The following is a 142,461-nucleotide window of genomic DNA, read 5'->3' on the forward strand; positions in this document are numbered from 1 at the left end:
TGGTTGCTACCCGATGCGTATGTACTTCCAGTGGTTACAATGGCTCATGGAATGGCTCATGTCAGCGTGAAAGGGATTTGCAAGTTGTTGGCCCCGGTATGGCAGAATGTAGGTATTCCCAAGTGTGCAGAGAATCTGGTCAAGAACTGTATGGTGTGTCTGATGTACAATCCTGGTAAGGGAACTCCAACTCCAGCTGGTCATTTAACTCCTCCCACGTATCCGTTCGAGGCTTTGCAGCTAGATTTCATCCACATGGAAAGATGCAACAACCTAAAGTATGTGTTAGTGGTTGTTTGCTCTTTTTCTAGATGGGTGGAAGCTTACCCATTGAAGGACAATACTGCCTTGTCCACAGCGAAAGCCCTTATCAAAGAGTTTTTTCCTAGATATGGATTGCCGAGAATTATCTGGAGTGACAATGGGAGTGAATTTGTGGGTCAAGCTATGAAGAGAGTGTGTGAGGGATTAGGAATTCGGCAGAAGTTCCACACTGTAAATCACCCCCAATCAGCTGGATTAGTCGAGTGCTATAATGGCACCCTTATGTTAAAGTTGGCCAAAATTCAAGCGAGCTCTGGTTTACAATGGCCAGATGCTTTGCCCCTAGCTCTTCTGTCCACGAGAATGACTGTTCATTCGAGAATGGGTTTCAGTCCGTATGAAGTTGTCTTTGGCCGCCCAGCGAACATTTGGGGTGTGCCAAGGCCAACTAGATTCAGTGGGATTGAACATCCTGTGTTGCTTGATTACTTGTGCGAATTGATGGCTAAACTGCGTGTCTTACTCCAACAGGTTCACAGTTCCTTACCGCCAGCTTCTGACGATCCAGGCCACGCTATTGAACCTGGCACCTGGGTCCTGGTGCGCAACTTCCAGCGAACCAAGAACGAGCAGCCTCGCTGGACCGGACCCTTTCAAGTGTTGTTGGCTACCCGCTCTGCAGTACGTGTCCACTGCAAAAAGAACTGGGTACACGGCAACCATTGCAAACGGGTTCCGTTGCCCCTACCGTACGACCGGTGGGTCCAGGAAGGGATTGCTGACTCCGAGACTGAGACTGTGCCTCGTTTTCTGCCTTTTAGCAATGCACGTGTAAAAGGAACAATTTGTGAACGAGAAAGTGACAATATTTTACAAGAAGCTGTGCCACCGTCAAATCGATTGAACACTACTGAGCCTGAACTCTTATTTAAGAATCAAGAATTGCCTGGAAGAAGCCGTTATAATTTGAGACCGAGAGTCATGGACAAATAAAGCAAATAAAGTTTTAATGATTTTTCTGTTTGCAGGTTAACTCTCCACCGAGGATCTACTCATTTTTGTTTTTCGAACCGCCATCCGGGTTCAGCTGCTAGGGCCGCGGTTGCTGAAGTCTTTGGAGTGCAGCCGAAGACGTTAGGTCGACGGTTCTGGTTGGTCTAAGGGAGTTGCCCTGGACTGACAGAAGCATTTCTTAGCAGAAACACTCTACCACTGCGGGCAGCAATTTGAGAGGATGGATTTCTTCGAGTTGGAGAGACCTGCAAAAATTGTGAATTTTAAAAGTCAGATACGAAAGTTAATCATTCGGAAAGATTTTTAATATTGTGCTTATTTATGCTACTGAGTTTAATGATGTTTTTAATTGGTTATGTGACATTCTCTTTTCAAGTGACGTTAATGCCTACTGTGCAACCTGCACCTCCTCCTACTGTTTCTTCGCATTCTTTTCACCCTCTGCCTGAACATGAATCCATTAGGAGAATGGAATTTGCTAATAATTCCTTTGTTCAGCTTCTGCACCAACACCAGCTAGTAGTGAACACAACTAATTGTTGGGTGTGGGGTCTTATGCCTCATACGACAGATAAGGGTATGTCATACTTGGTCTTGCCATTTAGCTATAATGGCTCTTTGTGGGCGTTTCAGACAATGTTCATATATGCCATTGAACCATATCCCCCACGTTCCACGAGAAGTAACTCGAGCAACAAGGAATTGGTACTGGGAATCACAAATATGAGCAGAAACATTGATTCGTATAGAACGATTCCCAGAGACGAGTTGCAAGCTTACGATAGATGGAACATAACAGGATATGGAATCACTCTGAGTAAGAATCAGCGAGCAAAGAGATCCTCCCCGATTTGGATAGTACCCCATCAGGGTCACCTATGTCTGCAAGGTAATGGCAAGAATCCCAAAGCTAAACTAGGGAAGAGTGTCTGTACTGAGATGTATGTCTTTGCATCTCGGACTTCCCCGTCGTTTCTAGCAGCTAAGGGTACATATTTCATCTGTCATGACAAGGGGTATACATGGTTGCCCCCTGACTTCTCGGGCACATGTTTTGTTTCTTTCCTGTTGCCTCCCACTTTTACAAATGCGGCAGATTACCATAAAATGAGAGTTGCTAGAGGTGTCTTCAGTAAGGAAGATACCGCAGGGCAAGAGTTTGGAGATTTCTTTAAGGGTTTTCTGCCGTTCTGGGGACCGATGGCAAACAGTAGGAACATACGCCAGTTGACACAAGTGGTTGGGTCCACCATAGTCGAAACTGCCGGTGCCCTTAGTAACTTGACTGCTGAGCTCCAGTCGGATAGACTTATGACATTGCAGAATAGAGTTGCTCTTGATGTCATACTTGCAGATAGAGGTGGGGTATGTAAAGTGATCCAATCGAGTTGTTGTATATTCATTCCGGACAACGCTCCGACAGTGTTCCAAGCCATTTCCAAGCTACATAAGATCTCCGAGTCTGTACATATGGCTGAAGGAGATTGGTCGTTGATGGGATGGTTTTGGGAACTGTTATCTACATGGGGATGGAAGATTCTGATGGTCATTGGGATGGTATTGGCTATCCTTTTCCTGTTCTGTCTCTGTGTACAGTGTGCTCCTGCTATATGTGGCCTTTGTGTTACTTCGTGTTCGAGGAGACCTGTCCAGAGAGAGTTACTAAGTACTAGGATGATGCTACAGCAACATCTTGATGATCTGATGAATATAGACCTGGATTCAGATTGAAGTGAGTTTAGGTTATTGCCTAATGTAAGGGCAAAAGGAGGGTCTGAGGTTCCGTGAATCCCGAACCCGTTCAATAAAGGTTATCGTATCATGACGATTTTGGTATCAGCGAACCACAAATGACGAATGCGGTATGCATGAGTGTTTTCGTCATGTTACACCGATGGATTCACTATGTATTTGACGATTTCGTCATGAACCCTTGGGTTCCATTTTGTGTCCGGCGGCCATTTTGTGGTTGCCCTCACATTAGGCTGATGACTGCAGGATGACTGTGTCCGTGCAAGTCCTTGGAACACGTACACCTTTAGCTGACTTTTGTGTGACCTGGGCAAGCTGACTCCACTGCCTGAAGCCAAACCTGTTCGGTCAGTTCCTTTCCCAGTGGCCGAATGAGATTAGTATCAAGGCCCAACATGTCATAAACCTTTCATCGTACACAAGCTATGTCTAGATCTTACACACACCTGTCTCTGTTTCTTTCTTAATGACTAGTTTTACGAGGAGGAGGTGCCCGTTTTTATTGGGGGTCTTTCGATATCTGATGGAAATACTGGACCTTGCCGGGTAATTGATTATGGGTTGGACAAACTGAAATATGGGCTTGTTATCGTGACTCTGCTTTTTCTTTGTAGTGAAAATATGTGAATGGTCAACTGTAAAATAAGGAATGTTTGCCTGAAGCATGGTATTCTGTATAAAAAGAGAAGGCTGGCTTTGTAAGATTGAGCAGTCTCCTGAGAACCTACATGTTGAAGTATCCCGTGTCTCTGTACTCTAAGACAGGTGAACCAAGAAGACTAGGGCATGTCCCCTGATGCCGCTGGGTTTAAAAATACCCGGTTCTTCAAAAGGTGCAGCTGCAAAGTCTAAAGTGCAGCTGCAGTTGCAGCAAATGAATGGGGGCCTTAGGTATTCTTAGGCAATGCAAGGTGGCAGGTGGTGAGACGTCCGGTGTTGAGGGCGTGAAGGGTGCTGGAGTCGTTGTGCTTGATGGTCCAAGGACCATAGGACTAGGGTCTGTGGTGCTGGGCGCAGTCCAGGTGCAGACGAGTAATAATAGGATTGCCTTTGGGAGGCCCGCTGCGTGCATCTACTGCGTGGTCATGCAGCCCCTGCTATTAAGTAGTGTTGAGGAGGTCTGGTCTGTAGGAATCAGGAAAACAGCACTGGAGGGGGGCAGGGCCGCAGAGGACAAGCAGCAACAAGGGCATGAAAATCAAACAAAGGTGCAAAAAAAGATGATAAATAAGAGAAAGTGAAAAGGAAGGAGAAAAGAGCAGAGGAGCTAAAGGAAGAACACAGAAAAACAGAGGCAGAGATCAGCAGCAGAACAGAGGTGCTCCCCAATGGACCACTAGGGATCAGGGCCTCGAACACAGGACCTGGAAGGGTCAGGGGGCAACGGCTAACATGCAGAGCTTGTGAAGGCTCTTCATGAGCGGGAGCGGAATGGTGGTAAAAAGAATACAGGAGCTTGGGGAGAAGCACTAGCAGAAGCGGCCGCTTCACACGCTGCTCCCAGCCTCCTAGAAGCGGTATTGTTACCTCTAAGATGCGACCTCGCACTCTGCCTGAGCCTGCACAATCCAACATTCTTTTAGCTAGAGCATAGCGCTACATTGCCCAGCCCGCCGCGCAGTATTGTTTATATTTGCCGAGGCCATCTAAATCGTTTCACTTGACAACCAAAGTGCGCTTGTGCGACTGCAATCCTTGTACTTTACTGCATGTAATTGTATTAGCGCCTGTTATAATATACTGTAGTTGCCTGAACGCCATTAACATCGCGATCGCCTACTTTCTGCCCCAGTGTTGTTTTCAGATTGACTGCTTGCTGCCATTTTGTTTGTTGTGGTCCTGCCTCCTTCCCCTGATCTCCACCCCGCCTCCCTGCTGACCCTCCCTCGCCCCTCCCCTTCCACTATCCACATATGACAGATGCTTTTGCGCGCAGCGTTCACGCGCAGCGGTCGCGCCCCATTCGCGCCGAAGGTGCGCCAAAGGTAAGCCCGTCTACGCCCGTCCGCGCCTGCACCGCGCCCAGCGCCAGACCCCCTGGCCTCCACGGTACCCAGCCCCCTAGATTCACATATGATGCCGTAACTCTCCTCGCCCTCAACCCTGGACGCGCACCACAATGCTACGAAGCCACCCCTGGACGTACCCACGGTCTATTCGCCTGCAACACCTGCAAGTTCACCTGCCTCAGGACCCACACCAAACCCACTTCCTCCAAACACAGCTCCGACTCTATCCACCTGAAGTGCATCCTGTTGAACACCCGCTCGGTCCACAGACACGCAACTGAACTCTGGGACCTACTCAACACTGCTTCACCGGACATCGCCTTCCTTACAGAAATTTGGATGAACACATCATCAGCACCCGACATCGCCATAGCCATACCGGACGCTTACAAGATCATCCGAAAAGACCGCACCAACCAAACAGGAGGAGGCATCGCCATCATCCATAGGAACACCATCAAAATCACGACCAGCTCCGACGACACCCTCGCAACCGCTGAACATCTCCACTTCCAGATCCACACCGACCCTAGGACCACATTTAGAGGCACCCTCATCTACAGGCCTCCAGGAACCCGTAAACAATTCAGCAAATACATCACTGACTTCATCAGCTCACACGCCCTCGCCTCCGAGAACTACATTCTATTAGGAGACCTCAACTTCCACCTTGAAAACAAGCATGACAGTAACACCACCTCCCTTCTGGACAACCTGGCCAATTTCGGACTCAAACAACTTGTTGACACCCCCACCCATGTAGCCGGACACACGCTCCACCCTATCTTCACCTCCAGCAAGCACATTTCCTTTGATCGCACCACAGCTCTACTTTGGACGGACCACAGCTGTGTTCACTTCAGCTACAAAACCACCTTGACCCACACCCGCCCACAACCTATTCCTCAGAGAAACTGGAACAAAATCACCTCCGACCAACTCCTCACATCACTCAACCAAAACCCTCCCACCCTCTCATTGGACCCAAACCAAGCGGCCACCAAACTCAAGAAATGGATCACTCACAGCGCTGACAAATTAGCACCCCTGAGAAAGCACCAGACCAAATCAAGCAGCAAAAAGGCTCCCTGGTTCAATGATGACCTTAAAAAATCAAAGAAGCTATGCCGCACTCTAGAGAAAACATGGAGAAAAAACCCAACCACCGACAACATGGCCACCCTCAAGGCAGCCACCCGCAAACACCACCAATTGATTCGATCCACCAAGAAATCAGCATTCAAGGATCGTCTTGACAACAACGCCCACAACAGCAAGGAACTCTTCAACATCGTCAAAGAATTCACGAACCCCACCGCAGCATCTAATGACATCACTCCCTCCCAAGACCTCTGCGATGCGTTATCCTCCTTCTTCTACAACAAAATTGCCAACATTCACAACAGCTACGAGAACACTTCCTGCGAACAACACTCCCCACCCCCCTCAGATCCTACACCGCCAACTAACAACCTCAGCGCCTGGAACCCAATCACCACTGAAGACACTATCTGCCTAATGAACTCAATCCACTCTGGCTCGCCAACCGACCCCTGCCCCCACCACATCTTCAACAAAGCTAACTCCATCATCGCACCCCATCTCCGTGATGTCATCAACTGCTCGTTCAACTCTGCTACCTTCCCAGAAAGCTGGAAACTCGCCGAACTCAGCGCCCTCTTGAAGAAACCCACAGCAGACCCCTCTGAACTAAAAAACTACCGACCTATATCCCTCCTCCCTTTCCCCGCCAAAGTCATTGAGAAAGCCGTCAACAGCCAGCTCGCCGCCTTCCTTGAATCCAACAACTCTCTCGATCCCTATCAGTCTGGATTTCGAGCCAAACATAGCACCAAAACCGCCCTCATCGCAGCAACAGAGGACATCCGAACACTACTGGATAACGGAGAAACAGTGGCCCTCATTCTACTCGACCTCTCCGCCGCTTTCGACACAGTCTGCCACAGCACCCTTATACAACCCCTCAGCAACATCGGCATACAAGGAAAAGCCTTGGGCTGGATCATCTCATTCCTCGCCGGGAGAACCCAAAGAGTCCGACTTCCCCCATTCATCTCAGAGGCCACTGAAGTCATCTGTGGCGTACCACAAGGATCATCACTCAGTCCCACCCTCTTCAACGTTTACATGAGTCCCCTCGCATCCATCGCACGCCAACACAACCTTAACATCATCTCTTACGCCGACGACACCCAGTTAATCCTTTCCCTCACCAAAGACGCTAACACCGCCAAAACCAATCTTCACGAAGGCATGAAAGAAGTAGCCGAATGGATAAAACATAGCCGCCTAAAACTCAACTCAGACAAAACGGAGGTGCTCATCCTAGGATCTTCCCCCTCTGCCTGGGACGACTCTTGGTGACCTTCCGCTCTGGGCACAGCACCCATACCCACGGACCACGCACGTAACCTTGGCTTCATCCTTGACTCCTCTCTCTCGATGTCCAGACAAGTCAATGAAGTCTCATCCTCCTGCTTCAACGTACTTCGTATTCTCAAAAAGATCTTCCGCTGGATCCCCCTCGAGACAAGAAAGACTGTCACCCACGCACTGGTCACAAGTCCACTGGACTATGGTAACACACTATACGCCGGAATCACAGCAAAACTACAGAAAAAACTCCAACGCATCCAAAACGCATCAGCGAGACTCATATTGGACATCCCTCGCCAAGATCACATCACCGGACACCTAAAAGACCTCCACTGGCTACCCGTCAACAAGAGAATTACGTTCCGTATTCTCACCCACGCACACAAGGCCCTCTACAAACTAGGACCCGAATGCCTCAACACTCGACTGTCCTTCTGCACACCCACCCGCCAACTAAGATCGTCCAATCAAGCCCTCGCCGCAGTCCCGCGCATCCGAAAATCCACCATGGGTGGCAGATCCTTCTCCTTCCTGGCGGCCAAGACCTGGAACTCACTCTCCACTCACCTCCGCCTTACTCAAAACCACATCTCCTTCAGAAAAGAACTTAAGACCTGGCTATTCGACATAAAATGAACCCCCCTTCCCCAAGCGCCTTGAGACCCTCTGGGTGAGTAGTGCGCTATATAAATACCTGAACTTGAACTTGAACTTGAACTTATTACCACGTCCATATCCCTGTTTACACAAATCTCCAGATACTTAATGGAATCTTCCCACCAGTTCAGCGGGAAGTCAGGGATTAAACAGTATGCACCCCGCATCAGGGGAAAGATCTGGAACTTACTCCAGTTGATGGTAACCCAAGTAAGCGACCTGTAGCACAAATACTCATGGAGTATCTCATTGAGACTTTAGCGTAAAGCACGATGAGAATGTGTTGTGAAATATAATGAATGGCATATTTTGCGTAGTGATGGTGTAGTTTTGCTGCAAGAGTTTCAAGAGCTAGTACAAATAGAGTCCGGGAGAGAAGGCACACCTGCTTAGCCCCCTGGATACTGAAAGGGGGGCAAACAAATTGTTATTTAAGCATATTTTTTGATTGGTGCTGCATATAATAACTTTATCTATCCAAGGAAGTTCTCATTCAGGCAAGAATGGTAAAAAGATACTCCCATTTCAGCGAATCAAATGCCTTGAAGCTTGTAGGAATGCCGTTACGGCATCTAGGTCTGGGCCCACTTCTTGCAAAAGCATAAATAGGGTCTGTAAACTATGTGCAGTTGATCATCCCGGTACAAATTCAGTTTGGTCTGGCCGCACTCGAGCCAGGTGTAGGAGATTTTGATGGTTTGTTAATAATTTGGCAAAAATATTGTCTTTATTTAGCAGTGATCGATCACAGTATTAAGATGGTTTACCTGGCTTTGGCAAGGTAACTAGGACGGCCTCACAAAGGTTTGGGGAGAACATGTTTTGCTCGTGATTCTTCTCACAGTGCAAACAGATGTGGGGCTTTATGTGTCAGCTGGCCACAGATCACCTCCTCGAGTTCGTCCAATGTGATAGGCTGTGACAGGAACTGATGCTGCGCTGACGTAAGCGAGCCCAGCGTGACATTGTCTAAATATTCACTCACAGATTGGTACTGGAGGTTCCTATGATGGTATAGAGGTTGGAATAATGTGTGTGGAAGTTGTGCAGGATCTGTGGAGTCTCATAATGTATGCCACCCTGATAGACTACAGAATGATGCCCAGGGGTGTTTAATTTGTTACGCCAATGATCTACCTTGTCATTCTCCAGGCATTTAGGTGCCAACCACACCCCGTCCAGGACAACGCTTCATGCAGCACAACCAGAGAATGCTCAGACAATGTATGAGCGAGGTATAGCATACATGTGATCCACAGGCACACATCCAGAGAAGCAAGCCAAAAACCAATCTGGACCACACATCATGAACAGCAGAGTAGAAGGTGACCTCCCACCCATCACGATTTTGCGGGAAACAACTGTTGCAACGCATGCGTTACAACGCATGCCATTACCCTGCATGTCATTGCAACGCAAAAGGCTTGTTGCAGGGGGTAGAAGGTGTCGGATTTAACTCAAACACCTTCCCTACTGTTGCACACACTGGAGTTGGAATAGTAAATTATATTATTCCAACGTCCAGCGCGCCCCAACAGCAAGTCGGGGTAAAGATTTGCGCTGCAATGGCACGCGGGGTAATGGCATGCATTGTAACGTCAAACAACCCGATTTCGCTGTCTCCTAATCTCAACCAGCATATGATCTTCTACTATATCTCTCAGGCACCTGGTCCCCAGAACTCTGTCATGAGTGAGACACCAGGATCTGTCCTGGGTGTCGTTGAGGGGCAATTAAAGTCTCCTTCCCAAAGTAGGGAGGTGGGGGAGGAGGACGCTATGATCCCCCATAGAGGGTTGATGAAGTGAGGGTCGTCATTGTTGGGACCATAGCAGCTCACAGTTGTGAGAGGCGTCGTCCCCCATCTACCTTGCATCATCACATATCAACCCTAGTGGTCCGAGTGTGACTCCTCCACCCTTAAGGGAGTGTTTTTCTTAATAAGTATGGCCTCACCTCTCACATATGAGGAGTAGGAGGATAATTATATGTGCAACGCCTACTTCCTGTCAAAGGCAGGGCTGCCTTTGGGTCGAAATGAGTTTTCTGCCGTAGGCCTATTGATAGCTTATGGCTATATAAGAAGGCGCTTTTAACAAGGACCCCCCCAACCATCGCACATTCCATGTGATGCACACCATCTCAGGAATCTGTGTGCCCTGTGTCAGTCATGATGGGAGCATGTATAGCTGAGTGTGCTCCTGTGTGAGCCATAGCTTCAGTAAATAACATATCGCCCATAAGTAAAATGCTGTGGCAGGATCTTACGCCTGGCCTCCTTGCCTCCTGGACTGCCAGTGTGAAGTCTGGGTAAATGGAGATGTTGTTTCCATCAAAGTTTATTTCCCCTTTTCTCTGGTGCGGCTTAGTGCTGTATCTCAATGGCAAAAGTTTAGCAGAAGTGCGGTTATTGGCCGTGCAGGGTCTCCTGGTGGCATCTGTGTGCCCTCTCCACCACCAGTAGTCAAGAGAAGGTCTCCCCACCAAACACACCTAGGAGCAGACTATCGATGCAGTCCTCCATCAGGTCAGTATTCACTGATTCGTGAACACCTAGCATGTGAATATTATTGCAGCACAACCTGGCCTCTAAATGTTCACTTTTTACAGCATTGACTCAGAGGACCTTCTCCATATTTTGAAGCATTTTTCCTTTCGACGCAAGCATATCCACAGTTGTGGAAATGCGGTGTTCAGGCGTCCATCTTGGTGTCTATGAAAACGAGTCTGTGCTGCATCACCTTGAGCAGCACGTTCATGTCCTACCCAGCCGGGTCTGAAAAGGACGGGTGTCGATCTCTTCCAGAGGCGGCTGTCCCTGAGAGGTCAACTTGGACTCACACCATGTTTCAAAGGGCAGTTTCATTTGCCGGTTAGTCACTTTGCCCATTTCGAGGTGGCCCAGAGTAGCTGCTGTTGTGTCTTGGTGTTAGCACCTTACGCAGAGTGTATCACACTCACCTGGCTCCAACTGTGGAGACGCTAGAGCTGATGCTAGACCTCCTATCCCTCGCAGGGCAAGACCTGAACAAAGCATGGCCACTGGGAGGAAGGGGGGTTCAAACAAAAAAAGAAAACTGCGACTTGCGGTGCTAGTTCCGGTCAGCAAGTGTGCAACACAGCAAAAAGTAGAGAGCCGCTGAGTCTGCAAAGGTAGATGCACGCAGGACATGGACCTCTGGCTTGCAAAGACGCAATGCACTGGAAAAAACAAGAAGACACAATTACTATCATACACCAACAGGCCTTATCATACATGTGCATTGCATAAACTTACATGACATTCACTTACACGCTTCTTCTGCATATGGCATGAAAGGTGAATGATAAAGTTCACAACTTGGAATCTCTGAGACTCTCAAGAAAAAGTCAAAGCCCAGTTTGGAGCCTCTGAGACTTCTGGATAACACTTGGAACATGAGTTGGAGTTTTCTGGCACTCTCAAGGTCACATTTCAAACATGAGTTGGAGAGCACATTTGAAACACGAGATAGAGTTTCTGACACTCCCAAGGTACACTAGGAACACAGTTTACTCACTCATAAGGTATACAATGATCACAGGCTGGAGTTTACACACTCCCAAGGTATACTAGGAACACAGGCTGGAGTTTACACACTCCCAAGGTATATTAGGAACACAGGCTGGAGTTTACACACTCCTAAGGTATACTAGGAACACAGGCTGGAGTTTACACACTCCTAAGGTATACTAGGAACACAGGCTGGAGTTTACACACTCCAAAGTTATACTAGGAACACAGGCTGGAGTTTACACACTCCCAAGGTATACTAGGAACACAGGTTGGAGTTTACACACTCCCAAGGTATACTAGGAACACAAGCTGGAGTTTACACACTCTCAAGGTATACTAGGAACACAGGCTGGAGTTTACACACTCCTAAGGTATACTAGCAACACAGGCTGGAGTTTACACACTCCCAAGGTATACTAGGAACACAGGTTGGAGTTCACACACTCCCAAGGTATACTAGGAACACAGGTTGAAGTTTACACACTCCCAAGGTATACTAGGAACACAGGTTGAAGTTTACACACTCCCAAGGTATACAAGGAACACAGGCTGGAGTTTACACACTCCCAAGGTATACTAGGAACACAGGCTGGAGTTTACACACTCCCAAGGTATACTAGGACCACAGGTTGAAGTATACACACTCCCACGGTATACAAGGAACACAGGTTGAAGTTTACACTTTCCCAAGGTATACTAGGAACACAGGTTGGAGTTCACACACTCCCAAGGTATACTAGGAACACAGGTTGGAGTTCACACACTCCTAAGGTATACTAGGAACACAGGCTGGAGTTTACACACTCCCAATGTATACTAGGAACACAGGCTGGAGTTTACACACTCCCAATGTATACTAGGAACACAGGTTGGAGTTTACACACTGCCAAGGTATACTAGGAACACAGGTTGAAGTTTACACACTCCCAAGGTATACTAGGAACACAGGTTGGAGTTCACACACTCCCAAGGTATACTAGGAACACAGGTTGAAGTTTACACACTCCCAAGGTATACTAGGAACACAGGTTGAAGTTTACACACTCCCAAGGTATACTAGGAACACAGGTTGAAGTTTACACACTCCCAAGGTATACAAGGAACACAGGCTGGAGTTTACACACTCCCAAGGTATACTAGGAACACAGGCTGGAGTTTACACACTCCCAAGGTATACTAGGAACACAGGTTGAAGTATACACATTCCCAAGGTATACAAGGAACACAGGCTGGAGTTTACACACTCCCAAGGTATACTAGGAACACAGGCTGGAGTTTACACACTCCCAAGGTATACTAGGACCACAGGCTGGGGTTTACACACTTCTAAGGTATACTAGGAACACAGGCTGGAGTTTACACACTCCCAAGGTATACTAGGAACACAGGCTGGAGTTTACACACTGCCAATGTATACTACGAACACAGGTTGGAGTTCACACACTGCCAAGGTATACTAGGAACACAGGTTGAGGTTTACATACTGCCAAGGTATACTAGGAACACAGGTTGAAGTTTGCACACTCCCAAGGTATACTAGGAACACAGGTTGAAGTTTACACACTCCCAAGTTATACAAGGAACACAGGCTGGAGTTTACACACTCCCAAGGTATACTAGGAACACAGGCTGGAGTTTACACACTCCCAAGGTATACTAGGACCACAGGTTGAAGTATACACACTCCCAAGGTATGCAAGGAACACAAGTTGAAGTTTACACTTTCCTAAGGTTTACTAGGAACACAGGTTGAAGGTTACACACTCCCAAGGTACACTAGAAACACAGGTTGACGTTTACACACTCTCAAAGTATACTAGGAACACAGGTTGAAGTTTACACACTCCAAAGGTATATTAGGAACACCGGCTGGCGTTTACATACTCCCAAGGTATACGGAGAACACATGTTGGAGTTTACGCACTCCCAAGGTATATACCAGGAACACAGGTTGGAGTTTACACTCTCCTAAGGTATACTAGGAACACAGGTTGAAGTTTACACATTCCTAAGGTATATGTAGAACACAGGTTGGAGTTTACATACTCCCAAGGTATACTAGGAACACAGGTTGGAGTTTACACTCTCCCAAGGTATATTAGGAAAACAGGTTGGAGTTTAGTCAAGTCAAGTCAAGTCAAAGAATTTATATAGCGCACTACATACCCAGAGGGTCTCAAGGCGCTTAGGGAGGGGAGGAGGATTACTTGTCAAATATCCATGTTTTAAGTTGCTTTCTGAATGCTAGGTGGTTCTGGGTAAGGCGAATTTAAGTGGGGAGTGAGTTCCAATTTTTAGCTGCCAGGTATGAGAAGGATCTTCCTCCCATGGTGGTCTTGTTGATGCGGGGTACAGTGGCGAGGGCTTGGCTGGAAGAACGTAGTTGGCGGGAGGGGGTGTAGAAGGACAGTCGTGAGTTGAGGCATTCTGGTCCGATGTCGTAGAGTGATTTGTGTGCTTGGGTCAGCAGTCGGAAAGTGATCCTCTTATCGACGGGCAGCCAGTGGAGGTCTTTCAGGTGGCCAGAGATGTGTTTGTTACGCGGGATGTCTAATATGATCCTGGCTGAGGCGTTTTGGATTCGTTGGAGTTTCTTCTGGATTTTAGCGGTAGTACCTGCGTAGAGGGTGTTTCCGTAGTCCAGTCGGCTCGTGACCAGAGCATGGGTGACTGTTTTTCTGGTTTCGGTGGGGATCCAGCGAAATGTTTTTTTGAGCATGCGAAGAATGTTGAAGCAGGATTAGGATACGGCGCTGACTTGTCTGTTCATTGAAAGTGAAGAATCCAGGATAACGCCTAGGTTCCGTGCGTGGTCTGTCGGGATGGGTGCTTTTCCAAGGGCTTCTGGCCACCAAGAGTCGTCCCATGCAGAGGGGGATGTACCTAAGATGAGGACTTCTGTTTTATCTGAGTTCAGTTAGAGACGGCTGTGTTTCATCCATTCGGCAACTTCTTTCATTCCTTCGTGTAGGTTGGTTTTGGCGGTGCTGGGGTCATTGGTGAGAGAAAGGATCAGTTGAGTGTCATCCGCGTAGGAGATGATGTTGAGATTGTGTTGGCGAGCGATGGCCGCAAGGGGGCTCATGTATACGTTGAAGAGGGTGGGACTGAGTGAGGATCCTTGTGGTACGCCGCAGATGACTTCAGTGGCCTCGGACTTGAATGGTGGAAGGCGGACTCTCTGGGTTCTTCCGGTGAGGAACGAGGTGATCCATTCAAGTGCTTTTCCTTGTATTCCGATGTTTCTGAGGCGTTGTAAAAGGGTGCTGTGGCAGACTGTGTCGAAGGCTGCAGAGAGGTCGAGGAGGATGAGGGCGACTGTGTCTCCATTGTCCAGTAGAGTTCGGATGTCGTCTGTTGCTGCGATGAGGGCGGTCTCAGTGCTGTGTTTTGCTCGGAAGCCAGATTGTGAGGAGTCGAGAGATTTGTTGGCTTCGAGGAAAGCGGCGAGTTGGTTGTTGACAGCTTTCTCGATGACTTTGGCCGGGAAAGGAAGGAGCGATATGGGGCGGTAATTTTTGAGTTCGGTGGGGTCCGCTGTGGGTTTTTTCAGAAGGGCGGTGAGTTCAGCGTGTTTCCAGCTTTCCGGAAAGGTGGCAGAGTTGAAGGAGCAGTTGATGACGTCTCGGAGGTGCGGTGCTATGACGGAGTCTGCATTGTTGAAGATGTGGTGAGGACATGGGTCTGTGGGGGATCCTGAGTGGATGGAGTTCATCAGGCGGATGGTGTCCTCAGTGGAGATTGGGTTCCAGTCGTTGAGGGTGTTCAAGGGGGGAGAATGTTCAGCATATGGTTGGGTGGGTTGGTCTCCGGGTTGGTTGTCGAAGCTGTTGTGGATGTCTGCAATTTTGTTGTGGAAGAATAAAGCCAGGGAGTCGCAGAGGGCTTGAGAGGGGGTGATGTCGTTGGAGTTGGCCGAGGGGTTGGTAAATTCCTTGACGATGTTAAAAAGTTCCTTGCTGTTGTGGGCGTTGTTGTCTAGTCGATCCTTGAATGCTGTTTTCTTGACCTTTCGGATTAGTTGGTGGTGTGTGCGGGTGGCGTTTTTGAAGGCGTCCTTGGTGCTAGTGGTTGGGTCTTTTTTCCAGGCCTTTTCAAGGGAGCGGCAGAGTTTCTTGGACTTCTTAAGATCATCGTTGAACCATGAGGCCTTCTTGCTGCCAGGTTTGCTTTGACGTTTTTTCAGTGGTGCTAGGATGTCGGCGGTGTTGGATAACCATAGGGTGAAGTTGGCGGCGGCTTGGTCTGGGTTAGAAGAGTGGGCTGGGGTGTTTAGAAGGAGCGATGAGGAGATCTGGTCGATGGTGATTTTGTTCCAGTTTCTTTGCAGAGTTGGTTGGAGGTTGTTGGTGGGTTTCGGCTTGTTGTAGGTGAAGTGAACGCAGCTGTGGTCAGTCCAAAGGAGATCCGTAGTGTGACTGAAGGAGACATGATTGCTGGAGGTGAAGATGGGGTCGAGTGTGTGACCTGCGATGTGGGTGGGGGAGGTGACCAGTTGTTTAAGTCCGAGGTTGGCGAGGTTGTCCAAAAGGGTGGTGGTGTTGCGCTCGTTGTCCTTTTCAAGGTGAAAGTTGAGGTCTCCCAGAAGGATGTAATCTTTGGAGGGGAGCGCGTGTGGAGTGATGAAGTCCGTGATGTCTTCACTGAATTTTGCGCGGGGTCCTGGTGGTCTGTAGAGGAGGGTGCCTCTGAGTGTGGTCTTGGGGTCGATGTGGATCTGGAAGTGAAGGTGTTCAGAGTTGGCGAGGTTGACGTCAGAGCTGGTTGAGATGTGGATTGATTTTTTATGGACGATAGCGATTCCTCCTCCTGTGTGGCCAGTACGGTCCTTGCGTGTGATCTTATAGTCTTCAGGGATGGCAATGGTGATGTCTGGGGCGGAGGAAGCGTTCATCCATGTTTCTGTTAGGAAGGCGACGTCTGGGGAGATGGTGTCTAGTAGATTCCATCGGTCAATGGCGTGTCTGTGGACCGATCGGGTGTTGAGAAGGATGCATTGTAGGTGGTTGGGGTCGGGAATCTGTGGTGTGGTCGTATCGGAGATGTTATCGGTGCCGCTGAATTTGCAGGAGTAGCAGGAGAAAGGTCCATGGGTGTGTCCAGGAGCGGCTTGGACGCAGTTGGGGGCGCGACCGGGGTTAAGGGCTAGGAGGGTGGTGGCATCGTAAGTAATGCGGGAGGGGTGGGCATTACGAGGACCAGGGGGTCTGGCGCTGGGCGCGGTCCAGGCGCGGACGGGCGTAGATGGGCTTACCTTTGGCGCACCTTCGGCGTGGCCGTATCGCGTGGCCGCTGCGCGTGGACGCTGCGCGTGGGGGCATTGGCCATAAATGGATGGTGGAAGGGGGCGGAGCGTGGGAGGGGCAGCAGCTGGGAGGCGGTAGCAGGGAGGAGGGGTGGGCTAGGGAGCGAGTAAACAAGATGGAGGGTCAAAGGGAGACTAAGGCAGGGGCAGCAGAAGCACCACGGCACCGGGGCACAGATCAGTTTCCAGCGTTAGGTAAAATTAATTAAATAAATCCCAGCGCAACTGTAAATAAATAATTAAATCCCAGCGCGACTCGAAATAATTAATTAATTCTCAGCGCGAGTCGAAATAAATAATTAATGCACAGCGCGAGTCAAGCTAAATAAATATACAACAGCGCGAGGTTATTTAAATAAATTGAATCACTTCTAAATCTGCAGTCTCGGTCTCACCAGCAAGCCAGAGCGTGAGCAGGAGCTGGGGTCAGGGAGCGTGGGGGGAGCGACCGTGCTGGATCAGGTCCAGGTAATCACTACACCCCCCCCCAGAGGGTAAAACTTAGGCATGACATCATGTTCCACCAAGGTATCACAGAATTAAGACAACACGGTATACAGGGTAACATACTCTTGGAGAAATGGAGAATAACTCTATACAGAGTAAGGGGTAGATAAGGAAAGACAGGCCAAACCTAGAAAGTTTATGATTTCTTTTGGGAATAAATGTTGAAAATGTCTTAGTATCTTTGAGTTTGTATTCGAAACAGGGTTAGATGTGACAGAAGGTAGTCGACGCATGTTTAGTCCCAAGTGGCTGGCATGCCTAGGGCTTTCTCAAGGCTGCTAACTACAAACACATCGGTCATTATCTACATATACCCATATAAAAAGACAACATACATAACCATATCAGGGCAAACAATTAGTCATGAAAAGAAGATACATCAAAAGGCAAGGAGGGCAGATCAATGGTAAGTAGAAAAATGATATGGAATGCAAAGGAAGGAATAAGAAAAAAGTAAAAAAAAGAAGAGAAACATTTAAAAAGGGGGAAGAGGAATAAAGGAGACAAATTGTAGGTTCAATAAATGATTTTGAGTTATAGTGCTCATAATATACAGTCATTCGAGTGAAGTTACATAAGAATTGCAAAGGAAACAAGTTGTGCCAAAATCACACCATGTTTATGCTTTATTGTCATGGAGAAAAGATATGTTCTAAATAAAAAATTGAAAGTCGAAAGATTAGAGCATTAGATTGAAATAGCTTTTGGAAAAGTGCCAGGAAACCCAACCATAAGGAGAGTGAGAAAAATAATTATTTGGTTGTGACAAGGAAGAGACAAAATAGAAGAAGGTCAGCAGCCCTGAAATAGCAGAAAAAAACTGTGTTTTTAAACAGTCAAATATTCAAAAATCAAGAAATATGTAATTTCACTCGAATTAATGTACATTTGGGGCATTGTAACTCAAAAACATTCAGTTGTCTCAATTCTTTTCCCCTTCCCCATTTTTCTCTTCTGTTTTTTAATTTTTCAACTTTTCTCTTATCCTCCCCTTTGCGTTCTATATCATTTTTCTGCTGACTTGATGTCCTGGCAGAACTCTTTACGTTTATGCAGAATTATTATTTACATATAAGTATTACTGATGGAATCAGGAATACCACAAATATAAAGTCCTAGCAAGCGGTGCAGTCAAAATATGACTGAATAAAAGTTATAGCTTTTAGAAAACAAAAGTATATACAACCAAACAGTATGCTTGCGTGCATGGCTTTCATTGTTTGTATCTAATTTAATGTCAAAATAATGACACAAGTGTTGTCAGGGTAGGAAGCGACAGGAAAAAAGTGACCGGGCGGCATGACTGAGACGAGCCTGAGGGAAAAAGTAGCATGAATGTGACAGCATGGTGTAGAGCCAAGTGGGCGCTAACAAAATGCAGTAATGGGGAAGATAGGGAGGCGCACAGGGATCTGCCTGCACTGACCCCTGAAAGATGAACGTGTGAGAGAAAGAAACCCTCTAATCAAGCCACCAAGCACCTTCACATGAACCTTAAAAGGACATGAACTGCAGGTTTGTCAAAAGCAAAGGAATCTTTGGGGGTAAGTGTGTGACACCTCCCATTTCCCCCTCCATGAGATCAGATAAAAGAATTAATAAATGAAGGGAACCCCAGTCCTAGTCTCTGCTTCCTTCCCTGCCTGCGCCTATGGGATGAGCTGTGAGCACAAGACCTGTAGACCCTTTTCCCTTCTACCCGCGCATGAAGTTGCAATGGGGGATTCAATCAATCAGGAGTTTGTAAAGTGCTGCTGCTCACCCGTGAGGGTCTCAAGGCGCTGAGGGGTTGTGGCAGCTGATCCATCTGGTTGTTGAGGTTCAGTGGAAGAGCCAGGTCTTGAGGTCCTGGATTGGGTCAATGACGCGCATTGCCTGAGGTGGAGGGTCAGGGTGTTCCAGGTCTTGGCAGCGAGGAATGAGAAGGGTCTTCCTCCGGTTCTTCTCTTATGGATCCTTGGGACGGAGGCCAGGGTGAGTTCTGGTGGAGCGGAGTTGTCTGGCGGGCGTGTGGAATGCGAGTCTGTGATACAGATATTCTGGTCCTGCATCGTGAAGAGCTTTGTAGGCATGTGTGAGGAACTTGAAGGTGATTCTCTTCTTGATTGGGTGCCAGTGGAGTTGTCAGATTCATGGGACAGAGGCCCGGGCAAGTTGGCTGCGGCGTTTTGGACGTTCTGTAGTGTCCTGAGCTGTTTCTGGGTGATCCAAGCGTAGAGTGTGTTGCCATAGACTTATGTTGGTGATGAGTGTGTGGGTGACCATCTTTCTGCATTCTGCGGGGGTCGATCTGAATGTCTTTCGGAGCAGGCAGAGCTTATGGAAGCAGGATGAGAATACTGTGTTGATTTGGCAGTTGATTGTGAGCGAGGAGTATCTTCATCCTGCTTCCACATGCTCTGCCCAAAATGCTACAGCCAGACTGTTCCTCGACATCCTCCACCGAAGCCACCTAACACAACACCTCCAACAACTCTACTGGCTCACAATCAACAAGAGAATCACCTTCAAGCTCCTCACACTTACCTACAAAGCTCTCCACAATGCAGGACAAGGATATCTGTACCACGGCCTCTCATTCCACGTACCTGCCAGACAACTTCGCTCCTCCGAACGTAATTAATTAATTAATTAATTATTTAATTGTGGGTTTTGTAATGCGCTAGAACCGACTCCCGAAGGAGTATCTCTGCGCAGTAGACCGCTGGGGAACCCGTCCTGGCTTTCCCTGTGAGATGATCCCTACTGGGTATCTCCAAGGTTAAACCAGGCATCCCCGGCGTATGTGGGGGGCCGTTGTGGAGATGAGGCAAGCTAATGCCCAGAGTTGTCAAGTGTGATCCCTGGTTAGAGTAGGCACCGAGGTGAGAAATATCGAGTCCGCTGACCCTGGTCCACAACCCTGCCGCGTTGGGAATTGAAACCTGGTCCCGGCTCGTCCTCTGCTCTCGGGTCTGCCGCCTCTAACCAGTGAGCCACACCACTCCACTTGCCCTGGCCTCCAAAGCATGGATTCACCTAACCCAAACCGGGGGAAGATCCTTCTCCTAGCTCGCTGCCAAGACCTGGAGCACCCTGCCTCCCTACCTCAGGCAATCCCAGTCGCTGATCCAATTCAGGAACGATCTCAAGACCTGGAGCACCCTGCCTCCCTACCTCAGGCAATCCCAGTCGCTGATCCAATTCAGGAAGGATCTCAATACCTGGAGCACCCTGCCTCTCCACCTCAGGCAATCCCAGTCGCTGATCCAATTCAGGAAGGATCTCAAGACCTGGAGCGCCCTGCCTCTCTACCTCAGGCAATCCCAGTCGCTGATCCAATTCAGGAAGGATCTCAAGACCTGGAGCACCCTGCCTCCCTACCTCAGGCAATCCCAGTCGCTGATCCAATTCAGGAAGGATCTCAAGACCTGGAGCACCCTGCCTCCCTACCTCAGGCAATCCCAGTCGCTGATTCAATTCAGGAAGGATCTCAATACCTGGAGCACCCTGCCTCTCTACCTCATGCAATCCCAGTCGCTGATCCAATTCAAGAAGGATCTGAAAACCTGGAGCACCCTGCCTCTCTACCTCAGGCAATCCCAGTCGCTGATCCAATTCAGGAAGAATCTCAAGACCTGGAGCACCCTGCCTCTCTACCTCAGGCAATCCCAGTCACTGATCCAATTCAGAAAGGATCTCAAGACCTGGAGCGCCCTGCCTCTCTACCTCAGGCAATCCCAGTCGCTGATCCAATTCAGGAAGGATCTCAAGACCTGGAGCACCCTGCCTCTCTACCTCAGGCAATCCCAGCCGCTGATCCAATTCAGGAAGGATCTCAAGACCTGGAGCACCCTGCCTCTCTACCTCAGGCAATCCCAGTCGATGATCCAATTCAGGAAGGATCTCAGGACCTGGAGTACTCTGCCTCTCTACCTCAGGCAATCCCAGTCGCTGGTCCAATTCAGGAAGGATCTCAAGACCTGGAATCACCCTGCCTCTCTACCTCAGGCAATCCCAGTCGCTGATCCAATTCAGGAAGGATCTCAAGACCTGGAGCACCCTGCCTCTCTACCTCAGGCAATCCCAGTCGCTGATCCAATTCAGGAAGGATCTCAAGACCTGGAGCACCCTGCCTCTCTACCTCAGGCAACCCCAGTTGCTGATCCAATTCAGGAAGGATCTCAAGACCTGGAGCACCCTGCCTCTCTACCTCAGGCAATCCCAGTCGCTGATCCAATTCAGGAAGGATCTCAAGACCTGGAGCACCCTGCCTCTCTACCTCAGGCAATCCCAGTCGCTGGTCCAATTCAGGAAGGATCTTAAGACCTGGAGCACCCTGCCTCTCTACCTCAGGCAATCCCAGTCGCTGATTCAATTCAGGAAGGATCTCAAGACCTGGACCACCCTGCCTCTCCACCTCAGGCAATCCCAGCCGCTGATCCAATTCAAGAAGGATCTCAAGACCTGGAGCTCCCTGCCTCTGCACTTCAGGCACTCACCACTGCTGCCACAATTCAGGAATGACCTCAAGACCTGGAGCACCCTGCCTCTCTACCTCAGGCAATCCCAGCCGCTGATCCAATTCAGGAAGGATCTCAATACCTGCCTCTTTGACTGGACCTCTGCGCCCAGATGGATCAGCCCCCCCACCCTCAGTGCACTATATAAAATACTGATTGATTGATTGATTGATTGATTGATTGATTGATTGATAGAGACACTGATGGTAAAATACTTTTGCTCGCATACTTGAGACACATTACTGGCCCTTGTACACTGGAGGTCATTCTTGTCATAATGGGCACCCATGGTAAAAAGTGGTAATGATGTACTAGAGGAAATTCTTGTCATATGGCGCATCTGTGGAAAAATGTTGGTTTTACACACTCGAGGTAATTCTTGGCATAAAGAATGACAACTTGTCATATGGGAGGGGGCAAGAAAGATAAAATGCCGGCTCTTACATTCTTGGGTACTTCTTGACATTAGGTCACCTATGGTCTATGGATAGCATAAATGGAAACATTTTGGAACTGGCATATAGGGGGGCATCCATCACTAAATGCCAGCACTAGCACCATGGCGCAAATGTTTGATATATGGAGGCCCCCAGAACATTGGGCGAACAACTAGGTCTCATGCCACTGCGATTTCTCTCATGCCGGTATCTCTACCACTGGCTGTTGAGTGTGCCTACACATTTGTTACTCTTTATCTGTTTGTGCCTTTCAGTTTTTTGTCGCTCTAAATCTTGTTGTGCCTTCCGTTTGTCACTGCTTGTTCCTAATTTTTGGTCATTGTCTACCTGCCTTCATCTTTGTCACTGTTTTATCTATCTGTGGCCTCGTTTTTCAAACTGTTTATCTATTACTTCCTCCAGAAGCATGGCTGAACGCGGCATCAACACCAGACATCACCACTGTAATCCCCGCCAGATACAATGTTATCAGGCAAGACCAACAACACAGACTCGGGGGAGAAATAAACATCAACTTGAAAGACACCACTAGCACCTCCACAGAAGCTGGAAGCAATTATATGGAGCACCTCAACTTCAAACTGCGAATCACAGCCAGCTTCACCCTGGGCAGGACCATGGTCTACCCACCCACAGGACCCAGTGCCAACTTCACCAACGGCAATATCATGAGAACAATTGTTTTTATTAGTGATATGTAAGGAAAGCCAATAAAGATAAAGCTCAGTGGTGTATGCAAATGGCTGTTCACGTATGTAATAAGGAGGGAGGAGTCAAAGATTGTTTATGTTGAAAAATATTATATTTCCTTATATGGAAATTGGTAATGTGTAAAGTGTCCCACATGAAAGCGGAGCAAAAAAGAAACAATAAAAACAATGCATATATGTAGCCAACAAAACAACATACATGTGAGTGTTTCCACAAAACAACAAACAACCACATAGAAAAATGATCAAATGCATCAGAGCCTTTATATCAATTAAAGAAAAGACACATTTCAAAGAATATTACTTTGCTAAGACATTTCTGGGGCGCTTCCCTTCACCAAGGATCAATGGGCAACCCAGTGGACAAGGTCCAGCTTGACTTTGGGGCTACTCTCCCCTAGGAGCTCTGAAGACAAACCCACCATGAATGCCTCCAAAATGGATCCTTCGGTCCCCTCCTTAGATTTCACAGCTGAATATTGTCACATCTTGAGTAGTTCTCTAGGTCCTTGCATTTCAGTTGTGCGGCTTTAAGGTCCTCTTAAGATGGTCAGAGGAACTCTCCAGGCAGTCAACTCGTTGTGCCAGGGTCTGGCATGTAGTATCGAGGTCAAGTGTCCGCACTCCAATGGAGCCTACATCTTGTTGTAGAGTAGTGAATTTGGAGTGGAGGTCTGTCTGCAAATTCTCCAGAGAGGTAGCGAGGTCTGCTTTAAGTTCTTCTCGCAATTCTTTTTTAAAGTCCTGAGGGGAGGATAGGAGATCCTCCTTAGTTAATTCCATTTCGCCTTATGTGGTTGCAGATGAGTGCAAGTCTTGTACTTCAGTCAGTTCAAAGTAGCTCGACACACTGTTCTTTTGTGGGGTTTTCTGAGGCCTGTGGAATATGGCTTCTGATTCAAGTACAAGGTTGGCGAGTTAGTTCCCCCAAGCGATGGGCCACGGCCTTCTTAGATGTCTTTGTGCCCTCTAGATTGCTGGAATGTGTCCATTTAGCTATAGTGTGGCCAATATATCCCCTGGAAAGCTCTTGTAGGGCTGAAGTATACTGCATTATCAGGGGATGCAGTTCCTGTTTACTCTAATTATGGAGGTGGGCTCTGCCAAGACAGGAAGGTTTGTAGCTGGTTGGTCAGCACAGACCTGTTGGTGCTCACTGTAGCACGCTTGTTGTTCTGGGCATGTTTCACTAGTGCCTGATTGTATTTGCACAGTACACAGATGCAAAATTAGCGTTAACACGGCAGGCGTGTCTTTTAGTTTAAACTCTCCCGTAAGCGCCAGAAAGGGAACCCCCGATGTATACCCTTTAGCTCATGTTGTGCCCCCTGCCTTGTCTCCAGATGGGAACAGGGGCACCCCGGGCCCCAGAAAGGAGAGGAGCCCTGGGTCCCTAGTGTAACTGGAGAGGCTGAGTTACAAGGCAGCTAGTTGCGGGAGAAGCACCCTGTACCGACATTACCTCCCATATGTCAGTACCTGGGCAGTCATTAATCCACAGTGGAAGCAAAGATAGTGCATGGAGAATGACTCCAGGCCATCAGTGCAGTATCGATGGAGTTTAGCACCCCCTCAGCCAAGCACTACATGGTGCGCCCACCATTTTGAAAACAGACAGCAGGCCCTTCCTTGGAACTACAAGGCCTCTGTGGGATGCGACACAGCACCCCCAGGGGCCCCACAGCCGAAGGTGCGCCAAAGGCAAGCCCGTCTGTGCCCTTTCGGGACCAAGGGCCATGAACCTGGTCAAATATTTGATTAATCTGACACCTCAATACATTATTCTGCTGAACAACTGATCCAATTATTGATCCGGGCTGCAACGTTTGTCTGCCGTTAGACAATGCGTCTTGCTGCCCTTGTTGTAATTTTATGTTTTGCACAACATCCTTAAAAGCCTATACAAGTAAGATTTCAAATAACTCACCTCTTTTAAAAAACAGCTTATCATTGGGCAATAACCCTATTAATAAAGCTTTTACTTTTTGGAATATTAATTGCCGTTCCCTTCCTAAACATAGGATGGACATATTTGACTTCTTGAATAGTGAACATCCTGATGCCATCTTTTTAACTGAAATGTGGCTTCATGATAGCTCCGGCCCGGATGTATGACGTTACAACGCGTTATTTTACAACGCAGACCGTTACATCGCAAATTTTACAACGCAGGATCCATTACAATGCATGCCTTTACAACGCATGCCATTACATAGCAGATGCTATTACAACGCATGCCATTACAACGTAAGTATAGGTAAGTATATCTTTTTTTTAAAAAAATGTAATTAATTTAATTTAATTAATTTATTTTAATTAATTAAAAAAAATTATTTTAAAATAGTAATTATTTTAATTTAATAAATTTAATTCTAATAATTTAATTTAATTAATTTAAAAATTTTAATTAATTAAATTTTATTAATTTAATTAATTTAATTTAATTAATTTTAAAATTGTGATTAAATTAATTAAATTAATTTAATTTAATTAAATAAAAAAATGGAATTAATATAATTTAATTAATTTAATAAATGTAATTTAATTTAATTAATTTTAAAATTGTAATAAATGTAATTTAATTAATTTATTTAATGTAATTTAATTAATTTATACATTGTAAATAATAACATTTAATTAATTTTATTTAATTTTATTTATTTAAGTAATTTAATTAATTTAATTTATTTAAAGTCTTTTTTTTAAAAAAAACTGAACCCTAAAAATACCCCTGTACCCCAAAACCCAGCCCTGAAACCTAAAAATACCCATGTACCCCAAAACCCAAACCCAGCCCTGAAACCTAAAAATACCCCTGTACCCCAAAACCCAGCCCTGAAACCTAAAAATAACCCTGTACCCCAAAACCCAAACCCAGCCCTAAAACCTAAAAATACCCCTGTACCCCAAAACCCAAACCCAGCCCTGAAACCTAAAAATACCCCTGTACCCCAAAACCCAAACCCAGCCCTAAAACCTAAAAATGCCCCAAGTATTCTGGAGATTGTAGGTAGGTGTGAGGTGATCGGTGGACCGGCGGACCCAAGCCCGGCCGGACGTTCGCAAGCAAGGGGGCGGAGCCAAGCCCGGCCGTGAGGAAGGAAGCAATGGACACGGCAAACAACAGGTAAAGCCCCAACACCGTCTGATGACTTAAGGAGTCACAAAACTCTTACTTTGGCAGCATTGAAACCCCTCCTGTCAGGGTCCAATTCCTGCTTACAGGTTCAGGGGTTTAAGTAAACTCTTTCAAGGAAGATCTTAGCGCCACGCCACTCCTTGCTACCACCTTGCAGCGCTTCTCTAGGTGGTTGTAACTCATCCGCTGCTATAGCGTCCTTCTCCCCTCCGCGTCAGTGTCTTTAGGGGGCCTCTCCCGACTCCCTCCACCGTCCTTCTGACCAGGTGGCCGAGGTCGGTTGGCTGAGTGTCAACACAGCATGGTGCGGAGCTCAGCGCTTTAAATGCCACACTGCAGTTCGCACATTACCGGCGTCCTCACCCGTCTCCTGGCTCCGCTCGAAGGAGGGAGAGAAAAACTGGAGCCAAGCAGGGAATGGTCGCGGGCGAGTAGATGTCACCAGGAAAAGCTCCACTGCTTGCTGCAGAAGTTCAGGGGCAGGCAGCGATTTTAGGGATACTCTAGATGGAGTTAATACAGTCTATTCGCCCCGTTCAAGTCTCCAAGCGCCCAGCGTGCATTCAGCAATTCCTCACATTGAACTCCCAGCCCCGCAGTCGGCGTTTTCAGCGGTCAGGACTTTTCCTGGAAACAGCCTGTGCTGATTTAAAGCTGGGGTGTCCAGTAGGGGTGTGGTGTTTACTGCAAAGCTCCCTGACTCCGCCCCCACTTCCTGTTTCTTGAGCTGAGTAGTATCTGGTCTGGTTAGTACCCTCAGTAGATGGGTGCGTCCCTACCTGGGCCCTGTGGCAATCAGCAGTCTGGATATAGATGGTGCCCCCTGCGTCCCTCATCTGCGCTTCAAGGGGTTAATATGCAGCCCCCTCAGTATCTCCTATTCCCGGCTTCCTCCACTTTAGGATAGGACTTTGAAAGGTGCTCTCTAAACATTGATTTTCCGAGCTAATGCAGTGGAGCTCATACGGATCACATCCGTGAGGCCATGGTGGTTGGCCGACATCAACAACTTTCATTTACATTTCCTCTGCTTCCCTGGACAGGCATCTCCTCCTCTGCACCCCTGGACTGGTCTCACCACCTCCTCTGCAACCGTGGACAGGACTCACCTCCTCTGCACCCCTGGACAGGTCTCTCCTCCTCTGCACCCCTGGACAGGCCTCACCTTCTCTGTACCCCTGGACAGGCCTCACCTTACAGCACCCTGTGGACAGGCCTCACCTCCTCCTCTGCACCCCTGGACAGGCCTTTCCTCCTCTGCACCAATGGAGAGGCCTCACCACCTCTGCATCTGGATAGGCCTCACCTCCTCTTCACCCCTGGACAGGCCTCTCCTCCTCTGCACCCCTGGACAGGCCTCTCCTCGTCTGCACCCCTGGACAGGCCTCACCTCCTCTGCATCCCTGGACAGGCCTCTCCTCCTCTGCACCCCTGGACAGGCCTCACCTCCTCTGACCCCTGGAAAGAACCACACACCAGACAGGGAGAACTACACACCAGACAGGGAGAACCACACACCAGACAGGGACTACCACATACCAGACAGGGACAATCACACACCAGACAGGGACAATCACACATCAGACAGGGACAATCACACACTAGACAGAGACCACCACACACCCGAAAGGGGCAACCACACACCCAACAGAGAGAACCACACACCAGACAGGGAGAACTACACACCAGACAGGGAGAACCACACACCAGACAGGGAGAACTACACACAAGACAGGGACAATCACAAACCAGACAGACACAACCACATACCATACAGAGAAGACTTACCATCAGACAGGGAGAACCACACACCAAACAGGGAGAACCACACACCAGACAGGGAGAACTACACACAAGACAGGGACAATCACAAACCAGACAGACACAACCACATACCATACAGAGAAGACTTACCATCAGACAGGGAGAACCACACACCAGACAGGGACAACCACACACCAGACAGGGAGAACCACACACCAGGCAGAGACCAACACACACCAGAAAGGGGCAAACACACACCCAACAGAGAGAACCACACATCAGACAGGGAGAACTACACACCAGACAGGGACAACCACATACCAGACAGGGACAATCACACACCAGACAGGGACCAGACAGAGACCACCACACACCGAAAGGGGCAACCACACACCCAACAGAGAGAACCACACACCAGACAGGGACAACCACACACCAGACAGGGACAATCACACACCAGACAGAGACAACCACAAACCATAAAGAGAAGACTAACCATCAGACAGGGAGAACCACACACCAGACAGAGACAACCACACACCAGACAGGGAGAACCACACACCAGGCAGAGACCAACACACACCAGAAAGGGGCAAACACACACCCAACAGAGAGAACCACACACCAGACAGGGAGAACTACACACCAGACAGGGAGAACTACACACCAGACAGGGACAGCCACACACTAGACAGGGACAACCACATACCAGACAGGGACCAGACAGAGACCACCACACACCCAACAGAGAGAACCACACACCAGACAGGGAGAACTACACACCAGACAGGGAGAACCACACACCAGACAGGGAGAACCACACACCCAACAGGGATAATCACACACCAGACAGAGACAGCCACAAACCATACAGAGAAGCCTAACCATCAGACAGAGAGAACCACACACCAGACAGAGGCAACCACACACCAGACCGCGAGAACCACACACCAGAGACTACCACACACCAGAAAGGGGCAACCCCACACCCAACAGAGAGAACCACACACCAGACAGGGAGAACCATACACCAGACAGGGAGAACCACACACTGGACAGAGACAACCACACACCGGGCAGGGACAACCACATACCAGACAGGGAAAATCACACAAAAGACAGGGACCAGACAGAGACCACCACACACCCGAAAGGTGCAACCACACACCAGACAGGGAGAACTACACACCAGGCAGGGACAGCCACACACCAGACAGGGACAATAATACACCAGACAGGGACAACCACATATCAGGCAGGAACAACCAGACAGGGACAACCAGACAAGGACAAACACACACCAGCAATGGACAACCATACACCAGACAGGGACAACCACACACCAGATAGGGACAAGCACACACCAGACAGGGAGAACAACACTCCAGATAGGGTCAACCCCAGCCCAGACAGGGACCGCCACATACCAGACAGAGACAGCATACCAAACAGAGGCAACTATCCACTAGACAGGGATGACCAGACACCAAACAGGAACAACCACACACCATAAAGGGACAACCACACAGGGACAACTACACGCCAGACAGGGATAGCCATACACCAGACCGGGACAACCACACACCAGACAGGGTCAACCAAATACCAGATAGGGACAACCACTCACTAGACAGGGACAACCACGTACAGAGACAACCACACACCAGACAAAAGACAACCACAGACCAGACAGGGGCAACCACACCCCAGACAGGGTCAACCGCTCACCAGACAGGGACAACCACACACCAGAAATGGACAACCACACACCAGACAGGGACAGCACACCAGACAGGAACAACTACACACCAGACAGGGACATCCACATACCAGACAGGGATAACCACACACAAGACAGGGACAACCACACACAAGACAGGGACAACCACATACCAGACAGGGACAACCACACACCATACAGGGGCAATCACACACCCGACATTGACAATCACACACCAGATAGGGACAACCACACGCCAGACAGGGACAACCACACACCAGACAGGGACAACCACGCTCCAGACAGGGACAACCACACTCCAGACAGGGCCAACCACACTCCAGACAGGGACAACCACACACCAGACAGGGACAACCACACACCAGACAGGGCCAACTATATAGCAGTGCAGAGCAGACAAATGCGCATTCAGTAGCAAACGTGATGTTTGTGTCCAGTCCACACACCTCAGAACATCTTTAACATACAGAAGCCAGAGTTTGAATTAATTCTCACGTACATTGCAAATGCCACTGTTCATTTGTTTCCAGGGACACCCAGACACACACAGGTACAAAACCCACAGGCACTCAAAGGCACATACATGCACACATAGAGGCACACACAGACACTCATAGGCACACAGAGACACATACAGGCACACACATGCATGCACAGGCACACACAGAGGCACTCATAGCCACATAGGCACGCCAGCCACACAGAGGCACACTAAGTCACTCATAGGCTCCCCCAGGCATACAAAGGCGCACACAGGCACTAATAGGCACACGCAGGGGTAAAAAGATACACAGAGGCACACATAGGCACACACAGGCACATACAGCCACACAGAGGCACTCATAGCCACATAGGCACGCCAGCCACACAGAGGCACACCAAGTTACTCATAGGCTCACCCAGGCATACAAAGGCACACACAGGCACTAAGAGGCACCCACGAGGTACACAGATACACAGAGGCACACATAGGAACACACAGGCACTCATAGGCACATACAGGCATACAGGAACTCAGGCACATGCAGACACACAGAGTCAGATCAGATCAGAATACGCTTTATTCAATTTAAAAATTGTTAAGCCATAAAAGCACAAAACATAATAAACAATAAAAACATACATTTCATTTATATATACAAAATACAAATTCAAGCGATGCTTTAAGAAGCAATAGGACCATCCATTGACAGCCGTTGTCTGACCACCCCTTTCAAATATTTAGCAATGTGATCAGTCACAGATCTGTCATTCAGATATTGCAGCTTTAGAAGGGCAGGGCGACATTGTCTCAAGCCTAACTCATTAAAATGGGTAATATCCATTTTTTCCTGGGCATAGAACAAAACTTGCAAAAAACATAACATGGATTGTCGACTGAACAGAGATATTGTCACACAGGCATAAACATAAGGTGCGGGACCAGTCGTTGATTTTTGGGATGGTAACCCTAGTGTGAAAAATGCCAAGGCGTAGGCGCGTCAATAACAATCTATCATAAGCTCCTGCAGTGTTCAGTAAATATGGTTGTATCCCTGGTTGAGTCAAGAGTAGTTGGTGTGTACTCACTGACGGTTTTACAATGTTACTGGATAGATTAATGGACTCCAAATAGTCCAAACATAATGATTTATATTATTTCTAGAAATATTGTTCAAAGTGTCAGGATTAGAGAAATATTCCGGATGTCCTAAACTCTCTAAAAAATGTTTAACATAAGTCAACCAGAAGATACGATCAACCACATCAAGGGAAAAACAATCTTTAATCAGGTCCCTGTTCAAACCAATGGAGACACCAGTCCAAACTTTATGCCACAGCAAAACGGACTGCAATTAAATCAACTATAAAAGATAAGGCAACCCCAACTCAACGTGGCATACGAATGCGGCTGTGCTACTGGGTACAGCTACAAGATATCTCAGGAAACTGTTTTCAACTATTTGTAGGCACTCGGCATTGGCATAATCCCAGATGCCTCCTCCATACATAGCAACAGGAATGCATTTCGCTTTATAGATTGTTATTAAGTCTGCAACAGGGTGCCTCCCCAATTTCCTTGCAAAATTGATTATAGCACCAGTGGCTTTACAAAATAATAATTTCCTAGATTCAAAAGCTTTAGCCCGTAGACCCATTTTTTCAAAAACAATGCCCAGGTAAGAAAAATGAGCCGTGTGTTCGAGTTTCCTGTTTTCGATGATGAATTCTCGGCACTTGATACTGGGCTTACAACAATTAATTGTAAATGTTTTGGTTATATTAACGCGAATATCAAGTTCTAACATATAGGCAGTAAAGCTGTTAATTACATTTTGTAGGCCAATGGGGGTACGAGCCAATAAGACGGCATTGTCAGCATATAATAAAGCTCCTATTGGCCGTACATTTATGCATGGCAAATCGAGACTGTCATTGCCTAATTTTGCTCTCAGGCTATTAATATAAAGAGTGAACAAGAGGGGTGCCAACACGCACCCCTGCCTCACCCCCTTCTTTACCGGTAGGGTCTTACTGAGATCACCGCCCCTTCTATAGCGCACCCGGGCCCTAGCATCTAAATAAGACTGTTTTAAAAAGTTAAGAATGGGTTGATCAACCCCCATGGTGTCTAAAATGCTCCATAGCCTCTGATGGTTAACACAGTCAAAGGCTGAACTCAAATCAACAAAACATAAAAATAAATTCCCCTTTTTAGCCTTTAAATAGTTTCCTACCAGTAAGTTCAGATTCAGACATTGTTCAATGGTTCCCACACCTTGGCGGAAGCCGTACTGTAATTCAGAAATTATACAGTTTTCGTCTGCCCGTAACTGGAGGCGGTTTAAAACGACATGCCCAGTCACCTTTGCAAAATAGTCTAGTAATGATATTGGTCTGTAGCAGGACGGATCGCCCCGATTACCCTTCTTGTAAATAGGGACAAGTATTGATTCCACCCACGTGGCTGTGAATCCCAGGGAGAAACAAGCTTTTAAAACCAGGGCTAGTAGGGGTCCCCATAGCAATGAATCGGATTTAAATAAGTCCACTGGTATACTGTCGGGGCCCGGGGCTTTTCCCCCCTTACTTTCATTAATGGCCAAGATAACATCCTGGGTGTCAAAGTCAATTTCAATAGGAAGATGGTTTGGAGGATTTAAACATATAGCCACCTCATTTTGGGGGTCCACCTGATTACTATAAAGGCCAGAAAAGTGGGACACCCATTTATCCTCCCCTATTTCTATTTCGATACTAGGCAGGTTACCTGGGGCAAGGAAAGGGGCATTCACTGCCTTCCAGAAACCTTTCGTATCTTTCAAGGCTGATGCTCATTTTAGATCTTGTAATAGTTCCGACTTAATGATCTCCTTGCGTTCCTTAAGAAGAGACGTCTTATAGGCTAGTCTTGCCCTTTATATAACTGCTCGATCTTTTATGGGCTCGTCTAAGGCGGTTATCAAGGCTGTATGGGTTTGAGAACATTTCGAATCAAACCGACCACTTCTCTTATCAGCCCCTTTCTTACTTTTTGCCCATAGTCTGTTTTGTATAGTCAGAGTTATTTTCCCAAGCGAACTAAGAATATCTGTTTTATTTGTATTTTCATCGAGGCAGATTATAAAATCATCTTTGCAGATGTTCAGAAGTTGCTTACAAAGTTCAAGTTGATTTCCACCTGCCCATTTGACTGTGTAACCATTTTGTCTATCGATAGCAATATCTCCTGCCAAGTGAGTTACCGATGTCTTACTTGTTAATACTTTGGCAGGGAGTTTTAAAAGGACACTGATCAGATAATGATCGCTAAAAGCAACAGTATGTACTTTAAAATTGTGTATTTGGTCCACATATCTGTTTGATACCAATATATGGTCTATGGCTGAAAACAAACCACGCCCATTAAAGGTACTATTAAAAGGGGTTGGGGGTAAACAGACACTGTTTGCAAATCCCAAGTCCATAGAATATTTTAACAAATTAAATAAATCTCCAGGAGCGGTATGCAGAAAATGGGACGAATCATTTGCATCATCTGGATCTACACCACAAACATCTCCCACGATATATGGACAGGGTCCACAATTAAAAACCCCGCCCCAGATTATACAGTAGTCTTTACCAGAACTTCTTTGGGTCTTGTCCAAATCTCTCTGCAAATGCATCAAGATTTGTCTGGTGTCCGCAATTGGTATATTATTATAAAAATTTGACAAGACTAAATAATACTTATTATCTAAGTTGATTTTTCAGACCTGATAATAGGTTTTAGACTTCATGAGATCTCTCTTGTGAGCATTTAACCTATAGGACACATAAATGCAAAGGCCGTCCTTATTATTTCCCTTACTTGATGGCACTGCTGGACTGAAAAATGTCTTAAAACCATTAATATGTAAGATGTTATCAGACTAAGTTTCTTGAATACATATAATGTCAAAATTATAGATGAACTCCAGCCAGGCAGGGTTAGACAGTTTACTTTGAGGCCTGCCACATTCCAGAACAAGATCTCTATTTCTTTCAGTCTAGGGCCAGACTGTGATGTGCAGTCAAAGGGGACAGAAACTACATTGGGGCCGCCGGAGCTATTTAGTGTTTCACTATAAGAAATGCTGACCTTCGATTGGGTTATTTAACTCTGGGTTTTACAATTATTACAATTATTGGTGGCATTTCTTTCCCTAATGTCAGATTGTTCAGTATTTACAAATAAGGCTGTGTGTTGCGAGGATGTTCCTTTTGATTGGCATTGTATTTTTTTGCTAATACTGTTACTGAGTCAATCGTTGTCTTCCAAAGAAGAAAGGGCCTCAAATCTCCTGGTCAAGGGTAAACTGAATTGGGTATGATGCATGTTGTTCACGTAGTGGGCTGGGGTCTGAATCTCAAGTCCTGCACATTGGAGGTCGTTAGTAGGGGGATAAAAGTAACCCAATGGAAGTACATTTATACCATAAATGTTCACATGGAGGGAGCCCTGTCGGCGCAAAATTTCTTGTCTTAAACTAGGTGATCTAAAGGTGAGAACTATACAGTCACCCGGGAGCCTCTTATCACGGTTCCCCACCCATCCCACTCTCCTTGCCATTTTAAATTCCCTAAATAGGGCATCCGTTAGACCAATTTTAGACCCAAGCCAACATAGAGACTTATTGCATAAAGTCTCCCAGGATCCAATTAAATTGGACGTGGATTGTGGTACATTTGCCAGTATTATTGTATATGGTGTAGCTTCTGGAGGTAAATTCAAGGTCAGGCCTTCTTCACTTACCCTATCCCTTTCCCTATATGTGATCTCTGGGTTGGGCAATCTTTGATTACTAACGGGTGCTATATCAGATGTCACTTTGTTATGATCTAAATTAAGATGGTTCATATGTCCAACACCCCTCCCAGATTGTATGGCTGGTTGTGAGATATCCGCCATATGTGGGTTGGCTATATTTTCACCGTTTGATGCACTCGCTAAGCACCCTAGATGACTGGATCGTATGTTGTTTGTGCCTACACCCTGTATTTTACTCAACAGATCCTTGATCGCCAGAGTTGTTGCCAACAATTTTTCTAATGTGGCCGAGACCACTGATGGAGGTTTATGGTGTAGGGCATTGCCAGAGTTCTGCCCCTCACTGGGCACCGAAGAGTTCACAGTAATAATACGCGACTCCGTGCGCCCAGACAAATCAGTCAATTCATCTTCCAGAAGCTTTAAATGGCCGTCCAATGAGGCAAAATTTTTGTCTATGGATTCCCTGATCCGACCAAGGGCAGTGTCCAGTACAGTCATATCGGTGGCAGTAATGACTGTGCCATCCTCCTTGGGCCAAGATTGTATAGACAATGAAACATCCATGGTCTGAGTACCTACTGAGCAACTCTTTACCTCCGTGTTGGTCTGTGAGCGGCACTGGGACTCTTTTTGGAGTTTCTGTTTTGACAGACCCATACCCTTCTTACGGTTCACAGTTGCCTTTGCCTTCGGCTTAGCCTTTATGCCCCCAATAGAAAAATTGCAAGCCCGAGTTCTAGAGGATATGCTTGGTCCGTTAGAGGTATCCATTTGTAGTTCTAGCGGCTCGTCGTGTACAAGGGCCAAAAATTCCAAAGCCACTGGTGCTGTCCTCAAGTTATAAGGTGATGAGCAGGATTGAATTGAATTTTGAGAGATACCTGCCGGACTATGTAATCCTAATGAGGTTCGCCTTGGGTGCGATGAAGGGTCTAGAGACAACCTCCTTGCTGTTAGTTCTATCTCGTGGCATAGTAAGGATTCTGCCCTCGTTATAAATGCATCCAAAGTCCCATTGGCCCCCTTTCTATTTGTCATTGCAGAATGACTCATTTTTGTGCATCAAAAAGTCACTCCCCCACGACGTTGAGTATCAATCTCGCTTCACACGAATCAATAACGCAAGAAGGTGTAATTAAAATCTGTACCTGGGATTTGTTATAAAGTTCTTATAAAGATGGTATGATGTAGGACCACTTGTTAGAGGGAAGGCCCAGCCCAAGCCTCCTCCGGGCTTCGGCTTCGCTTCGCCCGCTCGGTGCTCAGTGCCGCTTAAGTACGCCTCCCCTTCCTCTTAGCGCTTCCGGGCGCTTGCCCTTCTGGGGAATGTAGTCCTGCCCCGAGGCACAAGGTGCAGCAAATCTGGCTGGAATGGCACCCACAGCGTTCAAAGCGGAGAAACTGCCCCAGAGGCAAAGTGGTGAGGATTGATCAGCAGCGTTCAGAATAGAGCCTCAAAGTCAGAAGCTCGGTCCCTGCATCAATGCGCTCAAGCGCGCTTTCAAGTAAGCTGCACAGCACCTCGGTTATCAGCAGACAGGCAGGTAGGTAAAGTCTCTGAGAGACCGCAGAGAGGAGAGGCACCGCTATAAGCACGATGGCCACGCCTCTCCCTCACTCGAGGTAGCTGTGATATGGAATTGTGCACTCTGGGGGCTGCAGTCCTCCCCAGAGTGAAGATGGAGGTGCAGGCAGGACAAACAATGCAGACAGAGCAGCGTATCCCCTGGGACCCTCGTCCCACCAGAGGAGATTCCAAAGGCAATAGTTGGCGTTTCCTGGCCGGTAATCAGCAGACAGACAGGCAGGTAAAGGCTCCAAGAGACCACTGTAACCCAGTCTCAGCAGCAGCGCCCGGCCGCACTTGGCTGCACTTGGCTCCGCTTCCCACCAGCTCCGCTTACCACCACCGGCTGCCCGGGAAAACCAGCGCTTGCGGCCCTATCAAGTTTAGCCAAGAACAAAACGCTGCATTTTCTTAGGGGTTTCCCTCGGCACTAACCTCGGTGCACCATCAGCACCAGTGTGTTTACAAACATCGCAGCAGAATTTTACTATTAATTGTGCAGAGGGGAGTTAATTGCAAAGAAAATGAGGTAAGACAGGAGCAGCGTATACACCATTATTGCTTTCATGACCAGAGCTGCAGCGTCGGCTTACTTGAGGCCTTCTACGGCAGAGCTGCCCCGGGAGTGGTTGAGGCACATTGAGGAGGCTGGAGAAGGAGCAGCATGGCAGCACTCCACACGCTGCACGTGAGGCATGCTTTCGCAGTTAGTCACACTCAACTACCTGGTATTATCAGATCATAACATCAGACAGGAGACAACAAGTCACAGTTGGGCAGATTTAGAACAGCATCCAAGAAAGTGTTTGCATTACCTGATGTTTTATCAATTTATGTATGACTTTTATGGTTTTCTTATATAAAAACAAATGAAGTTTGTTGATAATAATCACTAGGGGTTTCATTTACAGGGTAGCATAGTATCCCTCACAATAACTCCAGGAGTCACAGTCGACACAATGTACATGCGTTGTTCCCCCTACTTCCAACCTTACATATACCCCCAATCACCTACCCAAACCTCTCTCTGCTGATGCCAATGTGGTCCTCCGTCATCCCGCAGACCATCTTTTTGGCCCCTTTGAAAGTGCCCATACAATAAAAATGCTGCAGTTGTAAATACATATCAACTACCATTTGTTGTGTTTGAAACATTTTATTGAATAATAAAACCTAATAAACATAAGCTGGTTATTAAAGCAAAACAAAGCATCAGTTGCTATACACATAATTGACAAAAGTTGTACATAAAAATCAACATACTGTAACGCAGCAAAGTTATGTAGAGCACAATTCTTAATTTCGGGCAATCTTTAAAGTTCAACAATAGAAACGTTCATAAAGAACAGGAAAGTAAAGAAGTTGGGATACAGTGATTTCATTAATGTAATGCTTCCTACATATAGAAAAACAAATACTAATTATTTTCCTAAAGCAATAAAGTCCGCACATTAAAATACTAAGAGAAATATATTGAACAATGAACATTTCATAAGTAATGAGAATTCAATTTGAATATTTTAACCTCCTCAGCATTCTTTGTTTCATGATTACAACCTGAATGCTTTCTGGAAAGGAACCGCCCCATGGGGTTCAAAATCACATCTTTTCCAACAATACGATTCAAATGATAAACTTGAATTTCAATTCAATTTATTGATTTAGGCTTTTTGGAGATCAACAATTTTAAATATATACAACATCCATACACTTTTGCGAAATTGCCACCTAAACTTTAATTCAATCGACCTTCTAATTAAACACTTCCCATTCCAGCAAGCATCACAGGAGCACTTGTTGTTATCTTCCTAATTAGTGATAATTTTTTTGAATGGCAACAACAATAATTATGTTTTGAATTTTACCTCAGAAAGCAAAAACATGCCATTTCTGAATCATGGTGCACAATAAAATATAGGAACAGAAGGGCATCTTTTGGTATAGCATTCATTAAGGTTTGACCAGGCTTGAAACTAGAATTCCTGAACTTTTGGAAATTTAAATGCCATATTTTAAAAGAGTTCAAACAGACCCTGCACGAACTCCGCAAAATATAGAAGATGACTGAATTGTACTTAGAGAAAATGTACTGATAAGTAATCTATTGATGTAAAATACAGTGGTCAGGCAATGCTTGTAGATCTAATCTATTTCGATTTTAACTCCATAGTTTGTTCAATAAATTGACTGAGCATAATACTTGAGGGTCCATCTCTCAGATCAGTTCTATTACAGTTTTAGTTGCGATAACACTAATAGAGATCATTGATAGACTTTGAAAGCCATGGGTGGAATTGATCCTTGGTCTGAATCTAGATTATTGTCTGTAATAGAAACCAGTACAAACAGATCAAATCTAAAAGGATTGAATATGTTTATTAAAGTGGTTTAGAGTAAACCCAGAAGACACACATTGTTCCTGAAACTCAGAAAATGTATCTAAAGATTATGAATACATCCTATTTTATGTCCAGAGACTGCTTTAGCCGCTTTTCTGTTTAAGTGACAACATTTGCAAATATATTTAACAAAACATTAAAGCAGGATGTCAGAAATTCTTTAAGTATTGTGTAAGTTATGTGTGGTGGTTTTTATTTGATCTGAAGCAACACTAACCCTAAATAGGTACGTACACCTTTTATCATTCAACCAACATTATTAGCAAACTTAATTTGGATAGAATTGAGAAAAATGGCCTCATGTACCAAGGGTTTCATTGTTAAAAAAATCCCCTGGTTCGGTAATTCACAGAGTTTGCAAATGCTAAACCCCTTTTTGAAATGTTCTAAGCCCATTTAACAATTTAGAAATTAGAAGGGGAATGTTAATAGTTTCCCTTCTGAATATTTAATACATCCCTAAGGTATGTATTAAGCTTTGAAACCATATGTGGGCTGAAAAACAGTAACAGGAGGTAGCAACCCAAGGGTACATTTGTGAATCTGAAAGTTAAATGGGGTGCATTAAAAATGCTTTTATTTAAAAGCAATCACAGACACAGTAGTGTGCTTAGTCTACAAGCAACCACTTTTTACCAAATTGATTATTAGTACATGAACCTCAGTATTTCCTATATTGCCGAAATGTAGTCTGTAATATTTTTGTAATGTGGTGTGAATATTTGTTCCTGTTATTTCCCATTTCAATATTGTCATGAAATTTACCTATTTTTTTTGTCAAACATATTGAAATATCTTTTAAAAAAAAATCTGTTTTATTGTCTAAATCAGGAGTAGAACATATGTCCAGATGTTCACAGCATTAAGCCCACAACCCATTTAGGGCTAGCCGCGTTGCTTTCAAGTGTTTCCCAGCATAGAAAAAGGCATTAATAAACTAGTTGGAACACAGCATGTCGCCTACAACCCATGTTAGGCCGGCCGCGTGATCTAGTACATATAACAATATTAGCGTGTTGTGAGAAGTCTCATGACCTGTTTAAAACCAATAACATTGAGAACACGGGCTAGAGGCCCATATAAAGTGGATAGCGGTAGATGGACAGAAAAGGGTCGTAAAAAGAGATAGTAGAAAGGAGAGGTATACAGCAACGTAGGCGGTTGGGTGGACGGACGGGATTAGGTGTGTGACGGTGTCAGGTGTGGAGAATGAAGGCCTAAATGCTTATTGAAAGGATTGGTGTGCACAACTGTTCTGATTATGTGAGAAGCCTGTTAGGATCTGGCGGGAGTATAGCATCCTCAAAGAGTCGCAGCGCTCTAAGCTTGGAGGGTAAATAACGTGCATGTTCTATTTTACAAAGGTATTTAACTAAGGGTCTCCAAACAGCGGTGAAGCGGGTGTCTCGTGATTGCAGTCACGCTGTAAAAAGTTCCATAGTTATTACATACACAAGCACACGAACCAAGCGGCAATTGGGGGAGTCTCCGCTTTTTTCCAATATAGTGCTACAAGTTGTTTAGCCGCCCCAAGCATGTGAAGTGCTATAGTCCAATCGCTGTGAGTGAGTGATTTTAGGTTATCAGGTTTAAGGCCCAAAAGGATCGTATTTGTGGACTCAGGCAGGGGGTAGCACAGTACCTCCTTAATATGACTAAGGACTTCCTTCCAGAGCAGGGTCAGGAGCAGACAATCCCATCAAATGTGAATGAAGTCTCTAGATGCATTCGAACACCTCCAGCACAAGGGGGACATTGCAGGGAACATTTTGTGCAGTCGAGCGGGCATGTAATACCATTGTGTCATAACTCTATATGCATTTTCCCTCTGTGAAATGCTACGATAGACCCTAGTGTTGTAATTTGGCAGCGATTGGGTTAGCATTAGCAGAAGCCATCTTGTATTTAGAGGCTATCTTGTCCGTTTTCTGGAATCCATTTTGTATTTCTGGCAGCCATTTTGCCATGTGCTACCATGTGCGTGCCATGTGATCTGTCTACCTTGCTGTTATCTGCTCCTGAAATCTGCCTAGAGACAGGTTATATTTAGGCTCTTCTGCTTCGCACATGCTCAGTTGAGCTTGCAGCTGTCCCTAGTATGTAACTGTCAGGATGTGTTCACAAGGATTAGCAACTGCTAGATCCTCCCATTTGTTGACTGAGCCTTTTCTGTATGACCTTATATGTACCTAAAACCTCCTTCTTGTACTTGTACCGCCTTCTTTTGAGCCCCTGTGTGGGTATAAAAGGACCAAGCTCCTTCTATTCAGTGTGCTACTTCATACACTCCGAAGGGTGTTGTGTGAATGTAGTTCCACCTCATGAGGTTTAATAAACTTTGTATTTTCTATTCCAGTTTCTGTGCCAACTTCTATCCTATTGGTCTGGGGACTTGTGTAGAGAAGGGCGAACTCCTAGCACTGGTAGGCCTGGCTGATGCCCACCTCTACAAATTGGCACTCCAACACGGGGCTCATCGGCGACTCAGATGCCTGAAGGAGTAGTCGAAGCGAAGGATTGGAATCTCGCTTTGGACGCCTATTGCTGCCCGAGGAGACCCGAGTCTTTGCAACCACGGTGTTTTTCCTTTCTTTCTGATCTGACCATCCAGGTGGTGCCAGTGCTCGACTGCGATCTCTTCTGTTGATTCGCAGTGCAGTGACCATTTGGTCAATTTTGAGAACTGGCAGTTGGAACCTGGACACCAAGTGATTGGTAAGAGTTGTTCTGTGGTGCTTGTTGTCGGTTTTGATGCCTGGGATTGGTAAGCTAGTTTAACCACACTTACTGTGGCCCTTTGGAATTTGTGTTGGCCAACTTTGGATTTGTATGTGATGTATATATAAATTGCAATTTATATAGGCAGGTAATGAGGAGACTTTTCTATATTTGACTTGATTTGAATGGCACATTGTACTAAAGGTACCTTAAGTGCTACTTTGGTTATTATACTGCATATTTTGCACTTTTATTGGCATGCCTGTTTCTAGCACACTTCGTAGGATATGTTGCTTTTGTAGTGGTACCAGTTTGAGACTTGATGAAGTACAACCGGCCGCCCCGGAGGGGTCGCCTAATAGGCATATGTAGATTAAATATGGTATTTCTTCTGTAATGTACAGTACGTTATGGAATAAATATACTCATAAGGATCCTGTGTTGCGTTGGCCTATGCATGGGTCATTTGATTTGCGAAAGATTCAGTATGTGGAACAATGTAGGTTTGAGTGAAAGACTAGGCAAGATATGTTTGACTGTGTGCGAATGTGGGCGAAAGAAGTGCGTGAACAAATGAAGCGTAAACAAGCCTAGATTGAAAAAGAACAGCGAAAGAACATCCATGCGAAAGCATTAGAAATTAAAAATAATTGAATAAAAGAACTAAAAGAGAGAGAAGAGAGGGAGCGCCATTTACAGGTAACTGGTCAATATGCTGTTCGGCGACCACTCTATTCTATTCTGAATAGATCGTTCTCCGCCTCCGTCTATTTTTTCTTCTGCACCTTATGAGTCAGATGAGGATTTTCCTACAGATCGGGATAAAGCACGAGCTACTCGTTCTATGTTGATCACTGCGCGTTCTGCTGAGCTTAGATCTACTGCTCGCAAAGCCGCCCGTAGTACTGCTTCTGCTTCTGAACTTTTAGGTGACATGAAGGATTGGCAGGAAAGGGAGCAAGTATATTTTACAGAAGTGTTTGCTGCAGAAGTTGTTGAACGGTTTATGTTATGTTATGTTAACAAGTGGTTTGTATAGCGCGCGGTTACTCAGGCAGAGTGTCCCGGCGCTGTGTAGATCTGTGGAGAGACGTGGGCGTAGAACAGGCACACTAGATGCTGAAAAGCCAGGTCTTTAGGCCTTTCCTGAAGGACAGGAGGTTGTCAGCTTTCCTCAGCGAGAGGGGGAGCTTGTTCCAAAGCTGCGGGGCACAGGCTCTGTAAGAGCGGCCTCCAATGCGTGAATGCTTTACAGGTGGAATAACAGCAAGGGCTTGAGTGGCTGACCGGAGCGATCTTGTGGGATGGTAGAACTGAACATGTTTCCTGAGGTAAACTGCACCGGTACCATGTAAGGACTTGAAGGTCAAGGTTAAAGTCTTGAAGATGATACGTTTCCTTACCGGAAGCCAGTGGAGTGCCTCAAGGAGGGGCGAGGTATGAGATCTGCGGCTTAAACCGAAGATGGCCCTTGCAGCGGAGTTTTGGACAGACTGTAAGCGAGATAGGAGGTATTCTGGTAGCCCTAAGTAGAGCACATTGGCATAGTCCAGCCTGGATCCAATCATTGCTTGAACAGTGATTCTCCTATGAGCCTGAGACAATAGAGGAAGAAATTTCCTAAGTATTCGTAGCTGGCCAAAGCATTGGCCGACCAAAGCAAGGATCTGGGGTTTGAAGGTAAGACCATTGTCAAATTTGACGCCCAGGTTCTTAGCGACCGCAGTAGGAGAGGAAGGAGGATGCATATCTGCCGGCCACCAAGATTTCCATTGAGTGTCAGGAGAACAGCCAAAAAATATAATTTCAGACTTGTCTGAATTACATTTAAGCTGGTTCAGCTGAAACCAGGAAAAAACTGCCTCTAAACAGCTTTTAATAGAGTCACCCGCGAAATCAGTGTTCTTGTCACAGGTAAATAGCAGCTGCGTGTCGTCCGCATAGGACACGATACGCGCGCCAAAGGTCTCTGCTAGTTCGGCCAGAGGGGAGAGATAAATGTTAAATAAAGTGGGGCTAAGGACAGATCCCTGTGGCACTCCCACATCAAGAGATGGAACTGTTGCTGAGAAAGGGGGTGACCAGATCAATTGTTGACGTTCGGCGAGAAAGGACTTAAGCCAATTGAACACCGTCCCTCTAATCCCGATCTCCTGAAGTCTGGAAAGGAGCCGGTTGTGAGGGACGGTGTCGAAGGCCGCTGAGAGGTCTAATAGTACCAGCATAGCCTTCCCACCACGGTCAGTCACTCCCTTTATGGTCTCCGTTACCTCCAGTAATGCTGTTTCTGTACTGAGGTTAGAGCGGAAACCTGACTGCGTCTGGTGGAGAATGTCATGGGCCTCTATGAATTGTGACAAGGTAGAATGGACATGCTTCCATGTTCCATGTTTAGGAAGCATTCTGACGATTTGGAGCATGTTGATATAGCAAATGATTGTAAGCAAATGCGTGATGGTCTTTTTGTCTTTTCTCAGGTGGCTGACTCAATCAGGAGTTTGGTTAAATTGCGTGTTGAGGCAGTCCGTTTGCAAGAGGGGAAAAAAGCAGCGAACGCAGCTGCACAAACATCTCAGACCGGCGTAGCACAAGCTTCTATCTTCGAAACAGATAAGACTGATAGTTCATGCGAAACCTATGCGGGAAGCCGCACCTTTGTTTGTTCCTCCTAAAGGAGCGGGTATGAGTGATGATAAGGCTTCCTCTGATGCAAAGGGTCATTTTATTTATAATTGGGTTTACACTCCTTGGAATAGAGCGGATGTTATGGCTCTTAAAACTGCATTACCTGATCCGCGGTAAAATCCAGCAGCTTTTTATGAGGAAGTTGAGGGAGCCATTAGCTCTTGTACTATGACTTTGCCTGATATAATTTGTTTGTCAGATTGATATTACCCCCTGATATGTGGAGAATTGTACGTAAGGTTAATGATCATGCGACTTTTGGGCCAGTATGGAAAGATTTAGAATGATTGAATGTAGAGAGGGAACCCGCACAGAAACCATGTCAGTTAATTTTAGATCTTCCTGCAGCCATACTAGTAAAGTTAAAAATGATTATTCCGCCCAAAAAGATAGATTGGACTGTATTATTGTAGTGTAAGCAAAAGGCTGAGAAGTCAGTGCCAGATTTCTTTATGCGCTTTGAGGAGGCATGCCACGATTTTAGTGGCCAGTCCTTGACAGATGACACAGGCAGGCATCTGTTCGTCGATAAATATGTTGCAAACCTGTTGCCAGGAATAGCTAATCGCCTAAAGGCCAGTGAGAGCTCATGGACTACCTCTTCTCCGGTTTCTCCTTTAACTATGGCTCAATATTATGAACGGCAGGAATTAGAAGCAAAGGGTAATGAGGATAAGAAGACTAAAGAATTAAAAACGAAGGTTATGATGGCTCAGGCTTATGGTCTGCCTTCTAGAGGTAGTGATAGAAGTGGATATGGATTTTATGGTTCGTCTTTTCCTTCTTATACTCGTTCGAATTTGTCTGTTGACCAGTGTGCGTACTGTAAGAGATTTGGACATTGGGCTTCCGATTGTCCGGCACTGCATGCTCAGCAGTATCCACGTGGACGGGGACAAATGATGAATCGTTCAGGATATTCAGGGCCTAGAGGAAGCACAGGTGATCGTGCTAGGTTTGATGCTAATACACGTGGGCAGGATGGGTTTAACACTTTTGATAGAAGGAACCAATATCAAATGTCCGACTATGTGCCGTCTGATTTTCTAGATTATGCTTATGCATAGGATTGCCTAGGATGGGGTAAGGAATCAGTTGAAGTTCCCGTAGATCAGAGGGGTCCCTATGTTACAGTACATGTTTTGGGTTCTACTGATCATTTTCTGGTTGATACAGGAGCTACTCGTAGCGCCTTATCTAAATAATTGGTTCCAAGGGCTCCCCTGTCTGGCTCAACCATTACATCGATAGAGATCGATGGAACACCTTCCCTTAGCCCATTGTCACAACCACTTGCATTCCATGTTGATAAGTCCACTGCTCCATGTCCATTGTTGCTCTCTCCGAACACACCAGACAATATTGTGGGTCTTGTTATGCACAAGTATTTCAGGGCTACGATACGATGTTCTCCTGAAGGAGTACATGTTATTTACCCCACAATTGAGAGATCTTATCTCGTTAAAGAGGATACTGCATTAGCTTCACTCCCTAGTACTTTGTGGGCTACTTCAGAAACAGATGTAGGACAGATGGTTATCCCACCAGTGCATATTAGTGTCAAGGTGCCCGATTCACAGAATGAACTTAAGACTCAATCCTAAACTTACTACTATTTTGGTATTCACATGATGAACTTACTACTTTTGGTATTCACAGACGTTAGGAATTTGTCTTAAGTTTGTCTTAAGACAGAAAGTAGTAAGTTCATTCTGTGAATACCAAAATAGTAGTAAGTTTAGGATTGAGTCTTAAGTTCATTCTGTGAATCGGGCCCAAGGAGGGCACTTCATTGCCACGATTGCCCCAATATAAAATTTCACAGGAAGGCAAAGAAGCACTTCTACGCATTGTTCATAATTTGATCAAGGCGGGGGTTGAGGAGGTAGCCCCTTACAATGTTTGCAACAGTCCTATTCTTCCTATTTTGAAAAAAGATTCTGACACAAGGATTTACAGATTCATTATTGATCTGCGAGAAGTTAACAAGATTGTAGTAACGCAATATCCTGTGGTTTCGGACATAACAACACTACTTACTTTGGTTCCTCCGACAGCAACTATATTCTCCGTGATAGACTTGAAGAACACTTTCTTTTCGATCCCTATTCATCCTGATAGCCGATATTTGTTCGGTTTCACTTTGAATAATCAATCGTATAGATTTTGTAGAGTTTCTCAAGGTTATACTGAGAGTCCTAGTATTTACAGTCAAGCATTGAAGAGACAGCTTGATTCTTTCATTTTGCCTAAAGCAGTGACTCTCATAAAACATGTCGATGACACCTTGTTGGCAGGCAATACACCTGAACTGTGTGAAGAGGTGCACTTTGTCTTTGCTTTCTTCTCTTGCTACACACCATCATAAAGTGTCAAGGAAGAAATTGCAATATTGTAGACCGAAGGTGACCTACTTAGGTCACCTTCTGTGTAAGGAGGGCCGTGCACTGACACCATATCACATTCAAGCAATTTTAGACACACTAGTACTTTCTACTCAGAAAGATGTTTGTGCCTTTATTGGTTTGACTTCGTTTTGTAGGAAATGGATATTAGGATTTTCACACATTGTTAAACCTTTGCTAGCGCTTTTGACGAAAGACACTCCGGTGCCCCTTAAATGGACAGATGAATGTGAGAATGCTTTCCGACAGTTACGACAAGCTCTTTGTTCAGCACCAGTGTTAGGTACTCCAGATTATACGAAGCCTTTTACAATCTATGTACATGAGAAAGATAGATGTGCATTGTCAATTTTAGTGCAGACACATAGTGATAAGCAGCGTCCCTGTGCATATTTTTCAGCAGTACTTGATCCTGTTGCTCGTGGGTTGCCTGGATGCTTCCGTTCAGTTGCAGCAACAGCTGTGTCCATACGTCAGGGTGAAGGGATAGTTTTGTCACATAAATTGTTGGTGCTAGTACCCCATGCAGTCGATGCACTTTTGAATCAGACTAAGACACAACACTTAACTAGTGCTCGCCTGACTATTACCTTGAAGAGGTGCGCAAAACTGAACCCAGCCACTTTGTTACCATATCCTGCGACTCAGTTTCAGTCAAAGGAGCCTCACGACAGTATATTTCTTAATGATGAACAGACAAAGGGTTGCACCGACTTGCAAGATATTGGGGTCACACCCGGCGTCTGGGGCGTCTCCACTGGCATCGGCGCCGGAGAAGGTACTGTGAGGCGACCAGCACCAATCCGGATCCAGGCCAGGATCCTTCGGGACCCTGCAGCGCAAGGGCCGGAGCCGCCGGCATCGAAGGCCTACAGCCCCTAGCCGAGTATGTGGGGCCCGAAGGCACGCCTGCGGAGTCGGGTTGCCCAAAGTTCCTGTGCAGTACTTTGTTAAATTGACGAAGCTGGGATGGGGACGCTCTAGGAAATGTGCACCGAGGAAGGAGCCGGAGAGTGACGACGCTCCGGTACCCGCATCGCGTTGGCCGACGGACAAAGAGAAGGCGAAAAGCGAAGATGCTTCTGTGCCTTCTTTTTGTGCATCAACTTACTTGAGGAGTGCGAAGACTTCGAAGAGGAATGGTGATGACTTTCCTCTCGATGAGGACTTCAAGCTGCACGGTGCAGACTGCCAGGCCTTCAAATGCTTTCTGGACCGCTCCAGCAAAGACTTCAGGTTCATGGCTGGGCAGTCAGAGCACTACTTCGCATCGTGGTCATGCTCCAGGCACCAAAGGCACACAAGATGCGGAGCGGTGACAACGTCAAATTGTGACAGTCATAGGGCTTGAAGCCGGTCCAACGATGGGACATCCCTTGTGCTACCAGAAGTCGAAGACTCAAAAAAATGGTCCTGCACAGAATATATGTAACAGGGCCACGACTGGTTCAGATGGGAAAGACAGAGAGTGCAGAGTGTAAAAGAGGGTGTGGAGAACCAGGGACGTTACTCCACATACTGTGGGACTGTCAATATATAAAATCATACTGGAGACACATACATGACACCTTGCGGGAGGTATTGGGGGTAAACTTGCAGCCAGAGGCGCGAAGGTGTATCCTCAACGTCTGGGAACCCACAGATTTAAATACCAACACGACGCAATGGGTAACCCTGGCATACATGATTGCGAAAAGAAGCATTGTACAGCAGTGGGGTGAACTCCAGCCACCCCAATTAAGGAAATGGGAGGAAGATCTAGACTGGAGTATGTATAGGGAACAGTCGGTCTATGTGGCCAGAGGATGCCTGGGAGTAGGATGTGGGGAGCGTGGAATCACTATAGAGGCGACATTTGCACCCCACCAAATCGACAGGTCATTACGGACACTCCAGAATCCCCTTGATTTATTCAGCTCATTTATCCTGATTTACGTTGCAATATCAATGTCAACAATGTAAGATGATGATGTTGCTTGCCAGACTGTAATTGCTGTGATGTATGTCGAAATTGTTTAATAAAAAGAAATCTATAAAAAAAAAAATGAGGTCGATAAAAGTCGAAAAAGGGTTTAGTCAAAAACTGACTAAGAGGCACGCTCTCTCCAGATCTGGGCTGGCTGGCGCAGAAAAAAAAACGGACGTCAGCGCGCAAGTGCAGTGTCTAAGTAGACACCACAATGTCATCTCACGACTACGAAGCCGGACACGGAGTCGACCGACCCCTCCTACTGAGGCGCAGGGGTACTTCTAAGAAAATATTTCTCTGGATCCAGTCTGAAGCCTGGGGGTAATTCTAAGGTAACAAATCTATATCTAATAGTCTCTTTCAGATACAATCATCCTGGGACAGGGTTCGGGGTAAAGTAAGCAAGGGACCCATGTCTGGGCGTGCCCTGCCAACTTAGGGCAAACAAAGCAAACACAAGGAGATGATGGACAGAAGGCTGAAACTTTTCAAACACTCACCGCCAGTCACAGATCTGGGTTGAATCCATCATCGTTCTTAAGCTCACTTCTCCACCTCAGTTAGGCCCAGCCATGTAAAAATCAGTCTTGACCCTGTGCCTCATGGGAACAGTCCAGACTGAACTACCAAGTCAGATCTTAACTGGACCAGAAACAAGCATCCTGGGATTCAAGCTAGCCTGGCTGATAAGAGGTATTAATCCAAAACCGGTCCCAGGATGCTGGTTCCCGGTCCTTGAAAGACCTGGCTTGGCAGAACGGTCTGGACTGTTCCCATGAGGCACAGGGTCAAGACTGATTTGCACGTGGCCTGGTCTGAACTGGGGTTGGCGAAGTGAGCTAAACAACGATGATGGACTCAACCCAGATCTGTGACTGGGGGTGAGTGTCTGAAAAGTTTCAGTGCTCCGTCCATCATTTCCTTGTGCTTGTTCCTTGTGCTTGCTGGTAAAACTTATTTTAAAAAGCAACCACTTCTGCTCTAAAGTACGTGCACCTAAAAAAAAAACAGCAACAGAAAATCAAATCACAATGTAAAGCTTTACACAAAGTAATGAAAGAAGGGCAAGATCAACCACCTGCAAAGAAAAGAAAAACAAAAATGTTTGAAGTAAATTTGTACAAACCGAGTTTAAATATAGCTGCATAGAAGTCTATTGCAGTCAGGAAAAAAAACAGAATAAGATCAGGTGACAAGGGGAAGATGAATTTCAAATACAAAGTCTGCCTTATGGTAACCCAACGTGATTAGGAAAAAGTCAGAGTAAAAGTGCATAAGGAAAGTCTGAATTCATACCAAAATCACCCGCAGCAAAAAAGGGAACTAAATACTGAAACCTATGCACTATGCAACACTGGTAGTGCCAAAGAATGGAAAGAAATTGTGAACAGTTTGCAAAAAATCCACAAAAGAGGGTGAAAACATATCAATGGAGAGAAAAAAAATGAAACCTCGTCAATTCACGGTCTTAGAAAATGTTTTTAAAAACACCAAACAAAGGAATACAGTGTAAACAGGAATACAGTGGACGCATAAGAACTCAAGATGTAACATGCATTGGCATAGCCAATAGGTCTCACTTTTGACACCTTATAAGTGTTTAGCCATGTAACAGTTGTTGTTGTTGCACCAAGGATATTGTGCTGCATAACTAAATACTTACAAGGTCCCAAAGGCGAGACCTATTGGCTATGCCAATGCTTGTTATTATAGTAATTTGGCAATTCAACTGGCCTCAATTAAACAAGCAGTAGAATATCTCCAGAAATCCACTGCCAGCGAAATGTAACTGTCTTATAAATGCAACCGTCAATTCCTTACTAACGTTGTAATACAATGCCATGTTTATTTTTTCAAAGGCTGATTAGGAGATTTGTTTTAAAAATGAAATACTATGTTCTGGTAGTAAAGAATTGTGAGATTAAATAATCAGGTTATGGATTAAAAAAGCAACTCCACAATGTTTACTAAAGTTTGATAGCGCTCTGCCTAAAACTACACTGCGTGTTGAAGGTCCTGAACCAGAGTGATGGGGGGTTGGTAGCTAGAGGGTCTTTAACAACCGCTATAGCCCGAGGCTGAAAGTCTAGTCCATCCACTGAAGGTAAAATGTTATATATTAAAAAGGGAGAAAAAGAAAGTCAAACCTTGGAATGTCTGAGCAGAAGGTCTACACCAGTCACTATTGGCCTGAGCAACTCCACTGTCTTCAGCTCTTAGCATTCCAATATTCTGATATTCATTTTCTAATATGTCACCATCTATCAGAACATGAGCACCCTTGGCATCACCTGCTGTCAAAGACCCCCTCGCTCTGTCATAATCCTTTAAAATAAATCTTGCTATCGAAGTGTTCTCAGTAAAAAATATACATTAGCAGGATGGAAGAGAAAAAATATCAAAGCAAGATTTAAATGTAGAAATTGAAAAATCGGACAAAAAACGCCTAGTTCTTGAGTCAAACTGTGTTAATGCTATAGTTTTATATAATGGACTAGAAGCATTCAAAACCCTCAACCTGTTTGTCTCAGGTAATACCAGAAAGGATCCAGGAGGTTGTACTGTGGCTGACCTGGGAAGCGAGACCTGTCATCCTTTACCACAGTAAAATAGTCAGTGCACTGCTAGAGTTGTGGATTGTAATCCTCCTTAAGAGATCTCGTAAGAGGTTTCCATGACCCCGTCACACTTGTGGACTTTAATCCGTAATTTAACCCAGTGAACACTAGCTTCTGCCTCAAACGCAGGATGGATTTACATTGCAGGCTTCCTGAGGAGATAAAGATACCAAAGCTTCGTTAATGGACAAGCTGTTCGATGGCTCTCAACCTTTTAAGCAAGAAAATGTATTAGGCCCCAGATAGATTCCTTGGGCCTGTCTGCCTCCGCCACGCAATTTCATCACATATCTCGTCCCCTTTTGGCTACAGTAGTGTTTTTCAACACTGCCAGCGCCAGACCCTGCTGCAAACCCAGCAGGTCTCACAGTTCTTTCATGGCCATGGCACACAAAGGCAACGTCCAGGACATCATGCCACGGTGTGACCTGCTGTTACAGCTGGCACAGCCGCAAAACCTCTTCGTGTCCTTCCAGACACTGACTCACCTTATTGTAGGCAGTATCCAACATTTTCTCAGGTGAATTAGATTGTGCCAGTGGCAGACCCCTCTCCCTATTCCACCCAGACTTAACAGTGGAGACGGATGTATCACTTCTGGGATGGGAAGGCCATATGGGAGACATAGATTAGGGAACCCTCATCACCGGCAGAGACCCAACTCCACATCAAGCTGTTGGAGTTGCGAGCATTTCACTTGGCGATGAAGGTCTTCCGGCCCACCATCACAGGAGGGCTGGTTCAGCTTCTCACAGACAAGACAGTCAATGACGGTGGTCTCAGCAGGAAGTGTCACACAAACTTGTTTGACAGCGAGCCGAGGATTCACTGGCTGCAGTTGTTTGGTCCGGCGAACAGGACCTGGAACTGCTTAGTTGAATTTGACTTCCTCCCAGGTACGCTGCCCCGAGATACAGAAGAATCCTTACTGGGTTGTATTGAATATAGTTGAGAAGCATATTGGAGAAGCGGCGATCTACCGTCCTGATGAGACCACGGTAATTAACTGGAACGGTCGAAACTTTGACTATACATGGACTATTTCATATAAATGATGTCTTCTAAGAATAGCCTTTGCTTAACTTGTATTGTACGAAAGTATTTACAGCCCTGATTTTGTGTACAAAATGTGGATCGGACGGTTTTATCATCATATCTCTTTCATCTTGAGCACTGAGCAGTCATCACTCAACGATTTATATATACACTTGCTGCTGAGAATACAATTACAATTTTTGGAAATGAAAAGGCCTCATCTGAATTCTAACCATGATAAAAACGGTGAATTAATATCTGGCCAGGGCCTGCATATGTGATACAGACCTGTGAGATAATGAACTCATAGACCTCTGCAGTTGTACACAGTGCACATGGGAAGGGCTTCCATGCGTCTACACTTGCACTTCTGGAGCAGGATGATGTCAACACTGAGATGCATGATGTCTCCTACTGCAAGCAGGAAGACTGATTTAAAGTTTGAGGATCCAGTCTGACGTGTGGGGAAAATTCACAAGGTAAGGAATCTGCAGGTAAAGAAGTATCCACCAGAAAGAGCGTTATCGAAGGCAAGTAACTGGTTTGTTATGTTTTCCTGCTGTTGTATATTATCTCATTCTGGGTGGTGAACTTTGCTCGTGGAGTTTTCTGTACTCGGCGGAGCTCCGATAGTTCCTAAAAACTCTGCTCCATGGAGCGTAGCAAGGTTTTTTTCTACGCTCGCGCTCTTCAACGTCATGTGCCGGAGCAGGGAAAATCCACCTCCTGATGAGATTTTTCCTTGCTCGCGCTCGCCAACGTCTAGTTGGCGAGCAAAATCAACCCCCTTGCGCGATTTCTCTAAGCGGGTCGTCGGATTTCTCAATGTGAGTGGTCGCGGCAGGACACAACCACCTCGCGTTGAGAAACCTTCCTTCGCATTGACAAAGCTGCAGCTCGACTAGAAGCAGCTGCACCCTCTTGTACGGCACAAGGTGCTATTTACGATTATTTTTACAGGGCGGGACAAACACCAGGAGATCAAAATCACCACGAACAGTATGACCCTTACGCACTCCGCTGCTTGCGGAACTCCGCGTAGACCGCCAGAGTTTTCTTGTCACTTCGCAGAGTTCTTCACTGAGGAACTCCGCCTAGGCTTAATCTTATCATGAAAATATAGATATCAGTCATATGTTAAGAAACAAGGGTGAGTAGAAACCTTTTGGGTGGAGTAAAATTTAAGAAATTATTATTGTGATTTTTTTGACAATTAGTTGATTTTTGCAAGTACTAACACTTCTCTGTGTAAAGTAAAGACCTTGAGAGTTTTTAACTTTCAGATACTCAAATTGTGGATACTGTTGCAATTAAAAAAAATTCCAGGCCAGAAATTTCTTTGGAGGTAGCATGCGGGCAGCCTTAGTTATCCTGCAAGAGTTTCTTGATGAATCCTATTGCAACTACAATATGTGCTCTCTCATGTAAAGTCAGGTTGTTAGAAGCTTTTCTGCAACTCAAGAAATGCCTTACTTTTCACCTGGTGTGGATGCATTTCTCATGTTAAGTGACATCTCCTTTCCGAGTATTACGTTCTGGCTTTCCCCTCCTGTTTAAGGCTTTAGACCAGTGTGAATTCTCTCATGTGAAGTGACATTGTATTCGTGATTAAACCTTATCTGACATTCAGAACACACATAAGGCTTTTTTCTCCCGTGTGAGTTCGCTCATGTCAAGTGAGAAGTAATTTGTAACCAAAACTTTGCTTGCATTTCGAGCACTCATAAGGTTTTTCCCCAGAGTGGGATCTCTCATGAAGCATAACACTGTCTTTCAGATACAAGCTTTTATGGCATAAGGACTTTCTCCAGGGTGGAGTTTCTCATGGTGAGATATCGTTTTTCTCTGCAGATTTTCTGGCATTCAGAGAACTCATAAGGTTTTTCAACAGTATGGAGTCGCTTATGGTTAGTGAGGCTGTGCCTATCAAATAGGAATTTCTGGCTTTCACAGCATTGATGATGTTATTCCCCTGGGTGCGTCTGCTCATGTAGAGTGAGATTGAGTTTAAAATTGAAGCTTTTCTGGCATTCGGAGCACTGAATTATTTTGACAGTGTGTTTTCTTATGGCGCTTGTAACCATCTCTACCTCTGAATCTTTTCTGACATTTAGAGCACTGATAATTTTTTTCACCAGTGTGGATTCTCACATGTTCAGTGAGATGAGAATTTTGGCTGAAACATTTTTGGCATTCGGAGCACTGATATGGTTTTTCCCCAGTGTGGATTCTTATATGGTAAGTGAGACTGTTTTTTGCATTGAAACATTTGTGGCATTCAGAGCACTGATAAGGTTTTTCCCCAGTGTGGGTTCTTATATGATGAATGAGATTGATTTTTTGACTGAAACATTTGTGGCATTCAGAGCACTGATAAGGTTTTTCCCCAGTGTGGGTTCTTATATGCTGAGTGAGACTGCTTTTTTCACTGAAACATTTGTCGCATTCAGTGCACTGATAACGTTTTACCCAAGTGTGGGTCCTTGTATGTTTAGTGAGTCTTTTTTTGTCACTGAAACATTTCTGGCATTCAGAGCACTGATAAGGTTTTTCCCCAGTGTGGAATCTCACATGTGCAGTTAGAAGTGATTTAAGTTTGAAATATTTTGGGCATTCAGAGCACTGATAAGGTTTTTCCCCAGTGTGGGTTATTGTATGTTGAGAAAGACTTCTTTTGTCTTGGAAATATTTCTGGCATTCAGAGCACTGATAAGGGTTTTCCCCAGTGTGGGTTTTTATATGCTGTGTGAGATGGCTTTTTTCACTGAAACATTTCTGGCATTCAGAGCACTGATAAGGTTTTTCCCCAGTGTGGGTTTTTATATGCTGCGTGAGATGGCTTTTTTCACTGAAACATTTCTGGCATTCAGAGCACTGATAAGGTTGTTCCCCAGTGTGGAATCGCACATGTGCTTTTAGAAGTGATTTAAGTTGGAAATCTTTTGGGCATTCAGAGCACTGATATGGTTTTTCCCCAGTGTGGGTTCTTATATGCCGAGTGAGCCAGCTTCTTTCACTGAAACATTTGTGACATTCAGTGCACTGATAATGTTTTTCCCCAGTGTGGATTCTTATGTGCCGTGTGAGACTACTTTTTATACTGAAACATTTCTGGCATTCAGAGCACTGATAAGGGTGTTCCACAGAATGGGTTATTGCATGTCGAGAAAGGCTTTGTTTGTTACAAAACCTTTCCTGGCATTCAGAGCACTGATAAGGTTTTTCCCCAGTGTGGAATCTCAAATGTGCAGTTAGAAGTGATTTACGATTGAAATGCTTTGGGCATTCAGAGCACTGATAAGGGTTTTCCCCAGAGTGGATTCTTGTATGTTCAGTAAGTTTGCTTTTTTCAATGAAACATTTCTGGCATTCAGAGCACTGAAAAGGTTTATCCCCAGTGTGGGTTCTTCTATGCCGAGTGAGACTGTTTTTGTCAATGAAACATTTCTGGCACTCCGTGCACTGATAAGGTTTATCCCCAGTGTGGGTTCTTCTATGCCGACTGAGATTGTTTTTGTCACTGAAGCATTTCTGGCATTCAGAGCACTGGTAAGGTTTTTCACCAGAGTGGGTTATTACATGTCGAGAAAGACTTTGTTTGTTACAAAACCTTTCCTGGCATTCAGAGCACTGATAAGGGTTTTCCCCAGAGTGGATTCTCATATGTTCAGTGAAATAAGATTTACGGTTGAAACTTTTTTGGCATTCAGCGCACTGGTAACGTTTTTCCACAGAATGGGTTAATGCATGTCGATATAGACTCGGTTTGATACTAAACCTTTTCTGGCATTCAGAGCACTGATAAGGTTTTTCCCCAGTGTGGATTCTCATATGCTCAGTGAGATAAGATTTACGCCTGAAACTTTTTTGGCATACTTTGCACGGAGAGTGGTTTCCCCCAGTGTGGATTCTCATATGCTCAGTGAGATAAGATTTACGCCTGAAACTTTTTTGGCATACATTGCACTGAGAGTGGTTTTCCCCAGTGTGCATTCTGTCAAATTCTGTGCGATAAGATTTATGGCTGTATCTTTTTGGCACAGGTAACTTTTTTCACCAACTTCGGTTATTTTGCCTCGAGTGAGGTGAGTTTGAACACTGAATTTGTTTTCACACTCCGTGTTTTTATAAGGTGTATTCCTAGAGTTAATATCTCTACGTTTAGTTTTCTCTTGCTTATATGCCACGGTAAGAGTGAACCTGATTTTAGAGTCGGGTTTCTTTAGATAATGTTCAGCATTTATCCATAAAAGAAATTGTGTGTAATTTTCTTAACACTTGAATTGAGCAGAATATGTCGGGAAGCAGCCCTGTAACACCTGTTGAAATTTTTCTAGCAGATAATAGTGTTTAGGTAATAGCCTCTCCGGCAGCAACTTATTTTGTGACTGAAGTTTTTCTCAAATCTATTTGTATAGGTTCTTAGCAATGCAGAAATAAGGTGTTAGTCTGATATTTAATGATTAAACTGATAAGTACCTTTTTGCACTGACGTAATGGCAGTAACTGAGGGCGTTAGAACGGCACAGTACTATTGTGGATCATTAGTTGCAGAACATCAGTTCCTTTTACCCTTTCTATGTTTGGTGTAAGGTTAAAGTTTGTAGTTCTAAAGACGAGGATTTATTTACATTAGCTATAGTGCAACGGTGCTCCTTTAATGCATTTTTATATTTAACAATATTACATATCACTCCTGCACAACAGATAATGTTGAGGCGATTTACATAGAATTACAGAACAGTACACAATAAAATGGAAACAATCTGAGATGGTCATGAACACAATAAAGTGGTGAATTTTTAAGGTTTTTGCAAGGGAGCAGAGTGGGTCGAGGTGTTATATCCCGAGGCAGATAGTCTCAAACTTGCGTAACTGGTTAAAAACGGTTGTTGAACAAAGGTGATTTTCCAATCTTTTGGCTGTTAACGTGTCAGCTTCGGAGTCTTCTTTCAGTGTCTTTTCTTTGATGGTATCCAGAAGAATCCTTTTATTGTAACTTTCTTTTATGCAGTATGTGCTTCCTCTCTAGAATTACATGATGCTTTAGATGAACGTTATTCTGTCATGCTGAGGCAATTTGTCTTTCTGATAATATTTCAGATGAGGATGCTGAAGTGGTGTTTCTACATATTTCTGATATTGTGTGCACAGATATGGCTTTGCTCTGGGTTAATGAAATGCAAAATTAGAGACTTCACTTACAGGTATAGTACTTTCCTCGCCACACTTAGATTTTTGGAAATTGTTTAAACGTAGAATGCTTGATGTCCTTCAATTTTTCAAAATAATCCTTCTTATGGCACTGACATTCAGTTGCTTAGTGCTAAATCTTGCGTTCTTCGTCCGTAATTTCAATCACCTATAGTATTAAAATTAAATAGTTAATACATGTACATTTCCAAAAATATAATTTACAAGCCAAATCAAGGCACAATTTCGAAAATGTTGAGCTGTTCTTCAGACAGTGCAGAGTGTAGAATGGTAGCATGAGAGTACTTGGATGTAGGAGTGAGGATTTGTAGAATTTTCAGCATTTTATTAAGCTCACAAAGGATACATGTACCCTATGGAGTTGCAACAGAGAATCCCAAAGGCAGATATTAAAGTCATATGGACCGGCACCAAACAGATATTAAAAAATATACACTATTAATTAATTTGTAATGCAGATTTCTGGGACGCTAAGGACTCCGCCACGGACAACAGGCATTCTCCCCTGCCCTGAGTTACCACCTACTTGTATCTGCTATCCTGACTTTTGAGTTTTGGCCTCTGCCTCAAGCAAATCTATTGTGTGCTGCGAGGACTATGCCAGACCTATCCCTCTACTATGGCCCAGAGTATGAACTTAAGGGCAATGAAATGAAGGCGTACTTTCATGTGTTCATTTTATTCCACCTGATTATCAGTTGTTAGGTTTTTCTGCACCTGTATTTACTAGGTGCAGAAAATCAGGACACAATTTTTTTCCAGTCAGAAAAATTAGACTGAAAAGACGTATAAGACTCTGGGTGCTGTTTTCTTTACTAACTGGGGGAAAAACACAATTCTTCCCTCTGTTGGTGTTCACAGTCGTTGTCGGCCTATGATTCGGCATTGAGTGCAGAGCGTACCGATTAGAGCTGAGAGGCCGAGCCGAGGAGGAGTTAACAAGCAAGAGAAGCGGAGCCTGGGGCGACTGCCCGGGTTTGCTTTGTGACCGGTTCCCGCTCCCGAAGGTTTCTCCCGCTTCTCCCGTGTCCTGTTATACGGGTGCTTTAAGTTCGACGGATCTGCTTTGGGGGCAGGAACGGCCGCTGCCGGCCCTGCAGTGCTAAGGCACTGCTGGTGCTGCTGGTGCGGCAGCCACTGCAGGGGTCAAAGTAGCCTTGGCCTGCGGTGCTGCTGGTGCGGCGGCTGCTGCAGGGCACAGAGGAGCACAGAGGGCCCAGAGGAGCCTTGGCCTGCCGCCTGATTTTACATATTTACTAAGCATTGAGCAAAGCAGAACGGAGCCGAGGAGTGGAGTGAAGTGCCTACATCTGCTGTCTGTAGTGGGACTGGCTCTGGATCCCGCACTTGCTCCTCAATGATTGCCAGCATTCTCCCTTGTACTCTTGACAGCGATGAATAGCAACGAACAAGCAATGAACAGTGAGTGGTGGGTGACAAGTGGCAAGAGGTGTGTGGCGTATGGCAAATAGTTAAAGTTGATCAGTCCGTAAGTCGCTGAGCCATTGGAGTCTGTAATAAGTCTCTAATACAAAATCTGAGAAATTATTCAACGGGGAAAGTGACAATAGACTTTGACCCTGTTGAAGCACCCCTCAACCCCTGAATTACTCTGCATGCCTACACTACACTCCTACCAGGAGCCCGGATATTAATCAATCGATTAATTAATTAATTAAATAAGTAACCAGCAGTACCGGTGGATTCTGTACTGAGGTGTGCCTTGGGGGTATTTTCCCTTGGAGGTGTTTTTGTCCTACCAAAGCACCCTTTGGTCTTGTCACTGGCCCGTTTGATTCTCTGAAAGAAGCAAGGCTTCTTCGCCTTAGAGGGTGTATTATGAGGTCAGGAAAGGAGCGGCCACCTTTCCCTCCTATCAAAAGGAAAAGAAAAATACAACAAACACTAATATTAGATACGTTAAAATAAAACAGGCAGGTGACATACAGTCCTTTAAATCATCTAAGGTCCATACATTTGGGAAACTGGGAAAGCCGCCGTCAAAGTTTGATTTTATGAAAGATCCAACTGGTGCTATGCTAACATTGCTAACTGACCCATCTGATCTTCAAACTCCAATTAAACCACTGAGTAGAACAAATATTATATTCCCTAAGCAAGTAGTAAGTGAACCAGGCCACCCTGAGTCTGAAACTGAAGTCAAATGAATGTCAAATTCAACTAAGGACCAAGTCAACCACTAGGGCCAAATAACGGACCTAAAGATGTTAACTATTCCACTTACTGGTCGTTCACAACAAGAGGACCCAAAATGCACAAATCTAACAATGTGAGATACTCAGCAATTACTACCAACTAAGCAGCCAACGCCAATAGAAGAGCTAACGGTATAGGGGAACCGTCTAATTTGGGCCAAATTAATCAGCCAGAGCACGAAGCTCCAAATGAACTAAATGGTGGGGTGAAAACCATAACGGAAGCCAATACCCCACTGATATCGGATCTTACTCTGTCTAAAATAAATTCCGTTCAAAAAACTGGACCAGCCGAAATTTAATCAAAATAACGGATCTCAAATTAATAAGGACGAATACACAGCAATCCAGAAACTCTGCCTCGTTGGAGTACTCCATATCAAAAAGACGTTTTGAATAGTAGTCCACAATTCATTAATTCTTGGAACGAGGGACATGATTTTCAAGGACCACAAAAAGAGAAGTATAAGGGCCTATCATTCATAAATGGGCAACATCATAGCCCAGGTACTCAGGTACCTGGAAGTGGGAACGCGGGAGCAATTTGGGATTTATTCTTCAAAACCTCGCAATTAACTCTGGAAGCTTTAACATATCAGTCCAACAAAATTGAGGTCCAAATAGATCTCTTGAGCGCTATAGCATCCTCTGTTACCGGAATTGAGCAGAAGATAACAACGCAAAATAATCTAATAGTAAGGGCACAATCTCGGTCAATATCTACGTATGCAGAGTGTAGTTGTGCCCCACTAATTAACAAATTTGCTACCATTCCGGATATTTTAAAAACGATAATTGACAATGTAAAAGGGAATTTTCCTAATGTGGGAATTCAACCCATCAAGACCGACTGCCCCTCCAAAGATACAATAAAGTGTAAAGACAATACTGTTGATGTTAAAGAAAAAATAGATGATAAAATAAAAGATCAAGAAGTGATAAACCTATGCTCGACACAATCAACATTGACAGACGCAGCTCCAGAAGTTCATCTATCAAAAAGACAGAGGGAAAAACAACAGAAACCAAGAAATAAAACTTCTAAAAGTATAAAAAATACAAATGCATCAGATATAGTGAGATTGAACACTGGAAACAACCATGACCAAATATCATATTGTGAAGGTGAGGGTAAACAAATGTTACCAACAAAACCCTTTTACCCTCTATTTAATAAGGATCCATCGGAGGTACTAGCAGTTATGAAAAATAAATGCTTAAACAAGCAAGCTGATAGTATGGAAATAATAGAGAATGGGAAAATTCAGTCCTTAGAAATGCTGCAAGTGGAGGAAAGTAATAAACAGGTGGAAAATAAGCCATCACAATTGGAAACAAATAGAGCAAAGAGTGAGAGTATAAGAGAGGATGAAACGAATAGAGATTTGTTAAAAACCTGGAAGGATATTAAATTACCACAAGATCTGGGAACCGAAATGAAGCAGTTACATAAACATCGACAATCATAGTCTCAAACTGTTAGAATTCATAATGGAAGGTTAATTGAACATGCTCAAGGTGAAAATAGCCTGCAACAAATTAAATTAAAGAACCCAGATCAAAAAGAAGGAGTGGTGCAGGTAATTCTTACGCCGGAGTATAAATCTAGGGGTAATAATGATATCTTGACTCTTGGGAGCATATTAAAATTGTGTAATGCAGTACCCTCATTAAAGAAAATTAAATGTACCGACATAGAATCAATTCAATTCCTCATAATCAAGAATAATAATCGAGAATCAACATTAGTAATTTGGACATCTTCTACTGCCGCCAGCCTTATTATGCAAGAACATAATCTCTTTCAGGACTGGGGAACAAAAATAACTCTCCTGAAACCTTTCTATCCCAGCCCTTTTGTTTCAACAAAATCATAACCAAATGAGAACCGAGAATAATAAGAAATACTCAATATTTAAAACAAACATAGGTATGACCAACGGACATCTTTTAAAATAATGAGAGGAAAAAAATAGGAGAATTATTATTTGACACTGCCAAATTAGGTTGGCTAACAGCAGCCCTCCATAATGTCTGGCAGGAATGACATCTACAATCTGAAGTTCCTTTAAGGGGGCCAAGAATTATGAATGAAAGGGTCAGATTATGTTTGTGGGATATAAATGGCGTTTAAGCAAGGATTCAGAATAACCAATTAGCTACTTTGTGCTGTTTTCAAATCATTTGTTTACAGGACACTTGGGCTTTAGTTCCTTTTAGATTGGAAGGGTATAGGTTTATTACTCATTAGCTAAGAGAACAAGTAACTATGGCAGACCTTGTGGGGGTTTGGCTATTTTTTATATCAACTGAGCTAAAAATGGAAAGTGAAATGGACGTCCCAAGTCAAAAGGATGATCTAATTGCCAAAATACAATACAAGGAACAAAATATAATTAAATCTCTTGTAGTAATCAACATATATAATTACGCAGAACAATGGCGACCAATTTGATAATTATGATATTGCAGCAACTGGACAATGACACCCAAACTGAGATTATTATTACCGGGCCAAACTGAGATTATTATTACCGGGGATTATAACATGAATATGCTATGTTCTTACGATAGAGATGTTGAAATACAATGGCAAAATTACTTAGGGTCAATTCCAAGTTTTTCATCAACAATGGGTATGAGGGAACAAAAGAATGAAAAAATCGGCAAGACTCTTGTAAAAGAATTAGAAACCATAGGTCTAAGGGTGCTAAATGAGCAATTTCCCCAAGATTCGCCATCAGCATGGACTTTTCAAGCAGGGTATCATAGGTCTAGAATAGATTATACCACAGCATTGTTGAATCTATTTCATAGCATTTTGTCTTATCAAATAGAGGGAATATATATAAGAGACCACGATCAACAAATAATGGAGTTAAACCTAAATGGCCTAAGATTTAAAAACTATACAACACTTCCGGGAGAAATTATGAAAGTAAATTATAAGAAACTATATTGGTCAGATAACACCAAAGATTCTATTACAAACACTGCGCAGGCAATTGCTGATTTTCACTTCGAAGGATAATATTCGAATGCTGTCGAAAAATGGTCTCTCTTCACAAAGCAATTAATTACCAGTCAACCTCAATAATATGCTAATAAAGGTCAGTGGAGGAAAAAACACAGCATGTTCATTGGTGAAAATTTCGTTTGAAAGCCATCAATTAAAAAAAGGACGTAACAGAATCCTGAGATTGGTAAAAAAAGTTTGAAGTTAATTTAATTTACAGAGTAAAACTTAAAAAGATAAATAGAGGAGTAAGGAAAATGGTCTGGAAGGACAAAATGCAAGAAAAGCAATTGTTGTGGTAAAAAGCTCTATATGCTTGCAAAAGGAGTAAGTCAAAAGGCTTCTGGATTCTAGTAAACAAACTGAGTAGATCTAGTAGGAAATCTACTTCATCAACAGTAACTGAATCTGAATGGGTATCGTTCACAGATGTGCATTTGAATCCTACTCCTAACATGGCTGTGAATTCTACTGATTGGGCTATAAATGGAATAGGAGGAGAAAAGAATAATAACTCAATAGCGATAACAGAAAACCAAGTATGTAAATTAATAAAGAATCTGAGATCCAATGGTGCCCCAGGCCCACATGGGATTCCCGCTGTGTTGTATAAGGAGAAAGCATCATATTGGTCGAACTATCGAACAGCAGTATTTAATCATGCTCTCCAATCAAGAACCGTCCCTGAGGCATGGAAGAGATCTATCATTTCTCCTATATATAAAAGTTGGGACTGGTCCCTCCCATCCAATTACAGATTAATTACGCTCCAAGATATTGAAGCTAAATTAGTTGCATTGGTTCTACTTAAGGAGTTAATTGATTGGGCTAATGAAAACCATTTATTCCACCGAACCAATCAGGTTTTGTACACGGTCAAGGTACAACAACAAAAGTGTTAACACTGGGAATTTTAAAGGAAAAATATAAAACAAAAAACAGCCATTATATTTATGTTTAGTTGATTTTAAAGCTGCTTTGACTGCGTAAATAGGCAGATTTTATGGAGGAAACTGGATCGTTATGGCATTAGCTCCAGCCTTTTAAATGCAATGCAATTGTTATATACTGATACCTGGACAAGAGTCCCGCTAGGGAATGGTTCAAAGCTTTCGAGGAAAATTTTAAAAACTCACGGCTTAAAGCAAGGGTGTGTTTTAGCTCCATATTTATTTAATCTATTTTTATCAGACTTTACTCTTGCAATGAAAAATGAGTTAGCAGACTCACCAAAGCTGGCTGAGAAACAAATATCGAACTTATTATACGCTGATGACGTCGTCCTGCTAAGCCAAACAAGGGTAGGACTGCAGCAATTAATAAACAAAAAATCAATGTATTCAATTGAGAACAAAATGACAATAAACGAAACCAAAAACAAAATTAATGGAAGTCAGTACCAAGAATCGCAAGGGCAGCCAATACAAATGGTCACACAAAAAGCGAGAGCTAGAAAAAGTTCAATGTTATAAATATCTTGGGATACTGTTTGACGTGAAAGGATCTTTTTCATATCATAAAATGAAGATGAAGAAAAGAGCCAAAAGTCTACAAGGGGCTTTTCGCCTACTTTATAGCTTCTTGGGAGGCCCAACTTTTACCCCAATAATAAAAGTAATAAAAGCGAAATTGCTCCCGATGGAAGTGAAATACTCGTGGCTTGATGCCGCCCAGGCGGCGTGCTCCAGCCCTGAGACGCTGGCGCTGCTTTGCCAAAAGCATACCGAATTCTCGGATGAAGCCGGCTGTAAACTGTCCTTCCTTGGTAGAGAGGGTCGAGCGCGCAGCTTTGGGGAGGGTGACCGCCCGGGACGTACCCTTGCTAACCTCCTAAGTCCACCGCGCGCTGCCTCCTATATACCTGCTCTCAGTGACAGAGCCTGGACAGGACCACCTCTGAGGTAGATATTAAATCCCGTTTTCTCGACTTTTACTCTCACCTCTATTGTGCCAGCACTCCCTTGCCACTGGAGGAGTTCGATCAATATTTTGAGTCCTTCGCCCTCGTCTGGCTCGAAGACTACCATAGAATATTTCTTGAAGAGCCAGTCTCCAGGGAAGAAATATTGGCAGACATCAACAGCTTACCTAGCGACAAGGCCCCTGGCTTGGATGGCCTGCTTGCCTCGTTCTACAAATCGTTTGCTGACATCCTGGAACCGCATCTGGCGGCCATGTATAATGAGTCTTTCGACACCGGGCTATTCCCGCAGTCCCTGCGCGAAGCATTGATAAATTTGCTCCTTAACCCTAACAAGCCTGCCGACCGTCATGACTCCTACCGTCCTCATTCCCTAATAAACATAGATAATAAAAGCTTCGCCAAATCTCCCTGATCAATCTGGCTTCATACCTGGCAGGGCAACCTCACATAATCTTCGCACCATTTTCTCCGTCCTGCATCAAACTAACCCTAACTTGCTGGCAGTGGCCGCACTACTCGACACCACTAAGGCGTTCGATATCTTGGGGTGGCCGTTCCTGTTCAACATTCTACCGCGTATGGGTTTCGGCGCTCACTTTCTGCGTAATATCAAACTCCTTTACACCAGTCCCTCCGCACGTCTCCTCATTAATGGTCAGGTATCTGACCCGATCAACATTGCCTGCGGCACTCGCCAGGGGTGTCCGTTATCGCCCATGCTTTTTGCCATCGCCATGGAGTCCCTGGCTGCCAGGCTACGACAACACCATACACTCAGGGGCATTGGTTTCCCTTCCCGCTCTCTCCTGGTCTCAATGTATGCGGATGACATCACCCTATATGCTTGCCACCCCCAGGAAAATCTTAGCCCCCTGGTTCGGGAAATCATACATTTTGGCGGGCTTTCGGGCATCCAGATGAACTGGAGTAAGTCGGTCCTATTTCCCCTGACTGATGCTACTGTTCCCTTGACACCGGACTTTCCATTTGTGTGGGCATCCGGCCCCACGCGCTATTTGGGCATCTGGTTAAGTAGGGATTTGGATGAATTGTGGACGTAGAACTTAAGGCGGGCTGCTGATTGGCTTGAATCGAGAATCCCTTCGTGGAGCCGACTGCCGCTATCCTTGGCTGGCCGTATCGTCATAGCAAAAATGGTGGTCCTGCCTAAATTCCTCTAACTCTTCTTGAACATACCTATCCCCCTCACCTCTCATTTCTTTCGCAAACTTCGCTCTCTAGTCATTTTGCTTATTTGGGCATGTGAACAACCCAGGGTGGCCTACGATATCCTCACCCTCCCTATGTCTGCTGGTGGGATGGGTGCGCCTGACTTTCGGATCTACGCCTGGACTCAACCCACCCCATGGAATTGACATTTTGGAGGCCGACTGGTTGTAATCAAACCAAAAAGTTGTCCCTGAATTACCGGCTCCGCCTGATCCACTTCAAGTACTTGCACAGACTGTACCGCACCCCAGTGAGGCTCCACCGGTTCGGGCTCACCCCTGGAGATACTTGTATGTGTTGCGCTGCTCCCGCCGCAGACTTTGCCCATTAGCTTGGCTCTGCTCCAAGGACTCTGAGTTCTGGCAGGCGGTGTGCTCCACCGTCTCTGACATCACCGGTGCTGCAGTGCGCCCAGACCCTCCCCTGTGCATTCTTGGCTTTGTTAAGTTTTGCCCTGATGCTTCCCACCGCCTGATTTCGATGCTTTTGGTCCTCGCCAGACGTAGGGTGGCCATGTGTTGGGGTCGGCGGCCTGCTCCTAGGGTCGAGAGTTGGTTGGAGGATGCATCTCAATGCCAGACTTCTCTCTGAAATTTGGGATTTAATGCCTGCCAGGTCCCGACCTGTCGACATTTGGGCCCCCCTGGTGGTCTATCTCCTTTCCCGCTCCCACCCCAGCGCCGCTACCTCTACTGTGCTCCCCGCCGGCCCTGGGTCCGCAGCGGCCGCCTGTGTTGGTTAGTGAATGCTCCCACCTCCCCTATTTCCCATCAGGGCCCCTGCTGCTTTAGACTTTCATCTGTTATTGTGCTTCTATGCGTGCTTCCCCTTGGGAGGCTGTAGCCCTGGACTGTGGTTCTGTGACTTTGACATTCCTGGTTTTACTGAATTGCTGTAAACGTAACGCAATTGCAACTCAATGTCTGTATTGTAATTTAACTTGCTACCGCGTGCGGCGGTTCTGCACGGTGTATTGTGTCTGCCATGTTGATATTCCTTAATAAAGGTTTTTGAAAATAAAAAAATGTCACTTTTAAAAGACAAAGAACTGTTTATTAAGAGATCCCACGCATGGATGTTGGTCCAGGAATATACAAGTCTTAAGGTCCAACCATATTTAGAAATACCATGGTCTCTACAAACCAAAAACACCTTTATGAAAGCACGATCCGGCAACTTACCTATCTTAAAACATGTAGTGCCCTGGTTGAGATCATCTAAGATGACAATGCAACCTATAGGACAAAAGTATTTTGCATTTTGTTTGTGTATGTGCTCTAATGATGGCGGAAAGAAAACGATATTTGAAAAACTGCTTCATTGGCAGAGGTGTTCGTATCTGCAGACATGCCATGGTAGTTTTTTTTAGACCATCGAATATTAAAATGAACGCCAATTTTACAACATTTTTAATACTAGTTAAAAAGAAGTTGGATACTTGAGAGTTGCCCACAGGAAATTTAGAAGTCTAAGATAATTAAGGACGTCATTTAAGAATATTTTTATATCACACATCAATTACAGAAATATTAATTGACACAATTTATATTAAGTCCTGGAAAGATGACGATCTGATGTAATGTCTATAAATTGTGTTTATGTTATTTAAGAAAACTAATTTGGATTTTTTGAAATTTTAAAATTGTTGGTCTGTATTTAAATTGGTGTGTTTCCTTTAAGAATGCAGTAATTGTACGATTTTTGTTAATCATGCAAATAAAATTTACCTTACTCCCTCTGTTAGAAAATGCTTTCCCCTTCCCTCCCCTGCTTCACCTATCTCCCCCAACCAACCACATGCATATATCTACCACCTGCTTAAAGAAAGTGGTAAATAAAAGCAGAAAAACACTATGAAATAGTGAATGGCATGTGGTTTGACAGGCAGAAGAATCTGTTCCTCGTGGCAACTGCCCAGTCCATGGCGTCAAACTTGTAAATGGACGTTACTGGGGTAAATCCACCACAAAGTAAAAAAACAACAATTACATGAGATTTTTCTGCCACCCCAGCACTGTGCAACCTCTAACAAGGGACTATGAGAGGTCTTGGACCGGTCCTGTGACCTGGAGGGTCACACCAAGTGTGTCCTTATTTAAGGCAGAGGACTGTCATGGGTTTAACAGCTAGAGCGGTTGTGGCAATGGAGCCTATTGTAAGAATCAATAGCCTAATGTGATCTTTGCATCATGGTCAGTGGATTGGTGTCCTACTGACACACACATGTAATGCTCCATTTCTATACCTGTGCCTAAACTTTGCGCTAACATCATGTGCGTGTTTAGGGTGTTGGTGTGCGTAGGTTAAATGCAATGTGAGAGTGCGACAGAGTAAACCGCTAGTCTAAGGGACACCCCCCACCACCACCCTCAAGACTCTCCCAATAGTTCAAGGCAGAAAATAATACTCTACGACAACGTGATTGTTGAGGCCCAGTTGGACGATTGTGTGCTGCCAACCGGGCCGTTCAAGGCTGCATTTGCCAAACTCCTAACACAACAGGGTCTGAATCTACTGGCTTCCTGGAAAGCCTGAGTTGGGTTTTTAGTGGCTGAATTCCTGACTACTCTGTGTCAGAGGCCCATGAGGGACTACACTTACTCAAGTGTCGAACACCCTGTCTGAGCTTACCCCTGTGGTCCACCCGGCCACAGTGTGGGCTCAATTGCTGACGGTCGGGCCTCCAGAGGAGCTGCACTTACCGACAGGCCTAGTGTGACTGCTACCTTGGGACTGCTGATCTTCAGGCAACTGTAAAGAAAAGACAGAGTGGGTGCCCTACTGAATGCAGCCCTACACCCAGGACAAAAGCACTCCACAAAAGCCTGCTGGTGGGTCACTGCTCTCTCGAGTCTTCGGGCATGCCATTCAAGTGCCGGGAAACAGGAAAGAGACCCAGACAAGACTTTCTCATCCTGTGAAAGGGTAAAATGCTTACAACAGAACATACACGCATTGGGGTGACTGGAGTGACAGAACTGCACCTATACTATATTCATGATACTCCAAAATGCTCTTAGAGGGTAAGGGGGTATCAGAACCGGACGCACCTGTCTGCAGCACATGGTAGTTCGGCATGCCTGCACTATCTTTTCAGCCAGACTGTCCATAAAGTTGATTTTAGGTTTAAAGCATGTTATTAAGCATTCACAAAAGAAAGGACAAACAGTTGACACATGGGAGCAAGCATCCGATACAGTCATATAATAGCGCACCAGCGCGTTAGGATCCTGTAAAAGCAGTGTACATTCAGATGCAATAGCTGGTGCGTATGCTACCACAAGGTGCTCCAAAGTGAACAAACCCCCCAACTCCCTACCTCCTCGAACCAAACCATGCCCCTTCCCCCCACCCCCGTCCAGTGCCCCAATGCAACACCCACCCACCCCTCCAAAGACCGCTCCCTTCTCTCCCATGCCCTCACATCTAGGCTCGTAGGCCTTCCAAGTCTGCCAATGTAGTCAGCCTCAACAGGCGGAGATATCTGGGGCACGTAAGCTCTGTAAATTCCCCCACAAGCAATGAGTGAGACGGTTGCCATAGTTCATTAAATTGTTCCACCTCTCCTGCCACCATGAGCGACAATTTTTCCATTCCCAGGACATGCCATAGTCTATACAACCATCCTGTGATGGAGGGAAGTGTGGTAGTGCGCCAGTGAATAAGTATATTTTGAACAGCAGAACCCAGTGCTATCGCAATATGCCTCCCTCTACGCGGCTTCAGAGGATACATCAGTCCGAAATGAGTTTTTTGTCTGAGGTGCGTGTTACAAGCCATTTCTCATATGGTAAAAGCCGACTCTCGAGTCTGTGGTTGCAGTGCCCAGTGACGCACCTGCATATAGCGCAACCGTTCCACCTCCGGCAACTGATATTCTTTCCTGAGTTCCGGGAACGGGATTATGCCCTCCGGGCCATACAAATGAAAAAGAGCCCTGCACCGGGCCATTCGCCAACGTGTAAAGGCCCCTGGTTCCATGCCAGGGCTAAAGTCTGGGTTATCGATCAGGGGCGTGAACGGAGAGGGAAAGGTGGTAAGTGAGTGAGTCAGATTCGTGGCATCCTAAACCCTCAAGAGGACCCGTGTGACATAAGATGCATATAAATTGGAGGGGCGATGTATCCGCAGCAGAAAGGGCACTTCTTGCAAGGTCCGGCCCGCAACTGCCTGGTCCTGAAAGAGCCAGTGTTTGTCGGACTCCCATTTGCTCCACTCCACCAGATACCTTAGTTGGGCTGCCTGAAAATATTTACGGAGGTCCGGTATTCCGAGCCCCCCTGCCTCGGGTGCCAGAGTGGCCAAGGTCCTCTTGAGTCTGGGTTTACGGCCCTGCCATATGAAGCGCGCAATGTCCGCCTGAGTCTGAAGCAGCCATCCCTTTGGGGGCTGCAGTGGCAGGGCGTGGAATAGGTAAAGCGCCTGCGGCAAGATGGTCATTTTCACCGCGGCGATACTACCCAGCCAGGATACTGTGCCCTTGCTCCAGCGACCCAGTTCCTCCTTAATTTTAGAGCCTAAGGCGGTGTAGTTCGCAGTTACCATGGCAGGTAGTGTAGGCGCCAGAAGAATGCCCAGGTAAGGCACCAGATCTTTCGACCAGTGCATGGGAAATCGCCTCTGCAAATCGGTTCTGGTGGCCACGGTGAGTGAGACGTCAAGGGCCGCTGATTTCCCCATATTCATCTTAAAGCCCGCAATGGCAGCGAAGGCTTCCATCTCGTGGATGCAAGCAGGGAGCGACCTCCCCGGATATACAGACTGATAGTGTGGGTGTACTCCCCCATCTTAACTCCCAGGGCATTCGGATTTTGACGAATTCTTTGGGCCAGAGGTTCCATATAAAGCGCGAATAAGAGGGGGGATAATGGGCACCCCTGTCTGGTACCCCTTTCGATCGCGAAGTGATGAGAACTGCAACCGTTAACCCGTACCACTGCTGATGGAAAGTAATAGCAGTTAAACACCAGAGTGCGGAATTTCTCGCCAATGCCGACTTTCGCCAAAACTCTCTCTAGATATGGCCAGTGCACCCTGTCGAAGGCCTTCTCTGCGTCGACTGCTAGTAACATCCTTTCTCCGGGTATTCTGAAGGCCTTCTCCAGAACATGAACTACCCTCTTGGTGTTGTCCACCGTCTGCCTCCCCGGGACGAATCCAGCCTGATCCGAGTCCACTAGACCCGGAAGATGAAGCGCTAAACGCTTCATCTTGGACTGTGGTTCTGTGACTTTAACATTCCTGGTTTTACTGAATTGTTGTAAACGTAACCCAATTGCAACTCAATGTCTGTATTGTAATTTAACTTGCTACCGCGTGCGGCGGTTCTGCACGGTGTATTGTGTCTGCCATGTTGATATTCCTTAATAAAGGTTTTTGAAAATAAAAAAATGTCACTTTTAAAAGACAAAGAACTGTTTATTAAGAGATCCCACGCATGGATGTTGGTCCAGGAATATACAAGTCTTAAGGTCCAACCATATTTAGAAATACCATGGTCTCTACAAACCAAAAACACCTTTATGAAAGCACGATTCGGCAACTTACCTGGCTTAAAACATGTAGTGCCCTGGTTGAGAACATCTAAGCCGACAATGCAACCTATAGGATGAAAGTATTTTGCATTTTGTTTGTGTATGTGTTCTAATGATGGCGGAAAGAAAACGATATTTGAAAAACTGCTTCATTGGCAGAGGTGTTCGTATCTGCAGACATGCCATGGTAGTTTTTTTTAGACCATCGAATATTAAAATGAACGCCAATTTTACTAAATTTTTAATACTTGTTAAAAAGAAGTTGGATACTTGAGAGTTGCCCACAGGAAATTTAGAAGTCTAAGATAATTAAGGACGTCATTTAAGAATATTTTTATATCACACATCAATTACAGAAATATTAATTGACACAATTTATATTAAGTCCTGGAAAGATGACGATCTGATGTAATGTCTATAAATTGTGTTTATGTTATTTAAGAAAACTAATTTGGATTTTCTGAAATTTTAAAATTGTTGGTCTGTATTTAAATTGGTGTGTTTCGTTTAAGAATGCAGTAATTGTACGATTTTTGTTAATCATGCAAATAAAATTTACCTTACTCCCTCTGTTAGAAAATGCTTTCCCTTTCAATCCCCTGCTTCACCTATCTCCCCCAACCAACCACATGCATATATCTACCACCTGCTTAAAACAAGTGGTAAATAAAAGCAGAAAAACACTATGAAATAGTGAATGGCATGTGGTTTGACAGGCAGAAGAATCTGTTCCTCGTGGCAACTGCCCAGTCCATGGCGTAAAACTTGTAACTGGACGTTACTGGGGTAAATCTACCACAAAGTAAAAAAACAACAATTACATGAGATTTTTCTGCCACTCCAGCACTGTGCAACTTCTAACAAGGGACTATGAGAGGTCTTGGACCGGTCCTGTGACCTGGAGGGTCACACCAAGTGTGTCCTTATTTAAGGCAGAGGACTGTCATGGGTTTAACAGCTAGAGCGGTTGTGGCAATGGAGCCTATTGTAAGAATCCATAGCCTAATGTGATCTTTGCATCATGGTCAGTGGATTGGTGTCCTACTGACACACACATGTAATGCTCCATTTCTATACCTGTGCCTAAACTTTGCGCTAACATCATGTGCGTGTTTAGGGTGTTGGTGTGCGTAGGTTAAATGCAATGTGAGAGTGCGACAGAGTAAACCGCTAGTCTAAGGGACACCCCCCACCACCACCCTCAAGACTCTCCCAATAGTTCAAGGCAGAAAATAATACTCTACGACAACGTGATTGTTGAGGCCCAGTTGGACGATTGTGTGCTGCCAACCGGGCCGTTCAAGGCTGCATTTGCCAAACTCCTAACACAACAGGGTCTGAATCTACTGGCTTCCTGGAAAGCCTGAGTTGGGTTTTTAGTGGCTGAATTCCTGACTACTCTGTGTCAGAGGCCCATGAGGGACTACACTTACTCAAGTGTCGAACACCCTATCTGAGCTTACCCCTGTGGTCCACCCGGCCACAGTGTGGGCTCAATTGCTGACGGTCGGGCTTCCAGAGGGGCTGCACTTACCGACAGGCCAGGTGTGACTGCTACCTTGGGACTGCTGATCTTCAGGCAACTGCAAAGAAAAGACAGAGTGGTGCCCTACTGAATTCAGCCCTACATCCAGGACAAAAGCACTCCACAAAAGCCTGCTGGTGGGTCACTGCTCTCTCGAGTCTTTGGGCTTGCCATTCAAGTGCCGGGAAACAGGAAAGAGACCCAGACAAGACTTTCTCATCCTGTGAAAGGGTAAGACGCTTATGACAGAGCATACACGCATTGGGGTGACTGGAGTGACAGAACTGCACCTATACTATATTCATGATACTCCTAAATGCTCTTAGAGGGTAAGGGGGTATCAGAACCGGACGCACATGGTAGTTCGGCATGCCTGCACTATCTTTTCAGCCAGACTGTCCATAAAGTTGATTTTAGGTTTAAAGCATTTTATTAAGCATTCACAAAAGAAAGGACAAACAGTTGACACATGGGAGCAAGCATCTGATACAGTCATATAATAGCGCACCAGCGCGTTAGGATCCTGTAAAAGCAGTGTACATTCAGATGCAATAGCTGGTGCGTATGCTACCACAAGGTGCTTCAAAGTGAACAAACCCCCAACTCCCTACCTCCCCGAACCAAACCATGCCCCTTCCCCCCATCCCCGTCCAGTGCCCCAATGCAACACCCACCCACCCCTCCAAAGACCGCTCCCTTCTCTCCCGTGCCCTCACATCTAGGCTCATAGGCCTTCCAAGTCTGCCAATGTAGTCAGCCTCAACAGGCGGAGATATCTGGGGCACGTAAGCTCTGTAAATTCCCCCACAAGCAATGAGTGAAACGGTTGCCATAGTTCATTAAATTGTTCCACCTCTCCTGCCACCATGAGCGACAATTTTTCCATTCCCAGGACATGCCATAGTCTATGCAACCATCCTGTGGTGGAGGGAAGTGTGGTAGTGCGCCAGTGAATAAGTATATTTTGTACAGCAGAACCCAGTGCTATCGCAATTTGCCTCCCTCTACGCGACTTCAGAGGATACATCAGTCCGTTGGGCAAGCCCAACAGAACATACGCTGGGAAACGAGGCAATTCAATCTCAAAGTTGGAGTCAATCAAGTCTAAAACCTCCTTTCAGTAGGAAGCTAGTATCGGACATTCCCATAAAACATGAGTGAGGGTACCCGGTTGCCCACATGCTCGCCAACAGGTGGCGTCAATGTTGTGATTCATCTCGTGTAACCTTTGGGGCGTGTAATACCAATATGTGGATACTTTTGTAAATGTCTCCGTTAGCCCAGTGTGATATGCAGAGTGTCGGGCCCTATATGCAATGCTGTCCCATTCCTTACGGCTCAAGGATCTCCCTAATTCTCTTTCCCATCGTTCTCTACCTGGGTCATAGATGTCGAAGGGGGAGGGCTGCAGGAATTTGTACAAGTCCGAAATGAGTTTTTTGTCTGAGGTGCGTGTTACAAGCCATTTCTCATATGGTAAAAGCTTCCGGTCTGCCGACTCTCGAGTCTGTGGTTACAGTGCCCAGTGACGCACCTGCATATAGCGCAACCGTTCCACCTCCGGCAACTGATATTCTTTCCTGAGTTCCGGGAACGGGATTATGCCCTCCGGGCCATACAAATGAAAAAGAGCCCTGCACCCGGCCATTCGCCCACGTGTAAAGGCCCCTGGTTCCATGCCAGGGCTAAAGTCTGGGTTATCGATCAGGGGCGTGAAGAGGAGAGGGGAAGGTGGTAAGTGAGTGAGTCAGATTCGTGGCATCCCACACCCTCAAGAGGACCCGTGTGACATAAGATGCATATAAATTGGAGGGGCGATGTATCCGCAGCAGAAAGGGCACTTCTTGCAAGGTCCGGCCCGCAACTGCCTGGTCCTGAAAGAGCCAGTGTTTGTCCGACTCCCATTTGCTCCACTCCACCAGATACCTTAGTTGGGCTGCCTGAAAATATTTACGGAGGTCCGGTATTCCGAGCCCCCCTGCCTCGGGTGCCAGAGTGGCCAAGGTCCTCTTGAGTCTGGGTTTACGGCCCTGCCATATGAAGCGTGCAATGTCCGCCTGAGTCTGAAGCAGCCATCCCTTTGGGGGCTGCAGTGGCAGGGCGCGGAATAGGTAAAGTGCCTGCGGCAAGATGGTCATTTTCACCGCGGCGATCCTACCCAGCCAGGATAATGTGCCCTTGCTCCAGCGACCCAGTTCCTCCTTAATTTTAGAGCCTAAGGCGGTGTAGTTCGCAGTTACCATGGCAGGTAGTGTAGGCGCCAGAAGAATGCCCAGGTAAGGCCCCAGATCTTTCGACCAGTGCATGGGAAATCGCCTCTGCAAATCGGTTCTGGTGGCCACGGTGAGTGAGACGTCAAGGGCCGCCGATTTCCCCATATTCATCTTAAAGCCCGCAATGGCAGCGAAGGCTTCCATCTCGTGGATGCAAGCAGGGAGCGACCTCCCCGGATATACAGACTGATAGTGTGGGTGTACTCCCCCATCTTAACTCCCAGGGCATTCGGATTTTGACAAATTCTTTGGGCCAGAGGTTCCATATAAAGCGCGAATAAGAGGGGGGATAATGGGCACCCCTGTCTGGTACCCCTTTCGATCGCGAAGTGATGAGAACTGCAACTGTTAACCCGTACCACTGCTGATGGAAAGTAATAGCAGTTAAACACCAGAGTGCGGAATTTCTCGCCAATGCCGACTTTCGCCAAAACTCTCTCTAGATATGGCCAGTGCACCCTGTCGAAGGCCTTCTCTGCGTCGACTGCTAGTAACATCCTTTCTCCGGGTATTCTGGAGGCCTTCTCCAGAACATGAACTACCCTCTTGGTGTTGTCCACCGTCTGCCTCCCTGAGACGAATCCAGCCTGATCCGAGTCCACTAGACCCGGAAGATGAAGCACTAAACGGGCCGCCAAGATCCCAGTGTACAACTTAAGGTCGACATTCAAGAGGGAGATAGGCCTGTAAGAGCCACATTGTGTCTGGTCCTTCCCCGGCTTGGGGATAACCGAAACCGTTGCCCTAAGCAGATCCGGGGGAATAGCTCCAGGCTCGGAGAAGGAGTTAAAGAGGCGCGTGAGGATCGGGGCCAGCATGGGGCAGAAAGTCTTAAAAAAGAGGGAGGTATAACCGTTGGGGCCCGGGGCTTTCCCGTGTTTAAGCCTGGAAATGGCTGTGATTACTTCCTCCACTCGAATATCCCTCTCGAGATATTCTGCCTGCTCTGGAGCAAGGGAGGGAAGGTCAACCGAGGACAGGTAGGTCTCCTCCGCCAGTGCTGACGGGGGTTCGCCAAATTCGTCGTGCGTCACAGTGCTAATGGCCGGGATTCGCTCTGGGCCCGACTATGCAGGGCGTGGGGCCGCCAGGGACCCCGGCGTCGCTGCGAGCCTCGGCGTTCACTACGTTGTGGGGTCCTGCCGCCGGAGAAGCCGAGGGGGGAGGGCTCCGCACAAGGCCACGGGTCCGCACCCTTGTCCCTTCGATGCCCTCCCGGGGACGGCCAGATGGGTATGCCGGGACTCAAGCGTCACACTCTGCTGGGCCTCTACGGTGGTTCCTCCAAATTTCCAGGACCTCTTGATCGAGGCGTTGCGGCGTCTCTACCGGCTGCTCACTCCAAGCGGCACTGGGCGCGGCGTGCGTCCGGCCGGCGTGCTCTGGGGTCGGCCTCCTCCTCCTCGCGCCTCCCGGGTCGGACCTTCAACACCGTCCGACGGGCTGTCCAGAGGCTAGACGGAGGCTAGGACTCGACCAGCGTTGTCTCTGCAGGTTCCGCTATCTCTCCCCGTGCCGTTAAGCTCCGGGGGGGGGATAAAGAGCTATATTTCAGGGCTCGGGCCTAGTCGGACCGGGGAGCATCGAGAAGAAGCGTCCTCTCACTCCGCCATCTTGGCCACACCCCTCATAAAGTTGATTTTAGAGCCGCTACACACATAGCAGGGGGAATCTCAGACCATTCGCTGGTGGAGGTGCAACTCGATGGTCCGGTTGTGGACTTCATCCTACCCACAAGGGTTGATCTTGGATATTTATAAGACAAGAAGTTCATAGCTCATATGAGAGATGGAGCAGACTTCTATTTTAAGGAGAACGGGCGGCCTGTTGAATCAGCTTGCGTGCTATAGGATGAATTTAAGACAGTGATTTGAGGCCAGACACAAGCCTTGATTGGGGGAATGCCGAAGAAACGTAAATTGAAGTGCGAAGCTGAGGACAAGGAATGTGCTTTCCTGGAGGCACGCTTGGGAAGTGGGGAATCAGTTTCTCTCCCATTACACCATCAACTGAAGCAGCACACATTAAGAGCACTAATGGAAAATAGCGGGCACTCATGCGCTGGCTACCCAGAATTGTCTCTATGATGTCGGTGATAAAGCCAATGAGTTGCTTGCATGGTTAGAGAGACAAGACAAAGGACGGAACTGGATCCTTGAGGACACTGACAACAAGGGGACGGAAATACCGGGAGAGACTTCCTGAAAGACCTGACCCTGCCAATGCTAACGAATGAGGACCGAGACGCACTAGACCAAGAGCTGACAGTAGACTAAATAAATAAGACAATAGGAACAAATAGGGCAAGCGACGGGGTCCAATGAGCTCCCCATAGAATTATATAAAAGCATGATGGATAAAATCAGGGAGTGCCTCCAGAGGAGGTTTCAGACTGCCTGAAAATAAGGGTGTCTCCCAGTGGACCAAATAACATCTGAGGTGGTGGTCATCGCAAAAATGGACGAACCGGCAACTGAGTGTGGGTCTTATAGACCTACCCCCCTGCTTAATTTTGAGACTAAGGTCCTTGAGTAGGCCCTGGCGATCTGCCTGCAGACAGTAATTGCAACAGTGGATCATCCTGATCAATCGGGCTTTATGCTACACCAGGGAGCGCGCTTAAATCTCTGACACCTTAATGGCGTACCACATGCAACAGGGGATTCCTTTGCTAACCCAGTGGCGCTGCTGTCAAGCTCTTGTATGTGGCCCCTCATGTGCGTGGGTTCGCCAGGACCTCTCATATGAGGTACTCCAGTTGATCAGGAGTTGGATGAGAGAATCTCCCTCTACGCTGACGCTTTGCTATATGACACTCAACCAGCCTTTCTCGAGTGAACGAATCCTACAAATTCTTCACATATTTGGAGACCATTCAAGATATAAGATCAATTGGAAGAAGTCCTTAATATTCCTGCTGGAGGCAGGGACCCTGCGGCTGCACTCTAGGGGCACAGTTCGGGTGGCACTACATGGCTTTAAATATTTGAGCGTAATCTGTCTTTCCTACTACCTCTTAGTGTTGTTGTTGTCACACGGCCGGCCCAACAAGGGTTGTAGGCGACATGATGTGTTCAAGCTACTTTGTTACTGCTTCTCCATACTCTTGGAGGCTCTCTTACAGTACGCTGCCGGCCCTAAATAGGGTTGTGGGCTTAACGCTGGGTCTATCTGGACCTGTGTTCTATTCTTTACCTACAAAATAAAAGTATATTTCAAACAAACTATTTGGGCGTGTTCATTACAAGAGAGCCACAGGCAGGAACATACTCCCGAAATTAGATCGGTGTCGCAGGCATACCCCAAATAGGCAGGCGCTCCGGCTCTCCTTACTGGGCCGGGTAGCCATATTTAAAGTGATAACCCTCCACGATCTCCTGTACATCGTGCAAAAAACGTCCTTTAAGATCCCACCGGACATTTTCTTTCAAAAGGTAGACTGAGAACTTCGGCTCCTGTTGTGGGATGGTGGCACTTCACGATGAGTAAGTTGCAGAGGGGAGTTTATTAAGGTGCACCGGCGGTCCGGAGCATTCTCAAGTATTACTGGGCCACGCAGCTGGTGGCAGTCAACTACTGGGTTTTTGCGGACCGTGAGGAACCTGCTTACCGGGTAGATAGATTGGCCATGGACAAGAGAGGTTACCCAACCCCGGTGTTGTATCAAAGAAAATATGAGTGCACCCTACCCACCCATACCCAAACATTGTTAAGGGTGTGGAGAGAGGCTACCAAGTATTTAGGCTGGGAAGGTAAGCTGACTGAAATTACTCCACTGTATGGTGGTGATCTCTTAAGTGCAGTGGGAGGATTGTGGGGCTTCACAAAATGGGGATTGATTAGCTTAGAACGGCCGGGCGATGTGTGGAGGGGACAGGCACTTGTGTCCTTCACGATCCTACAACAAAAGTATAAATTAGGTGACTAAAAACAGTTCTGACATTTGCAGGTGGCCACGCTCTGCAAAGTCACATCCGGGAAGGGGGGCAGTTGCCTGATGCATCCCGACTGGAGGACCAGCTGCTAACTAATCCCCGACCGAAAATATCGCAACCATCTATAGGAAGTATAGCATCTATATCTATATGCGGAAGCACAGGCTTAATATATTCGATCAGCTCACGGAAAGACAGTTTGACCTGCTGTTTCTTACGGAAACGTGGCTGGACCAGTTCTCTGATTCGGATATTATTGAGGCTATGCCGGAAAACTACTCAATGGTTAGGCAGGACAGGCCAGTGGGGAGAGGAGGGGGGATTGCGATTATTTTTAAAAAACATCTCGGATGTCTAATGGAGATGACCCCAGTCGCAGATAGCGAGGCTGGAGCCTTCACCATAAAAATCAATGGGGGAATGACGATAAAGGCTTCCTTATATATAGACCTCCGGGGCCTTGTACCAAGTTTAGGGAGAGTCTGCTAGATAACGTGACGGAGGCAGCGTTACACAGGGACAAATTCTTATTACTGGGAGACTTAAACCTACACCTGAATAGCCCAGGGGATAAAGGGAGGGAGGAGTTCTGCAGGGACATTCAAGCCCTTCAGTTAGAACTGAAGATCTCAAGCCCCACTCATCGTCAAGGCCATCTTTTGGACCCGATTTTTGCAAACTGGGGAGGGGTCGAAGTCTCCGCAGCTGAGCCGATCCCCTGGACAGACCACTTCCGGGTGGTGTTTTCCATAAACAGCACTTAGGCCATAAAACATATTCAGGCACCCCTGAATTATCCGAGGAGGAAGTGGGCTAAATTCTCCTTAGGGGAATTTAATGAAGTGCTGACACACGGAGGCCAGCCAGGTGGAGAGGACATAGAATCGGCTGACCTGAACCTGAATAGGCGCATTACAGAGGCGCTAGATCACACTGCGCCACTCAGCCGGTCATCCGCGGGCGGCCGCACGAAGAGAACAGCCCCATGGTTTAATGGAGAGCTGCGGCTGACCAAGGCGGAATGTAAACGGGCGGAAAGATCATGGAGGGGAGCGTATGACAGTCAGGCCAGGGAACTGTTTTCAGAAAAGAGGCGGATACATCACAGGCTGATTAAGAAATCGAAGGCGGCCATTTGTGCAGGAAAAATCCTAGGGGCAAAGAACTCGGCTAAGGAGCTCTTCTGCATTTATAAGTCCTTGACAACTATAGAATCATCTGCAGACCCGGAGAACTGTTCGGTGGAATCATGTGATCGTATCGCCGACTACTTCTCTATCAAGGTTGCAAAGATCTACTCGACCTTCCCGAACCCTCCTTCTACAGGGGTAGAGCTTGAAGTAACATCTGGGGGCACGGAGAGCCTGGGGCCTCTTACAAATTTCATCACCCCCCCTCCTGAAGAGCTAATCAGGATATGTCTTTCTGTAAAATCTGGCTCCCCTCTTGATCCGGTGTCCCCTAAACGTTTGGGGGACAGCCTGGAGGTCCTGGAACCCTATATAAGGCATGTTCTGGATGTCTCTTTTAAGACTGGCATGTTACCTAGGGGATGGAAACAGGCAGTGGTGCTCCCCCTTCGGAAGAAACCTCATATGAGTTTTGAGGTGTTAGAAAATCTGCGGCCCATCTCTCTCCTGCCTTTTATGTCTAAAGTGGCTGAGAAGGTGGTAAATGCCCAAATCATGGAATATGTGGAGGAGGCAGGGCTACTCCACACCACACAGTTCGGCTTTAGACCTTGCCATTCGACGGAGTCTGCCCTACTGATGGCAACAGAGCATCTGAGACAGGGTGTAGATGAGGGGCAAACGATGGCCTTGATCCTGTTGGACCTCAGCGCGGCGTTCGACACTGTAGTACATTCCACCTTGCTACAGTGTCTGAGCAGAGGTGGCTCCAGGCCTTCTTAACTGGCAGGGGCTTCCAAGTGAGGCAAGGAGATTGCTACTCTAAAAGGGTTCCTTTGGGCCAGGGTGTGCCTCAGGGCTCGTCCCTGAGCCCGACCCTTTTTAACCTGTATGTAGCGCCTATTGCCTCCATTGTAGAGAACCATGGCCTTCAGATAGTATCCTATGCCGACGATACGCAGCTGGTCATCTCCCTGTCGCACGCGCCCTGTCTTGCGGCAGATAGTTTCCGGTCGTGTATGAAAGATCTTGCCGACTGGATGGCAATGAACTGTCTGAAACTCAATGGCAGCAAGACAGAGGTGCTTGTGGTGGGGAGAGACCAGTCTGCTTCGTCGTCGGCTTGGGGGCCATCCTGTCTGGGGCCGACCCCCACCCCCTGTCAGGAGGCAAAAAACCTGGGGGTGTGGTTTGATGCGGGTCTCACCTTCGGGCCCCAAATCAACCGTGTGGTGGGTATGTGCTTTGGAGTCTTAAAAAGGCTGAGGAAAATTCTGGAACTGCTGCCCACGGAGGCCCGTAAAACCCTGGTACATGAACTGGTGACCGCAAGGTTGGATTATGCGAACCTGCTGTACCTGGGGGCACCTGGGAAAAGTTTTGGTCGCCTTCAAGTGCTACAGAATGCGGCAGCACGCCTGATCATCAGGCTGCCCAAAAGGGCGCCCTCGAGGGAGGCCTTGCAGAGGCTACACTGGCTCCCCGTGAGGAGCAGAGTAGAGTACAAGGCCCTTTGCACCTGCCATCGTATCTTGAATGGCAGGGCACCTCGGCCACTGCAGAGCCTGATTGAACCCTATGAACCTGCTCGAGCACTAAGATCTGCGGGTGGGGGACTGTTAAAAATCCCCAAGGTGAAGAAAGCCCGCATGGGAGGTAGATCGTTCAGGTATTTAGCGGCAAATCATTGGAACAAACTTCCGGTGGAGCTACGACTAGAACGGCAGAAACTAGGTTCCGTGCTAAATTAAAAACATACCTATATGTCGGGTAGACTGCCCGCCCCTCAGTTAAAATCCCAGCTTCCGCCTCTCTCACCATAGCGTGGGGACACGCCGGTGTGCGTAACTCAGCGCTTTACAAATGCCCCTATTATTATTATTATTATATCTATATATAGTATAGTATCTATAGCAGAGGGGCCAGGACCCTCAGGAACAAGAGGGACGAAAGAAAACCAGCCTCAATCCTGGAGCAACCAGAGCAGAGGGGCACAGGAGTACCTATAGACCCAGTCTCCACATTGCCAAGGAAGAGGAAGGAACAAAGCAAGACAACGTCTTGGCGAGAGAGCGAAAGAATGCTCTCACTCATCATAGCCATCCACCGGGAGGCGAGTGCAGAAGGACAAGCCAAAGGGTCCTTGCAGAACGGGGAGGAATGGGCGGGCCTTGAAGGAATCTGCGGCTAGAATCGTCTCTACCTGATACATAGTTACCGAAGGTAAGTAACTCGTACATCTGATAGAGACTACTAGCTGCAGATTCCTTAACGTAGAATAGATACCCAAGCCATACCCATGGAAAAGGAGGGTCTGCGGAAGGACCCCACCAGCCTGGACATAACAGAGGGTCCCACAGGGAACTAATCCAATGGACAGGGTGAAGAGCCCCGTCCTCCCAGCCCCCCAAAAGCAGAACACCACTGAACCCAAGAGGGGTGTGGGAAGAAGAAAAAAGAAGAAGAAGAAAGCCTGTTCACTCTCAACAGAGGAACCAAGGACACGGCCAGGGAGGCAAGAGCACCCCACGCCCCTACAAGGCAACAGAGCTTCCATCCAATGGCAGGCAAGGAAGAGGAAGAAGAAAAGCCTAGAGGGCCCAAGGAAACGAGGAAAAAGAAGGCGAGCCAACCATAGACGGAAGGCAACAGATCAGACAGAGCTGCGCCGGCAGTAATGAGCCGCCGGAAGCAGGACGAACAGCCTGGGGCCCCAGGAGGACCGGGCAGGCTACGCCTGACAAAGGGAGAAACACAGAACCAGCCCAGCCTCCAGGACAGGAGCATGAAGGCGAGGAAATGCCCGGACACACTACTATGAGGGGTTCGCGCACACGAACCAAAGAAGCATCAGCAACATACATAAACACCATGGAGAGCAGAGACCCGAAGGCGACCATAACTCCCTAGTAGAGCGCAAGCTATATAACAGCTACTACTACCCCACATAGGGTACGTTAAGTCCCAAGACATGGGATCCCTCTTTGGAAGAAACTTCCGCAGCAGAGGAAAAACCGAAAGAGCCACGGGGGAAAAAAAACCTGCAGAAGGCTTTCCAAGCAGCCCAAGAGAAAAACAGAAGGCCTAATCTCAGGGCCAATTCTGTGCAGATAACTCGAGCAAAAACACACACAGTCAACAAAGGGCCATCCAGCAGCCAACAAAGCCACAGTCTTAGCAAGGAGGACTCGAGTGGCCATAAAACACACCTCACAGCCAGGGCAACCTGCCCAAAAGAAGGTCCAAGAAACAGATCAACTCAGCAGTCACTGAGGGGGAGAAGGAGAAGGAGGAGGAGGAGGAGGAGGAGGAGGAGGAGGAGGACGGAACCCTGCCAAGAACCTCTGGATGGTGGAATAACAGAGTGCCACCGAATGGAAGATCAACCAGCCGCTCCCGAACATTTACAGGGAACACACTGTCACCAAGCCAAGCATGCCGACGGAGGGCGACCGAGGTAGCCGTGGCATGGCCCAGCACCTACGAGATGTCCAGGGTTCAGCAGAGAATAAAGGCTACTAGCTCCCAGCCATCGAACGCATGATGCCGTAAGTCGACCTGAACAGTCTCCTGTGAAGCAGCGGATCCCATGCACAAAGAAGAGGTGGCCCTAGCCAACACACATAAGGTGTTAAAGGCCCGCAAAGCATCGCAGGTCGAGTCGAACATGTTGTGTCCCCAAGAGTCCAGCCAGTGGGCCTCCCGCGACGGCGGAGACAATAGTGGCGGAAAGGAGGGAAAAGCAGTCTGCAAAAGTGGACTGGAGGCAGAGGGGTGGAGGGAAAGACACGCTGGGTCACGTGGTGCTGGAAGGTGCCGGTGCAGGAGGTGTTGGGGCACCGGATCGCCTGTGGCAGGATGCCCCCAAGTCCCCATCAGGGAAGAAAGGAGCGACCCCTCAAAGGGTAGCAATAGCTCCCTCCCACCAGAGCCCTGGTGGAGAACCTCCAAAAGATGGTCTGCCGGGAAATGAGCAACCGGGTCACCCATACGCAGAATACCCACAACCGTGGACACTGCATGAGCGAAGGCCACACCCGCCTCCATAGGGCCCTCCAGTGGAGAAAGCAGCTCCTCCGTGGGCGACGGCTGTAAACTAAGGCGGCCCTCCCCGAAGCCAAGCGGGGCGGGCAAAGGCCAGACCTGGAAGTTAGAAGGAGGAACCGAAGAGTGAGGGACCTGTTGCACCTCCGGCAAACACCGCGGCCTCGGGAATGGTGGGGATCCGCCCTTTGATGATGTGGCTGAAAAAGCCACCATGCAGCAGGATGACACCAGCAGGCACCCAACCTCCAGATAAGAGGGAGCGTCCGAAGACGAATCCGCGACTCGAAGCCTGTCCGGCGCCGTAGAGTGTGCAGCCTGAGGCAGGACGTCATCACCATCCGGCGCCGAAGGAGACGCTGGACAGGGCTCCCTCAAGTCACGCAGCGCCAGGGACTGGAGCCGAAGTGGCCAAGGGGCAGCGCCGGAACGGCACCGACTCGACTTCCGACGAGGCAGCCGCCTGCGTGGAGGGACGCGAGGGACCAGGGGAGTGACAAGAAGCCCTCTGCCAGCCTCGGCCCAGAATGTGATGTAGGTAGTCCGCCGACCCATGCAGCACCACCAGGGCCGATACAACCTCCGACTCAACCTCCGTTGAGGCAGCCGCCTGAGTGGAGGGCCGAGAGGGGCCCGGAGGGGGACGAAGGGTCCCCGTCCAGCCTCGACCCAGAGCAGGACGAGGGGGTCTACTGACCCTTGTGGCTCCTCCTGGACAAGCAGGCGCTGGCGCCGTAGCGGCGTAAGCTCAGCCGTGGACAAGGCTGTCGCCTGTCTAGAGGGCCAAGCGGGGCTCTGGGATGCGACCCACGCCCCGCGGACCTCCCGCGACATCACAGGGACTCCCGCAGGAGTTTGCGGCGAGGCAGAGGCACCGTGGTCCGAAGGAGGGACTCCCGAAGGGCTGCACACCAACAGCACCACATCCTCCAAGCCTGGAGCCGAGCCAGTCGGCGCCGGGGCACCGCGGAGGGCCCAGCGCAATGCAAGGGATCCACCAACGTCCCAGAAGGGGAAGGAGGAGATGCCAGGGAGGCCTGCAAAGCCGCCGCATAGGTCTCCATCTGGGCACTCGACGCCCCCTCAACGGGAAACGGTAGATAGGAGGACGACATGCGGAGCCGCATCAGCCGCAAAGAACCCACGCCCTCGGCAGGCCGAACACCAGTCCCCAGGGACAAGCTGCAACACTTACCCACCGGGGAGCGACGCTCGTGCGACATCGGAGAGGGATGAGGACACCGACGAGGACGGCCACTTCTGAAACCCTCTGCGGAGGCTGATCGAGGAGATGAAGCCAATCTTGAGAGACGCTGCAGAGAGTAGTTGCTTCCAGCGCTCCCGCCGCGACTTCGGCTTCAACAGTTGACATGCCTCACAATCAGTGGTGCCGTGATCTTCCCCTAACACCACATTCAAATGAGGTGAGGGTCCGTCGCCGACATAAGGCGCCCACACGACGTGCATGTCTTGAAGCCCAAAGGCATTCAGTGTTCCACCAAAAGATATCAAGTCAATAGAGCTTTATTTCGGCAGTTTTCAACCATAAAAGCAGAGTACAAACACAATCTAAAATCAAAAATTTTGAACTGTTGATCCAAAGGATTATATAAAGCTTTACATGAGACCAGATTAAAAGTATAAGTAAAATCGATATACAAATATAATATATTACAAAGTATTAAAATTAAAAAATAGGGAGGGTGGCGAGCACCAGCTGACAAGATTATTTATTATTTGCACGCGGAAAAGGAAAAAACTGACGTAGGCGCGCCGGGTGGGACTTAAGTGACCTCGCTTACGTCACGTACGCGGACGACGCCTGGGCGGAGTCGCGTGATGCCGTCTCCCCGGTACGCAGGGAAACTGTGGCAAAAAGTTTTCCGGATCCAGTCTTACGCCTGGGGATAATTCTACGTTAAGGAATCTACGGCTAGCAGTCTCTATCAGATACTGAGGCTTGTGGGTTTAGTACAGGTTTAATCTTGTGTGTGGGTTTTATTGAACCCTGTGGTTTAATCTGCACTTGTTGTTTATGCGGTGTTGTCACACCCTTGTAATTATAAAAAGCATGTTACAGGCGACCAGGTGTCTCTTGCCCATGACTTCTGAGGAACTAATGGTACACAGTTAACAGCAGCAACATTGCAAAGTGTCTAGAGCCTGATTTGGAGTTCGCTGGCTGGGTTACTCGACACAAACATGACGGATATCTTGGCCGCCATATTACAAGCACTACTGAATTTAATATAGGGGAGCCTTGTTTCTTTCTTTCGTACCTCCTATTTCTCTTGTTTTTATTATTAGTGAAGTAGTGTGGCTCACTGGTTAGAGGCGGCAGACCCGAGAGCAGAGGACGGCCCGGGACCAGGGTTCGATTCCCGGCGCGGCAGGTTTCTGGACCAGGGTCAGCGGACTCGATAATTCTCTCGCCTCGGTGCCCACTCTGATCAGCGTTCACACTCGGCAACTCTGGGCATTAGCTTGCCTCATCTTCACTAACGGCCCCACCAGACCGCCGGGGATGCCTGTTCTCACCCTGGAGATACCCATTAAGGGACCATCTCTCAGGGAAGCCAGGAAGGGTTTCGCAGCGGTCGAAGCGCCTTGGGACCCTTCGGGTAAGTAGTGCGCTATATAAATGCCTATACATTTACATTTACATTTACATTATCTTTATTTTACTCTTTTTTTCTCTTTCTTATTGCTTTGTCTGTTTCTCTCTATTCCTGGTTTATCTCTCTTTCATTTCTTAGTTTAAGAGTGCTCAGCCTCCAAAAGCATTTTATTCATTCATTTTAATTTCTTTTTTCCTGTCATGGGGATGACGGCACAGATATCCTTACAAGTAGGATCTTTTGAATTCTGCATGAAAGTTTTTACTAATGGTCCTAGCTGAAGGTGTCATTTAGAAGTTAAATATAGGTTTCTGATGTGAGGCAGGGTGGGTATGTGTGAGAATGTGTGTGTGAGAGAGAGAGTGTGTGTGTCTGTCTGTCTATGTCTGAGTGTGAGTACTTGAGCGTGGGGAGTCGGCTCTCACTAGACTATACCAAAAAGAGGTATAGTGTGCAGAGAGTCCAGTGGATCACCCAGAGATTTTACAGAGGCTCAAGTAGATAATACTAATGGTATTTTGTGGTAGTGTGGGGGAGCAGTTAGGCGTATCCGAGGGTAGTGTTAAGCATTTGTTGTACACACAGTGGCAGTAAATGACACACACTTTTGCACACACAGTGGCAATAAATAACACACACTCAATGAATAAATCTGAGACCAATTTATAGAATGACACTTGGTCAGATTTATTTTGTGGAACCATAGAATTTCATCTAGAGTAAATACCTTTTGCAATAGAAATTCTGTTCAATATAAAAAGTGGACAATTAGTGCAATTTCCAGACTTTGTAATGTTAAACTATGGGGTGAAGAAAACATTCAACATACATACAGGGAACATCTCCTTACAAGACCATTCTTCGGAAGTCAAGGTTAGTATTGGACAAGGTTCAGTTCAGAACCAACAGTGCACCACCAGCGGCACAGGGGCGCCCGGGTGCAGGTGCAAGTTCAAGGTTGGAAACCCAATACAAACTAAGGGGGACTGGGGCAATCGGACAGAGGCTGCTTACAGGTAAGTAACAGCGGCTTGGGGGAACTAGTCTCTGGGGGTTGAGGCCAACACTGGACATGGCCCAAGGCAGCACCATGACTACACCACACCACCAGCGGTACGGGGACGCCCGGGTGCAAGATGCCAACACAGCATCAAAGACCGGCCAAGTTGGAAAAGGTCTGCAGGCTCGGGCCAGGAGGCCGGTCGAAGGAAACCAAAAGCTGTCATGGTAAGTTTTGATTCTCTGGGATGTAGTAACACCATTTGTCCTCTTCACCAAAGCCCAGGACGTGTGGTTGCAGGGGTGCCTTTTAGTGTCAGAAAAGGCATACCAGAGCACGTCAAGGTTGAGGGGGTCTCCTTGCAGAGGCTGCAGGTAACGTTGAGTCCAGACGAGGTCCGCTCATGGTGGACTCTCGCTCTAGACTGACTGGGAGCGATCCTCTAGAAAGGAGCTAATCTAACTAAGGGCTGAGCTCTGAATGCCAGCCTCCTTGACACGGTCCACCAAGATCTCATGGTCGACCGTGTCAAAGGCGGCCGAGAGATCCAACAGCACCAGGGCCTGAGGAGTACCCCTGCTAGCCCTCTCTCGCAGTATTACGGTCTCCATTGAGTGGGCAGGCCGAAAACCAGCTTAGTGTGAGTCGAGATAGTTGGATTGGACTGTTCAATAAAATTGGACAGGCACTTCACCACATGAGCCTCCAGTACCTTTGCCAGGTCAGCAAAGAGATTGGGCGGTAATTCAACAGGATCTGGGGTTTTCCCCTGATTTCTTCAGAAGGGGAACCACAATTGCCTCTTTAAAGGCCTTAGGGACACAGCCCTAGAATAGGGACTCATTCAGAAGAGAGAGGTCTGGACCCGGGAGACGGTGAAGGCTTCTTTTAGGATGTGTAGTGGGCAGCAGTCCGTAGGGGATCCAGATTTTACTTTAGACAAAAGGTCCTGGAACACCTGTGTACAGTAGTTCTCTGCAATCTTCTCTGGTATTGCACATCAGTAGTGCCCGGCTCTTCTTAGGTCATCAGGAACTGAAGTTCAGAAACTGGGGATGCCACCTGAAAACTAGATTAAAGGGCATTATAAGGGAGTGACAGGTGGTGTCCAATGGACCCTTTGCCTGGGGTGCCCTCTGACATGCCCACCTTCTGTTAGAGGAGGACACAGTCCTAGCCCTAACTAGATAGGTCCCATCATCCTCAAGATGGTGGGCACTGAAAAGTGTACTTGACCTAGCCTCCAGCATCCGAGGGCTGGAGTTGGCAGAGGGGGGCACATCTCCTATTCTACCAAAGGTTTCCGGCCTGTCCTGCCGCCAAAAAGGGGGTAAGGACAGGATGGAGCCCAGCTCCTTCGAACAGGAGAGGCTGGGGTCGCATTACAAAGGAGGCAAGACCTTTGAAGCTCCCCACCATGGATGGCTCTTCCTGTGCAGGGGGAGACGTGAACACCTCCACCCAGGAAAGGCATTGTTCTCAGCCTCAGAGTGCGCAGGCACTCTCCCCTGAGGTCAGAACACACTCTGGTGGTAACAACTGGCTCGGGCCAATCAATGACCACACTAAGGATTGGTAGGTTTCAGGGGACACCTCTGAGGGGCCCTCTGTGTGCAATTTGTAATAAAATCTACACTGGAATCAGCACAAGTTTATTATGTTGAGATGCTTGGTGCCAAACAGCACATATTTCAGTGAAGCCATCATGGAGCTGGCGAACTCATAATGACGAGTGTCCAGCCTATGTACTTACTATGACTTCCCATTGTCACTTACAATATCCAGGAATCAACTAGGATATTGCAGGGGCATCAGGGGCATTTCATGCAGATATGCCCTCACAGGGGGAAGAGAATGTGGTGCAGCAGCCAGAGCTGCCGACTCGGGAACTGGGGATCCGGGTTCAACTCTGTGCTTCAGCGCAACATCCTGTGATTCAGGGCAATCACTGTATCTCCCGATGCCCATAGACAGCGTCTGTAAACCCTCGCAGGTGATGAGCAGCACTATATAAATCTGCGAACTTTAAGTCACTGCCTGAGATATGTGTAAGACATCCCTCTAGCAATGTTAATGGGAATGGCACACAGGGATGTGTGCCAGGTCGGCTCTTCAGTTTTGTCAGTAGGTGACGGAGTCAGAATTAAATAATTGTCCCACTCAGTAAGGAGGGATCTATCACCCACTCCCCTTCTTCTCTGTTGTTGTCAGTTGTGTGCGCGTCCTCTGGGTGATGAGACAAAGATGCCACCGAAGGGGGAGGCCTGATGATCAATGAAGGTAGAGGAAGAGGCTTCTGTGGGAATGAATGAATGAAAATTGCACTTGTATAGCGCTAAACTACCCGGAGGCCTCGTAGCGCTTGTGACTGAATTTGCTTAGCGCGGACTCAGGGCAGGTCAGCAGAATTTGGCATACAAGTGTGTTTTCAAGGCTTTCCTGAAAGACAGGTGGTTACTGTTGCCTTGAAGGGATAGAGGGAGGGTGTTCCAGAGTTTGGCCGCAGTATGGGAAAAAGAGCAGCCTCCCCATCGAGCTTTCCTGACTCTGGCGGAAGTGGCCAGCCGGAGGGTGCAGGAGCGGAGGGAACGGGACGGGACGTAGGGAGTAGCCAAGGGATGCAGGATGGCGGGACCTGTGCGATGAAAGGCTTTGTGTAGGATACACATAGCCTTAAATTGTACTCTTGCCACTATAGGGAGCCAGTGAAGCAGGGGTCGCCCGGAGCCTGGCGGTGGCGTCGGACCACGTTCCGATCCACAGGGAGACCTGTAAAGGGCTTGGACCAGGTGCCCATCAGAACATCGGTGAGGGCTTCGTTAAACGGCAGCAGAGGCTCCGAGGAGCTTGCCTGCGGTTTGAGCACCTCAGTGAGGAGGTTAGTCCTCACGGCCGCGACAGGGAGCTCATTAGCCAAGGCCTTAGCTGCCCTGTTCAATACCACGCTATAAGTAGAAGCCTCCTCCGAGGCCACGGAGGGAGGAGAGACAAATCCAGTGTCAGGTGAAGTGTCTAGACCACTGGCCTCCCCTAGCTTATCTGCCCAGTCCTGGCTTAACTGGCACTGCTGTGCCAGAGGGTCCTCAGACCCCTCCCAGTCCTCCCCGTCATCCATGTCCTGGAAACCAGGCAAAAATTATGGAGCCGGGTTGTAGGTGATTTGGTCACCCATCGGCGCCGGAGACGGCGCCGCTCCGGCATCGCACCCGGACCGGGGCTAAAACCGTGGATGGTGTTGTCCGAAGACGGCACCGGGAGCGACACCCTCGGGTTCGGCGCCAGCGGAGGAGTCGTGAGGTCGACTGATGACGACGCGGATTCAGGCCTGGATCATGCGGGGCCCTGCGGCGTCGGGACCGGAGTCGACGACGGCACCGGGGCCGAAGCACCTGACGGCGCCAGAGCCACCTGCCCGCTAGGTCCCCCAGTCAGATCCGCGGGACCCGAAGGCGCCTCGACAGAGTCCGACGGAGGAAAGTGTGTCCTCATGGCCACGATGAAATCACGTATCTCCTCCGACGTCGCATGCAGCCCAGGGACCGGAGGGTATGAAGCTGGACGCTTCGCCTACGGCTCCGGTGGAGCCACGCGGGGGGGTGTCGCCCGAACCCCAAGCCGCGTCGCGCGAGCGTCGGGGGGAGTCAGAAGAGCGATGACGTCTCTTCGACTTCTTTTTCGAATGCCTCGACTTACCGGAGGACTTGGAGCCCGACGAGTAGTGGTAACTCGACGAGCGGCGATGACTGCGGCTCCGCGACCAGTCCCTCGACTTCCTCCTCGACCGGGACCTCGAGCGGCGTGGAGCCGACAACAGGAGCTCGAGCAGCTTACAGGACCACTCCCGTTTAGCCTTCGAGGTCAAGGCCCGGCAGTCGGGGCACGACTTGTCATCGTGGTCGGGCCCGAGGCAGTAATGGCACCGACGGTGTGGGTCGGTCACCGACATCAGGCGGTGACAGGTGTCACAAGGCTTAAACCCAGGCATCCCTATTGGCACTGCGAGTCGAAGTCTACTCGAAAAAGTGATCAAAACAGATCAAAAAGTTAGTAAAAAAATTACTAGAGTACTGCTCTTCCCAGATCTGCGCATGCTGGCGTGGAAAAAAGAAGAACTGACGTCAGCGCGCGAGAGCGGCGTCTAAGTACTCCGACAACGTCATCCTGGCGATCACGACGCCGACGACGGACACGGAGCCGCAGACGGCGCTTAGCGATGTGCAGGGGTACTGCTGAGGAAAACTTTCCAGATCCAGCCTTACGCCTGGGGATATTCTAAGGAAAGGAATCTAACACTAACCTGTTTCTTTCAGATAAGGGTTTACTTGGTCAGTTTGTACAGCCTTACTAGGACAGGTCTTGTAACATCAAAGGAAAGTGACCTCAATCCAGTAGCCCCCGCCTAGCCCGTGGCCCCGGAACTGGATTGAACATAGAGGCGGGACTGAAACTCGCTTGCTTTGTCAAGCTGAAGTTTGGTCCTTTTATGTTTTCTAGACAACAATTCTTTTATTTGCTTTTTACCTTTTTCCAGTATGACATGATTTAACATAACAAGTAACTTGTTAAGCTGACATTGCAGAGATAAACCAATGCGACTTATATAGCAGATTTGATTTTAAAAAGGCATCGTTAAGGTAAGGAACACAGCAGCGCATTGTCATTTACTTATTCACATATAAGAAATCACATATAGTCAGCATTCTAATTAACTCTCTTTTCTCTATTTGTCATTTGTCAAGGCTATGGGTTTGATTTAAAGTCCAAAGGGTCACCCACTTGTTAGAGATCCCTGCTGGCCCTGTGGCGCTCTCTGGCCCTTCAGAGGAGCAGCAGCCACGGTGGCTCCTCTGAAGGCACCGCAGGGGTGGTGAGCGGCTGCCATGTTTCAGGCGACTATTCACCAACTTTTGTGTTTTTCAAAAACAAGCTTCCAAAGCTGGAGTTTGTTTTTAAAAACCAATAACTTATCACCCTCACACCCTTGGAACTTTCTCCCTGATTAATTTTTCCCCAGGAAGTGGGGTTCATTTAAAAAGAAATTCTCATCACGACTGCCAAGTATTCCCTGGTGGTCCTGAATAAGAGAAAAATACTTCAGACTGCGTGATCTGAAAAGGAATGGCCGTCCGATGTATTTATTCCGACGCCACCCAAGAAAGGCTGGACACATGCCAATCCACCCCACTTGCACTAGATCAGGCAGACCATCCGTTCTATTCCGACGCCACCCAAGAAAGGCTGGACACATGCCAATCCACCCGACTTGCACTAGATCAGGCAGACCATCCGTTCTATTCTGACGCCACCCAAGAAAGGCTGGACACATGCCAATCCACCTGACTTGCACTAGATCAGGCAGACCATCCGTTCTATTCCGACACCACCCAAGAAAGGCTGGACACATGCCAATACACCTGACTTGCACTAGATCAGGCAGACCATCCGTTCTATTCCGACGCCACCCAAGAAAGGCTGGACACATGCCAATCCACGTGACTTGCACTAGATCAGGCCGACCATCCGTTCGTTGGACGGGATACTCCACCACGCTGTGAAGGAGTACCCTGCTCATCAAACTCCAAATCAAGACCTTTATCTTGTCTCTGCTATGCATGTATCTCTAGCTCTGCGTCATTATGTCCATCAGTCTTTGTATTATCTACCTGTTACTGAGGCTTGTATGGTTTAATCTTACGGTGTCTGTGTGGGTTTATTTGAACCCTGTGGTTTAATCTGCACTTGTTGTTTATGCAGTGTTATGTGGTGTTGTCACACCCTTGTAATTATAAAAAGTATGTCACAGGCGACCAGGTGTCTCCTGCCCGTGACCTCTGAGGAAGTAATGGTGCACAGTTAACAGCAGCAACATTGCAAAGTGTCAAGAGCCTGATTTAGAGTTCGCTGGCCTTGGTTACTCAGACACAAACGTGACGGATATCTTGGCCGCCATATTACAAGCACGACTGAATATAATATATGGGAGCCTCATTTCTTTCTTTCGTACTTTCTATTTCCCTTGTTTTTATTATCTTTATTTTACTCTTTTTTTTTCTTTCTTATTTCTTTTTCTGTTTCTCTTTACTCCTGTTTTATCTTTCATTCATTTCTTAGTTTAAGAGTGCTCAGCCTCCTGAAGCATTTTATTCATTCATTTCCATTTCTTCTTTCCTGTCACGGGGATGACTGCACAGGTATCCTTACTCGTAGGATCTTCTGCATTCTGCATGAACCTATTTACTAATGGTCCTAGTTGAAGGTGTCAAGCAGAAGCTAAACATATGTTTCTTGTGTGAGGTAAGGAGGGTATGTGTGAGAATGTGTGTGTGAGAGAGAGTGTGTGTGTCTGTCTGTCTATGTCTGAGTGTGAGTACTTGAGCGTGGAGAGTCGTCTCTCACTATACTATGCCAAAAAGAGGAATAGTGTGCAGAGAGTCCAGAGGATCCCCAGAGGTTTTACAGAGGCTCAAGTAGATAATACTAATGCTCTTTTGTGGTAGTGTGGGGGAGCAGTTAGACGTATCCGAGGGAACTGTTAAGCATTTGTTGTAAACACAGTGGCAGTAAATGACACACAGTGTTGTACACAAAGGGGCAATAAATAACACACACTCATGAATGAATTTGAGACCAATTTATAAGATGCCACTTGGTTAGATTTATTTTGCGGAACCACAGAATTTCATCTAGAGTAAATACGTTTTGCAATAGAAATACTGTTCAATATAAAAAGTGGACAATTAGTGCAATTTCCAGACTTTACAATGTTAACCTATGGGGTGAAGAAAACATTCAACATACGTACAGGGAACATCTCCTTACAAGACCATTCTTCGGAAGTTAAGGTTAGTATTGGACAAGGTTCAGTTCAGAACCAACAGTGCACCACCAGCGGCACAGGGGCGCCCAGGTGCAGGTGCAAGTTCAAGGTTGGAAACCCAATACAAACTAAGGGGGACTGGGGCAATCGGACAGAGGCTGCTTACAGGTAAGTAACAGCGGCTTGGGGGAACTAGTCTCTGGAGGTTGAGGCCAACACTGGACATGGCCCAAGGCAGCACCATGACTACACCACACCACCAGCGGCACAGGGACTCCCGGGTGCAAGATGCCAACACAGCATCAAAGACAGGCCAAAATGGAAAAGGTATGAAGGCTCAGGCCAGGAGGCCGGTCAAAGGAAACCGAAAGCTGTCATGGTAAGTTTAGATTCTCTGGGATGCAGTAACACCCTATGTCCTCTTCACCAAAGCCCAGGACGTGTGGTTGCAGGGGTGCCTTTTGGTGTCAGAAAAGGCATACCAGAGCACGTCAGGGTTGAGGGGGTCTCCTTGCAGAGGCTGCAGGTAATGTCAAGGAGTCCAGAAGAGGTCAGCTAATGGTGGACTCTCGCTCTAGACTGACTGGGAGCGATCCTCTAGAAAGGAGCTAATCCAGCTAAGGGATGAGCCCTGAATGCCAGCCTATTTGACACGATCTACCAAGATACCATGGTCGACCGTGTCAAAGGCGGCCGAGAGATCCATCAGCACCAGGGCCTGAGGAGTACCCCTGTTAGCCTTCTCTCGCAGGGAGTCCAATAACGCCAGAATTACGGTCTCCATTGAAGGGCAGGCCAAAACCCAGCTTAATGTGAGTCGCGATAGTTGGATTGTTCAATAAAATTGGACAGGCACTTCACCACCCACTTCTGCTAGACCTTTAGTGGTACGGAGTATTGTCCTGAGCAGAATAGACTATTGTAATGCACTCCTACTGGGTGCTCCAGGCTCCTTGTTAAAGAACTTACAAAGAATACAGACTATGGCGGCTAAATTGGCATTGACCCAGCCACGTGGAGCCTCGGCCTCTTTGGCCTTAAAAGATCTCCACTGGCTGCCGTTGTACAGAGAGTACACTTTAAGGCACTCTGTATTGTCCACAGGGTTGTACACAAAACTGGGCCTAAAATCGTACAAAGGAAATTTGTATGGTATGCCCCCGCCAGATCCCTGCACTCTTCCTCTGCGCATCCGGTCTATGTCCCCCGAGCAAAAAAGGTTCGAATGGGTGGAAGATCTTTCAGCTTTACAGCAGCCAGGCTGTGGAATGATCTTCCCCTGGAACTTAGGCAACTGAATGCCCTGTCTCGGCTCAGGAAGGCACTGAAAACTAGACTTTTCCCCAGAAAAGTGATCTTGGACAATTCTGCTCTGTCCCTGCTGGTTGGTAATCTTTAAGCGCCAGGATACCCTTTGGGTGACAGCTGAGCTATACAAGTGTGCATTACATTACATTACATTACCACATGAGCCTCCAGTACCTTTGCCAAGTACGGCAGCAAGGAGAATGGGCGGTAATTCAACAGGATCTGGGGTCTGCCCCATATTTCTTCAGAAGGGGAACCACAATTGCCTCTTTAAAGGCCTTAGGGACACAATCCTGGACTAGGGACTCATTCAGAAGAGAGCGGGCTGGACCCGGGAGGCCAGTGAAGGCTTCTTTTAGGACGTGTAGTGGGCAGCAGTTCATAGGGGAACCAGGTTTTACTTTATGGTTTAAATCTTTTATTATTTTCATCAGAACAGAAAAAACAAAGAGACCACAGTTGTCAATTGGTATATCAGTACTGAGCCACATACAGGGAGCTCCTATCATTTGGAATGCAAAAGAAATACAAGCGGCGTCCCTGGAACAGGGCCCCTGTCGTGGGAAGCTTGGGTCTCGATTTCCGCCCCCTCCCACTCCCTCCCTCGTCCCCTCCTTGTCCAGTAAGGCAAAGCCATAAAAAGGAAAAAGAAAAACCAAGTGCAGGGAGATAGTCCTCCATCTCGGGTATGGGGATGTATGTTAAACCCTGGGTATGGACTCGCGCTTCCGTGGCCGGGCGTCTACTTCCTCAATTGGGGTGTCAGCCAGTCGCAGTAAGCGCAAGTAACGGGGGCAACTTAGTTCCCTGAATTCGCCAGTAAGCAAAGTCAGGAACGGCCGCCAAAGAGCAGCGAACTCTTCGCTCTGTCCCGTCTTTGCTAGAGATAACTTTTCCATCCCCAATATTGTCCAGAGTCTGTGTAGACAGACAGTGTGCGGGGGCGGTTGAGCAGACCGCCAGTGTGCCACAATGTTCTGTACAGCTGCCCCCAATGCCCTCTCCTGGACTTCAATGGGTACATTAGCGTGTTAGGGAGGCCGAGCAAGACATATGCTGGGAATCTGGGAAGTTGAGTGTCTAGGGGGGAGTCTATCTCGTGTAGAATGGATTTCCAGTAGGGCTGCAAGTAGTCGCAGCTCCATAGTAGGTGCTCCAATGTGCCCTGTTCTCCACAGCCCCTCCAGCACCGGTCACTAACACGGGAGTCCCATTGGTGTAGACGTTCTGGTGTGTGGTACCAATAGGTGGCTACCTTAGTCAGAGTTTCTGTGAGGCCTGTGTGGTAAGCTGAGTGTCTGGCCCTGTGATATGTACCCCCCCACTCCTTGTGTGTGAGCTGCCTTCCTAAGTCTCTCTCCCACCGGACCCTCCCCGCGTTGTGTGTGAATTTGTTGGTGAGGAGGAGTTGTTGGTATAAGTCTGAGATCAGTTTCTTATCTGAGGAGCGCGTCAGGAGCCACTTCTTGTATGCGGTGAGTAAGCGTTGTGCACCAGGTCTGACCGCGGGTTGTAAGGCCCCATGCCGTACTTGTAAGTAGGGCAGACGATCCTCTTCCGTAATGCCATAATCCTCTTTTACTTTCTGAAAGGGTAGGATCCCATTTAAATCAAACATGTGTCCCAGTTCCCTGCAGGGAGTGCGTCTCTAATCCGTGAATGCCCTGGGGTCCAGGCCCGGAGTAAAGTCGGGGTTATCAAAGAGCAGGGTCATCGGTGAGGGGAATGAGGTCAGTTCATGCCGGACCGCCACCTTGTCCCATATCTCCAGGACTGTGCTCGTGATGTGGGACGCATAGAGGTTAGGTGGTCTATGTCCCTTAGGCAGAAACGGGATGGCCTGAAGAGGCTTAGCTGCCACCGCATGGTCTTGGAAAAGCCAGGTTTTGCCTGACTCTAGCTGATGCCATTCAACCAAGGTGCGGAGTTGTGTTGCTTGGAAATACAGAGTGAGATCAGGAACCCCCACACCACTGTGTTCAGGGGGAAGTGCTGCGATCGTTTGCTTAAATCGTGGACGGCGGCCGGGTGTGCTCGGGAAGAGAAAGGATGCCAGCATCGGGGAATGGTCTGATAGTGAGGTCGGTAGGATGTCGACATCTTGTGCGCGGAGGACCAGCTGTGGGGAGCATAAAAAATAATCAAGTCTCGCGTATGTCTTATGAGCTGCCGAGTAGTAAGTGTATGCCGTGGTTTGAGGATGAAGGTGTCTCCATAAATCTGTCAAACCCAGGTCAGCCAGGTGTGTGCGAGCTGCCTCAGAGAGTGCCCCTACTTGCCCGTATCGCTGGTTAGAGCGGTCAGCTGTGTTGTGGAACACTATGTTGAGATCTCTAGTGCTGCGTGAAGAAATTTCTCCTGGCCCTCATTAGGTGCGTATATGGAACCTATTAGGAATGCGTGTCCCCCATCAGAAAGCGGTGTACTAGCAGCCTACCCTTGAGCTCTGCTTCCTTCTGTAGGGCCTGACCGGGAAAGGACCTGGACACCAATATTGCCACTCCTGCCACTTTCTTAGCTGCTGAGGAGAAAAACTGCAAGGGGAAGGCTTGGGATTTAAGGCGGTGGTGGTCCTTTGGCAGCAGATGCGTCTCCTGTAGAAGGCATATATCGGCTGCAGTATATTCCAGGAGGGAGAGTATCACTTGGCGCTTAATGGGGTTATTGAGGCCTCTTACATTGAGGGAAAGAATAGTCAGTGGGCGGGACATTCTAACTGGTTAGAGTGGCCTGTGCCAAGTAGCGCGTCCCGCCGAACAGGACTTGGAACTTCAAAATAAAATGGCCTTGGACAAGGAGGGCCCGCCCCACCCTCTACCCCCCAACACCCCCACCCCACAACACCCCTGGATCCCACCCTGACCCCAACTTCCCAACGCTGCTCCCTCCAATAGCCAGAGATAACCCACCCAGCCTCTCCCCAACTGCCCGCTCCGCCCTCTCCCCCCCCCAACCTCAACTTGTGAGTCCCAAATTTGAGTCATAGTCCCAGGCCTATCCAGAGTCAGACAGGCCTGTAGAGTCAGTAAATGAAGGTTCAATGTAGAGGAGCGCGGCACCATTAGCTCCCATGGCTCCCCGCCCCCCCCCCCCCTTCTGTGAATTTGATGCATTAAATCAACCCCCAAACCTCATTCCGTCAGTCCGGGCTCGTCGTGTCCTTGACCACCTCCTGGATAGCAGCAGCCTGTTCCTGGGCTACTGTTTTGAGGGTCTGGTTTGAGGCCTTTCTTAGGGTGGCGTCGTCTCCTTACTTGCTGCCATCCATCAGCTTGCGATGAGGAGGGACCCCCGCCTTGCCGCCTTTGCGACAGTCCCCCAGGCGGCTCCTCCTCCTCAGCGTCGAGGCCCAGCAAGGTACAGGTGTCAACGAAGGATCTCATCTGGTGTAGGGCACCCTGCCACTTGAAGATTATTCGAAAAGGATGGCCCCATGAATATGGTGTTGGACAGGCCACATGAAGGGCTCGCTCCCTCCCCGCACGACAGGGCCCGGACACCGGCTATCCAGGTGCTACTCCCAGAAGCGACTCACAAACCGTCCCCTACGGGACCCCTGCTCCCGGACATCTCTGTATTACCTGCCCGGGCCCCCACCAGCACCATTGCCCAGCCCGGCCGCCATCTTAGACACTGCACCACGAGGCCGCGTGGCCTCAGCTCGACCCCAACCCAGGGCCTGGCCAGGCCCCGACAGCCCGGCACCACCATCCACCCAGGGGGTGAACGGACCACTTGGCAGGTCAATGGGAGAAAGAAGTGTTGATGGCTCTCCCCCGCCAGGTGCCGATCGCCCCCAGCCTCCCCGGGCGCTGGCTCCACCCCCCTGCTGGGTGTCTGGACTCCCTCATCCCGGACCTCCCGACCTCCAAGTGCGAGGGTCCAGACATCAAAGGGCGCCAGACCTATAACTGGGGCAGTTCCAGAGCAGGAAGGCAGTTGTATTCTGGAGTCGAGAGACACCGAGAAGAACTCATCCTTGACGGACTACTGGCGCTGCCGCAGCCCCTCCTTGTGAACTGTCGTACTGCCGCTGGCGCTGCCGCGGCCCTCTGCAATCTACCGTCTTCCTTGGGACCGGCTGGCGCTGCCGCGATCCGTTGTAACTACCATCGTCGTTGGGACCCGCTGGCGCTGCCGCGATCCGTTGTAACTACCATCTTCGCCGGGACCTGCTGGCGCTGCCGCGGCCCGTTGCCACCTTCGACCACTCCGGGATCTGCTGGCGCTGCCGCAACCCGTCCTTCAAGAACGCCGAGCTCGAGGATTGAGAGCTATCCACCATCTCATTGTACCTACCAGATTGGTAATAAGACTGTCCCGCTACCCCTTTCCTATCCAAGAGACTAGAATCGAGGGGACCCCTGAGTCCAGACCTCCTTGTACCATCCTACCGTACTTCAAGTTTACTTATAAAAACGTTAAATCTTATCCTTGTGTGGTGCCTATTCTGTGGGGGGGAAGTTACTTGTCTGTACGATCGCTGGAGACGGCTCTCCCCGGAGACCTCTCCCCGTGTCCTCGGCCGACCCTCCAGGTCCCGTCTAACATTGGTGGCCAGCGGCGCGATCCGAACCAACGCGTAATCGTACAGAAAGCAACTCACCCCACGACTAAACCACAATGCCGGCCCAAGAGAGCGGGTCTGCAGAGAAATTCCAAATGGACAAGCTGGAGGAATACAACCATCGAGAATTAAAACAATTTTGTATAGAACTGGGCATTGCTACCACCGGTCTGAGCACAAAAGATGACTTTAAACACGCCCTAGAAGCATGGGCGGAGGTAAACCCCGCTGGTCCCCGGGACCAACATAGCGAAGCCCCGGAAACTGACCCCGCTCCTCCCGAGGAAAGGAGGGCAGGTCTCTCCCGGGAAGAGATCCAAGAGCGAGAGAAATCCAGACTGCATGAATTAGAGTTGGCACGGCTCAAAATGGATGGAGAACTAAAACTAGCGGAACAAAAACTGAACTTAGAACACTTACGGCTCCGAGAAGAGCGAGAGGAAAAACAAAGACAAAGAGAGCTTGGGGAGAAAAGACTGGCATATGAACACGAGCGCAAACTAGCCGAAATAGAACTACGTAAGCAAGGCAAGGACCTGGGGGTGACCGAGCAACCACGCACCCCAGGAACTTCAGAATCAAAGGTCCACATTCCCAAAGATGTCGTCCGAGAGTTCTACCGAAACGACGACATACAACAGTGGTTCAAGGCCTATGAGATCGCCATGTCCTCCCACCGGATCGATCGAAGTGACTGGGGAGCCGGTCTATGGGGGAGGTTCGTCAACGAAGGCCGTGATGCCCTGTTACAGCTCCCGGATCACCAAATGACGTCCTATGACCACATGAAGGCCGCCCTCCTCACTCGATATGGGCTGACACCCGAAATGTACCGCCAGAGGTTCCGCGACTGCACCCGAATCCCGGGTACCACTTGGGTGGAATATGTGAACTATTTCAGCCGAGCCCTCGAGGGGTGGATCAAGGGGAGCAACGTAACGACCTACGAGCAGCTTTTTAACCTTGTTGTGTGGGAGCACCTCTCCAATAACTGCTTTGTCGAGCTCAGGCAGCACCTCCTCGACAGTAAAATGACTGATCCACGGCAGCTCGCCGCCGAGGCTGACCGATGGGAGAGCACCCGAGTGGGCCGGGGTGGCCCGAACGAGCAGAACCGGAACAACCAAGGCCTCCACCGCCCCCGAGGAGGAGGAGGAGGCCAGGGCCGGGGGAAAGACACCGTCCCGGCCGCTCCCCCCACCAGCACCCCGCCCCCGGCCAACAGGGGCAACCCCCCGATGCGCCCGGGGTTCAGAGCCAATGTCACGTGTCACCGATGCCAGCGAGTGGGTCACTACGCCAATGACCCGAACTGTCCACAGAACAGACTCCGAGGCCCCGCCAGGTAGCAGCCGCCGCCCTCGGTGAAGAGCAAGTCTCCGAGGACCAGGAAGAGTACGAACACGAGCAACAAGAGTGGGAGCTGGCCGCCATGGTCCTGGCGTGCCTAGGGGGGAGAGACATGGTCCCGCGGGCTCCCCTACCCGCCAACACCAGAAAGTATAGTCAGTGGGTGAGCATCAATGGGCGCAAGGCGGAAGCCCTACGTGACACCGGGGCCAGTGTGACGGCCGTCCGCTGTCACCTGGTGACCCCCGAGCAAATAATACCGAACATTCTCTGCCCCGTCCGGTCAGCCGACAATTCAGAGAGCATGTGCCGGATGGCTTGCGTCCCCTTCGAGTGGGGAGGAGTATCCGGCATGCTGAAGGTGACGGTCCGTGATGATGCCCCCGTGGACTGTCTCCTGGGGAACGATCTCGAGAGTTCCCCGTGGGCCGCTGTAGAAAGAAGAGAGCACCTGCGGATGTTGGGCCTTCCGGACTGGGCGTGCGTAACCACCCGGTCCATGGCGGCCCGCACCATCCCCCGACCAGAAGAACCCGAATGGCCAGCACCTCCTCCCCCGATCGCTCCAGTGGGGGACGCCGCCACCGTCGACCCCCCAGAACAAACCCCAGAAGAACTTATTCAGCCCCAGGACCTCCCAGACCTGGCCCAGTGGCGTCAAGAAGGGGGACCCACACAGGAGCAATTCCGTCAAGAACAGAAGACATGTCCCTCCCTCGAGGGACTACGACAACAAGCCCTCGCCCAGAGCGCGGGAGATACCGCCGGGGCTCACTGGATCTATTGGGACAATGATCTATTGTACAGTGAACAGAGAATCGCCGAGTTGGGGGCCAGTCGAGTATTAGTGGTGCCCCTCCGTTTTAGAGACTTCCTGCTGAACTTGGCCCACGATGTCCCCCTGGCCGGACACTTGGGTCAGGACAAAACCTACAACCGCCTGGTGACCCACTTTTACTGGCCCAAAATGAGAAATGACTTGCTCAACCACTGCCGGTCTTGTCCCACTTGTCAGGCCAGCGGGAAGAGCGGCCGCAAACTCAAGGCACCCCTGCAGCCCTTTCCCGTGGTTACCACCCCGTTCGAAAAAGCGGGAATAGACATTGTGGGGCCCCTGGACCCCCGAACAGCACAAGGACATCGTTTTATCCTGGTACTGGTGGACCATGCCACCCGCTATCCCGAGGCCATCCCCCTTCGAACTGTAACCGCACCGGTGGTCGGCCGAGCCTTAATGGGGATCTTCTCTCGAGTGGGCTTCCCCCGGGAAGTTGTCAGCGACAGAGGCACGAACTTCATTTCGAAATACATGAAATCCCTCTGGCAGCAGTACGGGGTCACCTACCGATTCACAACCCCCTATCACCCACAGGGGGACGGACTGGTTGAGCGGTTCAACCGTACACTCAAGGGAATGATTATGGGGTTAGAAGAGCCCCTCCGCCGCCAGTGGGATGTGCTTCTCCCATGCCTCCTCTTCGCCTACCGAGATGTCCCTCAGAAGTCCCTCGGCTTCAGCCCCTTCGAACTCTTGTACGGGCACCCTGTTCGAGGGCCCCTCAGTCTAGAAAAAGAAGGTTGGGAGATGGCCCCCCTGAAAACCCCTCCAGACGTCTACAAGTACCTCCTGACCCTCCGCAATCAGACCAGGCGGTTCCGAGAAATCGCCAAAGCCAATCTTGAAGCCAGTCAGGAGGACATGAAAAAATGGTACGATCAGAACGCCTCCTCCATAGAGTTCGTACCTGGCCAGCAAGTCTGGGTGATGTCCCCCACCGAACCTTGTGCTCTGCAGGATAAGTGGACGGGGCCCTTCAAGGTGGTCGAACGCAAGAGCCCCGTCACCTATCTCATCGACATGGAATCTTCCCGGAACCCCCTCCGGGTCCTCCACGCTAACAGACTCAAGCCTCACTTTGTGCGCTCGGAGCTCAGCCTATTGATGGCTACCGACAGTGGGACAGAAGAAGACTCCGAGCCCCTCCCTGACCTACTGAGGACACGTGAAAAGGATGGTTCAGTAGACGGGGTCCGGCTGTCAGATGCCCTGACCTCAGAGCAGCGCCAAGACTGTCGGGCGCTCCTGCTGCAGTTCGCGGCTCTCTTTTCCCTCACCCCAGGGGTCACCCCCTGGTGCCTACACGACGTGGACACGGGGGACAGTCCCCCCATCAGACATCGGGCGTACCGCGTGCCAGATCGGGCACGTGCCTGCATCCAAGCCGAAGTCTCCAAGATGCTCACCCTCGGAGTCATCGAACCCTCGGACAGCCCTTGGGCCAGCCCAGTCGTACTGGTCCTCAAAGCTGCTACCCCCGGCACCACCCCTGAGCTCCGATTCTGTGTTGACTATCGGGGGCTGAACGCTGTCACCCGAACCGACGCTCACCCTATTCCCCGAGCAGATGAGCTGATTGACCGCATGGGGGCTGCCCGCTACCTCAGCATCTTCGACCTGACAGCGGGGTACTGGCAGATCGACCTCACCCCCAGGGCCCAAGAACGATCAGCTTTCTCCACCCCGGATGGCCACTACCAGTTCAAAGTGATGCCATTCGGCATGAAAAATGCTCCCGCCACTTTCCAGCGACTGGTGAACCAGGTATTGGCGGGCCTCGGAGACTTCAGCGCCGCCTACCTGGACGATATCGCGGTGTACAGCCGCCACTGGTCAGACCACCTCAACCACCTCCGAGAGGTCCTGCAGGCCCTCCAACAGGCCGGCCTCACAATCAAGGCCAGCAAATGCCAGATTGGCCAGGGGTCCGTGACCTACCTCGGACACCAAGTGGGGAGCGGTCTGGTGGCCCCCCTCCAGCTCAAGATCGCTGCCATCCAGTCCTGGCAGCCACTATCACCCAAACTGAGGTCCGAGCCTTCCTGGGGCTCACCGGATACTACCGGCGGTTTGTGAAGGACTATGGCAGCATTGTAGGGCCCCTCACGGCACTTACATCCAAGAACCAGCCAAAAAGAGTCAACTGGACTCCTGACTGTCAAGCGGCCTTCGAGAAGCTGAAGGCCGCCATGTGTACCGCCCCTGTGCTCCAGGCTCCCGACTACAGCCGAGAGTTCATCGTCCAGACTGATGCCTCCGACCAACTGAATATCGAGGGAGTCGACAAACCAGTAGCCTTCATCAGCAGACGCCTACTGGACCGGGAACAGCGCTGGAGCACCATCGAGAGGGAGGCCTTCGCAGTAGTGTGGGCCCTCAAGAAGCTCCGGCCCTACCTCTTCGGTACCCACTTCCGGGTGCAGAGAGATCATCGCCCCCTGCAATGGTTAATGCAAATGCGGGGGGAGAATCCCAAGCTGTTGCGATGGTCCATCTCCTTGCAGGGGATGGACTTCACTGTGGAGCACCGCCCTGGCCAAGACCACGCCAACGCGAATGGCCTGTCACGCTTTTTCCGCCTCGACGAGGAAAGTCCCCAAGAAGATGGGTGACTCTCCTCGCCTTCAGCTGGGGGGGACGCATGTTGGACAGGGCCACATGATGGGCTCGCTCCCTCCCCGCACGACAGGGCCCGGACACCGGCTATCCAGGTGCTACTCCCAGAAGCGACTCACAAACCGTCCCCTACGGGACCCCTGCTCCCGGACATCTCTGTATTACCGGCCCGGGCCCCCACCAGCACCATTGCCCAGCCCGGCCGCCATCTTAGACACTGCACCACGAGGCCGCGTGGCCTCAGCTCGACCCCAACCCTGGGCCTGGCCAGTCCCCGACAGCCCGGCACCACCATCCACCCAGGAGGTGAACGGACCACTTGGCAGGTCAATGGGAGAAAGAAGTGTCGATGGCTCTCCCCCGCCAGGTGCCGATCGCCCCAGCCTCCCCGGGCGCTGGCTCCACCCCCCTGCTGGGTGTCTGGACTCCCTCATCCCGGACCTCCCGACCTCCAAGTGCGAGGGTCCGGACATCAAAGGGCGCCAGACCTATAACTGGGGCAGCTCCAGAGCAGGAAGGCAGTTGTATCCTGGAGTCGAGAGACACCGAGAAGAACTCATCCTTGACGGACTACTGGCGCTGCCGTAGCCCCTCCTTGTGAACTGTCGTCCTGCCGCTGGCGCTGCCGCGGCCCTCTGCAATCTACCGTCTTCCTTGGGACCGGCTGGCGCTGCCGCGATCCGTTGTAACTACCATCGTCGTTGGGACCCGCTGGCGCTGCCGCGATCCGTTGTAACTACCATCTTCGCCGGGACCTGCTGGCGCTGCCGCGGCCCGTTGCCACCTTCGACCACTCCGGGATCTGCTGGCGCTGCCGCAACCCGTCCTTCAAGAACGCCGAGCTCGAGGATTGAGAGCTATCCACCATCTCATTGTACCTACCAGATTGGTAATAAGACTGTCCCGCTACCCCTTTCCTATCCAAGAGACTAGAATCGAGGGGACCCCTGAGTCCAGACCTCCTTGTACCATCCTACCGTACTTCAAGTTTACTTATAAAAATGTTAAATCTTATCCTTGTGTGGTGCCTATTCTGTGGGGGGGAAGTTACTTGTCTGTACGATCGCTGGAGACGGCTCTCCCCAGAGACCTCTCCCCTTTTCCTCGGCCGACCCTCCAGGTCCCGTCTAACATATGGTATCCCTTTCTCTTGGAGAAAGGTCGTGACAGTTCGGAAGGATTTCCGTTTCTGTAGTGTGATGGCCGAGAGGTCCTGAAATAAGGCCACCGAGTGGCCTCGGAAGGTGAGATGCTGCTTCTGGCGTGCCTCCCTCAGGATACGGTATTTCAGCGGGAAATCGGGGAGGAAGGCCAGAACGTCTGGTGGAGGGGCAGGGCCCCGTCTGTTCAGCCCCACTCTGTGTGCTCGGTCAATGCGGACCTCAAAGTCGGCTGGTTCCCCAAGGATCTCCCTGAAGAGCTCTTGTAGGTAGCATGTCACGCTGTTCCCCTCGGCTTTTAATGGAATTCCCCGCACGCGGATGTTGTTCCTCCGGGAACGGTTTTCGAGGTCCTCCGCTTGCGCCTGAAGGTCTACCTGTTGTTCTCGGAGCTGGAGCACCTCTTGCCGCAAGAATTCAACTTCTTCGCTGCGAGCTTGGTCTGTGGTCTCCACTGCCTCCACCCGTTCACCCAGGCTGTCCACGTCTCTGCGCAATTCTCATTGTTCCCCGGCCAGATCCTGTTTCAGGGCCGTAAAGTCGTCCCGCAGGGTATTAAATAGGGTTTCCAGGAACGCCTTCATGATTGGGGCGCTACCGTCATCCTGCGGTGTAGAGGTGGCCTGGGTGGTAGGCGATGGGGGTGTGCGGGCCTTATCTCCTTTTGTGGCGGTCTTGGCTAGCATGTCCGGTATTGTGCGGCCTGCTCTGCGACTTGTGTTTGCCATAACCCCAGTCACCGGGGTGGATCAGGAGGGCTCCAAAGGCAGAGCGTTTCCCAGAGTCTCAGTAAGTGAAGCTGGGTGAAGTGGGTGCAGAGGTGGCGCTTTGGGGGGACTACGTCAGCCAGTCCAGGATGATGCTGTGCAGCGGGTTAGGGCCCGAGGTATCTTCCACTCACTGCCCAGTCCAGTGTTCCTTGGGGTGCTGCGTGCGGCTGCAGGCAATGGGGGCCGGTGGGGTGGTTCTATCGGTGCTTGCGTGTCCCCCTCTCCTATGGTGTAGGCCTCTCCGGATGTCTGGGTCTAGTCGTTTATTCCTTGCGCAGTCGGGCCAGGTCCGGCAGGGTCAGCCCAGTGGCAGCGGGACACCGGCAAGGCTTGGCTCAGCTCAGCGATGGCAGGGACCTCGGCAAGGCGTAGTTCGCTTAGGCGCCCTGAGCTTATTCCCTGTGATTGCCGCCGTGTGGGTCCGAGGCCGCAGGCTCCGGGGTCCGGTCAACCGCTCTCAATATGCCGCTTTGGGCCGCTTAGGGTCAAGCTCCCAAGGCCATGCCTCCTGTGGTATTGAGGGTGCGCCAAGGCGCCGCTGCACTGACCTGAGCTGGGGGGCCTCGGAAGTGTGGGCCCGACTTCATCAGGACCGGGTCCGATAGCCCATCGGGCGTCGCTGCCAGTCGTAGGCGCCAGTGGTGCGATGCCAGTGTACAGGTGTAGGCCCGTCTGTGCGCTCCGGTACAGCTGGAGGCCGCCTGTCTGGCTATGTTCTCCCGCCTCCCGACTAGGCCCGGCGCCGGGGTCTCAATTGGCGCCTATCCGCCGGGAGGGCCGCTAGCTGGTGTGTGGGACTCGGCCCTCCGGGTCCGGACCCATCGTCTGAGTCTGGGCGCGGGTCCTTGCGTTGGTGCAATCTGCGGGCTGCGTCCGCCCAGGGATGCTGCGTGGGGGGCTCCGGTTCGGCACTCACCTGGGGTCGAGTCCCGCAGATGTCCAGGCTAGGCCCAACGCCGGGGCCTCAGGTAGTGGAGGCCAGCTGGGGCCGTAGGTGGTGCTCGGGCCCGTCGGACCCGTCGATCGCCCAGGTTTGGCCTCCCGCTGCGCCGGCGGTCCAGTTGCCCCTTAACGTCCCCGGCAGGGCAGGATTCCACTCCAGCAGGTCGTCATCAGGCCGCGGGCTCCGCTGGGCAGTTCGACGCCGCCATTGCGCCGGTCCCGGCTTCTACGGTGTGAAGGCTCCCGCCGCCCGTTGCAGAAGTAGGCAAAAAGTGCGTCGCTTTGTGGCCCAGCCCTGTCGCAGCGGCGTGGAGGAGTTTCAGGGGGATTTCCTAGCTATTACTCTGGATTTTCGGGGTTAGGGCCGGGGAGCCACGCGAAACACGTCCGCTCAACTCGCCATCTTAGCCACGCCCCCCAGGTTTTACTTTAGACAAAAGGTCCTGGAACACCTGTGTACAGTAGTTCTCTGCAATCTTCTCTGCTGGTGCAGATCGGTAGAGCCCGGCTCTTCTTAGGTCATCAGGAACTGAAGTTCATGGACTGGTGATGCCACCTAAAAACTAGATTTAAGGGTGTTACAAGAGAGTGACAGGTAGTGTCGAATGGGCCCTCTAACATGCCCACCTTCTGTGAGAGGAGGACACAGTCCTAGCCCTAAGTAGATAAGTCGCATCATCTTCAAGATGGTGGGCACTGAAAAGTGTACTTGACCTAGCCTCCAGCACCCGAGGGGTGTAGTTGGCAGAGGGGGGCACATCTCCTATTCTACCAAAGGTTTCCGGCCTGTCCTGCCGCCAAAAAGGAGGTAAGGACAGGACGGAGGCCAGCTCCTTCGAACAGGAGAGGCTGGGGTTACATTACAAAGGAGGCAAGACCTCTGAAGCTCCCCACCACGGATGGCTCTTCCTGTCCAGGGGAGACGTGAACACCTCCACCCAGTAAAAGGCATTGTTCTCAGCCTCAGAGTGCGCAGGCACTCTCCCCTGAGGTCAGAACACACTCTGGTGGTAGCAGGCTGGCTCAGGCCAGTCACTGACCACACTAAGGATTGGTAGGTTTCAGGGGACACCTCTAAGGGGCCCTCTGTGTGCAATTTGTAATAAAATCTACACTGGAATCAGCACAAGTTTATTATGTTGAGATGCTTGGTGCCAAACAGCACATATTTCAGTGAAGCCATCATGGAGCTGGCGAACTCATAATGACGAGTGTCCAGCCTATGTACTTACTATGACTTCCCTGGTCCCTTACAATATCCAGGAATCGACTAGGATATTGCAGGGGCATCAGGGGCATTTCATGCAGATATGCCCTCACAGGAGGGGGGGATGTGGTGCAGCAGCCAGAGCTGCCAACTCGGGAACTGGGGATCCGGGTTTGAGTCTCTGCTTCAGAAGCAACATCCTGTGATTCTGGGCAATCACTGTATCTCTCGGTACCCATAGACAACGTCTGTAAACCATCACAGGTGATGAGCTGCAATATATAAATCTGCGAACTTTAACTCACTGCCTGAGATAAGTGTAAGACATCCCTCTAGCAGTGTTCATGGGAATAGCACACAGGGATGTGTGCCAGGTCGGCTCTTCAGTTTTGTCAGTAGGTGACGGAGTCTGAATTTAATAATTGTCCCACTCAGTAAGGAGGGATCTACCACCCACTCCCCTTCTTCTCTGTCGTCGTCAGTTGTGTGTGCGTCCTCCGGGTGATGAGACATCGATGCCACCAGAGGGGCGGCCTGATGATCGATGAAGGCAGAGGAAGAGGCATCTGTGGGACAGATGAGGCCGACTCCGAGGGAGGAAATCGGCGGTAGTAGTCATCAAGCACATGTTGCAAGTTAGTGATGAGAGACATGGGCATCTGCACAGTTGGATTCTCAAGTGGTGGTTGAGTATTAGGCTCAGGGTAATAATCATATCCTTGGTCATCATCAATATCTTGTCATTTGATGAGAAGCTCGGAAGGAGTACGAGCAGCACGGAAACGGTCATCCTCTTCCGAAACCTCCTCATTAGCCCCATAGTCAAAAGGCTCCACAGAAAGATTTAGAGATGGTTGAAATGGCAATAGATCCAAAGAAAAGTTCCTACATTGACATTGAAGTGGGGAAACATCCGTCGTTCCTGAAGGCGGCAAAAGTGTTGCTGAAGATTTCAAGGGGACTAGAAACATCAAAGCTGAAGATGGAATCAAGGATGCCGCCGCCGACTCAGCGGTCAACGACGAAGAGGGTGGTTGAACTTCCGTAAGGAAAGGCTTCTGTGCTGTCGACGAGGCAACCGTCGACGAAGCAGGTGGAGCCTTGAGAGCCATCGACCGTCTCGTCAGCGTGGAGGCATCCGTCGATGACTGACCGGAGAGAGACCTCTTTTATGTCAACGACGAAGTGAGGGAGGTTGGAGAAGACCTAGGCTTCACCAACACCATGGCAAACGTCGATGGAGAGGACGCTGACGACATAATCATTGTAGGTTGAGGAGAAGAGAAGGTGGAAGTCGTCGCTGTAGAAGTGGCGACGGAAGTCATTGTCGACGAGGAACTCATTTTTTAGGCAAATTTGTTGCAGGAATAGACTAAGACGTCTGAGACTTAGAGGCAGGTCTCGGAGGCGTAGAGGGCATAAGTAGTCCCTTAGAAGGAGCAGGAGCCCTTTTTGAGGAGGAAGTCTGGCCTTCATGAGTAGAGGTGTGGTGTTTCTTGAGCATCTTAACCTTAGCAGATACCATCTCCGCCTCACAAGCCCTCTTCTTAGGGATGACAGTCCTGAGAGCGGAATCACTCTCAACATCTGATAAGGGATCATCCTTGGTCTTGAGTTTCTGTAACCACAGAAGTAGACGTCCCTCTCTGTCTCTTAAAGTCTTTTGAGGAAAAGTCCTGCAGATTTTACAATCTCTCACCTGATGTTCAGGGTGTGTAGGCAGTAGATACACTTTTTGTGGGGGTCTTCGGAACGAATCCGGAGTTTCCCACAAGACTCACAGTGTTTGATGAGTGATCTCTTTGTAGTAGACAAAGCAGTGAAGATATTCTGAAGAGTTTCTGAAGGGAAAAGGTAAAGGTGCTGAGCAGAGCTCAGGGAGACTCCCTTCACACGACGTGCGGTAGACAATCTGAGAGCCTGAGCCTCTGAGGAGAAGGTTCCAGAGGGTGCTGTAGCCTGATTGGCTGGAGTTTGTACCATATCTAATGACTTGGACAAGTTATTAAAGTGGCAACTACCCATTGTCTGTATCTACTCGGGTCCAGAGATATATCCACACTCGGGATCTTAGGTCTTCCCATTTGAATCCCCTAGCTACTTCGTCCTTTAAACTCTGAAATTGGGGGGACTAAGATTTGCGGTCCTGGCCCCTCAATTTTGGAATTCTCTCCCTCAGGACATTAGATTGAGGATATCATATCCTCAATTTTGGAAACTCTTAAAGACCTGGCTCTTTCACCAGGCTTATGAATGAATCACTTAGCGGCAGGACTCCCTTGTCCACAGCGCCATGAAACCTTGTGGTGTGCACGCGCTTTATAAGTATTTTTAACATAACGTAACATTTACCATCGTCTAAATGGGACAACCTGGAAAGTCCATCTGCATTGGCACTCCCAGGTCTCTGTTTCACCTCAAAGTCTATTTCCTGTAGGGAGATGGACTACTTTAGCCAATTGGGATTTCCACCTTTCATTTGCATTAACCCTCGGAGAGGCCTGTGGTCGGTTTGAACTAGGAAGTGAGAGCCAAAGAGGTTTGACCTAAACTTCTCAAGGGACCAAACCACAGCAAAGGGGTCGATCTAAATGGCACTTCAACGCTGTTCCCTGTGATTAGCCTTCTACCGATGAAAGCCACTGGCTGATCTTGACCTTGGTCATGTGTTTGGGATAGCACTGTTCCTATACCATGTTCCGAGGCATCAGTCTGCACAATGAATTGCTTGACATAATCTGCAGCTTTCAGAACAGCTGCAGAGTGCATTACTTTCTTCAGCGCGTCAAAAGCCTTTAGACAGCTCACAGTCCAGTTCACTATTTGTGGCATTCTTTTGGAAGTCAGTCTGTGAGGGGTTCCACAATGGTGCCATAATCCCTCACAAACCTCCTATAGTACCAGGGAAGCCAAGGAAGACCCTCACTTGAGTCTGGGTAGTTGGAGCCGCCCAGTCCAGAATGGTCTAGATCTTGGGGTGTAAGAGTTGAACCTGGTCTCCACTAACAAGGTGACCCATGTATGCAACCTTTCCCTGCCCTATCTGGCACTTGCATGCCTTGATAATGAGGCCTGCACTTCTCAGAGCCCACAGTACTTTCCTAAGGTGGATCAGGTGATCCTGCCAGGTGGAGCTAAAGACAGCAATGTTGAGTAGATATGCTGCACTCAGGGATTCCAATCCAGCAAGGGCTTAGTTCACCAACCTTTGAAAAGTGGCAGGTGCATTTTTCAAACCAAAGGGCATTACAGTTATGATGCTTGGGGATTAAGACAACTCGGCAGGTCCAGGGGCTCTCAGAAGGCTTTAGAACTCCCAATTCCAGCATCATGCTCACTTCAGCTTTGATGCTCTCTTTCACATGTTCAGTCGGCCTGTATATTTTATTCTCAACAAGTAGTCTTTCATCAGCATCTACATCATGGACACCCCAGCTAGTCTGGGGAGAGGTCAAAAAGAAGAGCTCAGCAAACTGATTTAGGACTTGCCTGCAATCAGCCTCCTGATGGGCAGCAGGGTGTCTGACCAGACCACACCTTCCACTGACTCACCTTTTGGATTGCTGTACAGGTCAGGGGCAGGTTCACTCTTTGCTTCCTGATCCTGGAACCATGAGCATGGTCACATCTGCCATGTCATAGTAGGGTGTAAGGCGGTTGACATGGATGACCCTCTTATGACTCCTGTCAGAGCCAGAATCTACCAGGTAGGTGACCGCCCCTTTTCTTTCTAGGACAGGGTAGGGTCCACTCCACTTACCTTGCAGAGCCCTAGGAGCCACAGGCCCAAAACCCATACCATCTGCCCTGGCTGGAACTCAACCATAGCAGCCTTTTGGCATTACCAGAGCTTCTGGAGCTCTAGGCTGGCCGCAATGTTTTTGCTTGCTTTTTCCACGTACTCATACATCCTGGAGCAAAAGCCAAGCACATAGTCCACTATATCTGCTAAGGTTCAACAAGAGGTTTCTCCAATCCCTCCTTCACAAGGCACAGTGGTCCTGGCAGGAAACCCAAATAGAAGCTAAAATAAGGAGGACCCCACTCCCTTCTCTGGTCCTTCCCAATAGGCAAAAATCAGACATCCCATCTTCTTTTGAGTTTTTCAGGAAATCCACCAATCATGCCCTTCATGGTCTTGTTAAATCTTTCAACACGGCCATTACACATAGCAGAGTGGCTTTGGCCACACTGACCAGGACTTATGCAGCGGGGGATTGGAGGTCCCACATTTGGACCCCTAATATTATGCTGTTCAATTGCAACACGCAGCTCGATCGCTCAACACAGACCCTAGTTGGAAAATGCGGCTCTTGGCGGGAATGGTGGACGCTGTTTGTCTTCCAGATCTGTTAATGGCTGGAATCGGGAACACCGAGAGATACTCCATATATTGTGCGACAGACGGCCAGAGTATGGCAATAGTTTGTAGTGGGAGTACTTAAGCGCAGTATTCCGCCCAAGTCTCGAGCATGGCAACGCATAGTTTCGTGCAAAACTGTTAAAGCAGCTATCACGTCTCGGGAAATGAACTCCTTCATGTGTTGCGAGCCTTTCGGCCCCATCCGTACATCAGCCGTCCAACTTGGACTCGGGCCGTAGAGGAGGGCACCAGCCGCCATCTTGATCCAGCAGGCCCCGTCCCTCTTACACACTCAGGGACTAGGCCTCACCACGGGGGCGCCGCGGGATGCGTCTCCAGGGCAAACAAACTGTGGGGCAGGCCCCAGAAAGGAGAGCCACCAAAAGGCTAAAGTCCAGGCCGGGCCCCGGGAGTCGCCCGCCAATATCGGGGGAAGACCTTGGTTGTGCCCGGGCAACAAAGTTTGGGGAGTGGGGGCAGGAGTCGAGCGCCCCCTCCGATCCAGTGCCACCCCACTGCTCCTCAAGGGTCGCCGACAAGCGGACTGGGTCTTCACCGCCAGAAGCGGCACCCACCGGCACGCCCCGTATTGTCAGCAACGGACGTTGATGCTACCGCCGCGGCCGGAGGCCCCGCCGAGGCAACGCCCCGGTCCCATCCTCGCGTAGGCCGCATAGCAGACGGGGACAGTTCTCAGGATCCGCTGCACACCGGAGCTCCGGGAGCTAACGGTAGGTGTTTGTTTTCCTTCACCCAGCAAAGTATGCCTTCACGGTTTAGGATAGACGTCAGGATAGACGTGTGGGGCGAAAGGGCTCGCGGAGCCGAGCGACTATGCGGCCATTTCGAATGCCTGCTTGGCTCCTCCCCCCATAAATTACATTTCTAATATACCATAAAGATGTGGAGATGAGTGTTATTAGGGCAGAAGCCTTGCTGATTATATGCAGAATAACAGGTCTGGGAGGTCACTATTCTATTTCTATTTCTATTTTTAATGTTTATAAAGCGCTCGATTGCCGTGGCGTCTTGGCCCTAATGTGTGTGAATCCATAATCCTGAAAGCTACAACCTGAGCCAGCCTAAGTTACAAAGAGCAGCGTCTTCAGACTCTTCCTAAACAGCCTTGTGTTTGGTTGAAATCTCATGTCCAGAGGTAGTCTATACCACAGGTGTGCCGCTCTGTTGGATAGTGTCCTACCTCCCCATCTGGCTCGTTTGACTCTGAAGGTTTTAAGAAGTCCTACATTAGTGGATCTCAGAAGGCGAGGGGGAGCATAAGGCGTAATAGCTTGGAAACTTCATTGGCACCCCCTCCATAAAGAGCCTTATGAACCAGGCACAAGGCCTTGAAATTAACCAGCTGCTGTACTGGTAACCAATGCAGTGATTTAATACCTGAAGAGGTGGGGCAGCCCCTCGGAATTTCAGAAGCAACCTGGCTGCCGCATTCTGAAGTGACTGAAGCTTTCCCATCTGCAATCTATCTATGCCCATGAACAAGGCGTTGCAGTAGTCTAATTTGGAGAGCATCACCGTTTTCTGTAGATCCTGCGAGATGAATGGGAAAATCTTTCTTAAAGTTTTTAAGAGAAAGAAACAGGACGATGTCAGGCTATTAACCTGAGCTGAGAGGTTTAGCTTATCATCAAAAATGACCCCAGAGTTCTTAACCTTAGAGACCGGGACCGGGCATTTCCCAGCCTCAACTGGCCACCATGAGTTGTTCCATACGGGGGGGGGGTCCCCCTCCAAATTCTATCACCTCCGTTTTGTCTGTGTTGATCTTCAGAAAATTGTGGTTCATCCAGACCATGATCTCAGATATGCAAGCGTGGAATTTAGCAGCGGTGACCTCAGGCTATTTACAGATGGAAATAACAAGCATTGAGTCATCGGCATAAGATACCAATGCGAAACCATGTCTTCTGAGGAGCCTCGCTAACGGGGTGACATATATGTTGAAAAGTGTGGGGAATAGGGATGATCCCTGTGGGACACCGCAAGGAAGATGGAAACTCTTGGACTCCAGTCCATCCCAAACCAGCCTTTGCTCTCTACCCTCCAAGAAGGAGGTGAGCAGGGAAAGGGCAGTGTCCACAACCCCCAGATCCTTCAGCCGTTGCACTAACACCGTGTGATTCACGGTGTCAAATGCAGCCGATAGGTCTAGGAGTATGAGGGCTGCTCTACCCCCTTCGTCGACCACCCGTCGAATTTTCTCAGTTGCAACAATCAGAGCCGATTCAGTGGAATGGCAGGCGCGAAAACCATGTTGAGTTGGGTCTAATAGCTTGTTAGCATTTAAATAATCACCCAGCACTTTGTTCATTGATTTCTCAATGACCTTCGCCACCATCGGTAATCCTGCAATCGGGCGGTAGTTCTTTAAAACCTCTGGGTTTAGGTTGTTTTTTTTTTAGTAAGGGCCTAATGGCCGCTTGTTTCCACCGAGCCGGATATAATCCCGTTGTCAGTGCTTGGTTGATAAGGGGCGTCAACTTTTCGCAAATCTTCTTAGGGGCTAGATGCATGATGGCAGGGGGCAAGGGTCACTTGGAGAACCTGATTTTATAGAGAGGAGCAGCTCTTGCACCTCCTTGTTTACCAGTGCAGGGAAACAGGAGAGTTTACATTGCGTCGCCGGCCAGGCATCCTCTGCATTGCGTATGATAGTATACTGGAGTCCCTGAGCTTTTAGAAGATCATCATATATCATCTGTACTGTATTTTGAAAGAAAAGGGCCAGATTGTTACATATCTCCTGATCAGCCTTAAAAGCATTGTTCTGCTGAGGTTTTGCCAAAGAGTTAATTACTTTAAAAAGTTCTTTATACAATCGGCCGCATTTCTAATTTTGGTGGAAAAATAATGCTCTTTTGCAGAGATGATCTCATTTTTATATTTCTGCAATGCAAGATTGTACATTATTTTGCTACTCTCACTATAATCTTGTCTCCACCGGCTTTCCGCTCTTCTACATTCAACCTTTAGAGCCTTAAGCTGAGGACTATACCAAGGAGAAGATATCCTTGGCTTCCTTAAGGCTATCTCTTTCACAGGGGCTACCTGTTTAGCTGCCCTATCAATCCATTCGTTGAATGCAGAGGCAGCGGCTTCAATATCAGATATGGGTAGGTCAGGGCCCATATTCAGAGCGGTCTCAAAAACACAGCCCTGCACCTTTTTCCAACTTCGAACCTTGATTTTACCAGGGTTCGTCACAGGCTCTCGGCCCGGATTTGTGGTTCTGAGAGTAAAATAGATAGCCTTGTGATCCGTCCAAGTCAAAGGCCTTATGTCTCGGAACTTAAAGTCGGGATTGTTGGTGAAAATGCCATCTAAAGTATGGCCTACCTTGTGAGTCGATCCTGTGACTATTTGACTAAACCTGTATGCCTCCAGGGGGTCTAGTAGTTTGGAGGAGTCTAGGTTGTCTAACAGTTCTAGGTGATAGTTAAAATCTTCCTATTAACTAGGGCAGGTTAGCAGCTGCACAGGCCTTGGCATTGATCCTATTGAGGATAATATGTGACGGGCACTGGTGACTGGAGCTGGCTAGCAACAACGCTCACCTCTGTTATTCATTACAAGCAGGTTAACAATGCATGTCAATATTGACTGGAACTGGTTGGCAGTAGAGTTGACCTCTGGTTTTGAATATTTGCAGGATTTAAGGTACAGGGGTCACTGCTGACTGGAGTTACTTAGCAGGATAATAGGTCTCAGGGGGCCAATACTGACTGAAGCTGGTTAGTATGATCACTAGTCCCAAGGTGCTACTAATGACTCAAGTTGGCTAGAATGATAACAGGTCCCAGGGGCCAGTACTAACAGGAGCTGGCTAGTAGAATTACATACAGGCCCAAGGGGCCACTACTGACTGGAGCCGGCTAAAAGAATAACAGGCCCAATGGTGGTGGGGGTGCGAGTGGCACCAGTGACCGGAGTTGGCTAGAAGCATTTACGACCTTTGGTATTGATTAAATGCAGGATTCCAGGTCACAGGAGGCACTGCTGAATACAGCTGGTTAGCAGCAGTGGTGGCCTCTAGGAAGAAGGAATTGAGAAAGCATAACTGGATATACTGGTTTCTTTAATACCGATAATTGGTTTCACATGAATGCCACAACGTGCATTGATATATTACATTACCAAATTACAATATTCTTATATTAATTTGATGTGTCTGTTCGCCTTAATATGCCTGCAAAGTTACATGATTCTATTAGGGCCCAGAACCCTTTTATTTGATGATATTCATCTGCACACTTTCCTGCATCTTGTAGTAAATTGAGTATTGACAAACAGAAGTGTTATTTCCAGAAACAGTGAATTCTGCAGCTTGTCTGTGTATCTTTGATCTGCACCTTAAAGACTCCTCACATACCTCTCGAGAGAAGATCCTGCCTCCTACTCATTAGTGTTGTTTCAGTAACTGTTTCTATCACGTGTTCATGTTTCATTGACTTGTATTAGGAGAAAAGTGCATAAAAATACATTGTGTAGCATTAGCATTATATACTCCAACTTGCTTTAGGGTGGATGCTCTCGTCCATTGCAAAGACAATTGTCACTTGTTAGTTTGCTTGGCCTTTTGCTATTTTTGTATTTAATGTATTATAGATGTGTTGGCCTCCCAGTGTGTTGTGTTTTATTTTACAAATCATAAGAGATGACGAGGAAAATGAGAGTCCAGTATACACATTCTTCATATAAATCAACTCACAGTATACGGTTCTGGAGGTTCAGTCCCACAGACATTATCTCTAACTGAACGCCCTAGGAAGCATGTGCTTTTCAAACCAGTTGCCCTCTGATGCAGCATCCTCGCTATTGGATAAGTCAGTTTGTCCTGAATTTTAGGAGGGTTACCGTATCTAGTGCACTCTGTTAGACAGCGCTCACCTGTGGTAGTAAGATGGTAATAGGCACCTTATCACCTATGCACGGTGCAGGGCTTTGAGCTACAGAGCTCCTCACGCTGTGGAGAAGATTAGGTCACATTTACCCATTTTCCCATATTTGGTCCTGATGAAATGCCAACAGATTGCTCCATGACTACACAAGGCATGAAAAAGGCTGACCTGAAGTATAGACCCCAGCTTACCAGCTGGTCCATAGGTGATCGACACTTTCACACAGTGATAGGGGCCATTAGTTCCTCAATTTCTCTGCCACTGTTTTTAATCTCAACATGGACCAGGAAGATAACATTAACTATATTGTGGCAACTGTTCAATAGTTGATCTTATATTCAGACTTTCACTAATCTCACATCTTATGACACAACATCCTCCGTCCTACTATGCTCATCCGGCATACTTAATAAAACATCTGCAACAAAGTGTCCTCTTGTGGTGCCCGCCAGGCATTGTAGCGCCGGCCTGGTGAGGAGTATAGCCCAATGATGAAGCATGTCACCTTCAGGTGAGTGAACGCAACTTGTCTTAAACGCCATGCTTCCTAGGGTGTCTGCCTTCAGTTACAGATAATGACTCTGGGACTGAACCTCTGGAACAATATTCTGTGATTTGACTGTTTTATTTTAACAAATGTACATAGCAGACATTGGTGCTTGCTCGTTTCACAAAAATGATCGGATACCTGCCTCCGAGCGCACTTCTTACAGACGAGTATGGCGTTATCATGTTGCCTCTACAAGCTCCTTACCTGTGCGAGTTATCAGGAAAGATGCAGGGGGCAGACCCAAACCAGCCACACGTGGAGATCAATGACAAATACTGAAGAATTAAAAGAGCTTCCAAGTGACCATTACTTATTTGACCTTGAAAATAAAAGACACGTTTTTAGTATTCTGGTGACTCATGACCATAAAAAACAAAGGTTATAAATTCAATATTGTGTCAAATACTTAAAAAATGGAACTGGATGTGCTGAAACGGATGTTGTCCCAGGTCATGTGTGACACCTTCCACCACTATTGCTTATGGGACTTGTAGTTTTGTTTTTCTCATTAAAAGGATGGGCTCTAAAGTCCCAGTGGCCAAAATCAGAGGCCTGACGGAGGATGAAGCATGACTGCTCTGCTTAGCAGTGAGATGACTGACAGTTCCGCAGCCCTTCCATTCTTTGACAGACAGAGGCTCGTCGGCCATTCATATTTTTTTGCAACGACAAAGAAACGTTTATTGCAGTTTGTGTCACTAAAGCGATAAAACCCCTGGGCGTGTTTTATTAACTAATGACAAACATGAACAATCAAGAACATGAGTTTCTGGAAAACTATCAAGCACCCAATCAGAATCAGCCGCCCTTCACACCCAGGAATTCTTGAGGCTTTGGAGAGGGTGAATTGCACGTGGTATAAGAGGAACACTACATGACTCAAAGCTCACTTCTCAGGGATGTACTCAACTGCCAGCCTCATGGCACACTTAGCCAGCTCTTCACCTCCTCCTCCTCAAACTGTTGACCAGCTATCAGGGCAAATGAGCCTGCAGCAAAGCATCGCTGGCTTGGTTCCACACCGGACCAAGCAAGGTGGTCAACTCCATACTCCTCTGAGTCAGCAAGCACTCTGGTCGAGCCAGTCCAAACCCCACATGAATGTTCCCCATCACAACTATTTTAATGGTACTAAGTTATGTTTCTGCCAAATGTATGAGTCAAAAAATGAAAGGTTTTACTATGAAGTGCTGAAAGAGAAATCATTAAGTTTTTCAATATTTCGGAGTCTGCCACAGTAAACAGGAGCATTATTTCTCTACAGCAGCAAATCATGTATGTGCCCTGTAGAAAGCATGTTTGAATGAAACATGGAATGCATTGCAGCCAAAGATCTGTGGTGCAACATCATAGCAGAGTACAAGATAACTTGTGCTATTATTCCAGCAGAACGAAATGCCATTCCTAATGTGTACGTCATTTTAAAGACGGTGCCAGGAAATGTACGGTCAGTGTTGTTCTTCTGCCTGTTAAAAGACAATCTACATTAATGTGTCAGGAAATAAAATACTATGAGAAATCCGACTCTATGGAAGGGTGCTGCCTGCCACTATATTGCAGGTTACTTCCAACATAATCTGATTTATACATACATACTCCAGGGTGCTGCCAGCTATCGGGTGTACACACAGCAGACTGGAGCCACTCAGGAAGGAGGTAAGCTCTACATTTCATCTTAAGCCCTTAGGTTACATTCACAGCCTGATGGGTCCGGAGAACATTATCCTCGCTCTAACTGTGCCGAGCAGATAGACGTAGCCCTTCATAGGCTGTGTTGTGTGCTGGGTGAGGCCTGGCATCTTATTATCGTTGGCGGGAGGATGAAGCTCTGATAGGAGCAGCTACAAGAAGAGCAGAGAAACAGGGCCACAGATCGCCACAGAGCGACAACTGCCCAGAAGCTGAAGAAAGAACTCTGGAACAGCAAACCTCCTACACCCTAGAGACTCTACAGGGTAAGCAAATGATGGTAATGAAATGGAAACTGCAGCATTAAGGTCACACACTACAACATCTTTCCCTTTAAACCAAAGGTAACAGCCTACAAGAAAAAACTAAACAAAAAGCATCACAACTAGAAAATGCATTTTCAAAAGCTGCAAAAGAGGAACAGTTAATACAAATGAAAAACATTAATCTTTGTTCGTACCTTAGTAATGTGCTTACTTCTTGGTTTCACTCCATCTGCAGCAATAACGCTCTGAAAGGAGAAATTACTCCTGTGAGTCTCAGAGTCTTCGGTATTACTGGTCTCAGTCACGAAGACTGCGGTGTCGGAAGATAACTTTCTCTTATTTGGCTTTATAGATCCACCAGTCATTCCATCGCTTTTAGCAGACACGCTACTGTCGGCAGCATCATAACTTCAGGCAGACCAGCAATTCGGATATCAGCACTAATATTGGTTGAATATTCAACAAGCACGGTCTCGGCTTACCAAGCAGCACAAAAGTATCGGGTCTCATAACCATACCCCGAGCCACAGTTAGCTCTGCCGCCACTTGAGCACACCCAAACATCTCAGCACTTACGCACCAGTCCCAGGGGAGACCATCTGTGAAGTCCTTGTGAACTTGCACCACTCCTGGGTTAGCACAAGCAGCATCATGGACAGCGTCTAACACCGCTGCCACAAACATTCATGAACATCCAAATCCTCGTCACCCAAACTACCCAACAAGGGCTTTCTAGATAAGCAGCCAGTCCTGTAGTGTCTGTCTCTGTGCACTAATTTTATGCCAAAGTTATAATTTTAAAAACAGCCTTCGTTACATTACAGGGGCCTGACTGACACCATTATTGGGCATTCTGCAGATTAAAACATCATCCTCTTAGCTTGCAATATTGTCCATGTTTCGCCAAACACTGGCAGCATGGAAGAATGGCAACAACTGTTGTCGCACTCGAGTTTGATTTTTAAAGTCACGACCCAATGGGCGTATGCACGCTAAGCATTGTGGTTCTTGCAGTTCAGCCTTTTCACAACCATAGTGAATGCCGCTTATACTTCCCAAAATTCAATTGTTAGAAAAGTTAATTAAGCAGCTTTTGTAGGTGATGTTAAGCTCTGCCTTATTTTTCGCCTCACCCCAAACGGACACTCCGTTCCACACGCACCTTTCAAGTTTCTAGGCGCGGACCGCAAGTTTGCAGTGGGACGCCTTCCTGGCCGGAGCAGGCCATATATATTCCATATGAAGGTGCTCGAAAGTGAAGGAGCCACACACAACGTCGGTTTATCCTTTTTCTTGGGCAGACTGCAGATTAAAACACCATCCTCTTAGTTTGCAATATTGTCCATGTTTCGCCAAATGCGTTTCGGGTAAGTACCCTTGAACTCTGTGTGTGCTGCTGTGTGCCATTAAAAGGTTAATTTGGAAGATTGGGCTCTTATCGCCCATTAGCACTCCTCAACACTGACTACAAAGTTTTTGCATCGCTATTGGCAAGGCGTCTATCTCCCGTAGTGAAAACATTGGTACACTCTGACCAAAACGGGTTTGTTCCAGCCTGGTGCACTTCTCTTAATATTCGTAATTTTTTAGAATACAGCAATATGCAACGTATAGTTGGCCTAGGTCGGGTTGCTTAGTTCTTGACCTGGAGAAAGCCTGTGACTCTCTGGAATGGCCTTATCTGGCGGCAGTCTTAGGCACATTTGAACTAGGAGATCACTTTTTAAATATGGTTCACCTATTGTATCAGCGCCCCAATGTCCGAGTCCGCACCGGTAGGTTGATCTCGGACTCAATCAGGGTGTGACGTGGGACACGCCAGGGCTGTCCCTTGTTTCCGTTGCTATTCTCCCTAACAATGGAACCACTGGTGATGATGCTCCGAGGAGATGGGGAGGCATGAGGCATTCTGTTAGGGGATGGGCTACATACTATTTCCCTGTACGCGGATGACCTATTATTATATCTTCGGAATATCACTGCGATCCCGACGTCCATTGCAGATATACTGAGAGCTTTTGAGGAAATGTCTGGACTCCGGGTTAACTGGACCAAGTCGGAGATGTATCCCTTCAGCGCTGCCACAGCAGAGGAAGCTGTGATCTTACATGGCTCACCTCTCACATGGTAACCCACCACGTTTAGATACCTTGGGATCTTTTTATATCGGATGCCTGACGACCTGTTTGAGGTTAACCTGATGAGAGCAATCTCGGCACTCCGGGCTCAGATGCGCTTCTGGAAGACCCTTCCCCTAAACGTTATCAGTCGTATTGCGCTGTTGAAAATGATTGTGTTGCCTAAGCTGCTGTATTATTTTTCAAATCTCCTGCTCTATGTTCCGCCCAAGCTATCGAGAGTTAGAATAGCTCTTCCGGAATTTCATATGGAATAACGGGAGGCCGCGAGTGGCTCTGTGGAAATTGCACGCTCACACTGGTTTTGGAGGACTGGCTGTCCCTAATATGGAACTGTATTATTTGGCTGCCCAACTTCAATGGGCAACAAAATGGCTTGCTGGTCAGAATCTGGAGGACACGGCGGCCATGGCACGGCCCTGGACCCACTCTCAGATCTGCCATCTGTTTCACCCCGTTGCAAAACTTCCAAGGCCAAAACAACTACATCTCGGATTGGCAATACAATGTTATAGGAGAAGCTTATATATTAACCATGCGACCCTCCCATATGCCCCTATATTTCCACTGCTCGGTACATGGCGTGGCAGGCTGGGTACATCAGAAACAGCTCTGATGATCTAGCACGCTGCAGGTTTGACCACGCTGGGTGATCTTTACAGCGACGGTGGGCTATTGCCATTTGCGACACTAGCTGAAGACGCTGAGTTGCCGGCAGGTCAATTCCTTTTACACGCCTCCCTTCTGAAAGCACTATCAGCTGTCTGGGGGGACTTAACGGTGGCACCACAGACACATTTGCTACTTCAATACCTGCATGTAATGGGGGAAGGCTCCCATGTGGTGCACTGGTTAGTGGAAGCGCTCCTCATGCACACACTCAAGCCCATGTTGCGACTTCGTGTTAGTTGGGAAACAGATAGAGGTCGGCCATGGACTGAAAAGGAATGGGATGCTGTGTTAGCAAGCTCCAGACACATACCAAGAAACTCAAGATTCAAACATTTACTACACATGCTTTGGGCCTGCCTATCCCGGCAGCAATATTGGCGGGGGTAGTTACTACGCTAGTCTTATGCACAGGCAGGCCCTTACCGCTGTCTTGGGAGATATGCCTTTTAGGACTCTATGCCAGATCAAAACACAATAAAATCACCTCAAGATTCCGGGATCTGGGTTTAATCACGGCAAAACGACTAATAACCAAAAAATGGAACCATGCAGAGCCGCCAGAGATGGTTGACTGGAAAAGTTCACTTGTAACATGGGTACAGGCGGAGAACACGGCACTACATAGGGAGGAAACAGCAGGGCTTCGTAAATACCCTATAGCGCCGGACTGGGACTCTATGCTAGCTGCCCTTTGAAGCGGTGCCGCGGTGAACGATGAAGGTGTGCAACCTGTTGATCTGCAATAGACATGATAGTACCCAGTGTCATGATTACAGGACGATGTTGTGCCTAGACATGCAGACCGTTGTCCTGTCCACAGGTAGGCTGCCCCCCAGCCGCCACACGGACCTCCAGTGACGCTGTAGCCTGCTGTAGCCTGCTCCCGCTGCCTGTTGCTGCGTGAGCCCTTGCCAACTGCATCTCGCTTTTTCCCCTGTACTGCTGTGTTGTGTCCTTGAGCCCCGTTTCCTCATTTTGCTTCTGTGCCGTGTGCCCCCCTCCCTTCGTTTTTGCTTTCTGTGCCCTTGAGCCCCCACTTCCCTTGTTTTTTGCTTCTGTGTCCTGTGCCCCCTTCCCTTCGTTTTTGCTTTCTGTGCCCTTGAGCCCCCTTCCCCATTTTTTGCTTCTGTGCCCTTTCTCCCCCCCCCCACCTCCCTCTGTGCTATTTTCCCGCCACTGTGCCCCTGCGGCCCCGCCCCCGCTGTTCCCATTCGCCACCCCGCTCCCGCCTCTCAGCTGCTCCTCCCTCCCACAGCCCCTCATATGGAGGCCGTGCAGCGGGCGCGCCGACGGCGCACCTAAAGCAAGCCCGTCTGCCCCTGTCCGCGCCTGGACCGCGTCCACCGCCAGAACCCCTGGCCCCGGACGGAGCAGAGGACCTCGACTGAAATACGACACCGCCGCCCTCAATGCACTCAACATCGGACGACCACCCGCCTGCTGCCAAGCTACCCCGAAGCGAACACACGGAACCTTCACCTGTCAAGCCTGCAAATTCACCTGCCTCCGAACCTGCAGACCACCGCCCGGACCTAACATCAACAACAACCACCTCAAGTGCATCCTCCTCAATACCCGCTCCCTCCACAAGCACGCCATCGAAATCTGGGACCTCCTCGACACAACAGCACCAGACGTCGCCTTCCTCACGGAAACCTGGATGAACGCTTCCTCGGCCCCCGACATCGCCATAGCCATCCCGGTCGGCTACAAGATCATCCGGAAGGACCGCATCAAGCAAACCGGAGGAGGAATCGCCATCATCTACAAAAACACCATCAACATCACGACCAACGCCGAAGACACACTCCCTGCCGCCGAACACCTACACTTCCAGATTCACACCGACCTCAAGACCACCCTCAGAGAAAAGCTCATCTACAGACCCCCGGGCCCACGCACACAATTCAGCGAAACCATTGCCGACTTCGTCACCCCGCACGCCCTAGCCTCACCAGAATACATCCTCTTAGGGGACCTGAACTTCCACCTGGAGAAAAAAGACGACAACAACTCCACCACCCTGCTCGACAACCTTGCCAACCTCGGACTCAAACAACTGGTGAACACCCCCACCCACCTCGCTAGCCACATGCTTGATCCCATCTTCTCTGCCAGCAACCACGTCTCCTTCAGCCACTCCACCGGACTACACTGGACCGACCACAGATGCATCCACTTCACCTTCAAAAAGACTACATCCCATCACCGCACGCAACAAATCCCCAGCAGATGCTGGAGCAAAATCACCACAGACCAGCTACTCGCATCACTGAAACAGAACCCGCCAACTGACACCGCCGACATCAACTTCGATGCCCACTACCTCTGACAGTGGATTACCAAATGCGTCAACGACCTCGCTCCACTGAAGAACCACCCAGGTAAAACCGGAAACAGGAAAACCCCGTGGTTCATAGATGCCCTCAAAGACTCAAAGAAATCCTGCCGCACCCTCGAAAAAACCTGGCGCCAAGAACGGACAACAGAAAACATGACAGCCCTCAAGAACGCCACTCGCGAACACCACCAGCTGATCTGCACCACCAAAACGACACCGTTCAAAGAGCGGCTGGACAACAACACCCACAACAGCAAGGAACTCTTCAACATCGTCAAAGAGCTTTCCAACCCCAGCGCCAGCAACAACGACATCACACCGTCGCAAGACCTCTGCAACTCCCTTGCAACGTTCTTCCACCGGAAGATCGTAGATATACACAACAGCTTAGGACCCCACACTCCACCTCCAGTCACCGAACCAACAACCCCCACCAACACCTTCAGCGCCTGGATCCCCACCAGCACCGAAGACACCACCAACGTCATGAACTCCATCCACTCCGGCTCCCCCTCTGAACAATGCCCCCACCATATCTTCAACAAAGCCGACACCATCATCGCACCCCATCTCTGGAACGTCATAAACAAATCCTTCACGTCAGCCACTTTCCCTGAGAGCTGGAAGCATGCAGAAATCAACGCCCTCCTAAAGAAACCTACAGCAGACCCCATAGACCTCAAGAACTTCCGCCCCATCTCTCTTCTTCCCTTCCCGGCTAAAGTCATTGAGAAGACCGTCAACAAACAGCTGACTGCGTTCCTCGAGGCAAACAACTCGCTCTACCCATGCCAGTCCAGATTTCGAGCCAACCACAGCACCGAGACCGCCCTCAACGCAGCCACAGACGACATCAGGACCGTGATGGACAAAGGAGAAACAATCGCTCTCATCCTCCTAGACCTCTCGGCAGCCTTCGACACCGTCTGCCATCGCACCCTAATAACCCGCCTCTTCCACACCGGGATCCAAGGAAAGGCCCTAGACTGGATTACCTCATTCCTCTCCGACAGAACCCAGAGAGTCCGCCTCCTTCCTTTCCGCTCAGAAGCCAACAAAATCATCTGCGGCGCACCCCAAGGCTCCTCGCTCAGCCCAAACCTCTTCAATATCTACATGAGCTCCCTCGCTGTCATCGCACGCAAACACAACATCAACATCATCTCTTACGCCGACGACACCCAACTGATACTCTCCCTCACCAAAGACCCAGCCACAGCCAAAACCAACCTCCAGGACGGAATGAAAGACGTCGCAGAATGGATGAAGCTCAGTCGCCTGAAACTGAACTCAGACAAGGCGGAGGTCCTTATCCTGGGACAATCCCCATCGGCCTGGGACGACACCTGGTGGCCCACAGCACTGGTCTCCGCACCAAGACCCACGGACCACGCACGCAACCTGGGATTCATCCTGGACTCCTCCCTCACGATGACCAAGCAAGTCAACGCCATCTAATCATCTTGCTTCAACACCCTGCGCATGCTCCGCAAAAATCTTCTGGTGGATCCCCACCAAAACCAGAAAGACCGTCACCCAAGCCCTCATTACCAGCCGATTAGACTATGGAAACGCCCTATAAGAAGGAACCACAGCCAAACTTCAGAAACGACTACAGCGCATACAGAACGCCTCTGCACGACTCATCCTCGACATCCCCCGCCACAGCCACATATCCGCCCACCTGAGAAACCTGCACTGGCTCCCCATCAACAAGAGGATCATGTTCAGGCTCCTCATCCACACACACAAAGTGCTCCACGACAAAGGCCCCGAATACCTCAACAGCCGCCTCTCGTTCTATACCCCCACCCGCCAGCTCTGCTACGCCAACCTCGACCTTCGCCACCGTCCCACGAATCCGCAGAACCACCACCAGAGGAAGATCGTTTTCCTACCTGGCAGTCAAAACATGGAACTCCCTCCCGGCACACCTACGACTGACCCAGGACCATCTCACCTTCAGGAGACACCTCAAGACCTGGCTATTCGAGCAGTTAGTGACCCCCCTCCTCCCTTCAGCGCCTTGAGACCCTCACGGGTGAGTAGCGCGCTCTATAAATGTATTGATTGATTGATTGACAATCACGTATTCATAAGATCCCTGGTACATCAGTAGTAACCATCAAGGTCCTGCACACTTTTGGGAGGGGAGGTGCTAGCCGTTGTCTTTATGGCTATACGTAGGCACATGCCTTTGTTTAGCCCCTGCATAGGCGAGCCAAAAGATAATAAGGTGCAGATAATGAATCATTATGCTCAGATATGCAACGGCAACCCGACTTACATAGTTTAGATGGCAGTTAGTAGTACTGTACGTTTCAGTTTTGATTAAATGCTTATTGGAGGTACAGGTCTTATTGGTATCCACGAGTGACTACCCACGGCGAAATGCCAATCTATATTATTTCCCTTATATTGTTGTTCAAGTCCGAACAACAGGTTATTGTTCTGTGTTAGGATAGAATGTACATCAGATATTGTAGTACTGGCCCCGATAAGATATGTAATGATCATGCTATGTATGGCCTTGTTTCTGATTCATAGACCATGAAGTAGCAGCACCGGCGAGTAATAGCACACTGAGATTTTTCCATATGTGTCCAACATAATGCATGTATCTGGCAGCAGGACTGCAGTGTTGGTTTTATGTTCTCATTGTTGACACTTGCACTATTGAATATCACAGGGGTTAAATAATTTTGCGGTGGGCAACAGAAAGTACTGTAAAAAAATATGATGCCAATTATCATAAAATCAGAAAATACCAATAAAGATATTTAAACAAATATAAGCATATAATAAGGCCACCTTCATCAGGACCCGCAGATTATCACACAAAAAAGTTCTCAAACACCCTGGGAAGACCTGGAAAAAAACATGTATGGAAACGTCCATCGGTTACTAGCCGGGGGTGACACAAACTCTTTATATATAGACATTGATTGGACCGAAAACATGCATAGTGTGATACAGTACACACGTGCCACCTTATACCCAGAAAAGATAGTGTCATCAAACATCAAGGTCATCCTAATGTGTTCATCCTATAAGGCTCACTAAGGCACAAAATAACACACAAATTGTTAATCTGTGCCACCATATTCCCTAGAGTTATAAAAAAGCAAAGGGGGGGAAACCAAGAGCTTACTCCATTTATCCTCAGATACTCACTGTAATGTATCATGTATCAAAGAGCACACTGCTCATCACTTAAAGGTTAGTGTGCCCCAATACTCTGTAAACGTTCAAAGGTCTGCCTGGTTCCTAGCAGGGAGAAGAGCACACTGCTCATCACTTAAAGGTTAGTGTGCCCCAATACTCTGTAAACGTTCAAAGGTCTGCCTGGTTCCTAGCAGGGAGAAGAGCACACTGCTCATCACTTACAGGTTAGTGTGCCCCAATACTCTGTAAACCTTCAAAGGTCTGCCTGGTTCCTAGCAGGGAGAAGAGCACACTGCTCATCACTTAAAGGTTAGTGTGCCCCAATACTCTGTAAACGTTCAAAGGTCTGCCTGGTTCCTAGCAGGGAGAAGAGCACACTGCTCATCACTTAAAGGTTAGTGTGCCCCAATACTCTGTAAACATTCAAAGGTCTGCCTGGCTCCTAGCAGGGAGAAGAGCACACTGCTCATCACTTAAAGGTTAGTGTGCCCAATACTCTGTAAACGTTCAAAGGTTTGCTTGGTTCCTAGCAGGGAGAAGAGCGCACGGCTCATCACTTAAAGGTTAGTGTGCCCCAATACTCTGTAAATGTTCAAAGGTCTGCCTGGTTCCTAGCAGGGAGAAGAGCACACTGCTCATCACTTAAAGGTTAGTGTGCCCCAATACTTTGTAAACGTTCAAAGGTCTGCCTGGTTCCTAGCAGGGAGAAGAGCACACTGCTCATCACTTACAGGTTAGTGTGCCCCAATACTCTGTAAACGTTCAAAGGTCTGCCTGGTTCCTAGCAGGGAGAAGAGCACACTGCTCATCACTTAAAGGTTAGTGTGCCCCAATACTCTGTAAACGTTCAAAGGTCTGCCTGGTTCCTAGCAGGGAGAAGAGCACACTGCTCATCACTTAAAGATTAGTGTGCCCCAATACTCTGGAAACGTTCAAAGGTCTGCCTGGTTCCTAGCAGGGAGAAGAGCACACTGCTCATCACTTAAAGGTTAGTGTGCCCCAATACTCTGTGAACGTTCAAAGGTCTGCCTGGTGCCTAGCAGGGAGAAGAGCACACTGCTCATCACTTAAAGGTTAGTGTGCCCCAATACTCTGTAAACGTTCAAAAGTCTGCCTGGTTCCTAGCAGGGAGAAGAGCGCACTCCTCATCACCCAAAGGTTAATGTGCCCCAATACTCTGTAAACGTTCAAAGGTCTGCCTGGTTCCTAGCAGGGAGAAGAGCACACTGCTCATCACTTTAAGGTTAGTGTGCCCCAATACTCTGTAAACGTTCAAAGGTCTGCCTGGTTCCTAGCAGGGAGAAGAGCGCACGGCTCATCACTTAAAGGTTAGTGTACCCCAATACTCTGTAAACGTTCAAAGGTCTGCCTGGTTCCTAGCAGGGAAAGAGCACACTGCTCATCACTTAAAGGTTAGTGTGCCCCAATACTCTGTAAACGTTCAAAGTTCTGCCTGGTTCCTAGCAGGGAGAAGAGCACACGGCTCATCACTTAAAGGTTAGTGTGCCCCAATACTCTGTGAACGTTCAAAGGTCTGCCTGGTTCCTAGCAGGGAGAAGAGCACACTGCTCATCACGTAAAGGTTAGTGTGCCTCATTACTCTGTAAACGTTCAAAGGTCTGCCTGGTTCCTAGCAGGGAGAAGAGCACACTGCTCATCACTTAAAGGTTAGTGTGCCCCAATACTCTGTAAACGTTCAAAGGTCTGCCTGGTTCCTAGCAGGGAGAAGAGCACACTGCTCATCACTTACAGGTTAGTGTGCCCCAATACTCTGTAAACGTTCAAAGGTCTGCCTGGTTCCTAGCAGGGAGAAGAGCACACTGCTCATCACTTAAAGGTTAGTGTGCCCCAATACTCTGTGAACGTTCAAAGGTCTGCCTGGTTCCTAGCAGGGAGAAGAGCACACTGCTCATCACTTAAAGGTTAGTGTGCCCCAATACTCTGTAAACGTTCAAAAGTCTGCCTGGTTCCTAGCAGGGAGAAGAGCGCACTCCTCATCACCCAAAGGTTAGTGTGCCCCAATACTCTGTAAACGTTCAAAGGTCTGCCTGGTTCCTAGCAGGGAGAAGAGCACACTGCTCATCACTTAAAGGTTAGTGTGCCCCAATACTCTGTAAACGTTCAAAGGTCTGCCTGGTTCCTAGCAGGGAAAGAGCACACTGCTCATCACTTAAAGGTTAGTGTGCCCCAATACTCTGTAAACGTTCAAAGGTCTGCCTGGTTCCTAGCAGGGAGAAGGAGGTGATTTATCACGGTCAGATCATTTTAAACCTACTTATAACCCATCTCACCCTTCAAGAGACAGCTTTCTTACCAACAATATTATGTTTCTTTTCCCATAGTTCCTTTGACATGAATTTGGCACCTACGGAACACCCTGTCATACCATCGGGTTTCCGCCTAGAAATCGACAATTTTTCCAAGGATTTTATTAGACTAAGGCATCCTTTTATAGAGTGGTTAAAAGGATTCCCATTTAAGGACTTAGGGCAGGACAAAATACCTTGAATAAATGGAGGTACTCCCAACAGGAAGATCTTCTAAGAATAGCGTCTCTGTGTACACACACAGCCGGAGGTCCAGAATCTTGGCTCCTTTTGTAACTTAGTTTTGATACTGCCAAAGAAAATAAAAATAAAAGAGGAGGAAAGTAATATCGAACCAATCTTGGGACCCAGTCGCATACCAAAACACCCTAAGATCTAGGACTCAGGCATTGAAATGTAAACCAGCCCTTCAGATATTCCTAAATGTCTGTTACTCCTATAGCAAAACTGAATCAGGGTTCTGGGGGGCAGATCTGGGGTCTGAGGGGCAGATCTGGGGTCTGAGGGGGGGCAGATCTGGGGACTGAGGGGCAAATCTGGGGTCTAGGGGCAGGTGGAGATCTAGGGGGGCAGTTCTGGGGGGTCTGTTGGGGTATGAAGATGGAGGTATCTGCCTACCAGATAGGGCTCCTTCCTCCTCTGCAGCAGGCTGGACACACAAGGAGAGACAGGAAGTGATGTCAGCGCCGCTGCTGGTGCTGTCTCTGCCACTGCTGACCCGGTAGAGGAAACCCTTCTTCTCCCATCCCATGTGCAGTTCAGGTGGGTTCATCTGCAGGAGAGGCGCGCCTCTTGTGGCCTCTGACGGAACCGCCACCTCCAGGCACCGGCAGTGAAACAAGCATTGGCGCGTGTAAAGACAAAGACATGGGTGTTTTTAAGACACTCACACTCCAAGGACAGGCCTCACCCTTGCCTGGTGTGCTCTTGAGGAGTCTCAGATTCAGCCCCTCATGCCAGCTCTGCCCCCCTCCCTCAGTGAAATACCAGCAATGTGTTCATTTTTTTAAAACTTCTGCAAAGGAACATACATGACATTCAGGAGGTCAGCGGCGGCAGAGACAGCACTAGCAGCGCTGCTGACATCCCTTCCGGCCTCTCCTGGTGTGTTCAGCCTGCTGCAGAGGAGGAAGGAGCCCTGTCTGTCTGGGCAGTTACCTTCATTTTCAGACTCCACAGACCCCCCAGAACTGCCCCCCCCAGATCTCCCCCTGCCCCCCAGACTCCAGATTTGCCCCTCAGACCCCAGATCTGCCCCCTCAGACTCCAGATCTGCCCCCCTCAGAACCCAGATCTGCCCCACAGACCCCAGATCTGCCCCCCTTCAGAACCCAGATCTGCCCCCTCAGACCCCAGACTGCCCCCCAGACCCCAGATCTGCCCCCCCAAACCCCAGATCTGCCCCCTTCAGACTCCAGATCTGCCCCCCTCAGAACCCAGATCTGCCCCTCAGACCCTCGATCTGCCCCCCTCAGACCCCAGATCTGCCCCCTTCAGACCCCAGATCTGCCCCCTTCAGACCCCAGATCTGCCCCCTTCAGACCCCAGATCTGCCCCCTTCAGACCCCAGATCTGTCCCCCAGACCCTAGATCTGCTCCCCACCCCCTCAGACACCAGATTTGCCCCCTTCAGACCCCAGATCTGCCCCCTTCAGACCCCAGATCTGTCACGCTATTTTGGATGAGACACATGTCGTTGTTGAAGGTGAGTTTTTGAAGTGGGTTATTCAGTCAGTTTCGGTATCGCATTTTTTGGGGGGTTTCATGAATGCTCCGTGTAACTTGGAGGCAGTCAGAGGTAAAACAGGCAAATGTGTTGTATGAATAAAAAATGGGAAGCGGTACGACCGGGGCAAAATCTATGGGAGTCCAGCCCTTATGTACAGTCTAGCGGAGGATAGTAAACTGTCACAAATCACTACCGGCGTGGAGGGCAGATATTACTAGCTTGCCTTTTAAAACCTGTGGGACATGTTCCGTATAAGAAACATACGAGAGTCTTGAGGATGTTATCAAACACTACCACCTATTTGGTGGTTTAATATGGGTAACCAGTCTACGACATACCTGCTGGATGTGTTAACCACTATGCAGTTTGAGACAGTGGGATGACAAACATTATGATTGATTCAATTTTGCTATTGGAGTAGTAGACATATAGGAATATCTGAAGGGCTGGTTTACATTTCAATGCCTGAGTCCTAGATCTTAGTGTATTTTGGTATGTGACTGGGTCCCACTCTTGGTTAGATATTACTTTCCTCCTCTTTTATTTTTATTTTCTTTGACAGTATCAAAACTAAGTTACAAAAGCAGCCAAGATTCTGGACCTCCGGCTGTGTGGGTACACAGATGCGCTATTCTTAGGAGATCTTCCTGTTGGCAGTACCTCCATTTATTCAAGGTATTTTGTCCTGCCTTAAGTCCTTAAATGAGAATCCTTTTAACCACTGAAATAATGTAGATGGGACACAGGAAAGGTACTCTTCAATCGTGGTTTATTGCAAGGTGAAGGGAGAGCCGTCCCAGCAGGCAGGTCGATGGCAAGGAAATAACTGCCCCAACTAGAACACTGTACAAGGAACATTCACGATGACATAGGACAGTTCCAAGTTGCGCAATGCACATCACCACACCTCCCCTCTTTTGGAAAGAGAATCACCAAAACATCAATTACAGTGAAAGTAAAACACAGATCATGGGAAAGTAAATGAGGGATACCATAGGGTTGAACATAACTTCGCAGCTTGTTGGATTCAAGTGAAAAGTACAACAGGGTTAAACATAATCTCGCAATTTGCTAGGTCTGACAGACATTCTAGTACTTTTCCTAACCCCATCCCCCTCCGAAACATTTTTAAAGTTGACATTACTTGAAAAACCAGAGGGATCTTTTGCGATTTGGGAAGTACACCACCAATTGCCATTGGTCAATCTGACCGCATTCTTGCGAGTATCCACTACTTGCTGAGAATCTAAAAACTTTGAAAGACCTTTCCTAACTAAAACAGGATTTTTAACTTTAACCCAATCTCCAATCTGAATGTTGTGAGACATTTTCTTTCCAGGTTTAACCTGTTTAGAACACACATCAGAGGATTTTCTATGAGCAGCATCCCACATATTGCTCATGTCGCCACTTTGGTGAAAATTTCTTACCATCCAGAAGGGATATACTTGTGAACAAGCTTTCCTCCCTCTCATGAGTTCAAAAGGGGAATAATTGGTAGCAGAATGAGGGGAAGTGCGGTAGGACCATACAAGATCTTTAACTGCTTTAAATACACAACTTCTAGATTTGAAAGCAGACTGAACACACTCCACGATAACTCTATTAAATCTTTCAGTCTTGCCATTGCTTTGCGGATGATAAAGAGGAGTTCTGGTGTGTTTGATACCACACGACCTCAAAAAGGAGTTCATTTCATGAGAGATGAATTGAACTCCGTTATCGGTTAATATTTCCTCTGGATAACCTTCTCTCAAAAAGATACTATTCAAGCAATCAATGACACTTTTGGAATTTGGTATACTGATTGGTTCAACTTCGACCCACCTTGACAAATGATCAATGAGAACCAAAAAATATTTGGAGTTGTTGGGAAGGACATGGAATGGTCCCAAGAAGTCCATTCCCAACTTCTGCCAAGCACGACCTGGAACAGAAACCTTAGATTCAACAAGACCTTCCAACACTAATACCTTGTCACTGGCACTACAACGTGGACATAGTCTGACCATCTCATCTATCTGAGAGTCCATTTTTGGCCACCAGAAATCCGACCTCACTTTTCTTTTAGTAATGGTAGCGCCGAGATGGCCAGAATGTGCTGCTGAAATAATTTTCTCTCTAAAACATGATGGAGGAACCAACTTGTCACCACGGACAATTACACTATTTTCCATTGAGAGCTCAGTGTTAATTTTCCAAAACATTTGGAGATCGGGAGAAAGACATTTCTCTTTCGGCCACCCCTTTTTGATAAGGGAGGAAACTTCTTTAAGGATTACATCATTACTTAGTGCTTTGATCCAATCATCCTCTAGAAAAGAAATGGGTTCCTGACAGACATTAGCAACAAAACATTCCTCTACCTCAGTCTCCCAATCTTGTTCATCACTGTCGGTTATGGGAAGCCTGGAAAGGCAGTCAGCTCTGCTGTTTCTTCCCCCAGGTATGTATTCGACGCTAAAAGAGAATTCAAGTAATTTCGTGGACAACCTTGCTAAACGAGCTGTTGTGCGTTTGACATTTTTTCCATTTAAGATATCAACTAAAGGTCGATGATCTGTTCTGAGAACAAAAGACCTGCCCCACAGATATGATTTAAATTTTTCCACACTCCATGTGCATGCCAGAAGTTCTTTTTCAATGACGGAATATTTCCGTTCCACAGGACGAAGAGTACGGGAGGCAAAGTTAGGACAGTTCCAAGTTGCGCAATGCACATCACCACAACCACTCTATAAAAGGATGCCTTAGTCTAATAAAATCCTTGGAAAAATTGTCGTTTTCTAGACGGAAACCCGATGTTACGACAGGGTGTTCCGTAGGTGCCAAATTCATATCAAAGGAACTATGGGAAAAGAAATATAATATTGTTGGTAAGAAAGCTGTCTATTGATGGGTGAGATGGGTTATAAGTAGGTTTAAAATTATCTGACCGTGATAGATCACCTCCTTCTCCCTGGTAGGAACCAGGCAGACCTTTGAACGTAGAGTATTGGGGCACACTAACCTTTAAGTGATGAGCAGTGTGCTCTTCTCCCTGCTAGGAACCAGGCAGACCTTTGAACGTTTACAGAGTATTGGGGCACACTAACCTTTAAGTGATGAGCCGTGCGCTCTTCTCCCTGCTCGGAACCAGGCAGACCTTTTGACCGTTTACAGAGTATTGGGGCACACTAACCTTTAAGTGATGAGCCGTGCGCTCTTCTCCCTGCTAGGAACCAAGCAAACCTTTGAACATTTACAGAGTATTGGGCCACACTAACCTTTAAGTGATGAGCAGTGTGCTCTTCTCCCTGCTAGGAACCAGGCAGACCTTTGAACGTTTACAGAGCATTGGGGCACACTAACCTTTAAGTGATGAGCAGTGTGCTCTTCTCCCTGCTAGGAACCAGGCAGACCTTTGAACGTTTACAGAGTATTGGGGCACACTAACCTTTAAGTGATGAGCCGTGCGCTCTTCTCCCTGCTAGGAACCAAGCAAACCTTTGAACGTTTACAGAGTATTGGGCCACACTAACCTTTAAGTGATGAGCAGTGTGCTCTTCTCCCTGCTAGGAACCAGGCAGACCTTTGAACGTTTACAGAGCATTGGGGCACACTAACCTTTAAGTGATGAGCAGTGTGCTCTTCTCCCTGCTAGGAACCAGGCAGACCTTTGAACGTTTACAGAGTATTGGGGCACACTAACCTTTAAGTGATGAGCAGTGTGCTCTTCTCCCTGCTAGGAACCAGGCAGACCTTTGAACGTTTACAGAGTATTGGGGCACACTAACCTTTAAGTGATGAGCAGTGTGCTCTTCTCCCTGCTAGGAACCAGGCAGACCTTTGAACGTTCGCAGAGTATTGGGGCACACTAACCTTTAAGTGATGAGCAGTGTGCTCTTCTCCCTGCTAGGAACCAGGCAGACCTTTGAACGTTTACAGAGTATTGGGGCACACTAACCTTTAAGTGATGAGCAGTGTGCTCTTCTCCCTGCTAGGAACCAGGCAGACCTTTGAACGTTCGCAGAGTATTGGGGCACACTAACCTTTAAGTGATGAGCAGTGTGCTCTTCTCCCTGCTAGGAACCAGGCAGACCTTTGAACGTTTACAGAGTATTGGGGCACACTAACCTTTAAGTGATGAGCAGTGTGCTCTTCTCCCTGCTAGGAACCAGCCAGCCCTTTGAACGTTTACAGAGTATTGGGGCCCACTAACCTTTGGGTGATGAGCAGTGTGCTTTTCTCCCTGCTAGGAACCAGGCAGACCTTTGAACGTTTACAGAGTATTGGGGCACACTAACCTTTGGGTGATGAGCAGTGTACTCTTCTCCCTGCTGAGAACCAGGCAGACCTTTGAACGTTTACAGAGTATTGGGGCACACTAACCTTTGGGTGATGAGCAGTGTGCTCTTCTCCCTGCTAGGAACCAGGCAGCCCTTTGAACGTTTACAGAGTATTGGGGCACACTAACCTTTAAGTGATGAGCCGTGCGCTCTTCTCCCTGCTAGGAACCAGGCAGACCTTTGAACGTTTACAGAGTATTGGGGTACACTAACCTTTAAGTGATGAGCAGTGTGCTCTTCTCCCTGCTAGGATCCAGGCAGACCTTTGAACGTTTACAGAGTATTGGGGCACACTAACCTTTAAGTGATGAGCAGTGTGCTCTTCTCCCTGCTAGGAACCAGGCAGACCTTTGAACGTTTACAGAGTATTGGGGCACACTAACCTTTAAGTGATGAGCAGTGTGCTCTTCTCCCTACTAGGAACCAGGCAGACCTTTTGAATGTTTACAGAGTATTGGGGCACACTAACCTTTAAGTGATGAGCAGTGTGCTCTTCTCCCTGCTCGGAACCAGGCAGACCTTTGAACGTTTACAGAGTATTGGGCCACACTAACCTTTAAGTGATGAGCAGTGTGCTCTTCTCCCTGCTAGGAACCAGGCAGACCTTTGAACGTTTACAGAGTATTGGGGCACACTAACCTTTAAGTGATGAGCAGTCTGCTCTTCTCTCTGCTGAGAACCAGGCAGACCTTTGAACGTTTACAGAGTATTGGGGCACACTAACCTTTAAGTGATGAGCCGTGCGCTCTTCTCCCTGCTAGGAACCAGGCAGACCTTTGAACGTTTACAGAGTATTGGGGTACACTAACCTTTTAAGTGATGAGCAGTGCGCTCTTCTCCCTGCTAGGATCCAGGCAGACCTTTGAACGTTTACAGAGTATTGGGGCACACTAACCTTTAAGTGATGAGCAGTGCGCTCTTCTCCCTGCTCGGAACCAGGCAGACCTTTTGAACGTTTACAGAGTATTGGGGCACACTAACCTTTAAGTGATGAGCAGTGTGCTCTTCTCCCTGCTAGGAACCAGGCAGACCTTTGAACGTTTACAGAGTATTGGGGCACACTAACCTTTAAGTGATGAGCAGTGTGCTCTTCTCCCTGCTCGGAACCAGGCAGACCTTTGAACGTTTACAGAGTATTGGGGCACACTAACCTTTAAGTGATGAGCAGTGTGCTCTTCTCCCTGCTAGGAACCAGGCAGACCTTTGAACGTTTACTGAGTATTGGGGCACACTAACCTTTAAGTGATGAGCAGTGTGCTCTTCTCCCTGCTAGGAACCAGGCAGACCTTTGAACGTTTACAGAGTATTGGGGCACACTAACCTTTAAGTGATGAGCAGTGTGCTCTTCTCCCTGCTAGGAACCAGGCAGACCTATGAACGTTTACAGAGTATTGGGGCACACTAACCTTTAAGTGATGAGCAGTGTGCTCTTCTCCCTGCTAGGAACCAGGCAGACCTTTGAACGTTTACAGAGTATTGGGGCACACTAACCTTTAAGTGATGAGCAGTGTGCTCTTCTCCCTGCTAGGAACCAGGCAGACCTTTGAACGTTTACAGAGTATTGGGGCACACTAACCTTTAATTGATGAGCAGTGTGCTCTTCTCCCTGCTAGGAACCAGGCAGACCTTTGAACGTTTACAGAGCATTGGGGCACACTAACCTTTAAGTGATGAGCAGTGTGCTCTTCTCCCTGCTAGGAACCAGGCAGACCTTTGAACGTTTACTGAGTATTGGGGTACACTAACCTTTAAGTGATGAGCAGTGTGCTCTTCTCCCTGCTAGGAACCAGGCAGACCTTTGAACGTTTACAGAGTATTGGGGCACACTAACCTTTAAGTGATGAGCAGTGTGCTCTTCTCCCTGCTAGGAACCAGGCAGACCTTTGAACGTTTACAGAGTATTGGGGCACACTAACCTTTAGGTGATGAGCAGTGTGCTCTTCTCCCTGCTCGGAACCAGGCAGACCTTTGAACGTTTACAGAGTATTGGGGCACACTAACCTTTAAGTGATGAGCAGTGTACTCTTCTCCCTGCTAGGAACCAGGCAGACCTTTGAACGTTTACAGAGTATTGGGGCACACTTACCTTTAAGTGATGAGCAGTGTGCTCTTCTCCCTGCTAGGAACCAGGCAGACCTTTGAACGTTTACAGAGTATTGGGGCACACTTACCTTTAAGTGATGAGCAGTGTGCTCTTCTCCCTGCTAGGAACCAGGCAGACCTTTGAACGTTTACAGAGTATTGGGGCACACTAACCTTTAGGTGATGGGCAGTGTGCTCTTCTCCCTGCTAGGAACCAGGCAGACCTTTGAACGTTTACAGAGTATTGGGGCACACTAACCTTTAAGTGATGAGCAGTGTGCTCTTCTCCCTGCTAGGAACCAGGCAGACCTTTGAACGTTTACAGAGTATTGGGGCACACTAACCTTTAAGTGATGAGCAGTGTGCTCTTCTCCCTGCTAGGAACCAGGCAGACCTTTGAACGTTTACAGAGTATTGGGGCACACTAACCTTTAAGTGATGAGCAGTGTGCTCTTCTCCCTGCTAGGAACCAGGCAGACCTTTGAACGTTTACAGAGTATTGGGGCACACTAACCTTTAAGTGATGAGCAGTGCGCTCTTCTCCCTGCTCGGAACCAGGCAGACCTTTTGAACGTTTACTGAGTATTGGGGCACACTAACCTTTAAGTGATGAGCAGTGCGCTCTTCTCCCTGCTCGGAACCAGGCAGACCTTTTGAACGTTTACTGAGTATTGGGGCACACTAACCTTTAAGTGATGAGCAGTGTGCTCTTCTCCCTGCTCGGAACCAGGCAGACCTTTTGAACGTTTACAGAGTATTGGGGCACACTAACCTTTAAATGATGAGCAGTGTGCTCTTCTCCCTGCTAGGAGCCAGGCAGACCTTTGAACCTTTATAGAGTATTGGGGCACACTAACCTTTAAGTGATGAGCAGTGTGCTCTTCTCCCTGCTAGGAGCCAGGCAGACCTTTGAACGTTTACAGAGTATTGGGGCACACTAACCTTTAAGTGATGAGCAGTGTGCTCTTCTCCCTGCTAGGAGCCAGGCAGACCTTTGAACCTTTATAGAGTATTGGGGCACACTAACCTTTAAGTGATGAGCAGTGTGCTCTTCTCCCTGCTAGGAACCAGGCAGACCTTTGAACGTTTACAGAGTATTGGGGCACACTAACCTTTAAGTGATGAGCAGTGTGCTCTTCTCCCTGCTAGGAGCCAGGCAGACCTTTGAACCTTTATAGAGTATTGGGGCACACTAACCTTTAAGTGATGAGCAGTGTGCTCTTCTCCCTGCTCGGAACCAGGCAGACCTTTTGAACGTTTACAGAGTATTGGGGCACACTAACCTTTAAGTGATGAGCAGTGTGCTCTTCTCCCTGCTAGGAACCAGGCAGACCTTTGAACGTTTACAGAGTATTGGGGTACACTAACCTTTAAGTGATGAGCAGTGCGCTCTTCTCCCTGCTCGGAACCAGGCAGACCTTTTGACCGTTTACTGAGTATTGGGGCACACTAACCTTTAAGTGATGAGCAGTGTGCTCTTCTCCCTGCTAGGAGCCAGGCAGACCTTTGAACGTTTACAGAGTATTGGGGCACACTAACCTTTAAGTGATGAGCAGTGTGCTCTTCTCCCTGCTAGGAACCAGGCAGACCTTTGAACGTTTATAGAGTATTGGGGCACACTAACCTTTAAGTGATGAGCAGTGTGCTCTTCTCCCTGCTAGGAACCAGGCAGACCTTTGAACGTTTACAGAGTATTGGGGCACACTAACCTTTAAGTGATGAGCAGTGTGCTCTTCTCCCTGCTAGGAACCAGGCAGACCTTTGAACGTTTACAGAGTATTGGGGCACACTAACCTTTAAGTGATGAGCAGTGTGCTCTTCTCCCTGCTAGGAACCAGGCATACCTTTGAACGTTTACAGAGTATTGGGGCACACTAGCCTTTAAGTGATGAGCAGTGTGCTCTTCTCCCTGCTAGGAACCAGGCAGACCTTTGAACGTTTACAGAGTATTGGGGCACACTAACCTTTAAGTGATGAGCAGTGTGCTCTTCTCCCTGCTAGGAACCAGGCAGACCTGTGAAGGTTTACAGAGTATTGGGGCACACTAACCTTTAAGTGATGAGCAGTGTGCTCTTCTCCCTGCTAGGAACCAGGCAGACCTTTGAACGTTTACAGAGTATCGGGGCACACTAACCTTTAAGTGATGAGCCGTGCGCTCTTTGATACATGATACATTACAGAGAGTATCTGAGGACAAATGGAGTAAGCTCTTGGTTGTCCCCACTTTGCTTTT

The 142,461-nt window shown here is 48.2% G+C and overlaps 1 long non-coding RNA gene across 1 annotated transcript; it reads right to left on the bottom strand.

The window, feature by feature from the left end:
• Positions 1 to 57,210: 57,210 nt before the first annotated feature.
• LOC147659031 (uncharacterized) lies at positions 57,211 to 121,693 on the bottom strand. The gene is made up of 3 exons (XR_015307333.1): positions 121,641 to 121,693; positions 119,696 to 119,810; positions 57,211 to 57,787 (listed from the first exon to the last, which is right to left on the bottom strand). It is a non-coding gene; the product is annotated as an uncharacterized LOC147659031 (long non-coding RNA).
• Positions 121,694 to 142,461: the final 20,768 nt, after the last annotated feature.

The sequence above is a fragment of the Lissotriton vulgaris genome, unplaced genomic scaffold (genome assembly GCF_964263255.1).
Source record: "Lissotriton vulgaris unplaced genomic scaffold, aLisVul1.2 SCAFFOLD_4288, whole genome shotgun sequence".
NCBI classification, from domain to species: domain Eukaryota; kingdom Metazoa; phylum Chordata; class Amphibia; order Caudata; family Salamandridae; genus Lissotriton; species Lissotriton vulgaris.